Below are 144,179 nucleotides of genomic sequence, written 5' to 3'. Positions count from 1 at the left end.
CAGCATCTCTTACAGGGTGTGTGGGGAGGGACCTCTTGCTTTCCTTGTCAGATACCAGCAATTCCCTAAATAGGTGTGTGAGAGCATTGGAAGACGAGACAGCAAGTGTAGCCCAGGATGCCCCGTCGACAGACACGATGTAACAGCACCTTCCCTGTCTCTGTTTAATACATGGACTTTGGCTGGATCATAAAAGGGCTGGAAATGTCCACTTTCTACTGGGTAGTGTCCCTGTCCAGTGCATTGGTCATTAGGCGTTGCTAGAAGCCTGGGAGATGATAATAAGTCTGAGCAGCTCACAGGAGCATTATTTATTAAATGTCTTGCCACATGTCTATGTGGCATTGACCTCTGGCCCACAGCCTCCTGGCAGGCCGCCTCCTTGTCTCCATAGGAAGAACTCCTGTGAGGAGAGACTTAGAGAAGGCAGGCTCAAAAAGACAAGAAGTAGAATTGTTTCTTCCAGGGCTGGCCTCCAACCCAGGCAAGTGGTACCCTTGCTAGGCTCACACATTAAAAGGCTCCTCTTTGGTACTTGTGATCCAAGTACTCAAGAGACAAAGGCAGGAGAATTGTTGCAAGTTTGAAGTCAGCCTGGCAAATTCCAGATGAGCCAGGAATGCAAAGGAGATGCAGTGTGGGGGTGGGTAGGCTTGTTTCTAAGTTGCATCTCTTTCTGCCAGATGACATTTCAAGAGAGTAGAGTTCAGTGTGCCCCCTCCCTTGTGAACTAGAGGGATAAACCCAAAGCCTAGAGAGGTAGCCCAGTAGAGGACTAGGCTTGCATGCACAAGGTAGTGAGTCACTCTCTGGCTCTATAATAAATAAGCCCACTCATCTTTGATCTGCAAAACCCTGGCTGTAAGCACAAAGGCTAAAGTGCTTGTCCCCAGTTAACCAAACTGAGCAAGTTCAACACCCACCAGCAGGAATGAATAACTCAGATACAGCCCACAGGATTATATGGGTAATAGACGTCCCAGATGTCCCTTGAGGTGGTCATTGTGGATCTAGGCATGGGGCAGGAGGCCCAGTTCCTCTCTGCAGCTGGGAGGCTGAGATGACTTTTGTTTTCAACCGTCAAGAAGCATGTGCTGAGCACCTGTTGGCTGGCAGCTCAAAGCTTTCCTTTTTCTCTCCCAAAGGTACCTGTTTTCTGCCCGGGAGGAAACCGGCGGCAAGCTGCTCAGAATAACAAGCCTGGTGAGACTAAATGGGGCCCAGCCTGTGTTACCTGTGGAAAAGCCAAAGGGAAAAATAAAAGCTGGAGTGGAGACAGGCTCGAGGTCGATCTATCGCCTGAATGCAGAGGGTGGGCACTAGGGAGGCCTCTTTCTTTGTTCTGATAATTCTCATACCACGTAAAGATAAGGTCCTAGGTCAGGTTGTTGACATTTACGGGAAGGAGGAAGGAGGGAAGAGGCCAGTGAGTCAGGCTGAGCGGTCAGGCCAGGTTAGCCTATGACTCTTCTCTAAGAAAGCTGAAGGTTGCAGGAGGCTAGCTCCTGACCACACCCACTCCAGGGCTGAGGGATAGTCAGATGTGACTGCTGAGCAGCCGGAGCTCTAGAGGAGTCAGCCATAAATCCACAGGGTCCTGAACTCAATCTCCTGCACCAGGAAGAAAAAGTCTACTCGTTTTCTATGCTTCCACAAGAAGGAAAGAGACATGGCTTGGCAGTGTTAGAATGGATTGAACAGAAAGGGTTTTCCAAGGATTTCTCATGAATAAAGAAAAACACATAGTGTCAACTTTTAAGAACATGAAACAGAAACCATACTCAATCTAGGTTCTTACTGTAAGGGGCTAGACAAATGGCTTAGTGATTAAGAGGACTGACTGTTCTGCCAGAGAACCCAGATCAGTTCCCAGCACCCATGATGGGCAACCCACAGTTTCCTGTTAATTCCACCTCCAGGAAATCTGATACCCTCTTCTGGACTCCATGGGTACCTGACCTCATTCACACATGTATACACATACATAAAATAAAATCACTCTTCAATAAACCCAGACCCAACTTGAGATACTCCCCGGAACTGTTATAAACAATAATTATTTTAACCAAAGGTATTTATGTCATTTATACTTTAAGTGACATGGGTTTTGTGTGGGTCACTAAATTGAGTTGGAATTGGATACATTTTTTTAATTCATTAAGCTGGACATGGTAGTGTACACCTGTAATCTCAGCACTTGGGAAGTTGAGGCAGGAGGATTACCAGAAGTTCAAGATCAGCCTTGTGGACAGTAAATTCGACACGTAGAAATTTAAGAATAGTTGGGTATGGTTACATGCTTCTGTAATCTCAGTAAATTCCAAGTGAGGCTTAGCCTCATCAATCCGAGGCCAATCTAAGCTACATGAGACCCTGTTTCAAAACACTAAATAAATAAATACATGTAAATAGATTAAATGAATTTTAATAAAAAATATTTGACTGAACTCTACATAATTTTTGTTAAGTCTTTAAACTGTCACGTTTTGATAATAGCACAAGCCAGGTCCAGCAGGTCACACCTACAACCCCAGCACTGAGGAGGCAGGAGGCTAGATGAGAATTGGAAGCCAGTTTGGGCTACAGTGTTAAGATTCAGGTCTAAGCTATAGTGAGACCCTGTATGAAGTAAGAAGAGAGAGAGAAAAAAAATACCTCAACCTAATTCTGAAAAAACAAAAGTCTCAATTTAGTCCTGAATTTATCCGACATGCCCTCTAGACAAATTTTACCACTGTGCTGGGTAAATAAACATGACCTTCCTCATACCGCAACTGTAGCAAGTCAGCCTATGCATGAGTGGTATGCTTATTATGTGGTTATTATACTTTGCAAGGGCAATATAGGCAGATTTTTACAAGACCCTTGGGTGTAAGAGTCTCTTGTGAGTGAATCATCACGGAATGTTTCCAAAGTGGGTGGAACAAAAGCCCTGCATGGAAAGGGATTAGAAATGTCCGGTCCACCTGCTGTGTTGTTCAACAGCTCAGCTGCAGACTAGGTGTGCCCTTTATATTAACTGCACTAGAAGAGAATGGAAAAAATTCCTGGAGATCCCAGAGGCTGTGTTCAATGGAGCTGAAGTTTTTCCTTTTAGCTTTTCCGGACCATAAGTCACATGGCTGAAAATAAAGATGTATGAAATGATACAGGAAGCAGGAGCTGATGCAGAGGCCATGGAGGGATGTTGCTTACTGGCTTGCTTGGGTTCCAGTCCTGACTTCCTTTGGTGATGAACAGTGATATGGAAGTGTAAGCTGAATAAACCCTTTCCTCCCCAACTTGCTTTTTGCAAGCAATAGATATGCAATTTTTTTTATGCAGGAATAGATACCGTGACTAAGACAAATTGGTACCCAGCATAGTGGGGTATTCCTGTGACAACCTGACCATGTTTTGGGGAGGACCGTGGAAGGACTTTGGAACTTTGAGCTAGAAGAGCCATTGGCATATTAAGAGCTCTGTGGGATATTCTGTAGGAGCTTGAAAGATAATGTTGAGAACAGTGCAGAAAATGGAGGCCTGGCTTGTGAAATTTCAGAGGGAAGATTAAAGACTCTTGTCAGGAATGTTGCTATTTTGATTGTGAACATTCTGTGGTTTTGGTTAGCTGGGGCTGAAGAATCAGCTGTGATTAACAAGATACCAAAACTACTAAAGCAAAACCTTTGCATTACTGGGACTATTGATGCCAGTCAGCTGGAGCTAAGAAATTAGTGGTGATTAAGAAGAGACCAGCATCACTGAGGTGAAATCTTCTGGGAAGTGTTTTCTAAGAGCACAAAGAGGCTGTGTTCCAGAGATAGCCAAGGTTGTACCTTGTGCTGTGGCTGGACTTGTTAATGTGTAAGAGTCACCCAGGTGGTACTGGTTTTGAAGGAATGAAGGGGTCATGGAGAGCAGCTGAGGCTCGGCACTGTGAGAGGCTATGGAAGGACATTGGTTAAGGTGCAGCCTCAGTTGCAATTAGTGCCCCAGAACTAACAGTAGTGTTTTGGAGATGCCAGTACCATGAGATGACCACCAAGAACAGCAGCAGCAGTGGAGAACCAGCAGCTGGAGTCTAGAAGACAAGGTGTGTGCTACAAAGGGCAGAACTGGAGAAGTGACCCAAGCCCTTGGAGGATCCCAGAAGTTTGTGAGTGGATCCCACAACTTGATTTTGCTTTTGATTGTGACTATTCCCTGATATTTTTCCCTCTTAAAGGAAGAAATGGAGCCCGCAGTTAATAGACTTTGAATTGAAAAAAGACTTTGAATTTTAAAAAATATTGGATATTTTAAAGGGACTGATTTTATTATGTAAGATTTTGTAAAGACTGTGGGACTCTTAAGGTTATTTAGATCTTAGGGATGAATAAGAAAGTAAGGTTTGAGGCTTAATAGTGATGTGTTTGTGTGTCAAGTTGACAAGAGGTCAATTGTACTGACTGGTTTTGTGTCAACTTGATACAAGCTGGAGTTATCACAGAGAAAGCCTCAGTTGAGGAAATGCCTCCATGAGATCCAGCTGTGAGACATTTTCTCAACTAGCTCAAGGGGAAAGGGCCCAGCCCATTGTGGGTGGTGCCATCCCTGGGCTGGTAGACCTGGGTTCTATAAGAAAGCAGGCTGAGCAAGCCAAGGGAAGCTAGCAAAGTCCCACAAGGCAAGCAGGCAAAGAGAGTCAAGTTTCCTTCTTCCAATGTTCTTAAGTAGGTCTGCAGCTGAAGGTGTGTCCCAGTTTAAAGTGTGTACCACCACACCTGGATCTGGGACTTGCTTTGTCCCAGATGACCTTGAGCTGTCCTGGAACTCATTATGTAGACCAGGCTGGCCTCAAACCCAAACATCTGCCTGCCTCTGCTTCCCAAATGCTGTCATTAAAGACCACACTTGCTGAGAGCATGGGTTTAATCTCCAGTACTAACACAAAAGACAAGGCAGAGATCCTTGGCAAGTGTGGATGTAGAACACTCACCTGGGCTCAGTTCCCAATGCTGCAAAGAAACACCAAGGGTATTGGAAAAGTCATGAGGAATCAGATTATATTTTTTTTTTCAGATTATATTTTTTATTTCCCTAAAATTACATATAAAACATAGAATTATATGTGCATAGTTTAAATGAAATTTCACAGGATGTTCTGACAATACTGCCCCACAAAGCAACAAGAGCCAATGACTAACAAAGCTCCAGTATCAGGAGTAAGAAACCACCTTCTGAAGTTGTTGGTCAGGAGTTCCAACAGACGCACAAAACAGTATAATCTATTGCCATTGTGCCTGGAGGGTAAAGGTAAGTCCATATTGCTGAAGATACAACCATGCCCTTTGGACTCTGGACTCAGAGGACCCAAACTAGATCTGACTTGAAAGTCTCCTCCCTAAGGACTGGCTGTCACAGTACCTTCTGGTGCTATGCAAGCTTCCAAGAGAGGCGAACAACCACTACTTGGCTATGATGCCTGCAATCCACAATGACCAACCTCGTAGAAGAGACTTGCAGAAGAGGGAAATCCTGCCTGATCCTGGAAACCCACTTCTCAGGGCTAGCAAGGTCATGGGTCTTAGAGCAAAAGCTTATACCACTGTTGACTAAATCAGCATAATTCCCAAGAACATTCTAATACTTAATGCCAACAGATAAGTACATTTATCAAAAAAAAATTATTTACAGAAATGGAGAACAATTCAGAAAACCACAAGTGGTCAATACAGATCATGTGGTACCCAGCCCCAGCAGATGCATGTATAACACAACTCCTGTACCAAAAGCTCAGGGACAATCAAAGAAGAGGGGATAGAGAAATTGTAGGAGCCAGAGACTAAGACACCTTCTGTGAGGTTGTGTCTTCTAGAAATGACAGGGAAGCTTCACCCATGAAACTTCAACAACATGGCTGCCTCAGCAAGACCAGAACAAGTACCAATAGACATACAGATGTGGAAAGGGAAATTTCACAGGTCTTCACTCCTAGACTAAGAAGGATAAGCAACGAAAGAATGCAGGAGTGAGAGAAACCTAATTCCCAAAAGTTGAGCCCATGTAATTGGTATCTAATACCAATAAAATCATATACCTACAAGTACCAGTAAACAGACTGAGAAAGTTGTATTTATATATTTATGCATGTATGCATATGAAACAATTTAGAAAAAATAAACTGAGTTTGAGAGGAAACACAGTAGTAATAAGATATGGGAGAGATTGGAAGGCGGAAAGAAAAGGGGGAAATTATATAATTATATTTTAATTCCAAAAAACAACTTGGAAAGAAAGAAGGAAGGGAGGGAGGCAGGAAGAGAGAAAAGGAAGGAAGAAAGGAGGGAGGAGGAAAAAGAAAGGAGGGACAAAGAAAGGAGGGACAAAGAAAGGGAGGGAGGAAAGGAGGGAGAAAGAGAGGGAGGGAAGGAAAGGAGGGAAGGGGAGTAAGAGAATACAATTTGGAACAGGGAAGAGAAAAATATTTTCACATGTGTAGAAATTACCAGCCAGACTTAGTGTTGGATGTTTGCCTGCTGTTCCAGAATTCAGGAGACAGAGGCCAGGATGGGCTTCAGAACAAGAATCTCTCTAAAAAACAAACACATAAGAAAAATAATACTAATAATATGCAAATCCATAAATAGAACTAATAATGGGTTTAATAAAATTATAGAATAGATCAATGCATTTCTAGCTATTAACAACACACAACAGAAAAATTAAAAGTATGTAGGAGGTCAGTGGAGCAGCAGATAAAGTGTCTGCCATCATACCTGATGGGTTTGATCCCTGGTGTTGGGATTCTGTAAACCCCACCCCTCAGTTACTTAGCAACAGCCAGGTATGCTCCACCCCTCAATTACCCAGCAGTGGCCAGGTATGCTCCGCCCCAGTGACCTGACACTATAAAAGGAGCTGCTTGACCCCTCCTCTCTCTCTTGGCCTCTCTTGCCCTTGTGCTCTTGCAGCCTTGCTCTCCCCTTTCCCTTCCCCCCTGTGTCCCACGTGCTCATGGTCGTCCGTCCTCTACTCCTCTACTTCTCTCTCTCTCTCTCTCTCTCTGCCTCTACCACCCTCTTAACTCTCCCATGACCTGAATAAACTCTATTCCATACTATACTGTTGTGTGGCTGGTCCCTCAGGGAAGGGATTCCCAACATGGGCCCCTCAGAGGCATCTCCCTTGCCCTCAGGCCTCAGCCACAACTTCATGGGCCATATGCCCCCCATTCTCGTTATCCTTTCACAACATTGGTGCCCTGTGACTCTTCCTTTCAGTGACTTTTCCTTTCATTGGTGCCCCGTCATCTTTTCCTTACACCTGGAACCCATCATAAGAGAGAACTAACTTCTACAAGCTGTCCTCTGACCTCCACATGTGCATCTGTACACACACACACATATGTGAGCATGCACACTCCATAAAAAAATTTAAATATGTTTACAAACAATATTTTGCTTAGCATCAAAAGATTCAGCTCTTGGAACCAAAATAAGATAACAAGCAATATTTTACACTGAAAGCTACAAAGTATTACTGAGGATCAATTAATACCTAATTAAATAGAGATATATACTATGTTCATGAATCAGAATATATATTCATTGTTGAAATGTCATCTCTCCCTAAATTAGCCTAAAAAGCCTAAGCAGCCCTAATCAAAATTCCATCACACAGAATGTAGCTTGAATAGTAAGAATAAATTACTTGATCTTGAAAAAATAAATACAAAGAAAAGAAGCCTCTCAGTATACTCCCTTTTCAGTAGGAAGCCCTTGCTGGCATAGAACTTACTGTGTAGACTAGATGCCCTAAAACTCACTGGGTAGACTAGGTTGGCCTTATGCTTGTGGCAATTGTTCTGCCCCTGCCCCCCCACCCCTACCCACTACCCCTGCCCTCACCCACTGCCCCTACCCCCTGAGCCTGCCTCCTGCCCTCTGTCCCCTGCCCCTGCCTCAAGTGCTGGGATTACAGGTGTGAACTACCACACTAGCTGATTTTACAGCTGAAAGGAAATACACAGGACCTAGGAGAGTCACAGCTATTTGAAAAACAACCAGATTAGAGGGACTCACCACACTGCCTCTCTCAGGTGTGTTTGTAAGCAAGATCAAGATGGGGTTCAGATAGAAAGATTGGTGGAGACAGGTGGGTCTCTATGTCCGAGGCCAGCCTGGTCTATAGAGTAAGTTCCAGGACAGCTAGAGCTGCACAAAGAAACCCTGTCTCAAACAAACAAACAAACCGAACCCAAGGCTCCCTAGGCAGGAGTACTACCAACTGAGCAACACCTTCAGAAGCCTCTTTTCTTGCTTTTATTTGGCTTTGCTTTTGACAGAATTTTTGCCCTGTAACCCTGACTGCTTGGCTTAGTTGAAACTCAGTCTATAGACCATGGTGGAATAGAACTTGTGGCGATCCTCCTGCCTCTGCCTCTTGAGTACTGGGATTATAGGCATGCACTGCCATACCTGGCAAATATAGTCTTCTTGACAAATAATAGCGCTGGAACCGTTAAACATGGATGTTTTTAAAAATGTCCCTTGATCTTTATTTTTGTACCCTACATATAAATTAATTTGATCCACAGATCTGTTGTGATAAAAGTAGACAGAAATGTGACCGCTTAGAGCTGAGGGAACGAGAAATGTGGACTGCTGCTAATGAGTATGAGGTTTCCTTCAGAGTTGACGAAAACCACTGATAGTTTTAAATACATTAAATGAACTTGATTTGTGGGGTAGAAATTATATATTGATAAAGGTGTAAAACAGAAATTAACTCAAACTGAATCATAGATTTATGATCTAGCACAAAGGCTATAAATTCCAAGGGAAGAATACAAAGGGTCACAGTGGGATGGGAAATCTGTAATCCCAGTACCAGTGAGGAAAGGTCAAGGATCTCAGTCTGCATGGAAGGTCCCAGGCTAGTGAGGGCTACATAGCATTGCTCTGTTTGAGTAAGAAACAAAAGAGAGGAAGGAGGGGAGGGGGGTGGGGGTGGGGGGGTGGATATCTTTGCTATCTTGGATTAAGCCAACGGTCCTCAACCTGCAGGTTGACACACCCCGGCCCCACGGGGGTCATTTATTTACATTACAATTCATAACTGTAGCAAAATTACATTTGTGAAGTAGCAACAAAATCCTATTGTGGTTGGGGGGAGGGGTCACTACAACATGAGGAACTGTACAAGGGTTACATTAGGAAGGTTGAGAGCCATTGGATTAGGCAAAGAGTTTTAGTTTTGTTTCTTTGTTCATTTTCTTGCCACAAGGACTCACCTATGTACTCAGGCTGGCGTCTGTGCCCATTTCTTCCCGCCTAGATTCTAGAGCACCAGAATAGAGATGTGTACCACCAAGCCCGGCAGGAGCATCAGTTCAAGGCCGTCTTCAGCTACTTAGGGCTTTGATGTGATGCTATTTCAAAACCAACCAACAAACAAAAGGGTCGGTAAATATTCGTTCCTTGTTTTAAGAGATAGTTTCCTGTTCTACCTATTAAGACTGTAGGCTTGGCGCACAGTGAAGGACTCTCTTTTCTTAGCATAGCTTTTCTCTTTTCCACGTGATCTGGAGAGTCTGACCCCCAATTTTCTACCTAAGGACTGTCACATAATCTTTGGCAAAATTACAGGTTCCACTTCCTGGAATGCCTCTTCATGCAAATGGTATGCAAATGAGGCATCCCCAAAACCTTCCACCTCAAACTTGACGATAAGAACCCCTTCCCAGTCTCTATATAACTTTTGATTCACCCGAATAAAGTATACGCGCGCAAGCTGTTTCATTGAATCTCTTCTAAGAGAACTGTCTCAATAAAATCCTTGGAGAAGCCCTCCACAGACCTACCACATCCCTCACCCCACTCTCACCAGCACAGCTCCCCCACTTCCACCCTCCCACCCTCAACTCCCCTCTTACCCTCACCTCCCCACCCCTCCGCACGCACTGTCGGACTGGGATCCGGCTGGCCGGTCTGGACTTCGCTTCATACTTCCCTGCCCAGGCAGTGCCGGGATACCCTGAAGGAAGAAGTGGTAAATGGAACCACAGTCTCCCTTGGTATCTCAGGCTGCTCTGCAACTCCAGGATCCTCCTGTCTCATCCTCCCTAGAGCTCAGGGAGAGCATGCTATTCTTCTAAGCTTGTATCATCACTTCGAATCACCTTTTCTCATGAGCATCTTTTATTAGTAACTGTCAAGGATGTGGTGGACTTTCTATAAATATTCTGACTGTCTCCACTTGCCACGAGTTAAGTGGCCCCGAGGGTCAGTCTGACCTATGGGAACGGACACTCGAGCAGCTATCTTTGCCCAAAGAACACCGTGTTCTTTGGGCCTGTTACCAAACCATCCAGGTCAGTTTCTCCTCCTATTTCAAATTTCCTCCCATTTTCTTGAGTTGCTACAGATTTTGGGCTCTAATTTTACCACAGGAGTTAGAGAATTTTAGAGAAGGTTGTAGCCTCGAAGAAAATATTTCTAAATGTACACAGCCTCTGTTCACACGTTGTTATCGTTTCTGTCTTAGTTTCTCGTTTACTTACTTTAAGCAAGTGCTTGAAGTTTAAAGGGTCCTCATGATGCCAGTTCAAGATCACCTAGGCCTCTAGCAGCAATGGACATTGTTATGCTATTTCCAGGAATGCCAGACACTGCCATTCCTACCAAGTCCAGGCTGGCACACTAGAGTACGTGGTTTAACGTTAGCAGTGGGAGGTGACAACCGAACTTTGGAAAGTTCCATGACAGCTCTCAAGGTGTGCTCACACTCACCCCTAGGAAGAACACCCGAGTGCTCTAAGCACCCAAGTGTCTACTTCAGAGACACCGCCCCGAGTGCCTCCAATGCCCCTTGAACTCCGGATACAGTCAAGTGACTTCAGACTGCGGCTGAATACGTGGGAGCCCTGATCCCAAGAAGAAATTCACAAAGCAGGGCCTCCCACTGCATACAAAATGGTGTTGGCAAGGAAGTTATGCACGTTGATGGCACCGTCGTGAGTCTGATCAGCAGTATGGACAGCTCCTGTGAGGAGGTCATTTCCAAGACCCCTACTGGATTCCCGAGCCAAAGCAGGAGAGTTGTAATGAGAAACACACACTTTGACATCAGAGAAACTGACTGCTTCTGTGCCTACTAAGTGATAACAGGGAAGTTCTGTCTTGTTTTGTGGGCTTTGCTGTTCTTTTTTATTGTTTATGACATGACCTCACATAGCCCAGCACAGTCTTGAACTCACTACTCTGAACTGATCCTGTGGCCTCTCCATCCTAAAGGCTGAGATTAGAGGCGAGCCCTGCCTACCCGGCCTTACCAATCACCTGTTTGCTCATTTTAGGCCGACATTGCTGTAGCTCAGGCTGCTTTCAAACTCAGTGCAGCTCAGCATGATTCTTGACTTCTGGGATTACAAGTGTCACTATTAGCCACTCACTTATTGAAGCTGGAGAGATGACCCAGCCATCAAGACTGCCCACTGCCCCTGCAGAGGACCTGACTCCAGTTTTCATTACCCACATCCATATTGGGTGGCTCAAAAACCACCTGTAACTCCAACTTCAGAGTACCTGACAAGCTCTTCTGGACTCCAAGGGTATCTGCACACATGTACCACACACCACAGAAACACACACACACACACACACACACACACACACACACACACCCCACACACACACTCCTTCTTTCTCTTCTTCCTCTTCCTCTTCTTCCTCTTCTTTCTCCTCTTCTTTTTTCTTCTTCTTCTTCTTTTCCTCCCCCTCCCCTTCCTCCTCTTCTTCCTCTTCTTTTTCTTCCTCTTTCCCCTCCCCCTCCCCTTCTTCCTCCTCTTTTTCTCTTTATTCTTCTTTCTCTTCCTCTTCTACCTTCCCTTCCCCTTCCCCTTCCTCTTCTTCATCTTCTTTTTCTTCTTCTTCCTCTTTTTCCTCCCCTCCCCTTCCTCCTGCTCTTCTTCTCTTTATTCTTCTTTCTCTTCCTCTTCTACCTTCCCTTCCCCTTCCCCCTCCTCTTCTTCATCATATCATAATTATCAATAAAATAAAACAAATGTTCCCAAAGATCCCATTTTATTTATTTCTATATGTTATGTGCATTGGTATTTTGCCTGCAAGTATGCATTGAATCCTGGAATTACAGACAGTTGTGAGTTGCCATGTGGGTGCTGGGAATTGAACCAGGGTTCCTAGGAATATCAGTCAGTGTTCTTAAGCACTGAACCATCTCTCCAGCCCCGAATAAAGAAGTTTTTTTTTTTTTTTTTAAATGAAATCATTCTGCAACAGGTAAAATCTCTGCAGAAGATAGATTGGAGGTGGTTTTCAACGGCTGGGGCTGGCAGAACAGGTTAAGTAGAAATGGGGCTTAGAAAGGTTTAGATCCTAGAGGACCCATTTTGTTTCTCAGTTGTGGTACTGGGTTGCATAATTCTGTGTTTTTCAAAATTGGCAGAAGTTTTCCCTAAATTTTACTTGGTATAAATTACACCTCCATCTATAGGTAACTAAACAAAAATATATCTGCACTTTTGACCATGTATATCTCTGTCTCTCCATTATGTAAGGCAAGTGATCTCAGTGCTGGGGGAGCGTAAGGCTTGTAGAGAATCAAACTCCAGCAAAATAGGACCTTCCCTACCATGGCCCCTCACCTGGAACTACAGCCATCTGTCACTAAAGAGGAAGATGAATCCCCTGACAAACACCCCTTTGAGTAATTCTGTGGTTGTGTGAGCATCAGGGAGTACATTTACACACATCTAGCCGACAGAGAGGTGAGTCATATGATGTAGACTCTTGATGGAAACCTAGTAAACACAGGTAGCAATAGGATTGCTGCTTAGCTGGATACATTGTGAATTTTTATATACGTGTGTCTGTCTGTCTGTGGTATTTGTATATATGTGTTTGTGGAGGGTATGTGGTGGTGGGATGTGTGTATATGTGTGTGTTGTATTGTGTGTGTTTGTGGTGTGTATGTGGGTGTGAGAAGTATATGCTACTGTGCAACAGTATAGTAAATGCATAGACCACATTATTAGGTATGTATGGTACATACACTATCATGCACTGGCAGACCAGTCAGCTTGTTTACACCAGCACAGTCACGGCATATGAACGACTCATTGTACCACAGCAGTACAACAGTTGGGTCATCACTTGCTGATGACATTTTCGTCTCCATTATAATCTCAGGGGGCAAGCATTGCATATATAGTTCATCCCACTGCTGAATGAAATGTTACTATGTGGGACATGACTTCTTCCCCTCTGTTGAAGATGTTAGCCCTGCTCTTGAGCTCTTTCTCCCATTTTATTTTTATTCTCCTGAATGTGTACTTTGGGCACGTTGTTGTCATCATCATTGTTTGTGGGGTTTTTGTGGAATTTGTTGGAGGGAATTTATTTATTTATCTTTGAGACAAGGTTTCACTATCCTTCACTGGCCTAGAAGTTGCTACGTAGATACCAGGTGGCCTCAAATTCACAGAGATCCATCTGCTTCCTGAATGTTGAAATAAAGGGGTGTACTACCACCCCGGCCTTGGCATCTTTATTTCTTTTAAGATTTATTTTTAATTATGTATGCACTTGTGTGTGTGTGTGTGTGTGTGTGTGTGTGTGTATTAACCTATGAGGGCAGTGACATTGAACAAGGCGGCCAGAGGGCACTTGATTCCCAGGGGCTGGAGTTACATACAGATGGCTGCCAGTCACCCCACATGGATGCTGGGAACCTGGGTCCTCTGCAAGAGCAGTATGTACTCTCAGTGTAAGCCATCACTTTGAATAACACTGAAGAAATTGAAAAAAGTTCCTGTAATCTCTGCTACTTGGGAGACTCAGGCAGGGGGCTCAGGACATCAAGGCCTGCTTTGACTACAGAGTAAGTACACAAGCCTGAGCAATTGAGTGGGATCTTGTCTCAAATTGCAAAATTAAGAAAAGGGCTGAGGATACAGCTCAACAGCACAGCATTTGCCTAGTACTGCAGAGGCCCCGGGTTCAATCTCTTGTATTGAAAAAAGAAGGGGACAGGGGAGACTGGTAAATTATTTTGTTACTGAAAGGTTTAGCAGTGAGAATGTGAATTGCAAAAAGCCTCTGAAAGCCTTCCTTCCAAATTCCTTAGGAAACCCAAGTACCCCAGGGCATGTTCCTCTGGGAATAATATCTTGGGAGGCTAAGGGTGAAGTACTCAATGTGCTCAGTGCCTTGGGATCAACCCATAGTACCAGAAAACAAGCAAATAGACAAGCAAAGACTGATGTTGTGGTTTATGTCTATAATCTCGGAGCTTGGGAGGGGCAAACAAGAGGCTCAGGATCTCCAGATTAGCCTGGGCCATGTGGTGAGTTTGAGGCAGGCCCAGGCCACATAAGACTCTGCCTGAAACACAAACATATGAGCACTTGGGATTTGCAGGTAAAATGTCCTTGATGTATGTAGTAACCAAGGTGCTGAACTTTCTCTATCACTCCCAACAGTGACTTCTATTTTGTCTTTTGGGGACCATCAGAATGGACGACGATTGGTTTTTATTTTTTCCAGTGATGGAAATTGGACGTAGAATCTCACACAGGCTAAGTAAGCACTCTGTGATTGAGATGTAGTTCCATCTGTATTTATTTTAAATAAATGTGGTCAAGTCAATGAGATATCTCAAGGTCAAACAAAGCACCTGTTACACAAACCTGATGACTTGAATTGCATCCCTGAAAACCATGCTGGAAGGAGAGAAACTATTCCCAAGCATTGTCCTCTGACCTCCACATTAGCTCCATGGTGCATGTGTGCTCATATTCACAGACATGCACCTATCTCACACAGTACCTGTCACACACACACACACACACACACACACACACACACTTAAAGGTACTGTTAAAACTAAGTAAAAGCTGTCGGATAGCCATGGTGGCTCACACCTGTAATTCTAGAGCTGAGGATTGCCATAAGATTGGCTCCGGCCTGGACTACAGAGTGAAATTCTGTAAAAAAAGAAAAAAAAAAAATAGAGAAGAAAAAAAAGCTGATTGTTCATTCAACTTAAAACGAACTTAAAATGTATCCACTAAAGATTTTTGATGTTTATTTTTTTCTAATTCTAGTTTGACTGTGTCTTTGAATATTTGACCATGATGGAACACATTGATAGGTGTCCTGTTGTCCTATTATGTTCAAATGTTACATACATACATTTACATTATATAAAAATGTTGTCTATTACTAGCAGTTGCCAGAATGGTTGTTGGAACAACTCCTATCAACAAACTTCTAGTTTATATTAAGAAACTCATCCTGGTGTTAATGGAAAAAACCTCTTCAGTTCATTTTGGACTTTGGATTTCAGATGAGGGAGTCAAGTTAAATAAAGGACTTTAGGTAAGATGTACATTAAACACAGATGGGTCCTTGACATCCCAACCTCTTCACCATGACCTCTGAGTTGTCTGGATTGTTGAAACACATTTAACGATCAATATCTCAGAGCCAAGCATACTGTGAGTGGAGCCTGAACAAATACTTTCTTTATCCTCCATCATCCGGAGTTGTTGAAGTAGAGAAACTCTTCTGGGGCCACCTCCCAACAAGCTTCCTGACTGACTTGCTATACTTTGGAGTATGTGTTAGGATTTATTCCCATGGCCTGTTCTTAAAAGGGTAATCTCCAGATTCATCTACGTTCCTGCAAATTTCGGCTCCATTTCACTTCCTGGTGCCCCTTTAATACTTAAACCATAAATTTTATATTTTCCCATTCTAAGCTTGCTATGCTTATGTAAAATGCTCTTCATGATACTTAACCAGAGAACAAAGTCTCTGGTGGGCTTTTTTGAGACTTTATCAATGTAATTAATATAAATCTCTTTATCTTAGACTTGGGTAGACTCTTCAGACAAGGGTGAAAAGCAGCCACATTCTTCACCAAAATACCACAAAAACAGTCTCTAGGCCACATTCTGAAATTCTTCTCCACTGAAATCTTTTGAGCCAAGTCTGCACAGTTCAAATCATACTCAGCAATACAGTCTTTCATATTTCTACTAGGATAGCTGATTAAGCCCAACTCAAAGCATTCCACTGCTTTCCAAAGTTCCCAAATCTACATTCCTCCAAACAAAAGCATGATCAGGTCTATTACTGCAATACCCCACTCCTGGTACCAACTTCTGTCTTAGGGTTTTTTTTTTTTTTTTTTTTTTTTTTTTTTTGTTGTTGTTGTTGTTGTTGTCTATTAGATCTGAGGTACTGGCCAGACTGACAGATTTGAATAGTCTGTCAATTACCATTGAAAAGCTGAACTTGAGTGGCATACACCAGTAATCCTGGGCCTTGGCTGAGGCGGGAAATGATTGAGAGTTGGAGGGTTTGCCCAGTGTTCGCTGCCCCCTCACTCAAAAAAAAAAAAAATTATCAGGAAGAGATGTGTTAACAACTGTGGTCTCTCCTCCTGGAAAGCCTTTTCTCCATTTGTCCAGATATCCTTCCAACACGTGGCGACGTGTGGTGAGCAGAGCCTGCCTTGGTCTTTGTAGGCCTAGTCCTCATCTTGGCAGCCTGAAAGGACACCTGACCTTTAACCTCCCACCCTCCCTGAAACCTGGCACTCTCCTCTAAATTCATAGAGTGTACAGTCTGTTTAACATGTCTGCCTTTCCTACAGTGTTTTTATAGTTTATTCCCAAGTTAGATTTTAGCCATATGAGCAAAGATTATCTTTATAACAGCTTTGTTGACATATAATTATTAGCATATCATAAAGCTCACTTTTTCAAAGTGATTAAGTCAGTGGAAGCCTGTCTTTATCTCTGCATCCTCTAGGTTTCACATATAAATTACCCAAAGAGTATTAAAAACTCCTTCATTGGTTCTCCCTCCTTCCCAAGGGTCATGGAGCAGGCATGAGATATTTTTTAAAGTCTCCAAATAAACTTACCTGCAGCTAAGGCTATCTGATAACACTGCGCACTGTGCTGCAGGTAGGTCTATAAGAATGGTTTGCTGTGGTCATCCATTGTCTCTACTTCTGGTGTCCAGTTAACTTTTACTGTCTCTGTCATCCTTACAGACCCTGACTCAGTGTCTGCTTACCACTGTTTTCTCAACACTAGGCTTGGCCACACACCCATTTTAAGGCTAGCCTGGGCTAGGTGGTACAAAGATCATATTATACCACCAACCTTCTGCACTCAACAGTCAGGGACTTAATGATTTTTACTCGATAAACCAGTAACTCCTGGATCAAACTCAAGACTGCACTCACTTTGAAGACCAATTGTAAAACGGTAGTTCAGTTAAATTCCTCAGATGATGGAAGTGTCTTTACTGGGTTATTTTGTATTTGTTTGTTGTTCCATCGAGGACCTGGTTCACACTGAAAAGGATGACAGGGTAGTCTGGTTTTCTCTTCCACAGCTGTGAGGTCTTTGAGGAAACACATCATACCATTCTTGGGCTGCCACGTATTAGATACTTGAATACTGGTGGGATGAATGTAGTTACACTTCACACCTCGTTTTATAAGTATGACCTTAACTGGACAGGGAGCTGCACAACCTTCCCGTTTTGATTCTGTTTGCAGTTTATTAAGGTTCTCTAAACTGGGACACTCCCTAATCTGCTCAGGTTAACAGAAGGTAGGTTTTACTTGCACCTATGAGAGGCTTTGTAAACATTCAAGCCCACTAAGGGTAGTTCTCGCGGACAAATGAAAGCAAGACTCTTGAGACGAAGGACACCCCTGAGAAGTCGGTCCTCCAGCTTGTCCCGTAATGCCCCTTAACACTTTAAAAACAAGGGTCCGCGTGGGCATCTCGACCGCGCCCCCTGGTCAGTCACAGCGTGATTCCTTCCCGAGAGGGTTACGCCCCAGGGCGCAAGTGGAGCGACTCAAGCATTAAACAAGACAATGTGAAAGCAGTCTAGCCAAGAAGAGACGGTGTTATTTTGGCAGCCAGTTTCTCCCCCAGAGCCTCCACCCAATCCCTTGGGCCGGGCGCCCAGAGCTCAGAATTGTGGCCGGCAGGAGCCCAGCTCCCTCCACGTGTCCTGTCTTCCCAGCAGCCTCTCCGCCGCCTGGGGAGGAAAATCTCCTGACAACTCGCGGTCTGTGGACTACATCTCCCGAGAAGCACCGCGCCACTTCTCGCAGCCAACACCCAGGGCGCAGGCGCCCTGAGCTCTGTCAACAAGCGGGTCTGATGAAGACTGTGTGCGATTCCTGATGGGATTTGTAGTTTCTCTGGCTCTCTCCCACTCGCCCGTCCTACGCTCGAGGACTACAAGTCTCAGCTACCCCGGCGCGGTGAGCCCGGTCACGTGTTAGGGGGCCGATCGGGCGTGCGTGCCGCCGTTGATCCGGTGCTGCAGTGAGGTGGTTGTCGCCCGTGTTGTGTGTGTGTGAGTGTGTGAGTGAGTGAACGAGTGAGTGAGTGAGTGTGTGCGTGGGGGCACTCGGCTTGTTGTTGTCGGTGACTTCCCCCTTCCCTCCACCCCTCCCCTCCCCGGCCGCCGCTGCAGTGGCCGCTCCCTGGGCCGTAGGAAATGAGCGATAACGATGACATCGAGGTGGAGAGCGACGTGAGTCCCGGGGCTTCTTCCTTTCCGTTCGGGTTGTCAGGCGGGGACAGCGGCCAGGGCTCTCAGCCGGGCGACGGGGGAGGGGGGCCGGGTCGCCGCCGCCTTCGTCCTCTTCCTCCGGGGCCGGGTCCGCCTGCATCGCGCTCCAGGCTCGCTCCCCTCCAGTCCTGTCCGGAGAGGCCTCCTGGGACTGAAGGTGGGAGCAGACACGCGGCCTCTGGGACCCATACATTCTCCCGTGGAGGAGGGTGTCGAGGCCTCCCTCTCCACCCTACCCGGCTGGGGATCCCATTATCCGTCCGGATCCTGGGCAAGGAGACCAGCGCTCAGCTCTTGCTCCTTGGGTCCATGATCTCCCTCTTCCCGTGACCGGTTGATCTTGGGGGTGAAGGGGCTAGGAGTGCTCTGACGCCCGAGAGGGATCCGGGGAGAGCAGATAGTGCTCTGGATCCCTCTTGTCCGATTCGGATCCTAGAAAGAGGGGCAGCGCCTGGGACCCCCACTAGGCTACGGGATCTCGCTGGAGAGAGTGGAATGGGAAAGAGGGAGGAGGGGTGTCAGGCTGACTACCCACCCGCTGCTTCCTCCGCCGCCGGCATTTTCTTTCTTATTATTGAATTCGAAGTGTGAAAATAACTTCTATATTTTCTATTTTTTTTCTCTCTTATTCCAGGAAGAGCAACCGAGGTTTCAATCTGCGGTACGTCTCCTACTCTCCATTTCATTTTCATTTCCGTTCAGTTTTGGTTCTTTTTGGAGTCAGAGAGAAAAAGAGATCCTTCTATTACTTTTAATATTCTTGTAAACTCCTCTTAACCGCTAAGGTGAGGTGGAGTCAATTGGGGTTGGAGGAGGGGGGCGTTGCAAATCCTCATGATTTTCTGGATTCTCAGGTGGTAGATTCTCGTGAGTAGGTCGGTAGCCGAGTGAGAGACCTGTGCTATGAACTGAGTTCTGTAGTGTTCAGTGAAGGATGCAATGGAGGCACGTAAGAAACGAAAGAGCATTCTGAAGTGAATGGTAGTGTTATTTCAGAGCAAACTGGTCGGATTTTATTTAGGAACAGGTAAACTTTTAAGCAGTATCTCCACAGTTGTATGAGGTCGCAGGCACATGCAATAATCGCCTTTAGCCAAAGTTATGTGACTGCTGCAGACCCCTAAAATCTAGAAAAGCATGGTATTCCCAACAACAACAATGGAAGAAAGAGGCGCTAGAAGTTAAATATTGAAAGTGTCACCATTTTTGGTGGCCTGACTTTCCACTTGAGAAGAAGAAAAACCAATTATTGAAAAGTGGTACTGTAAGAGATGGTTTTGCTGAAAGGTGATGGAAGAGTCTTAGGATTTTGATTTTAGTTTTTTTTTTGTTTTTTGTTTTTTGTTTTTTTTTTTTGTAGGTGTTTCTGGCTTTGGGTTGACACTATATGCTCTCTTGTTTTTGGAGTCTGAGACTTAGGAGTAAATGGGTATAGATTAGCAAGAGAGAAAAGGAGTATACTCAATCCACTCAGAAGAGAGACATATGTAATATTTGATGGTTGGAAATGGTAAGAAAAGGGTATAGAGTGAGGACCAGGTAAGGAAATAGTCAAGGATAGAGGGACGAGGCGAGGACTGGTGTACTAACGATGTACACCCCTTCAAGAAAATCAGTAGCCACACTCTGAGGCCTGCTATCTGAAAGTGAACTCGGTGTTGCCAGATCTTTTCGTCAGGACCATATACCTGGAACTTTATGAGAAATGTTAAAATCCTAGAAACACAGATTATTATTTTTCGAGTGTGTTCATGTGCATTTAATTTTTGATTGTGCTGGGAGTCGAACCCAGGCCCTACACATACCATGTAACCCCTCTGCCATAGAGCTACAACCTCAGCCTACTTGATATTTTAAAATCACATTTCTTTAACATGTGTGTATGGTCACATGTATGTCATAGCTCGAATGTGAAGATCATAGAACGATTGATTTGGGGGAGTCGGTTCCCTCCAACATGTGGGTCTGGAGATTAAATTTAGGGTCATCAGGTTTGACCACAGTGCCTTTACCCACTGAGCTATCTCTTTAGCTTCTAGTTACCTGGTTTTTAAATGATATGTGGAACAGCTGTTTAGGAACTTGTAAAGAGTTTGCAGGGTGCAACTAGGCTTGGTTGTTCAGACCTGTAAACCCAATTACTCAGGAGGCTTAGGTAGGAAGATCAAACATTCGAGCCTGCTTCTGCAATTTATTGAGACCCTGCCTTAACATACAAAACCCAACACAACACAGAGTCCAGTACGTAAGCCCAGGGCTTCCAAGGCTTTGGCAGAAGTGTTGCTCTGAATCTTAAGCCAACCTGGGATATAGAATGAGCCTGCCTCAGGCAAACAAGAACTCTCTACTTTTGTCTCTTTTCCTAGGGAACAGGTTTACAGGATGCCACAATGATGTGTGTGGTGTAGGACCCTACTAATCGCAGGGTACAAACAGGCTCTTCAGTAGAGCATCAGAGATTGTAGATTGCCTGAACATTAAGAAAAGCCTTATTTTTTGAGAACTGATTGATTCTGAATGCAGTTATCTTAGAGTTCTTAGGGTTGTTCTGAGATCCTCAGGATGTTTCATTTCTTAAAGACTTTTCTAGGTAAAGTCAAATTTCTTTTTTGTTCTGTTTTTCAGCTATTATTACCCCCCCTTTTTTTTTCTTTTGAGAGAGAGAGGGAGAGGAGTCTAAGCTTTTTGTCCTGGAACTCACAGAGATCCATCAACCTCAGGTTCCCAGATTAAATGGGATTTAATCAACTGGGATTAAATGTGTGCACCACCCTGCCTGGGTACTATTAGTCTTAATACCATGGACTTGGTTGTTTTCCTTTGAGCCTGTTCTACCAAAACAACAACAAAAGCAACTTCTTTCCCCCCTCCAAGTCTCTAGTTATAAGATCTGCTGTAGGGCTAATCAGGGTTAGAGGGCAAGGGTTGGGTTGGGACAGCTTGTTTTGAAGACTCATCCTTGAGCTGGACTTAGGTTTGCCTTTCAGTGAGAAATGTTTTCTTACTTTATGATAAGCAGTTATTGTAGGCTTTCTGCTTTTAAAAACATCCATCTGGGTGGAGATGTAAATTAATTTACTAAATGCTTCTTCTCCCATGAGGCTGATCTTACTTTTTACATTTTTGTTGTTGTTCTTAAGGTACTTAGGATTTTTTCCTTTCACTTTGGGACATAGTAAAATTTTTGTTGTTGCTGGAGGCTTAGCCTTTGAGACCCTTTGTTTTAATTCAGTATGCTTACTTACTGAGATTTTTCTGGTACAAGTTTATCATAGCATAGACAGAAAAAGCCCGTATATTATAGACAGAGTGCATTGTATAACTCACAAATGGGCTGGGAACATGTATTCCTTCCTTTATCCCTGTGAATATATCCATCTGTTTATTAAAATTTAGTATAAATGATATATTTTTTTTCTATAATGTGGAATGCCATTAGATTTTTATCTTTGGAAATGATTAAATTTATCTTTGGACTCCGGAGAACCAGATGTTTAGGACTGCAGAAAAACTTTAAAATAGTTATTTGGAACCAAGTATGGTAGCTCACGCCTTTAATCCCACCACTTGGGATAGTTGAGACCGGAGGGTTGCCATGAGTTTGAACTGAGCTATAGACACCCCTTCACACACACACAAATTATTTGGAAAATGTCCTGTGGGTCCTAACATGAAAAGATGATCATAGTTTCTACAGTCAGTCCAGAATCTTCCTCAAGAAGAGTGCAGGCCATTCAGATCAGGGAGGAAGGGAGGGAGACTAACGGAAAGTGAAACTGATCTGCTGAGCTGCACGCGGAAGCAGTCTCCAATGAGCAGCAAAGTTAGAGGAAGTCACCCTAAACACTAGTTACTAAACTTGATGATTGCAGAATCTCACTAGTACTTTGTGTGTGTGTGTGGGGGAGTGAGTTGTATTTTAAAGATGTTTCTGGGGCAGTTACTTTATTGCAAGAGGTTCATTTTGCTTCTGTTCAGATAGTTTCTCTGGGAAAGCGTGGAAGTGTATGTGAAATACAGGATTCCTGAGTTGGTCAAGAAACCTGAGGCCTTTCCTCATACACTGTCCTCACATCTGCAGAGTTCAGCATGTTGCAGTTATTATGCTAGCTAGAGTTTAAAATAGGTTTGTGCTATTCCACTTTGGGTCCTTTCTGGCTTAAAGTATTTTTTTAACTTCTCGGCTCTTTGCTTCTTTGAGATTGAATTGTATTTGGGAGGAAGGAGTTTGACCACTTTGGAGGTTCAGGGACTTGTCTTTCTGGGTTCAGCTTTGTGACAGAAGGTGGCAAGGTATATAGATAGTCCTTGATTCTGCTCAGTGTTGGCTTTGATGACATAAACAGCAGATTTTCTCCCTGCATGTGCCTGTGAGAAGAAAAGGTGGTGTGAAGTTTTTCAGAGTTGTGTTGCTTTGTCAAAAAACCAAAACAGTTGATCAAGGAACCCTATTTGATCTTTCTTAGGGACAAGGGACAGAGTTTTGCTATGTAGCCTGGCCTCCCACTGCAAGGATTCTCCAGCCTTGGCCTCTCTAGTACAGGGCTTACAGGTGTACATTATCAAGCCTGACTTCCATGTCCTAACCAAGAAGTCCTTTCTCTTAAACACTAGTGTAATGGCACGTGTGGGTTGTAGTGTCCCCAAGTTCTTTTAGGCACCAAAAGATGATAGAAACCTCAAAAGCAAATATATTCACAGAAATATATGTGTATCAGCCATAGGCTTCAAAGAGAAGAGCTACAAAACTGGATTTAAAATCTGCCTGCTAAAGACTAGTGGGTTTAATCTCATCTCAGGTGCCTGTTTTGTGTTCCAATTTTTTGAGTTTATTAAAACGGTTACTTTTGAGTTGAATTGTCTTATTTTTATCTAATTCATCAAACAGAAGTAATAAATATACTGCATGAGAATCTGGAACCTTTGTATTCATTCTTAGTATTTCAGTGAGACTAGTTGAATAATCTTGTGACTCTGTCTTCTAAAGTCATACCTTTAAATTTCTGAAGCTAAAGATACTAAATAGCTGCTAAGGACGACACATTCCCTCCACGTTGGCACTGAGAAGATTTCCCCCTGTGTGGTGGAACAGTTAGTTAGGTGCCAGGCAGTTTGCAAGAAATGGCATTCTGAAAAACCTTGTATATCCTTTACAGTAAGAGTTTCTTTCTTCATGCTAGGTCTTGCAGGAAGTTGGGTTGCTGATTAGTGAGATGTGTGAATGAAGATGCATTTTCTGTGCAATAAGTTGAAAGGAAATACTCTTGAGAGAGTTCCTCAATTCTGAAAGGGTCTCCTTAGCTTCCATGTCCTATCAGCTTAGCGACTAAGCTTACTTTCAACATTGAACTGCACTAAGATACACATGCTTGTTAGTGTGAGAGGTAGACAAATTATAGGTGAAGCATTTGTCTCTGTCTGCCAGCGTGGAAAAGTTTGGGACTACAACTGAGACTGAGTAAAAGCCTTGGCATAGACATCAAAGCTAGAAGCAATTCGGTGCTGTAGTTCCTGGTGAGCAGCTGTGGTCCACTCTAGTATCACAAAGCCTTTAGTACTTCTCTTAGTTTGGGACACGCTGATGAAGAATGGTTTTCTGACAGAAACTGCAATTTCTGTGCTAAAGAGCAAGTAAGCAATGTCCAGCATCTGCTCCTGAGGATGTATAGGGGAATCATTTGGGAACCTGTGACAACATAGCCCAAGAAGACCTCTATGATCTATTCCATAAGGTTACCCCTGGTCCCAGTGATTGCATGACCAGACACTTCACAGTATAGGCAAGAGAGTGTATACTTCTCTTAGTTGCTTTGTTCTGCTGCTGTTAATTGCTATGCTGTTTTAAAAAGACTCTTCATGGGAGGGTCTCCAGCACCGTAAGCCAAGTCTTCACCTGGTTTTTCTTTTTTCAATTCTGAAAGCGTGGTCTTTTGGGAAAGAGCTGTCAGCAAGAGAAGATGGCTAACAAGGCATTATATTAGCCTCCCCACTGGCCCATCACGCAAAACTAGGGGTGCCAGCCTCATCTGCAGCTTAGAAATACTTTCCAGAGGGAGCTTTGAGCCTTGTGTGAAGGTGTGTCAGGTTTTCCTATGCTCTGTAAGCCTTAGAAATGACACTTAATTCAGAGTTGCCTGGAACTAGGCATGTGAGTTTGGCATGTTTTTTACATGTGCTTGCAAATGAGGCTTGGGGAAGGGGAAAACAAAACATCCTTGTGGTTGTCTCTGTTTAGGCATAACAGCTGAGGGGCAGACATGGCAGAAGGGCTTGGTCTAAGATTCCCCTGTTCTGCTAGTTAAATTGGGTCTGGAACCACCACAGAAATTCCATCCACTGCTTGGAGAACAACAGTCCCCAGCCCAGGCTTTCTACCAGGCAGTGGCCTGCCGCCTTTCCTAGCCGAGCCAACTTCTAACTTGGCTGGCTCCCCAGATGAGAAGCCGAGATTGCTGCTCATGGTCTACGGCCAAGTTCACTACAGTCTTCCAACCAAACGACTTGTCCGTTTGAGTCCTTTCAGTGCTCAGCAAATGGGAGGGGTGGTGCGTCTTGTGGGGATGATTTTGTTCTGTTAAACTTAGCTCCTTCTTTCAGCACAGGCCCACAGGAAACCGAGTCCAACTTAGTTCTAACTGCTTGGGACTTACAGGGTTCTCTCAGAAAGAAAACAGACAATTAGGACTTTATTTGTATTAAACAGGAGGGATTATGGGTAACTAGGGTCACTGCTTCCATGCACAGCTCTTAAGCTGGGAGGAGGGCCAGGAGTCAGGGTGATTTAGGATATAGGAGTATCTTGGGCTGCTGCTGAAGACCAATTGATTTGCATGCAAATAGACCGTCTTAGAAATTAGAGTAAACACCAGAGGGCTAGTCCATGCCAAATGTTGGTTCTAGGTCTCATGCTCCTCAGGTATGGATTATGACAGGTCAGTTTACCTGGGTCTGGGTATTTTAGTTCCCTCAAGTTACCTCACACGGCCAATGGAGGCTGGCTGTAGCTCTCTTCCCCAGTGTGGTATAATATTCTCTAACCTCAATGGACCTGTTTTTTTTTTTTTTAATTGTCCTTTCAGATTCCTCATTCTATTCTCCATATAACTGGTTGAGATTTGCTTTACAGTGAATTGAAGTTTAAGAAGGGTTAACTTTACAAGTCCTGCAGGACAGTGGCTGTGATCAGGACTTGTATCCAATTAACAGAACTATAGGTGAGGCACCTGAGAGATTGGGGAAAGTGCAGACCTGAGCGACTCGTGGACTTTAGAATTTGATAGTAGAAGAATTTTAAATCCTTTTCTTCTCATGGCTCTTGTCTGATCTCTGTCTAACCATCTTTTCTAGTACAAGGACTCTTTGGAAGCAACATTAAACGAAATTTACACTTGTTGCTGCATTTTCAAAATTCCTGGTGTTCTGGGTTTAATTGCCAGGTCACTCTAATGTATAGATAGGTTCTTCAGGCTAGCTTAGCCCAGCCTGTTCTAGTCAGGGTAAATTCTCAAGAGAGTGTGTCTATAATGCCTGAAGTATAGGTGTGGTGAAGTTCTTGCTGAAGTAGGTCCTTGTGTTTGTTGAGAGGGAGATGAAGCTCCTTGACAGTGCTCCCTAGGATGGTGCCCTGCTCTCTTACCCTTCCTGATAGGTTGGCAGCCCTGACCCCTGACAGCTGACTGCTTATAATTCCAAGCAGGAAAGGTTAAAGGCTGGTTAGGGTATTTAGAAAACTGCCAAGTGGGCCTGCCCTGCTGCAAGTGCCTGAGGGAATTTACCAAGAGCATGTGGATGTCAGAAGGTCTGCTACCCAAAAACTGCCTTTCTGGCTCAGTCTATGTGAGAGGAAACCTAAATGTAGTTGGCACATCGGTCAGCTCTGTCATAATATTCTCAGGTACAGCTGTGCTTTACAGAGGTTTGGTGCTCTTGTGTGACTTGAATATGCTAGTAACCTTTAGCACGAGGGTGTCAGAGCAAAGCCTCAGGATGGTGGGTTTCCGGGGACAGAAGCACCCCTTTCCCCAAGTCTCATGGTAGAGGTGACCATCCATAGCTTATGAAGTGATCACTGGAGCTTTTCTTAGTTACATTCCAACCATGGACTGGCAACTGCTCCATCATGGGAACGTTTACAGGAGAGTCACACTTTGTCCCTTGAATAACTCTCATTTTACTTGTGCATGAGCTGGATTCATCGTGCTACTTTGGATGTTCCTGTTGCAAGCCCTGCTCACCCTTTTTTCCCCTTTAACAGAGCCTAATTCTGGAGACTCCTAACTGCCCACCTCACTCTATACATTTTCCCAGTCCACTTGCCAGAGACAGCGCTGACTGCACATACTTCCAGGCTTTACCACATCTACCTGTAAAAGAAGTGGCACTCCTAACTTGCTCTTTCCTTGTTCTCCTAGGCTGACAAACGGGCTCACCATAATGCACTGGAACGAAAACGTAGGGACCACATCAAAGACAGCTTTCACAGTTTGCGGGACTCAGTCCCATCACTCCAAGGAGAGAAGGTGAGTTTATTGACAAAGCCAGTTGGCTCACCAGCAGCTTGGAACTTACTAGGATATTCCTTCTGGAAAGAAACACAGTCAGGTAGCATGATCTCTCTCTCTCTCTCTCTCTCTCTTTTTTTTTTTTTTTTTTTTGATTCTTGGAAGATTTCCACACATCTCAATTGTTCTTGGTTATCTTTATCAAAAACAATGTCAGTTCTAACAGAGCTGTTTTGAAGAAATTCCTTTTGGAAATGGGATACTGTAATTTATTACTTTTTTCTTTGGTAGTGCTGGGGATTGAACCCAGGGCCTTGTACATGGTAGGCAAATAAACTAGTCATTCATGACATTATTATAACTATACACTGTACTATATAACGTGGTCCATAATTAGTTCGGGTTCACTAAAGATTCCCCAGGCCAGCAACTCCCTAAACCTCTGTGGGAATTTCTCCTGTGTGGTTCAGCATTAGTACTTAGTGTAAATGAACACTTGCAAGCAGGTCTGTGAACCTGCCTGGGCACCAGTGATTTCCAGTTTTGACAGCTCTTCTTCCCACCATATGTAAAGAGCTGTGGAACAAAAAAAGTTTAGACATGTTCCCATTAAAGAGAGTAAACCAGCCATTCTCATCCTTCCACGTGTTTTCCCTGGAGAGGCAGGAGCCAGCCTTTGTCTTCAAAAACCAAAAAGCTTTGAGCAAAAGCCTATGGGTTAGGATCACTCTTTGGAATACAGAAAAAACTTTTTTTTTTTTTTTTTTGCACAATTAATTCTATTCTTGACACAGTGTAGCAACAGGCTGCTTTTTGTAGCCCCCTTGGTCAGCTTGCTTGTTTGAAAGCCTCACTGTATAGTCAGACTGGCCTGAATTTGGGATTCAGCCAATCTTGCCTGTTGGCATTGCAGGCATGTGCTATAACACCTAGCTTAAGAAACTTGATTTAATAGAAGCAGTGTTTACTCTAAGTATATTTAAATGGCTTTACTGCTTTGGTCCTGTGGTAAGGGTCCTGAATTTGCTTTGTTATCCAAGATTTAAGTTTTTCGTGTTTATAAAAAAATTGAAAAGCTATGCTTTCTATTTTGTCTATAATGTGGCCTTCTGTGTGGTTGGAGTATGGAGTAAGTCTAAGCTTACAGGAAAACATAAACCACGTGAATGCAGTATTACAAAACCAGAATTTGCTGTGAGTTAAGCCCACTTAGTATATACTTGATTTAATGGCCTTGAACCAAGGTACTTTTACCGGAATAACAGCATTCCTGAGAATAACACTGAGCACCACAGGAAATCTTTATGAGTGAGAGACGCACCCTTTGTGCAAAAGATTTCTCTCTGATGTCTGACGACAGTTGGTTATTCCATATGCCACAGTGTCAGCTAGCATCAGGTGGTGAACTTATGGGCTAGAGCTGCCTTTATCTAAGCCTCACATGGAGTGAGACATGCTGAGGATGTGCCACCCACATGATCTCCTGGGAGTCTGTGCCTGCACCAGTCAGTCAGGTGCATCTGAGGAGTTCTGAAGAGCGAAAACGCTGAGAGCATAGCTCACGAGCCACAACTGCATCTCTTCCTTACTTGGGCTGTCTTACCTTGTTACGTTCTTCCCTAAGTGCTTATAGTTTTATTATACTAAGTCCTCTTGCTGCTTTTCTTTGAGGAAGTTGAAGTTTGACTTTAGTAGCTTACAAATGGGATGAGTAGTTTGTCATTTATGGTCCTTTCACTTCAGCAAACATTCAGGGAGGGTCTATGCACACCAGCTACTATTCTTAGCAAGCATAAATAGATCTTTTATTTTAGCAAGGAAATAGTAGAAATTAAGTAATCCCTAAAAGTATGAATACTGGCTAGGCATGTTGGTAGAAAATGCCTATAATCACAGCAATTGGAAGATCAGAGGCAGGTGGATCTTTTTAGTTTCTGGCTAGCCAGGGTTCTGTGTGTGCTTGCGTGTGCACACACTATGGGGGAAATTAAGGTGGAAGGAATGGTGAATTTTTAATTGGAACACACAGATCTCATTGAGAAGATGGGCTTTGGGCATATTTCCTGGAGGTGAAGAACTGTGTCTGGTGCTGAGCATTCGAGGCAGGAGGAAGGCCAGTTGAGGAACCTTGACTGGGTCCAGTGGGTAAGGAGTGGGTGAGAAGGTGATACCAGGTCCTCTGTTGTAATTTCTTGTGCTAACATGTCTGTTGAGATGGGGTTTCTTGTGTCTCTGGCTGGCCTGGAACGCACTGCACAGTTAAGGTTGACCTTGAATTCCTCAAAATGCCTCTTTCCTGAGGATGCCCTGAAGGCAGAATTTGAGGATTTGGCTTAGTTTTTTTGGTTTTTGTTTTTAATTTGGGAAAGAGAACCAGATTTAATGAGCCAGTCATCAGAGCCCTAACCTGTTCCAAGCTGACATTCTTATTTCAGAGGCCTTCCTGTCTTGCTTGCTCTTGGTGGAGCCAGCTTTTGCGCATGTCAGGGACAGGATTTTTTGTTATTCGTCGGTCTGCCAGCAGTCTGACAGGTGCCAGGAGGCTTCAGTTCCGGAACCCTTCAGTCTCTCAGACTGACCTCTCTTCAGATGTCGCAATCTTCTTAAAATGTGGTATTGGAACCAAAGGAAATTGACTCATTCTTGATTTGAATTGCAATGGTTAAGGTTGTGACATTGCAGTGGTCATGAAATGAGTGTCCCACATGAGTTTTGGAGCGCTCAGCTCAGATTGTTGAGGAAGCCTTTGATCTAAGTCTCCTTTGATGCTAGCACCCTTATGTTCTAGGTGACTCTACAGTTAACATTGCGATTATGTGATATGTGTCCAAGTCTTTTTTAAATTTTTGTTTATTTGTTAAATTTGGTTTCTTGAGATAAAGTTTCATTCTGTGGCTCTAAAACTGGCTTGAATTCATAGTAATCTTCCTGTTTTAAGCTTCCAGATATGTGAAAAAATGAAGCCACTTTCTTTTTTTGGTTGTTTCTATTTTATGTATGTGTTTGTTTTTGTTGTGTTTTTCCTGGGTGGGGGTCTTACTATGTAGTCCTGGCTATCATGAAACTCACTATATAAACCAGGCTGGTTTCAAGCTCGAGAGATCTGCTTGTTTCTGCTTCCCAACTGCTGGTACTAAAGGTGTGTGCCACCATGCCTTGTGTGTGAGTCTTTAAATATACAAAGGGAGTGTCATCATGAGCATTATATATAAATAACACTTTACTTTATTCATATTTATTTTTGAGACAGGGTCTCAATATGTAGCCCTGGCTCATGGAACTCACCATATAAACCATGCTGGCCTTGAAATCACTCAGATCCCCTGTCTCTGCTTTTTTCTAAAATATATTTTTTAAAAATTGATACTGATTGAATTGGATCCAAACCAAAATACTTGGGAAAAGTAAATGGTCTTTTTAAAATTCAGTGTGAAATATTTTTATAGTGTGATTAGAACTCATAATTCTGGTTAAGCCTTAAGTGCTTAGACTGCAGTCCTGTGCCACTTGTCTCACAGGATGAGACATTTATTTATTTATGAGACAGGGTCTTTGTTGACATAGAATTTATAGTGATCTTCCTGCCTTGGCCTCCTAAATGTTGGAATGACAAGACTGTGTCACCATGTCTGGCAAGAAAGAAAGCTTGAAATTAAGACACAGCTCCATTTATTTCTTGTTTCTTGTATTTGGTAAAATAAGCATCATAAAGAATACCTGTCTTCCTTAAATCCTGTAATCCTAGCACTTGGGAGTTTGAAGGAGGATAACTATAAACTGGGGGTGCTGATCTTACAGGGACTTGGGTTCAATTCTCATCATCCACATAGTGACTCACAATTTCCTATGGCTCCAGTTCCAAGAGACTGACCCCTCGTGAAAATAAGTAGTTTTCTTTAAAAAGAAAGATAGACAGAAAAGGCCAGTAATCTAGGAGTGGTGCTGAACACTTGTAATCCCAGTACTTAGGAGATAGAGGCAGGAGGACCAGAAGTTCAGAGTCACTGTCAGCAACATAGTTAGGCCAGCCTGGGCTGTGTGAGGTGCTGATTGTTGGGCAATCACTGTTGTTGCTCCTACTCTTATCGGAAATGAGGGGCATGTTCAAGGTCATGACCTAGTCTGTAGCAAAACAGGATTTAGGTCAGGGACAGCTGAGTTTCATATGTCTACAGTACTGGAGGGTAAGCAGTCTGAGGGCATCTTAAAGAAACCAAGCCTGTATAGTTGGACAGGTGCACATCACTCAAAGGTTGAGGCAGGCAGATTGCCAAGATCTGTAGCCTGCCTAGGCTAGCAGTGACCTAGCTCAAGGAAACCAAGTCTCCCTCTGCTCATGCTCGCAACCCTACTTAAGTGCAGTAGGGCTCACAAGAAGGGGAAAAAAAAAGATATGAAAGGGGACATCCTGGGAAGAAGAGGGGTTCAGTGGAAGGGAGGAGGGTAATGTGGGAAATATGTTCAAAGTTCAGTGTGTTTTAAGTGTGTGTGTGTCTGAAATTACAGCAACAAAGAAAATCGAGCTTAGTACTTAAACCTTGTCATTTCCTGTGGGCTTCCTTGAAATAGCTCCATTAACCTTAGCAGTATGCTAAGTAAGTTACTATGAAAATGCTCCTGCTCTGAAGTGGTTTGTTCAGGTTACAGCAGATTGCAGAGTTGAGGGTCACGTCCAGTCTTTAGATTTCTGACTTCACATGTCTCCCCAACCCTAGAAAGTGCCTCATTCCAGTCAGTGGTCATTCAGATTTGTCATCAGTCCTGGGGTTGGGGAGTGGATCTTCCTACTCTGTTGTTTTAAGGTGTTAGTTTTCTCTTTAGTTTTTGGTTTTCTCTTGTACTTGGTCAATTAAAGGTGTATTTTCAGACAAAAGCTTTGTTCTTGGCAAGTGTTCAAATCCCAGTTGCCATCTTACCAATACCTATGTTTGCCTGGTTTTATAAGACTTATCTGCTGTGCCATCATCAGGACCCCCAAGTCAGAGAGCCTGTTTCTCGGGCCTATCGGAGAAGCTGTGCGTGTTGTGGTTATAGTGTCGAAGAAATGTCTCTTTCCTGAGGATGCCTTGAAGGCAAGCAGCTCCTCCTAGCCACGCTGCATACATCTTCAGGGCTGTTAGCAGATTGTCTTAGAAATGGAATATAAACCCTAGCCCTGTCCATTTTACCTCATCCATTAGCCAAACCCCAATTTGGGTAAGTATCTGCTTCTGTTTAGTTCCTTATAAACTGTTTCTGTGTCTTACCTCTAAGACCTTCTTATGGACCAGTCTGGTCAGCATTGCTTACCTGCTTCTATCTTCTTAATAACTCTTGTATCATGGAAGAGTATATCCACTTCCTCTGTTTGTCCAGAAATGCCTTTGTCAACTTCTCTGAGGTCCTCCTCAAGGTCAGACTCTAGCCTCGGGATCCAGATAATGTCTGACTCTTGGGCGGTGTCAGAGCATTATCTCCTGCCTGCATTCTACCCCTGCCAGCCTCCACCTCCACTCCTCTCTTGTCCTTAAAATGCTCTTGTTCTTTAATTCCAGGAGCTCCATAGGCTCTCCTCTGTCTGTAGTTACCAGGCCCGGCCCTGCTTAGCTCTCAAAGTCAGATGGGATCTATGTTTCGAGCTTAACTCTATGACTAAAGGTGATCCTCCTTGAGGAACATCTCCAGTCCTTACAGAGCCAGGGCAAGACTTTCCCTTGGGAGGACCAGGAGACTTACTACCATTGAGAAAAGTAGGGACTGATCTAGATCTTCCCCTTAACATTACTTTCTTTTTTGTCTTTGCACAAAATTGCAAAAACTTTAGAAAAATGGGAAGAAAAAACAGGTTCTAACACAACTATAGCTTCCTTTGTCCTAAGATTCTTTGATGGACACTGCCTGCTAAACATTTAATATGAACCACAAATATATCTAAGTAGAGCTTAATGTAAACAAGCTAACCTTATAGGAGATGCTAACAACTAGGTACTGCAGTCTGGAATGGTTAGGGCAGCAGGGTGAGCTGGAGGTGCTGAGCTGGGTTGGAAGAGCGGTGCACAGCCTTAAGTAATAGCTCATGCCTGTAACCCTTGCCCTCCAGCTAGGAGATGAGAGGCACGCGAGAACAGAATCTATTCAAAAAGAGGCCATGGATGTGAGGGTGAAGGGCAGGCAGGGGAGAGGTTGAGAGTGGGAAATGTAGTTATATTTTAGCTAAAAACAAAATTTAAGGGCTGGAGAGATGGCTCAGCAGTCAAGAGCACTGACTGTTCTTCCAGAGGGCCTGAGTTCGACTCCCAGCAATCACATGGTGGCTCATGACCATCTGTAATGAGATCTGATGCCCTCTTCTGGTGTGTCTGAGGACAACTACTAATGTGCTCACATACATTAAATAAATAATTCTTTATAAATAAATAAATAAATAAAATTTAAAATGTAAAGCAGTGGACTAAAATATACAATTTCCGCATTCAAAATCATTTAATACTATTTTTGTTTGCACTGTTCTTTTTCTCTTTTAGATTGAAAGGTGAGGGGTGGTTGTGTTGGTTTTTGTTTGTTTGTTTTGTTTTGTTGAGACATGGTCTCAGTCAAGCTGTCTTCAAACTGCTATGTAGCTGAAATTAGACTAGAACTCCTGATCCTCCTGCCTCCAACCTCCAGAATGCTGGGATTACAGGTGTGTCCCACCATACCCAGTCCCTATTTATTTTACTAAGTATTAAAAATAATACACATACACACTTTCCCTGCAGTTCAGACTGGTTGTTTATGAGCTGTGTGGCTACTATAGGATCACATGGAATAGAGTAAACTTTACTCCCTGTGTTGCCTTTCAATTGAATGTGACTAAAATGGTTGCCACTCTCAAGTAAATGTCAGAGTTGTCTCATTTTTCTCCACTATAAGCTATTATTTTAATCTTCAACCCAGAGGCTGTAGATGTGGCTTCATAGGTGGAAAGCTTGCCTAAGATGCCTGACATACTGGGTTCCATCCACAGCATTGTATACAGATGTAGTGGTACACGCCTGTAATCCCAGCACTTGAGGGTGAAGTTTAGGGTCAGCCTCAATTTAACGTGTTTGAGACTATTCTGGGTTATGTGAGAATCTCCACTCCTAATGCATAGAATTAATAAAGTCTAAGAAGCAAAGACATCTGTCACTTTGTTCTGATCTCTAGGCACACTTGCCATGGGTAAAGTGTTAATTGTTTGCTTCGCTTACAGACCTTAGTTTTCCCCAAATGATGTATCATTCATATTTAGCTATTGAGATGTTTCTGTTGACATGTATTACATTTTATAACTAAAGCAGTGATGAACAGCATGATGTGCTAGCCATTTACAAGTTGCTCTCAGGAGCTAAATGAAGGGTGCTACCCATTGCTGTGCTCTGTACTCAAAGGTACTTCCAGGAGGATGGTCTCTCATTTTCTCTGCTTTCTGGAGTCTTTCCTAGAGTTTGACTGTCTCTCAATGTCCATATCACTGGGCCTTAGGAAGATTAACTTAGTAGGCAAGAAACTAATAATTGCTTTAAAATTGTATTTATTACCTTGAAGGTAATAGATGTGCTTCCTTTTGAGGGAACTATGTATGCTGTGTTGGTTCTTCACGAACTGTTTGGGAAGTGCCACAGCTTCTCTAAGGGTCCCAACAGCACACTTAGTCCTGAAGGTTTGAAAATAATCTTTGACCCTTATCCCAAAGCCTTGCAGGGTCTGCCATTTCTGCCCCGCCTCAGTCAGCCAGGTCTGCCAAGACCCTGGAAGCATGAAGCCTTTAAGGAACAGCTCAGACTGTCGCTTCCCTTGCTACCACTAATGGGTTCCATTTTAGAGTAAACTGCTTTAGAGGACACCCACATTTGTTGTGCACATTTGCAAATTTTTATTTCCAGAAAGTGGCTTATTCAATAGAAATGTATACCAGATTTGCCTGCCCCCTCCCCTACCTAAGGTTCTTCAAGACAGGGTCTTACTTTGTAAACCAGCCTAGCCATGGGTTTACCATTCCTCCCAAATGTTGGCATTATAGCAAATGCCCAGTGAGCATCTGACTGGGGAATAGGGATCAGTGTAGCTGCTGGGCTTAAGGCCCTCAGGGAAGGACTAACGTGCTCCAGATGTTAACTATAGGCCTACTATGTTCTGCTTTACCTCTTACCCCTATTGTCTAAACCAATTTGCATTTTATAAAAACACAGGTTGTGTGGTTAGGCAGAGAAGTAGACTTTTGTGCTGGGGCTGCAGGAGGTGGCCAGCAGAAGACAATGTTTGGGTGTTGGTTCTCTTCTGATTTCCACCCACTGTGCCTGCTGAGAGCCAGTCTTCAGTGGGACCTTCCAGACTTGCCTTGGCTATGTGGTGGCCCTCAGGAATCTTAATCTTCTAGTTAGAATCAACTTCTTTTGAAGCCTTTGTGAGATTTTTGCCAAGACACATGGATAGGTTCTGTTTTCAGAGAAAGGCTTGCACCTCTAAAACTGATTGGCCTTCCCTTAGGCCACCTGCTGTCACACCTGGAGTCTTTTCCTTTGTACCTTGTGGTTTTCCCCCTTTCTGGGTTTCTAAGCTACAGGGAAGCCAGCAGCACTGTGGGAGATGACCCTTCAGACTCTGCCTCACCTGGCATTTCTTCTCTGCCAGGAGCCTGGTGGTGGTTGTTACTGTTTGTTAGATTGAGTTTGTGTCTCACTTTTTAACCAAAAAGTCTTCAGCTCAGCCTGGGCCTGTGTAGGGCTGGCTCACTGTCAGGCCTTGGCTCTACTTTGAGGAAACCACCTGCATTGGGGTTGTCCTTGAGGCAGATGAGTAGTTCTCCCCAAGTCCTCGTCTTCAGTTTTTCTCTCCATAGTAACTCTGCCTCTGCAGTTCTCTTGATCTTTTAAAATTAGTGCTACAACTGCCTCTGTTCAAAAATATGAGTGTATCTGAGACTTGGGTCATATTCTGACTGTTACCCACAAGTTAACTAGTGTCTGCTAAGACATCTGTGCATCAGTTTCCCTACACAGAAGGTTGTATGGAGTGCCTGGCACCCAGAACTCTATGTGAGCTGCTTCTGTTCACAGGCTCTTCGACTCCTGTGCTTAAACATGGGTTTGCAACGTGTACCTGTAGCTCTTCATGCTCCTGTGTGGATGTATGTCATAGCTAATCTTTTTAGTCTCTACAGCCACGATGTCTGTCCCACAGCTCTCTCCAACCTATTCAGAAGAGGCATGTCTACTCAGAAAGGTAGAATTAGTGCTGTATAAACATTTAAAAAAATCACCCAGGCACTTACTAAGGTTCATCTGTGGGCACACTGACTTACAGACTCACGTGAACCTTGTCAGTTGACTCAGCTGACTGAGAGCCTTTTTAGAAAACAGAAACTGAAAACACAGGGCCATTCCGTAGTCTGTGCCATAAATCTCAGGACCTTTATGTTTATTGTATGAGTACTATGGACTCATAAAGACCGGGAAGGGGCCTCCACACACCATTGTGGCTGCTTATGTAGTCTTGTGGTTTAAAGAGATAAGAGGCATTGACTGCAGAGGAATCTGGCATTTTCTGACTAACCTTTTGTTTGTCTTACCTGGAGTAGATGGAAATATCATATTTTGTAGTATTTTGTGTGTGTGTGTGTGTGTGTGTGTGTTAAATAGACTTTAAAAATTTTTTGTTTTGCATATATATGGAATACATTGTTCCAATCTTTAACACACCAGAAGAGGGCATCAGATCCTATTACAGATGGTTGTGAGTCACCATGTGGTTGCTGGGAACTGGACTCAGGACCTCTGGAAGAGCTGTCAGTGCTCTTAACCACTGAGTGATCTCTCTAACCCCCTAGACTTCTAGAGTGTACTAAAAAGGACAAAATAAAGTAAACCTGATCATCTTCTGGGATGGTTGATTGGCCAAGGGCACTTCTGCTTTTAGCAAGGGCTAGAGGAAGGGCTGTATTGTGTTTAGCCTTAGGATGCCTTGAACACTGAATTTAAAAGTCTGCTGGCTACAGTGGTGCACACCTTTGATCCCAGCACTGAGGAGGCAGAAGCAGTTTGAGGCCAGCCTGTCCTATAGAGTAAGTCCCAGGACAGCCAGGGCTACACAGTAATAAGACCTTAATCTCAAGTTTTTAAAAATTAAAAACAAAAGCAGAGCAGTGTTCTTTGAGGACCTCCTATTTCCAAAGCACTATTCCGAGCCTTTATAATTCCGCCTTCACTGAAAACTGCTGTGAGTGAGACTTCTGGCCGTCTGTGCTCCACTCTCACTCCACCTCTAGATACTGCTTTCGTGGTTTTGGCTGTAAGTACCTTTAAGAGATACTGGGAAAGCACAGGTCTGCTCAGCAGCATCAGCACCGGCCATCTGCAACCATTTTTGATTTCAGATTCTGCTTGTCTCTCCTTGTCCCAGATGTACATGCTTGGCTAAGAATGAAGGTTGCCTTCTTAGAACTGTTAGGAAAATGCCTTTAAACCGGTAAATTTAAAAAGAGACTGTACACACTTATCCCAGCACTTAGACTAAATCAGAAAGATCACAGTTTCAAAGTAGATCTGGACTCAGTGAGTAAAATGTGCACAGGGATTTGTCAGTGATGGAGAGAGTAAAAGATACGTAGTCAGTAAGGAGCAGCTATGGACAGGAATGTCTATGGCACAAATAGGGAATACAACTCCGTCTTCTGAACCCCCACCCTGCCAGCTGCCATTCTCTGCTAAGCAGCTTCATTGACAGTTCTATCAAAGGGGCAAGATATTTTTATTAGTCCCTACTAATTATGTGCTCCCTCTCCATTTGTCAACTCTGCTCTCAGAAGGGTCTTTGAAGAAATGGAAACCAAAGTGTCCATTGCTGGGTTTCCCTCCTCACTGCACTTACATGGGCTGAAGAAACACATCCAGTTTCTCCCACCTCATACCCTGCCCTTAGTCTAACACAGTTGATTCACTGCTTCATATGGGGCAAGAGCAGTGTACAGCACTGAGGCCGGAGGGCATCTACCACACAAGTTGTCACTCCCAGAAGCTGCCTCTTCAGTGACATTTATAATCTGCTAGTCAGCACACTTGTCAGCACTGCCTGTGGCTTGTCTGCATATAGATAATACTTATCTTCTCACTAGACAGCAAATAAGCTTATGGGCAAAGAAGCTGTGACTAATAGATGTTGTTTCCCCACAGTGTATACATCACACATAACTCTTACCAGATAAAATGATTGATTGAATATGAATGATCTCCTCTTGAGAAGATCACCTTGAGGGTACTGTAAGAGGAAAGCCTGGAAATTTAATGTTTCCAAGGACTAGTAAAAGTTCAGGCCTTTTATACTTTACCTCATCTGCACTAAGGTCTGTAAATTGATTATTAGGATTTTTTTAATGTGAGTAAATTGAGGTTTGCTAGTGTGTTCTTTGCCTTGCCCTCCCTGTTTTCTGGTTGTTTTGGAGCATTGGAATGAAAAGCAGAATTGTCAAGAATGACCTTTTTGAGAGCAAAGCTTTTAGACTCCAGGGCTTCTCCGCTGTCCTGCTTTGAGCTTATATGTATACAGGTGATGTGTAGAGCAGGTGCCCTGGCTCTGATTCTGGCCATATATGTAGCCTGATGGGAGTCTTCCAACAAATGTGATTCTAGGGGCACAGTAAACAGCCTTTTGCCCACTTTGTTGACTTATTTATTAACTTGGTCCCCTGATGAGCCAGGCCCACACCTCATGCTACAATTGTAGATGTGTGGCTGTTTCCTGGGATGTCTCAATTACATGTTCTTCCTATGTTGACATCAAGTACGTAGAGCTTTCATGATAATCTCTTTAGATAGGAGATGATACAACAGGAACATTGTTCATTTGAGCTACTTACCGATAGTCAGAAGGTTTGATGAAGTCTAAGACAGATGGAGAAAAAAATGTGCTCACTTTCATTCCAAGCCAGGTCTTCCCCAGCCTTTGATCTTGTTGTCCTGAACCATCTGCCTGTAGGCGGACCCTAGCAGAGCCTTTGTGGCCTGATGATACTGAGCCGTGTCTAGGACACACAAAGCCCTGGGTTTAACCCAGAGCACCATGTGCAACTAGGAGTACTTATCCCAGCACTTAGAAGCTGGAATGGTATACTCAGCTACATGGTGAGTTTAAGACCAGCCTGCCTCGGGCATGGGTAAACTAAAGAGCCAGAGGGTTTAGAGTGTAGCTCATGGCTGTAATCCCAATACTTGGGAGGCCTGTCTGACTGGCCTTAAAACCTATTTCAAACAAATAAAAACTATAAGAAAAAGATCCAGGGGGGATGAAAGGAGTTTAAGAGTCAGACTCTAAGCTCAGGCCATCCACAGACTAGCTGGTGGTTTTAAATAAGACCTCAGTTCCTAGTAGAGCTCCTGAGGTTCCGTGCAGGTAAGTCTGTGAGTTGCTTGGTGCTTTGGGATAAAGATCATAGTTAGCCTTTATTTTGTCCTCAGCATTTCTTTTCCTCATACTGTTGCCAGAGAAGGGCATGGTTCTGATATGCAAACTTGGTCTTTATTTTGTTCTGTTTTTTTTTTTTTTTTCTATTTTTTTCCCCTTTCTCATACTGCAATAAACAGGCATCCCGGGCCCAAATCCTAGACAAAGCAACAGAGTATATCCAGTATATGCGAAGGAAAAACCATACGCACCAGCAAGACATTGATGACCTCAAGCGGCAGAATGCTCTTCTAGAGCAACAAGGTGAGCAACCAAGCTCATGGGGCAACTGGCCCTGCTGTGCCCCGGCCAGGCTGGGGCTTTCACACCTGGGCCTTCCATCAGAGCTAGAGGACTATGCCTCAGAAGCATCCTCAGCCCTGTTTCGCAGGCCTCGAAGTTGAGTGTTAGAGCCATCCTGAGGAAGGACCAGACCCTCCCGTGAGCAGATGGAGGAGCTAGGGGATTGAACATGAAAGGCTTGTATCTTTTCTGGCCTGATCTCTCCCTTTCTTGGGGCTCAGGTTCTTTACCTACAGTAAGGGTCACACCTGGTGTCAGGTATCTGAACAGAGCTTTGAGGTTCTTGCAGTAGAATGTGCCATGTAAGTACCACAGTCTCCAGGAGTTCAGGGACAGTGAGCCCTCCCCATTGTCAATAGTAGTCCAATCAGGGCAGCCTATGGGCCAGGCCCCTGCTGTTCTCCAATGCTCACACCCGCCTTTTCCTACAACCACAGGGGAAAGCGAGAGCTGATCAAGTTCTTTGTTCCTGGGGAATTCACTTCTCTTCCTCCCTCATGGAAGATGCAAGTAAAAGGAAATGCAAGTAACCACCTGGGTTAGAACATCTCACATAAAATAACATGAAGGGTTGATCCTCCAGGCTCAAGCTGAGCTGAACCAAGGGATGGGCAGTGGGCGGCGGCAGCGGGTTGGATGATGGGCCAAGCAGCCTGCATGTAGGGGTGTCTGTTGAAAGGCCCAGGTATTTCGTGTGTATTGGTGACTTGCTTCCAAGTGTCCAGCTTGTCATTCCAAATGGATTTTGTTCATGAGAGCCAAGCCAAAAGTTTTCTTTGACCCAATCTATTGTGTCATCTTTTCCTGCTATCATTGGGCCTTCACACCTTCATGGAGCCTAGCATTGCTAGGCTAGCTTCTTCTCTGTCATTGCATTGCTCAGTCCAACAGGGAACTCTTGCTCTGGTCTCTATGCTGGGTCCATGGCAGGACGGTGTCTCATCACAAGCCTTCTCTTCAGGGTGGTATGGCTGTGGCTGGCCATGTCTGCTGGGCCCCCAAGCCCATCTGGGAAAGGAAAAGGGGGAGACGGAAGTGTGCAGGTGGAACAGCCACCAGAAGGGAATGACTTCTGAGCCACCCTGTGCCTTGGGGGCCAGCAAGCAAACCCTTAGGAAGAACAGGCTGGACCCTGAGTCTGAGACTTGGTTGCTCCGGATCTCCAGAAGGTGGTAACGTGCTCCCTTGGTTGCCTTTTAGTCCGTGCACTGGAGAAGGCAAGATCAAGTGCCCAACTGCAGACCAACTATCCCTCCTCAGACAACAGCCTCTACACCAACGCCAAGGGCGGCACCATCTCTGCCTTCGATGGGGGTTCAGACTCCAGTTCAGAGTCCGAGCCTGAAGAGCCCCAGAACAGGAAGAAACTCCGGATGGAGGCCAGCTAAGCCATGCGGGGCAGGCCAGCAATAAAACTGTCGACTCTCCGTTGCATCCTCCTTCAGTTCATCATTAGAACCCTCAGAACCATTGAGAAGACTCTTTATTTTCCTTTTCTCTTTATTAATTGTTATTTTTGCATAGAAGCTCTTGGACAACAACTCTCATCCCCTGCCCTGTGTCCACTATTTTTAAATGTATGCCCTTCAGGGGTTCCTGTCCCCACCAGAAATTTTAAACCAAAACACCCTAACTTGGCAGCTCTTTCTGTGGAGGACAGACGGCCGGCCAGACCTGAGTACATGCTGTCCTGCCCACCCTACCAGCCCCTCCAGCCCTCAGAGCGTGTGCCTCGAGGACGCCTGCTCTGCTCGGCTCTCCTCCCAGCCCCCTCACCTCTGCTTGGTGGACGTTGTGAGTCTCTGAACTGCTCTACTTTGACAAGATGACCAGATTGGAGTAATCAGAACTAACCCCCTCTCCTTTGTAAGGATTATTTTTTTGGAAATGCTGTCTCTCCTGTTGAAAGACCAGATTCTTGAAGAAGTTTGTGTGGTAGAAAAGGAAAGCGGGGACAGCTTTGCCCTTGGCCACGGTCACTACTCTTCAGCTGTGTAAGCCTGCCCGGCCAGCCTTCCAGAAGGCCACGCGACGCTGGTATGTATAGGAGACGGCGGCAGTGGAACGGCTCCTAGGAGTGAGGGTGGCGACTGTGGGTGGGGCTGGGAGGGAGTTCTAGGTGGGGTAGAGGTTTTGTATTAAGAGCCAGTGATGATGTTTTGATATTTATTTCCTGCTACTGAAATTTGAATCTGAATGAAATGCCCCTATTTCTGATGATGTCGATATTGTAAAGCGACAGATTCATGAAGTAATGATCAAATCTCTTTCTGTGTGTATTTCTAAGAAATAGAGCCAACTATTTTGTATGTAAATACCAAGAGCGACTTACCTGGTACTAAACCCACAGCCCAGTCCAGCCTCCCGCCCCACTTCTTTCCTCCTGGCCTGGAACTTGTCGCCACTGTGTGATCCAGCCCTGGCTCTGGCTGTGGTCATCAGATCCCAGTGAAGGGTTTCTCGTCTTTAGGCTTCATTTCTTTGTCTTTTTCCTACTCTGTTGCCAGCATTTGCTGATTTCTAGTGTATACTTTGTAGTCTCAGTCTGTGTTTGATTCCATTCCATGGAAATAAAAAGTATGTTGTACATACTGCCCAAGAATTGTCTTGCAAATTAAGGCTTCCCCCTTTACTATAAGAATATAAATAAAGACTTATTTTATCCTTTTTGGTAGTGGTGTCTTCTTACCCTGCAATGGCTAAGATAGTTGAGGGAAGATCCTTTGAGGAAGCTACTGGACCTCTGTGAAAACGCAGAGAAGCAGAGGTCTCTTCCTGGAGCCTGCAGAGCCAGGAGCAGCTGTGGGCAGACCTGTTTCCCGTGTCTGTCAGCCTGGAAGAATGGTTAAGTGAGTGACAGAAAGCACCTTTGAGGCTTGCAGTGAGAGATGTGGCAGCCGTTCCTGCTAAACAGGTGCTCTCTGGAGGAAACGATGGCTCAGTGCTGGGACAAGCATTCTCCGGTAAGGAGTGTCTAGTGTAAAAGGTGGCTGGCTAGTAGTATTGGCCAGGGTTTTTCCGGTTTCAAGAGCGTTTCAATTATTAAGAGAAAACAACAGAACTGCCAAAGACCAGTCAAAAGGTCCATAAAGCATCAAATTAACGAATGTGGACCCAACTTCAACCTGAAGCTTTGACCACTGGCCAGGAAACATCTCCATTTGTTCTTCCAGTCTGGCTGACAGGAAGTACTGCTTTCATAGATCAAGGGAAGAAGTGAAGTCCGGTAAGTTCTTTGCTTTATGTGGCAGAGAGTGCTGGAGTTTCATTCCCTTGATGTCCATCTGTAGTGTCTATTTAACTGAAATTGGTAGGTGGGTCATCTTTGTACAGGAAGCGGATCCTCAACCTCTCAGACTGGTGCATGAAGGTAAATAAAGCAGAGTCTCTAAAGGCCCTCCTTGCATAGGCAGAGGGAGAACTGAGATGAGGCATGGGCATAAGCAGCCTGGTGGTTTCACACGTGCTTGCAGGTCAGCATGTTGCCTCCGTTAGCATCATTAGGGCACTGTGTACTGGTTTGTTCAGAATTGATGTTAGGGAAGCAAACAAGGAAAGGCAGCCAAGCTGGTTAGCTGCTGGGATATCTTGGGTACAAGGCCCTGGCTCCAAGATGGGTAAAGGACAAGGGTTGAGTTTAGGCTTCCCTGGGATTCATACACCAGTCGGATGTAAGGGGGTGCAGTGTCTAGCTGGGCTTTCTGGGGAAGTCTGTGCTACCTGATAGAACAGATGGTGGAGGTCTGGTGGTGCCGTGGGCAACATTGGCTGGACACAAAACAAGGTGAGAGAGACTTGGGGCTGGGGGATGCTCTGCAGAAAACGACAAGTAAAAGAAACAAGTCACAACTCGGTCTCCTTTGGAATGTGTATTCCACGGCCATGAAGCTTACTCAGTGATGCTGATATTGCCTTTGTTTCTGTCATTATGGCGTGTCTTCTGCACAGAGCCCAGGTTACTGGTTGGTTTTTTGTTTGCTTGGTCACAGCAGCAGGTAACTTCCCTTAGGGACCTGTTGAAACTCACAGCTTCCTTGCAGCAGTGAGCTTGGTATGACTACTTTTGCAATCACCCCAAGCATAGGGTGTCTAAAAATGGCCTGGTTCCTCATATGTGCATGCTTTCTTGACATGCCAGTCCCCTTGCAGACTGTAAAACATCTGCTGGGCTCACAGAGCTGTCAGGTTTTGTTTGGTTATTTTGGTGCATGCTCTTACTGTGTAGGCCAGGCTAACCTGGAACTGAATTTGAGATGCTTCCTGCCTCAGTCTTCCTCTTGGTGGGATTTTATGTGTGTGCCACAACACCCAACAGCAGTCAGCTGGGACAGGTTTAAGAAACAAAACAGTGGATGGCAGGAGTTAGAGATGTGAACTAGGACTCAGGCAAGCAGAATTTTGTTTGCAAAAATGACAGTATTTTTAATGCCTAGGCTCTGGAGTCAGACTGCCTGGGTTTAATAGCTTATCTTTCATGAAGGTAGTTTCTCTTAGCTTCAGTATTCTCACCTCTAGAATGAGGTTCATAATGGCCGGAGCTATGTTAAGTGGCAGTGTGTACTATGTGAGGTAATGTGACCAGTGACAGGTGCAAGACTGGAAATGCTAGCACATCCAGTACAGGAGCCCAGAGTGAGGCTTGCTTCTGTGTCTCCCAAATGCTACTCACACTGGCTGTACTCTTAACAGGTCTCAATGACCAAAGAGCAGGGGGTCCCAGGTCCGGACTAGCTGGCTCTTCAACAGTGAAGAAGTTCCCACAGAGGCATTAGTCAGCCTTTCTTTGCAAACTAGAGTAGTAACTCTGCTCTGGACATTATTGGAGACCCAGGGAAATTGCACAGAAGCCCCAATAGGCCAGGCTGATCCCAAGAGTGCTTGTGCAAAGATTCCCTGGGGACACAAATCTCAAGACTCAATAGTTTTTCTAGGCTAAGAGCAGATCCAGGTAGGAGAACGATTTGCCAGCCTCTATGCTGCAAGGTGCGTTACCCTTCTAGTTAGTCCCTTAGGGTAAACAACAGGTTTCTGGGCATGGTAGTGCATGCCTGTACTATAAGCCCAAGGCCAACTCTGTTGCATAGTGAGGCCCTGTCTGAAGAAAACATGGTTTTAAACTACCATGTTCTGGTTTGACTGCAGTGCACTAGAGTGATTGACTCCTACCTCCACAGTCATCTTGTGGCTAAGTGTCATGGCTGCTGGTGCGTTCCTGGGACTGAAGAGTTGCAGAACCGGTGATGGTATAGCTCGAGAAACTACTCCCGTGTCAAAAAGGATAGAGTTTATTCTGGAGCCAAATGTAAATGGTGGTGGAGAGTTTCATGAACTTTTTGTAGGAACAGAGTGGAATGCCATAAATTAAGGCACTTGAAAATATATCGGTGGGGAAATGAGGTGAGCAGGTTAAAGCACAATGTCTCCAGAGGGGGCCGTGGCTATTATCAGATTGGTGGGGACTGGAGTCTTAACACATTCCAAGGGAACTTTACCTGCTCATCATTGGATGTTATGTCCAAAACAGAAGTACAAAAGGAGTGACTATGGGGGCTAATGATAGCCCAAGATAAAAAGTAATCAGGCTCTGGACCTGAAACGTTTCCACCTCTCCGCATCACCCAAGTTCTAATCAGTTACTGACTCTGCAGACACAGTCCTGCAGGAATTCTCATCCACAGGCTAGAGGCTTGAGTCTGCATGTCTACATTCTCTTGCTGCAGTCTTTACCTAGTTGCTGCCCTGGTCTCCAAAGACATATTACAAGGATAATACCAACTACCATTGTGAGACTATAGTAGACATGTACAATGTCCTTGAAGTGTACCAGCACTCAGCTACTCAATGTAATATGGCAAGTCTGAGTGGGTGGCTCTGAGCTGCTCCTGCCTGGGTGTTCTTGAGATGTGGAGTGAATGATCTACATTCCGTACTGATGCCAGGAAAGTTTGGTGTTTATAAATACTTCAGGAAAGGAGATGGGGAGACAGTGAGGGCTGAAGGGCAGAGGTGCTTTCTTCTTTGCTTTCTGAAGGAAGAAGACCTTTGAAAAAGTCTTACGGAATAGTGTATACCTGTTGGTGCCTTTACCTGTCTCTCCGTCTGGCTGTGGCTTGTTTCTTGAGAGAACCTTGCTTACCAGCCCGACACTTCTTCCACATGGGGCTTGTTGGGGTGCAGGCCAGGCATTGTTTTCAGCCTTCTCCGTGAGCCCCGTTTCATGAGGGTACTGAAACACACTGGACTTTACCTGCCATCCAGTATGCCAATTCTTGAGGCAGTGAGATTTACAGAAGCTAAGGAGCTTAACCCACTAGGCCCCCAGCCTGATGAGGAGTCCTGGATTTTAGTTTGCCTTCCCTGAGGTAGAGTTTAGAAGTATTTATGGGATAGGAAAACTGGTCTGAGGTATGGGAAAGCTTGATTGAGGAGAAGAAAAATGAAGTTATCGGTGGTCTGTGTGTGTGCAAACTTCTTGCCACTTTCTAAAATGTGGGACAAAATAACTATTAGTATAACTTGGGGTGACTTGTGGGCCCCCCTGACTGCCTGTTCACACTTTTCCAGGCTAGGTGGATTTGTTGATTTCATCCAGTATGAGCCAGACTTCTAAAAAGCAACTTTAAACAGCCATAGTAACCCCATGGTGCATTAGAGGGGTTCTCCACAGTAACCCACAGGGGTCCAGACTTCTAAGTGAGCTTCAAAGGAGAGAATGCACTCTTTGATCTTTAAGTTTTAACTAGGGAGAATGGTTCATGCCTCTTACAGGAAGACAGTGGTAATTTCATTATGAGGATTCCTCCTGGTGGGGCGAGAGGTAAGACAGAAAAACCTTTTGGCTGCACCCAAGGACACTCACTGTGCTGCAGATCCTCAATATGATGGGTTTTAAAGGGTGCAGAACAGAAAGTCCTACATTCACAGCGGCTGATCAGGTCCCTTCCATAGAGCCCGTGCTGCCAGCTGCCCAGCAGGCTTGCTGTGAGTGCCAAGCCACAGTCAGGACTGTTCTACCTCTGATGTTCATTGCAGGGTGGGGCCCTTGTATGCCTACAGCCTCTGGGCTGAACTACCCAACAGTCTCCATTATTAATTTGTTTCCAACAAACTAAAGACTGGAGGAAAACAAACGAGGAATCAAGGGCCCAATATTAAGAAAGCTGTACCAGAATTTTCCATTCCAATGTTGAAAGTGGCCGGGGTTAGGCTTTCTGCCAAAGAAAACAAGCCTGATGACACTGGCCTATGGGGGGAGGTATACTTCTCCCCATATGCTAGTTCTTGTAAGGGACCCAAGAACAGGGCTTGAGCCTTGCAGAATATGGTTTGAGAAGGGACCAAATGCTCCCAGGGTTGCCACCCGCCATGTGGTCACTCATCCCAGCTCGGGAGTCCAGTCATTGTTGTCCTAGCTCCAAGATGGTAGGAACAGATCTGAGGCAGAGGCCATAACAGGGCCAGCCAGCTAAGAAAGGAATGTCACGTCCATAGCAAACACCAAACACAGGGCCTCTGAGAGACCAGGGAAGGACTCTGGGTCTGACAACTTGACCACATTTCCTGTCCAGGAAATGAACCCAGGCCACTCCCTCCCTGTATACAAAGAACAGATGTGATGTGAGCAGCCTTTCAGCCTAGAAGCTCCCAAGAAGTCTCAGGCTGGTCAGTTCTTCCTGCTTTACCTTAGTCTGTTGTGGTCCTAAAGTTACTGAAAATGCACAGGGTGACAAGCCTGGATGTGCAATCATCTCTCGCTTTTAATGGGATTACTCCCACATTGATTTTCGCCAACGGGTGTTTGAGCAGTGTGTAGTCTTGGGGCTGTCCTGTGCCACCCACTGGAGATTCAGGCAGGTTATAAAGTCCAGCCCCTACATTGGAAAAGCTTACATGGGTAGAGATAAGACTTATGTATGAGCTGTAAGTGTGCATGCTCAGTTTCTAAATGCCAGGGAAGTTGAACTGGAGCAATTGCAGGGAATGGGGAGAGAGGGAGGATGTCAGGGGAGGGTCCACTCATCCCTTCTCTCACTGTTTGCTTTCCTTCCTCCCTTGAAAATCCAGTGTCAGGCCACATGGGCCATAGGTAGCTGTCTTCAGGGCTGACTGCAGTTGGTGAAGAGGTAGACCCAAAGCTTCTCACCCTGTATAGATCAGATCGCCATTCCCACACTGATGGGATTCAGGGAGGAGCGTGCATACCATCACATCTCCATACGGATGTGGCTTACAGGGCTCTCAGCAGGAGTGCATGACAGGTGCTGGTCATCCTGCTCTCAGAGCATGGCTGGCCGGCTCTGAGCATTCTCCTGGCAAGGAGCTGTGGTCTAGCCCTGCTCTGACTGATAGCTGCAGGCTCCAGCACCCTTTGTCCCATCAGACCAGGCCATCACAGGTACTGAGGTGGCAAGGAAGAATCACGCCCTCGATAACAATTCAGAGTTCCTATTATGGAAGGAAGTTAATGTGAACAAAGGTCAAGAGAATGGTTTACTGAACCCAAACATATGCAGAACCCAGTGTCAACTATTACTGATAGGCAATGTGTTTTGAGAGAAAAAGATGATAAAAAACCACACAATTGAATGTAAAAAAAGTATTGATATGTAAAAGAAACAGCCATTAAAGAGTTCCAGTAGCCAAAGTAGAGACAATTTGAGCAGCAAAACAGGCTACAGTATCAGAACATAACTCTGAGTATTTTGGAGTCTGCTCATAGAAACGGTCCTCCCTCAGTACTGGAGCTCTGAACCCCTCATAGGTACCCAAAGCTACAAGTACTCCAATCTCGTAGCCAGATGGCATAGTATTTACACATAACCTCCATAAGTCCTCTTGTGTACTTTAATCTCTTGAGGCTGGGGATAAAGCTTGGTCAGAAAGTGCTTGCCTAGTGTATAGGGCCCTGAGTTTCCTCTCCAGCACTGCTGCCCTTCCCAAAGTTCTAGATTATTTAAGATATATGATACAAAGTAAATGCTGTACAGGTATTGTCTCAGAAAGTGGTGAAGGGGAAGGTCTGCATGTGTTAAGTGTGGACATCAGTTTTTCTAGTATTTCTGACTCTCCATTGGCTGAATTCATAGCTGCTGCTGACACAAAGGGCTGAATAAAGGATGGAATGAGAGGGTGGTAAGCAAATCTCCAGGAAGTAATTTATTCATTCCATTCCTCTCAAGAGTATTAGAGCCTGATGTCCCCACTCCTTCAACGTAGCTAACCTTAGTGCCTCCTTTCTAGAGCATGCGGGGAGGTAGGGAGAGAGGGAAGAAGGAAGGAAGTAAGCAAGGAAGGAAGGAAGAGCTTTGGAAACATCTGACCACTCTAGCTTAGCTAGAGATCAGGGTCAACGTTGTGACTTACCACTGTGTTTTCTTCCCCCTAAGTATAATCCCTCAGGAGTGTCACACCAATCTCACTTGAGAACAGTCTAGCAAATAACCTGACCTGAACCTTTAACATACCAAGATCATCACAGACAAGGAAGTCTGAGAAGCTGTACAGCCAGGAGGAGCCAAGATACCTAACAGCAGAGTACCTTAGCACCAAAAATAAGGCATGAAAGTGGCCAGCGAGGTGGCTCAGCAGGCAGAGACTTGCTGCCAGTTCTGATGACCTGAGTTCTATGGTAGAAGCAACATGGTAGAAGAAAAGAACTTCTACACTGCCTTTGACTTTCAGACTAGTGACATGTCATACACACCCACATACTCCACACACACAGTAAGTGTAATTTTAAGATGGCATTAGACAAAAAAGAAAAAAAGATGGTATTAGACAAAAACTATGGAAATTTGAATGAAATGCCCTTTAGCTATTACATTCATATTACAAACCCCACCATATGTATGAAGTCCCTGTAGAGGCCAGAAGAGACCATCAAATCCTGAAGTTGGAGTTACAGACTGTTGTATGGCACCATGTGGGTGCTGGAAACTGAACCCTGGACCTCTGGAAGAGCAGCAGCCAGTGTTCTCCACTGAGCCACGCCTCTGTCCTTAATGTAAAAATGTAACTTAATGTTAACTAGGGCAAACAGGCAAGTGGATGTATAGAAACTGTGCTTTGTGATTTTTTTTTTCTGTCAATCTAAAACTAAACAAATGTTTTTGGATTTACTTTAAACATGCATATACATGTATCTATTTTTATGTATTTGTGTGTTCACCTGAGTGTATGTATTGCCCCTGTGGGCACGCAGGGTCCTGAGGTCAGAGAGGCATCAGACCCCTGGAACTGGAGTCAGAGATGGTTGTGAGCAGCCATATGGGTGCTGGGAAATAAACTTGTGTCCTCTGGAAGAGCAGTCAGTGCTCTTAACCACTGAGTCATCTCTCCAGCCCCCCATTTTTCTTCTTCCTATTTTTCTCATATAGCAGTATCAAGCTGGTTATGTAGATGAAGCTGGCCTAAAAATCCTAATCCTCCTGCCTCAACAGGCTTTCACCATCATACCCAGCTGGTCTGTCTGTCTGTCTCCCCCTCCCCTTCTCTCTTCCTCTCCTTCTTTTTTCTTCTCCCAGTCAAAGCCTTATTTTAAAATATACTCCTTCTCCTCCTCTGCCCCTCCCCATTTCTCTGTTTCTGGGGTTTTTTTTGTTTTTGTTTTTTTGTTTTTGTTTTTGCTATAGCCTAGACTGGGCTAGCCTGAACCTCACTGTGTAGCCCAAGTTTTGAGCTTCTGATCCTTCTACTTCTGCCTCCCGAATGCTGGCTCAACATCCATTGTGTTTGTGGTTGTTTTTAAAATGCTGTGCTTCCTTAGTGGGAGCTGAGGGCAGTGAAAAGCTCCCATTAGACTAGGCTCTGTTCCTGTCTGAGCTTGTTCTTGGACTTGCCAGAGTGGCAGGAGGAAAGAATCTCAGCTGCCTCATCCCAATTCCTGAACCAGCTGGTAAAGAGTTCAAGCAGAGCTGTCCTTGTGGGACATGAGGAAGATGTCCAGGAACTGGTTACACATGCTGGGACAGGTTGTAGAAGGCTGGCTGCCACCAGGGCTGTGGTCAGCTCCCAGAGACTTACATCACAGCCTTGCTGTGAGTAACACAGTGTCATAGCATGGTGGCACACACTTATTTGAAGAATGCCACTCTATTTCATGGACAGCATGAGAACCAGCTAAGGGAACCACACAATTGCAAGTATGTTTGCCTAGCATTCATGAAGCCTTGGGTTCAATCCCCAACACCACATAAATCAAATATGGCAGTGCGGACCTCTGGGAGATAGAGGCAGGAGGATCAGGAGTTCAAGGACATCCTCAGTTACAGAGTGACTTCAAGGCCAGCCTGGACTGCATGAGATGCTATCTCCAAAAGATTGGGAAGGTCTGTCCCCGTCTTTGCTGTCACCATCTTATCCCGATGAAAGATGGGGCCAAGAATTCAAGACCTCAGTCATTCTGCTCTGGAAGAAACCAGTGTTGATCTAGAGACCCAGGGTAGCAAGCGTACATGAGCCTTGGGCAGGTTGGAGGCAGCAGATGTGGGTTCAGGTGGACTTCACCACCCAACAGCAGAAACCTCAGTGAGTCACCAGCTCTCTGGCCTGTTTCTCCAGTTATGAAACACAGGTCATACACCTGCCTCACCCACTGGGTGAGACCGAGCCGGGGATCAGATGAGGGGAGGAAGGACAACAGGCAGACAGTCACGAGTTCCTGCAGGGGAGAGGCCAGAGTGCTGAGTGGGTCAGAGCAGCAGCCGAGAACCTGAGGCCTCAGGAGCGGTTGGGACAGTTTTGTGTCTATCAGGATGCTCCCTGCCATAAAGGTAGTTCTCCATATTTTTTTGTTTGATAAGCTCACTGTAAGTTGAAAACATAAAAGCTATTAATGAGCTGGGTGTGGTGTGCACACCTGTCATTCCACCACTTAGGCTGAATGAAGAAAGATTCTGAGTTTTAGGCCAGCCTGGGTTATATAGTGAGTTGACCAAACCAAACCAAACCTAACCAAACAAACCAAAACACTGCCTGTTTAACCTGTCAAGCCAGCCTGGGTTATACAGTGAGACTGAAAACAAAAACACAAACAAACAAAGCCACAGCTTGCCTAACCTGTCAAGCACAGTAAGGAACCCATTCAGCATGTTGTTGCTCTCGTAATACATGAGGTGAAGACATTGTAAGTTGAAGACATCTGTAATGGTAAATATGCAACTCAGATAGGCTCATACAATTCAAAACCAGACGGCCTCAGAATCAGTGCTCAGGCATCCCAGGAGGCTGTGTGTGCACACTTCTCAGGCTGCCTGCCTTCTATGTAGAAAAGTGGCCACACATGACACTGTCACATTGGGAGAGAACAATTGCTTTTTCTAACCATGTGTCCAGGACTTCTTTGGGCTGTTTCAGGTCATATTCTTGACTCTGGATCAATTCCAGGGCCAAAACAGGCTGCCTGGCTTATCCCTGGTTGCTGTCAACCCCGAGCAAGTAGTTGAAGCAAAGACAAGGCCAGGGTGACTGGTTTGGGGTGGAATGGATGGCAACTGTCAACTCCAGGTTTTGTTACACCTAGTCAGGTGGTAGCCAGCAGTGGTTATTAGCCTCCTAAGCCAACAGTTTCCCCTGATGACTACAACCCCAAAGTTTATTTGGCACTTGTGGTATTTGAATAAGAATGTCCCTCACAGGCTCAGACATTTGTCTTTGTTTGCTTGTTTCCTGACTGGGCTTCTCTGTGTAGCCCTGGCTGATCTCTGTTAGACCAGGCCGGCCTCAAATTCAGATCTGCCTGCCTCTTTAATGAAAGGATTAAAGGTGTGCACCACCACTGCCAGCTGCACTGCCAAATACAACATCTGGTCCTGTACTGTGCTGCCTGGGGAGGTGTGGCCTTGCAGGAGGAAGTATATCCAGTGGGGACAGACTTTGAGAGTTCATCCTCTGTAAGTTACCTTTTGTTATGTTTAATCACTACAACCGAGAAGTTACTTAACAGGAGCTTCATTCCTTACCCAATAATTTTGGGGTGATGGGGGGGGGGTCTTCCAATGTTTGGTGTTTTTTTTTTTTTTTTTAAGTTTTTTTTTTGAGACCCGTTTCAGATAGCCCAGGGTTCTCTAACTCCTCGATGTATTGCTGAAGATGATCACTGATCAACTGATGCTTTCTTTCCTTTCTCTTTTGCTGTTGTTATTTTGAAATGGGATCTCACTATGTATTAATGTATCTCTGGTTGGCTTGGAACTCACATGTAGACCAGGCTGATCTTGAATTCACAGAACTGCATCCCAAACACTAGGGTTGAAGACATGCGCCACTACCCCTGCTGGCTATGGATTTCGGATCTCCTGCCTCCACCTCTCCGGTGCTGGGATTCCAGGCTTGCAACACCACATCTGGTTTTTAATTGCCATTCTTAAGACTGTGCTTCTGACGAGTCTCGTGCCCCCTGGAGCCCTAGCTGCTGTGTGGAAATATGCAGGCTGAGAATGATGCAGACTCGTAGAGGAAAGGGGTGCAGCACCAGGTTGCTCAGAGCCTGCCACAGTCCTAGAATTTTCAGAGGTAGTAACGCATCCATTTTGCTAAGTTTTGTCCCATTTTGTCTGTCCTTGCTCCTGGCTACCTTCTCAAATCTCACATAACTTGGGAGAGCCTGGAACTTTCTTTTTTAAAACATTTATTGATTCTGTGGGTTTCTCATCATGCACTCCAATCCCCATCATATCCAGTCCCTTCATATCCATCCTCCACCCATACCCTCCCCTCCAAAACAAAAGTCTTTCCATGGAAGCTTTGGTGTGTCACATGTATGTATACCCTTTTGCCCAAATGGCTGTACTGTAGCTGTTCATTGAAACTGGTTTCTGCTACACCATCAGGGTTGTCTCTCCTGTGCCCACAACACTACACAGCCAGTAGCAAGAAGTGGGGCTAGCTCTCTTGTATCTGCCACCAGGGCCAGATCTCCCAATGCTGCCCAGGTGTGAGGGGCAGTGCCATTTCTTCTCAGTGCCACAGCTGGTGAGGGGTGAGATGGGGCCAGCTCAGCACAGCCCATAGGAACATGGCCCAAGGCAGCAGCCCAGACCTGGGATGTCCACATGGACCATTGACTCAGATTCCTGCTGCTGCATGAGCATGGGCCCAGACATGGTCTCAGCCGTGCAGGCCAGGACACCACCAATCAGGCTGTTTCTCACCACAGCAGCTGCATCTCCAGTTCTGCCTCTCTTCATATCCTATAGCACACAGACCATTTTTGTTTCTCTTTCTCTCCCATCTCTCTATCATATACTTGCTCATCACAATGGCACCTGCCCACCCACAGCTCATTGTGGCAGGTGCCCCAGTCTCCCAACCTGTTTTGTTTTTTGTTTTGTTTTTTTTTCAGAGACGGGGCTTCCAGTGGTTTTCTTGAGGATGGTTGTTGAGATCTCAGGTAACCCAGGGTAACCTCTAACTTACTATGTAACTGAGGATAACCATGGATTTTTTTCCTTCCTTCCTCTCTTTCTCTCCCTCACTGGGCCTCCTTCAGCCCTAGCATTTTTTAGATTGTTAATTTATTAATGTGTGTGCACAGCTAGCATGCTTGCCACAGGGCATGTGGCGAGATCAAAGGACAGCTTGTAGGGGTCAGTTCTCCTTTTGTGGTGTGGGGTCCAGGAATCAAGCTCTGGTGTTCAGGTCCCTATGTAGCCTGGTCTAGTCTTGATCTTTGGATTCTTCCTTTTGCCTCTTCTCCCAAATCCTGCAGTTACAGATGTGCATTACCACATGTAGATGTCATTTTCAATGTTATCTTTAGTTGTGTAGTCTCCATCCTTTCCAAGGCAGTGAACGCCATCGAGCAGAGTGGATGGGTGATGCAGGATTTAGCGTGAGTTTTACTGACCAAATGCATTTACTGACTCTAACAGTACACAGTAAACATCCCAGACATGAAGATACAGCAGAACACTGAATGAATACAGGGCATACTGCAGCCAATGGGCCAAATCTGGGTCACCACCTGTCTTCATAAGCACAGCTTAGCTTGGGACATAGCCACACTCCTGTGGTTTTGTGGTGGAGGAGAGTTGAGCAGTTGCAAGAGAATGTGTTATCCACAAAACCTAAAAGTACTGGTCTCACTTGCAAAAAGAATGCATATGTTGTTATAGTTGATAAACTAGAACATGGGAAAGCAGTCCCCCCCTGAAGCACCCCTTTCCCCAGAGAGAAGCAGCACTGCCCTAGCTCTCAAATCAGCTTCAGAGAAATAAGCATTCCTGAGTCACTTACCCTGTGCCTTCCCTGATACTCACGCCATGCAGGGCTCATATCTTTTTAGGCCACAGTGAGAGTCTAGATGGCACGTAGGTATAAACACATCCATTTCCCACTTGGGGCTTTGATCCAGTCTTCTGAACTCAGAAGCTGAAAGCTATAGTGAGCTCCCTCCTGCCATGTCCTGGAACATCCTTCTCCAAGAGGTGGTTCTAGTGAACCTGAAACAAGCTTTAATCTACATGAAGCCAATGGATCCTACCTCTAGCTACAACTGCACTGCACCCAGGACCACCAGACTGCTGATGCTGTTGTGGCCCTTTTCCTTTTAGTCTGAGATGGTGAGTACAGGACCCTAGGCTTTGAGCATATTAGGCAAGCATTTTACCATTAAGCTCTTATTTCTGGCCCAGACAGATCCATCTCTCATCCCTGACTATTAAGCTCCTACCCGAAGTACAGTGGAGTCAGCATTGGTGAGAGTGTAAGGCGCGTGCAACCATCCACCTTCATGGTCCCATTTTTAAAAGATGTATTTTTATGTATGCATGTTTCCTTTCAAGTACAAGTGCATCACATGTACACATAGTGTGTAAGGAAACCCAAAGAGAGTGTTGAGTCTCCTGGAACTGGAGTTAACTAACATGCAATTGTGAGCCACCATATGGTGCTGGGAACTGAACCCAGGTCCTCTAGAAGATCAACAAACCCTCTTAACCACTGAGCCATCACAGCAGCCCCAAAGTTTTCTCTGAATTATTATTAATTTATTAATAATTAAATTATTAACATAATTTATTAACAATCAAATTACTAATACCATTTCATAAATTGGTTATATATTTTAAATTATATATTAAAGTAATTCATAACAATTCATAAACAAATGTGTGCATGCACGTAGGTGTGTGTGCACACATACAGGCACATGAATGTCAGTGTACACGTTGATGACAAAGGACAGTTTGTAGGAGTCGGTTCTCTCCTGTTGCCATGTGGGCCCCAGGGATGAAGCTCAAGCCGTCAGCCTTGGCGTGCTTTACCTCACGAACCACCACAGCCAGCTCTGAGTGAGGCCAGCCCTTGGCAGAGGCCCTTCGATGGCACTGGCATTTAAAGCGTCTTTATGGCCTCTGCTTTTGTATGGTTTTAAGTGGCTCCCTATAGAGCCCTACTACAAAGTCTGCGGGACAGCTTAGGCGTGGAGGAAGCTCTGGTTCTCAGTGTCCCTAAGGTCTACATGATACACCTGTTATGGAATGTATCACCAGGAAGAGGCTCTTAGCAACTGGCATGTTGCCTTCATCTGCTAGAACTCTACAGTAACCCACATTAGCCGCTGTTTTGTCTTGACCCCAGGAAGTGCTATTTAAGTAAACTCAGTTCTGAGAGACACCATATCTTCCTTCCTCCTCCAGACTCCTGGGCCTGTGTGGCCCCTTTTCTGGGTGTTTAGTCTGTAACACCCCTGTGGCATGGTAGATTGAGCAGCCTTTATGTTGTTGTATTGACATAGGAAGATACACTGCAGTTTTGTGCTTCAAAGGAATCCACAAGAATAGGCTCTGCGGTCCTAAGTTCACAGACCCAGAAATCACACGGGGCTATTTGCCAAGCACAGAAGATAGGCTCTGTGTGAGTCCCATGGCATAGACTGGTTCTCTGGCTCTGGACATCTGCACTCCTTTCTGAAGGCAGCCATGGGAACTCTGCAACCAGGCGGGTGCTAGAGCTGATGGCAGCTAAGCACTAACCAGAGACCACAGAAGTGGGCCTGAATCATCGTCTTCCTAGGGGTCTTGGGAATCTGGGATGAGCAAGATCATCATGGGGTTAAACCTTCATCTTCAGTAGGGAAGACAACATGGTGATAAGGAAGCCCCAGCCCAACCCCAAGACTCTGGATGAAGGTCTGTCAGGGGAGGAGTCTCACAACAGAGCAATGGTAAAGCAGGAAGAAGGACCAGGCTGGCAGTCCCTCTGACCTTGATGCTGGCGATGTCCAAAGAGTTATCGGCTGGACTCTCACCCAGTGTTGCTGACTCAGAAACAAGGTTACAATGAAAGGACAGTTTACGAACACCACCGAGGAGTAGTCACCCTGGCTGATATCGAAAGTCTGCCTCCTGTTGGCAGGAACAGCTGGCGGGATCCCCAAGGTGGGCAGGTGAGACCTAGGTGGATACAGAGCTGGTGTGGTTTGGTATTTATTTAAAGGGACGTATCTCCTGGAGTCAAATGCTATGCTGGTAGTGTCTTTTACTCAGGATCTACACAATAAAATATGGATCGAATAAAATCTGAGATTTCTCTCCAGGCCCACTGGAGGCTCAATTTGAAAGTTCTCCAGAAAAGGAACTATAGAGAGAAGTTAGTACAAACCTGGAGACAACAGTAACCTCTCTGCTCCGTACCCCATCCTCTAGGCCCTGCTCTAGAGTCTAAAGACATCAGAGACCGAAGAGGTGTCTTGACCCCAATTATGACTACAGTTATCTTCAGTACCTTAGGCTTCTGGTGCTGAGCCTTCTGTCAGTGGTGGACAGATAAACTTAGGATAATGGATTGCAACCCAAACCTTTATTAGCAAAATAAACATTGCCAGGAGATGAGAATTACATTCAGAATGTAGCTTTGGGTTATTTGCATAAATGGAGTTTCCCATGAGGTATCTTCCTCAGAACGTTGCCTCTTTGGCCTTTCTTGTCAGAGTCCCTTCTAGCAACCACAGAATTCCAGATATACCCATACCAACCCCTATCTATGGCCAGGCTGTCCACCCACCTAGTCCTGTGCAATGGCAGAGCACAGTCCCATCCCTCGTCAGGTTGGAGACACACAAATGCCAGAATTCAGTGTGTGAACGAGGTGCACAAGGAGGAATGAATTTCAATTTCCTTCACTCACATGCAGGAGACAGGAAATGCCCAGAGCAAAGGGGCATCCTGAAGGAATTTTCTTGGTATAACATAGTGGGCTGGAAAGAAGGCTCAAGGGTTAGAGAGCACTTGCTGTTCTTAGAAAACATACAAATTTGGTTCCCAGCACCCATACTGAACCAAGTAACAACCACCTATAACTTCAGATCAGGGGATCTGATGCCCTTTTCTGGACTCCACAGACATCTACACACACAGAGTGACTTAAATTTTTTTCTGAAGAAAGAAAAAGACAGCATAGAAAATGTTACTCTTTTATTATTTCAAGGAGGTAATACATAGCCCAGTACACCAAAGCAGTAGGGAATCAGAGGCAGGAATGGCCAGTGGTTTTGGAAAGAACCCCATGCTGCATCTCCAAGCTCTAGTCTGCCTGCTCATACAGTTGGGACAGTGACAGGAGCCTGCTCTGACTGTAGCACCCTACAGACGGTGAAAGGGCCAGTGGAGGGACAGGCCCAGGACCGGCAGCACTTGCCTTCCCACCTGCGGCAACTGCCCTGGCAATAGCCAGCTTGTCTAACACTTGAATCTGTTTCAGAGAGCCTGGAGTGGACAGGGCAGGAACAGATCCTGAGTGATCAATTAAGGTAAAAGCCTTAGTAGTGTTAACACCGTGGGTGAGAGAAGACAGCACTGGAGGGTGGGAGGGGAGAAAGAAGGACTAGACAGACGGAGCCTGGGCTGCAGCGCTGCCATAGAGAGCCTCTCCTGGTACATGATGGGGAGAGGCAGGGACTGGGCACTGGGGAAGCTGCTTCCTCTGGCACAGAGTTGACCTAGAGGTTGGTTTTCCACTCATAATTGATTACCTGGTCTAGTCATCATACCTAGGACAAAACAAATCTTGTTCATACCAAACATGGCCTCGGAGAGATTTGTGATTTGGTTCTCCTCAGGTTGTGGGGAGGGCTCAATCTAAGACCCTTCTTCATCCCTGGCCCCTGTCCTTTGCAGATGACTGGGGTGAAAGAGACAACCATAAATATGCCCTACTGGAGTCCAGTGCTCTTTTCCAGAGAGCTCATATTGGCTGGACCCACCCCTGCACAGAGCTGACATTTATACCAGAGAGGATGCCCATCTGGTGACTGAATGGTGGTGTGTAGGTGGGAGTCACAGCAACAGCTGGGATGCAGATACTCACAGATACCTTCTATTTCAGCATTGTGGGCCTGGCTGTTGGAGGCTGCAGCTTCCCAGCATGCACTGCTCTCCAAACCCTGCTTACTACATTGGCTCCCAGAGTTTTGGTTTGACAGGTATGAAAATAATTTTAAAATCACACCACCGTGTATTCCAACCCAGAGCTGATGGCTTTTTTTGTTTGACAGGAAAGGACAAAGAAACCACAACTCCACAGTGGCCAAGGCTCAAGTAGCACAGAGTGTGCTGTATACCCAATCGGAGAAACCTTGTCTGACGAGGGAGCTGGGGGAGCCATGGGGTCCTCTAGTTGGTGGCAGAATCTGAGGTCACCTCGTCTTCACATTCCTCAAAGCCTGGGACTGGCTTCTGCAGAAAGTGTGTGGTGGCCTGGATCACCTTATCGGGTCCAATGTTGTACACGGGGTGAGTGGGCTGCTGTAATGAGAACAGATGCAAACTCTCACCAGTGGTAGAACTTAGACTAAGGAGCATGAGTGACACACACAGCTTTGTCCCAGGCCCAAATGTGCAACAAAACAAAACCAGTATCTGCAGAAAACCTCTCACAGGATACAACCACAAGGGAAATATGTGCTTTCCGGGGCTGGAGAGATGACTCGGCACTTAAGAGCACTGGCTGCTCTTTGGAGGACCTGGGACCAATTCCCAGCACCCACGTGGCAGCTCACAACTGTCTAACTCCAGGTGCAGGGATCCAACACCCTCATACAGACATACAAGCAGACAAAACACCGAGGTACATGAAAATAAATCTTTTAAAAAGAGAGAGAAAGCTCTGAATATGTGCTTTCAAATATTATGACATGGGGAAATGCCCAAATAAATTTTGGAGTTTGTTGGATTTTGAAATATTCACATAGACTTTACCAGTTAATCGAGATCATGTAAAACGCCGAAATCAGAAACTGTGTGGCAGACTTAGCTCCTTAGACATGTGTCCACCACTAAGCGAGCTCCTTGCTCTAAAACCTTTTTCTGAAGCATTGTAACTTTCTTATCACTAAATGTTATTTTTAATTAACAAAGTACTGTTTGTTACAGCATTTCTTTCTCTCATTCTGTTTTTAAGTCTCATCTAATCCAGGCTGGCCTCAAATTTACTATGTCAGCTGGCCTCGAACTCCTGACCTTCCTGCTTCTCCCACATGCTGGGATTACAGGAGTGCACATGTCTGCCTTTTGTTGTGACATTTTCATGTATACTGTCATTATTGCTTTGTTCTTATTTGCCCTCTAGCCCCCACTCCTGCTGGTCCCCAACTCTCCCTTGGCAGTACATTCCATTGTCCTTCTGTTTCCCTTCCTGAGACCTCTGACACAGAAAGATCACATTTTCTCTCATATGAAGTGCACATAAGAAGTAAGAGAGAAAACAAGGTCCACCGAGGCGCAGGCCTTTAAGCCCAGCACTTGGCAGGTCTGTGAGTTCAGGCTGTCTCCAAAAATCCAAACCAAACAAACAAAAACAAAAGAGGAAAGGAGACATGAGAGGGGAGAGGGAACATTGTAGCGGTTTAAAATTAAAGCTCCTCTACACACTCACTGTGTGTTGAGCACATTCCCATCCTTCCTCTCATTTCTAACCCCTCCCCTTCCCGTTGCTTCCCAGATGGTTTGATTTCTAGTTTCATGTCATAGATACATACATGTTTTACATATTTATATACACCTTGGACCCACAGATGAGAGGAAACATGTCTTCCTGAGACTGCTCCATTCGAGTACTATGATGCAACCATTCTCCTGCAAAGGAGACTGCAGACTGCATTCTTAATGGGATAAAAGAGTTTTCCTGGGCGGGGCGGGGGTTGGGGGAAATATATCCTTCATCTGTTGCAAGTACAGATGTACAAATCGCTCCTGGCTCCCAAACTTGGATTGCTAGTATGATACTTAAAAAGATTTAGCTCTTAAAGTACTTTGGATTTCAAATGTTTGCATCAGGGAAGCGTAACCTGTAACACATGAGGAAGAAGCACTGTGCACAAAAGCACCTCAAATCTCTCACAGCTTGCTTAGGGCTATGACGGAGAGGCTGGAACTGGCAGACCCCCAGCTTCCAGCAGGACTAGGACGGCAGCAGCCCAGGGACTAGCTTTCATTCTTGTTCCTGTGTTTCCAGTTCCTCAACAGTATGGTGTCTCGTATTGTAATTGAGAAAAAGGACACAACTCTTTTGAGGGTAGAAGGGTTGGATCACATTTCAGTTCTTTACATTAGTTCCCTACGTTGCAGAAATCCGAAAGAAATCTAAGACCCGAGACAGGGCAGAATTTTAGACCAGTATCTGGAAGCAAAGAGGAAGAGGCTAACTGCAGAAAAGATTTTAAACTTTATGTCCCCATCGCAAGCGTGTGCATGCGTGCATGAGCCTGCCCAGCTAGTAGTTGGTTTTCTCCTACTGTATAGGTTCCAGAGTGGTCTGAGCCTTGGCAACAAACACTGTTACCTGCTGAATCATCTTGTGGCCCCTCCCCATTTATTCACTTATTTGAACAAGGTCTCGTGTAGCCTAGGCTAGCCTTCATCTCAGAGGAGTGCAGCCAAGAATTTCTGACCTCCTGCCTCCACCTCCCAAGTGCTGGAATCCAGGTGTGCACTACCGTGCTTGCTTATAGGACTGAGGAGTGGGTGGGGCGGGCACTGTATGCATGCTTGATAAGCGCTGTACCTGAAGGACATAACCAGCCTCCGCTCTACAGTGCTTCTGAGAGACAGAAGAGGGAAGCTGGACATGGTGGCCCACACCTTTAACCCCATACTCAGGAGGCAAAGCAAGCTGACCTCTGTGAGTTCAAGAGAAGCCTGGTTTACACAGAGAATTCTAGGCCAGCCAGCACTGCAGAGTGAGACCTTGTCTAAAATGGGGGAGGGGCCAGGAAGCTTCCCTGACTGAATTCATTGAATTCCATAAAGCCAGTATATTTTAAAACACAAACTGAAAACTACATTATAGTAAAATATGGATATCAGATCTTAAAAATGTTTTCTATTTTTGTTTTCAGTGTGTGGTGCAGGTCCACCCATGCCATACTACTCAGGTGGAGGTCGAAGGACAAGTTGCAGACGTCAGGTCTCCCTTTCCACAACTGGCTCAGGCTCTTGTGTGTGACAACCCACCGAACCATCCCACTAGCCCTCATATAAATCTAAGACCCTCACTGAGGGACTGGGAGATGACCCAGCGAGTAAAATGTTTCCTGAGAAGCCACAAGAACCTGAGTTTGGTCCCTGGTCACTATATAAAATGCCAGGTGTGACTGGGGAATTTGTAATCCCAGCAACAGGCAGAGACAGGAAGATCCTGGGGCTTACTGACTACTCGGCAAGGCCCCGGTCCCAGTGACATGCCCAAACACCTGAGGTTGCACTCTGGTCTCCATGTGCACCCACACACATGTACAGTGGCTGCAGCCTATAATCAATCACCAAGAAAGCTGACATAGTCCAAGGCTAGCCTGGTCTACAATGTGAATTCCAAGTCAGAGCTACAAAGCGACACAACAGGACCCCGACAAAAAAAAATAATAATAATAATAATGATTTTTTTCATCTGTTGCACTTCTGCTCAAAATATTTCCCAACACAAGGAAAGGAAAGACATAAAAGACAGATGAAAAGGCTCAGTATTTATAGCTGTTGGTCACCACGGGCAGTCTCAGCTGCATTTGTTTCTTGGGCTCATGTCTTGGTGCCCAGTGGCCTTCTGCCAGGCTGCTGTAGCTCAGGCCATGATGGGCAACACCCTGTTCCTTTCTTGTGCTGGGACTGAGCTCAGGGCACTGACACATCTACCGATATACCCTACCCCTGAGCTACATCTTACGGGGGAAGCACACACATGAAACAAATTCATGGCAAACTGCCTGGTGCTACTGCCGCACGGCAGTGCGCACAGTCCATTGTCTGGCAATATCTGAGTTGAGTGAAGAGGGCAGCCATAATACAGTGAGTAGAGCAGCCAGCCCATACTACAGGTTCCCAGGCTGAGTAACAGAGCTGTGATCAGCCACGGGCTGGAATAAGGCCACACCGAAGTCCGCCCGTCTGGCCCTACATTTCCTCCACTCACACGCTCTCTCGTGGGCTACAGAACGCCAGGAGGGTGAGGCCTGTGATTTCCCAACATGCCCACACAGGGAACAGAGCCAGCTCTGCAAGATGAAAGTGGCCACTGTGAAATCAGGTCCCCTGACCTGAGAAACCTTGTAGAAAAGGGGCGTTGAACCCCTACCTGCCTTACCAGAACATTTTCAGGCACACCCATGACCACATCATGCAGCATGGCTCCACTTCCAAAATGCTGGGCGATGGATAAGCCGCTCAGGCAGTAGCACGTATGGTAGAAGTCACGTGACCTACAAGGACAGATAGACAGCTCTGAGATGACCCCGTCCCCTCCCTAAACTCCCCCAAATCCTGCCACACGAATCTTTGATACTGATGTGCAGGGTCAGAGGAAGCATAGCTGTTCCCAGCCATGGCCTTGAAGGTCACCTGTTTGTTTTGCTTAGTTTTGCTTTGCTGCAGTGATGAGGATAGACCCCAGGGCTTCCCACTTGCTAGGCTAGCCTACAGTCACTAGGCTAGCCCACAGTCACTAGGCTAGCCCACAGTCACAGCAGAGCCAAACCCTCAGCCACAGGAGCTGTGTTTCCAGCTGCTCTGGAAAGGGCTCTCTGAGGGTGGTAGCACTAAATGCATTTCTCTAGAAAAATGTCTAGAATCAATCACACTCCTCTTGATAAAGTGCTGGGCCAGGCTCCAGCCTGGCAACAGTACACGCGTGCATGCATCAGTGTAACAGACGATCTCACACTTTCTTTACGTTTCTCATTTACAGTGCCGTACACAGCACCCCAGGTGTGCATTTGGTCATGTAATTTACTGTAGAACATTGTTGGATTATAATCTGTTCACGACGGTCATTGGGTTAATAGCCTATTCTTTTCCTCTGTTTTACAATGCTCAGGATTGACTGCAGAACATCCTGCGTGCTATGCAAATGCTCCACTGCACCACTGATCTGTACCTCTATCCACATCCTAGTCTTGTTAAATGGGCTTAACAAGTAAAACACAAAACAGTAAAGGAAGCCAGGCATGGTGGCACGTGGTAGCGGGATCTCTGAGTTCAAGGCCAGCCTGAACTGGTCTCTGGTTTATAGAGCTAGTTCTGGTACAGCCTGGGCTACACAGAGAGACCCTATCTCAGGATGAAAACAGTAAAGAAAAGCTACCATGTCAGCTGTCCATTTCCCTCTCTGGGGAAGTAGGAAGGTGCGCATGAACTGGGGGACTCCAATGGATGGCCAGAGACGACGGCTCAGTGGCACTGACAGGGGGTTGCTCCAACCATTGCATTTTCCCCTCACAATATTAATGCTGAGCAGATGCAGGACAGGAATGCCCAGGTTGGTGGGCCTGGCTCTAAGTGAGCCTGGGTGGCATATTCCCTTCTCCTCATCCCTCTCCCCTCATCCCCCCCCAAGAGAGCACGTACTTGCCAGGTTTGTCCAGAAGACCCCCAGCTGGACACTGGCAGCACATGAGGATGTACTCCTGCAGCGCCTGCTGGTGGAACATCCAGTGGCTCATGCTGAGGGCAGGGTCACCTGGTGAGGAACAAAGGGTCAGAAGGGCGGGGCTGACATCACGGTTATTGTCAAAGAGCAGGTCTAGGTGGCAGTTTGATTTGCCTCAAGTCTACCAGTCAACACGGATGATGCTCCAAAACCAAATCTGCAGCAGTGGCTGCTCGGCCACAGCTCCGCCTGTGTCCTAGGGCATTTCCTTTACCTCCTCTCTGCAGCTTGCTAAGCCACACTGTTTACCAGGGGCCAGTATCAAATAGCAAAGTCTGACTTTTTAACCCTGAACTAAATCCACATCCAAAAGAAACTCTCAGAGACCCAAACATCACTGCTGACTGTTCTGTGCCACAGACGGCACAAACAAAAGCCGGCCATGCTGGGAGCCACAGAAAGTGAAGTCCTGGGTCTTGTTTTTCATTTCTTTCGATGCTGGGGAACATGCTGTGCATGCTGGGCAAGGACTCCACCCTGAGCTACATCCCTCGGCCCTGGACTCCTCCATCCTTAAGTTCAGCCAATACAGAATTCTGCAGGTCACAGTTACCAAGCAGGGAGAGGAGAGAGAGCTCACCACCTTTGTTTTTATGCATTTCCCTATATAGTAACAATTATTATAACTTTGTAACTGCATGTTTTTCATATAACACTTAAACACAAATTTCTGTTCTGCCACATCATCTTCATAACCATCATTTTGAGTAACAGTGAAACATCCCATTGAAGGAGAGGTACAAGGTAACTAGAAAAAAATAGGGCCAACACTCTCCTAGATATGGGTATAAAAATCTCTGGGTGTGTAAAAAGCTGCTAGGCAGAACTTACAAAAGGCCGATGCGAACAGAGTGGGTGAGAATACAAGCAAAACAAGTGGCACTGGGAAATGGCTCGCCTGGCACTGTGCCTCCTGTGCCAGCATTCGAACCCGAGTTCAGATCCCAGCGTCCGTGTAAAGTCTGTGCACTAGAGCACACGTGCAATTCCTGTGGCGGGGAGGTGGGAACAGGTAGATACGTGTAGCTCACAGTTCAGCCAGTGTGATGGTTTGTATATGCTCAGCCCAGGCCTTCTTGGAGTAGGTATGTCACTATGGGCGTGGGCTCTAAGACCCTCACCATAGCTGCCTGGAAGTCAGTCTTCCACTAGCAGCCTTCAGATGAAGATGTAGAATGCTCAGCTTCTCCTGCACCATGTCTGGATGCTGCCATGTCCCGGCCTTGATGATGATGGACTGAACATCTGAACCTGTAAGCCAGCCCCAATTAAATGTTGTCCTTTATAAGAGTTGCCTTTGTCATGGTGCCTGTTCACAGCATTAAAATCCTAACTAAGACAGCCAGCCTAGCTGAATTGTTCAATGAGAGACCCTGTCACACAAAAATATGGTGGAGACTGAAGGAGAAAGACAGCAGATATCAACCTCTGGCCACATGTACATGTGTACACACGAACATGTACATAAACATATACCACACATGGCAAAAGAAAATTCCACATTTAGTTATAGAATATTCAGGCTGGAAGTATTTTCTTTTCTTTTTTGAGACATGGTTTCAGCCCAAGGCTGGCTTTGAGCTCACTATGTAGCTAATGATAACCCTGAACTCTTGATCCACTTGCCTCCACCTCCCGGAACTACAGGTGGGCATCACACATCTGGCAGTAATTTTGTGATTGTTTTATTTTACCTTATTTTTAACACACACACACACACACACACACAATGTAATCTTAAAACTGTTCCCAGTAACTAAAAGGGCAGAAAGAGATAAAAGAGATGCCTTTGTACCTTCCAGCTCATAAGGACACAGCTGTCCTCCTCTCTAGAGGATTCAGTGACAGGACCTTCCATAAAAGCAGAGAGCAACCTCACCAGACACCAGAATATGCTGGCACCCTACCCTTGGACAACCCAACTTGCAGATCTTGCTGGGGATCACACAGGAGACCAACACACGCTGGCTATCTGCAGTGCTTCATCGGGCTGATCTCCACTGACAAAAGTGCAGAATCGAGGAAGAACCCCAAACGAGTCAGATAATTAGATAACGTGTACTTATGCTATTTGTGCATGAGTTGGGGCAGTGTGTACGCAAGTACATATGTATACGTGTGCTACAAGATTAAACTCAGAGCTGTGGGTGATGCTAATCAGATTGTCAGCCTTGGGGGCAGGCATCTATATCCACTGAGTCATTACAGGCTATATACCCTAATTTAAAAAAATTATCCTGAATTATTACGAAGATCAAACTAGATACTTATAAGGTACAAAAATTGCAAAATTCTAATTATCTGATATAAACTATATATTAAAGGGGAAGTGAAACATCCTGGGAACACAGAGTAGTTCAACATTAAAAAAGTCAGGCTAGTCACAGTGGTGCATGCCTTTAATCCCAGCACTGTGTAAGACAGGGATGGTAACACACATGTAATCCTAGCACTTAGAAGGATCAGCAGAGATTCAGGCTTCATAAAGAATTTGAAGATAATAATAGAGCCACTAAAATGACTCAGCAGGTAGGGGCTCTTAGTACTCATCCTGATAGAACAAGGTCTGATCTCCACACATGTCCCCTGGCACACATCCCCCACCACCAGGAATACAAATAGGACTAAGTAAATGTAATAATTGTCTTTATTTACCCGGAGCTGCTCCCAGATCAGCCACTGAAGGGCTTGCTGCACAAGCATGAGGGCCCGAGTTCTATCCTCAGCACCTGGGTTAAAAATCTGGGCACAGCAGTACACCAGTACCAGAGATGAGAGGTGGAGGCAGGGGGATCCTGAGAGTTGTTGAACAGCCAGTCTAGTGAAATTGGTGCAGTGACTAAGGAAGACAGATACTTGGTTGTTGACCTCTGGCCTTCCTATGCCATCTAGATCTGTGTGTGTACACCAGTATACACAAGTGCACAGACATAAACAGAAACAGTAAATAAATGTCAATGCTTGCTGGGTATAGTGGCACATACCTATAATTTCAGCATGTAGAAGGCAAGTAGGAAGATCAGGAGTTCAAGGTCACCCTAGGCTATATAGTAAATTCTAGGCTAGTTTCAGATACATGAGACTGTCTTTTTAAAACATATTCTCTGTAATTTTTTTTAGAATTCAAACTGAATCGAGAAACACCAAAAACAGCCAAGGTAATCTTGAAAAAGAAGAAAGCTTGGAGGCCTGTATTTCCTTCTTTCAAAACCTACAGCAGAGCTGTGATAATCACGGAACATAAGGATGGACACAGAACAATGCAGTGGAAATGAAAGTCAGGAGATAGGCCACACCCATGGCCAACTGGTTATGCACGAGATGCTAAGTCCATTCCATGAAGGGGAGAGCAGTGGGTCCTGGGACAACTGGACTTCAATATGCCAGTGATGAAGCTTGGTGGTGGAATGTGTGTCTAGTGTATAAGCTAAACATGAGAGCCTCACTCAACCCCAACACCAAAAAACAAACAAAAAGCCTTTAGCTGGGTATGATGGCTCATGCCCATAATCCTTACACTTGGGCAGCTAAAGCCTGTGCCACACAGAAAGACTCACAAAATAAAACAAAACAAACCCTTAAAAATACACCAAGAACCAAAATATGAGAGCTAAGTATCAAAACTCTAAGAAGAAAACAAAGATATATTCCCTTGATGTTTGTGGTGGTTTGAACAGAAATGGCCTCCAAAGACTCAAGTGTTTGAATGCTTGGCAACAGGGAGTGGCAATATTAGGAGGTGTGGCCTTGCTGTAGGAAGTGTGTCACTGTGGAGGTGGGCTTTGGAGTCTTATATACCCAAACTATGCCCAGTGTGGCAGACAGTCTCCTTTTCCAGCACCATGTCTACCTGTGGAGACCTGGCTCAGAGATTTCAGAGGAGAAGAATGTTAGTATGTGGCCTATGGTATTTTGGCTAAGAATGTAGCTTTTGACCTCATACAAAGAGTCTGCCTAAGGCTAAATTAGAGTTTGGATTAATTCCATTGGCAGAGGAAATCTCAAAACAACCTAGTATTGACTCTGTCGTGTGTTCTTAATGTTCAATCTACAATGAAAAGAAGCAAGCTGAACATGAAAAATAGAAAATGTACAATTTGAGGAGAAAGGGGACACTAGGAAGTAGAATGGAGTTAAATCCTGTGTTCATGGAGATTAAAAAGCCCAATATTAAAGGGAGTGGTGACATCAGAGCAAGACCCCATCCAGCAACGCTGCCAATGTGTGAAGAGCTTAGAGCCAGGTGTAGTGGCATATGTTTTCAATTCCAGCACTCAGAAGATGGAGGCTAATGGATCTCTGAGTATAAGACCAACCTGGTCTAAGATATAATTGAACGAGGGAGGTGATGTGCTAGCCCCAGCAAGTGACAGAACTCAACAGCCTGCAACATGACACGTGGTTGTGTCTTTAGAGACAAGGATAGAAGAAAGGGGTTATGGAATCTCCCTCCATGACTAAGGATAGCCACTGGGGCCTCATGTGTGGCAGGAGTGTCCCTGAAGGGAGGCCTAGTGAGGCCACTGAGTAAAGCTGTGAAGGTGAAGCCTAGGTTGCCTTGAAGATCCTAATATGTTGGAGATGTCAGAGCCATGGGATACTTGCCAAGGAGAGCTGCTAACAGAGTGTGGAACCAGCCCAAGAGAGAAGTTTGTTACCATCAACGAAGGCGAAAGGAGTTGGAGATCAGAAGAACATTTTGACATCATAAATGGAGACACAGAGTTTGGAGTTTGCCCAGATTGTTTTTGGTCTTGCTTTGATCTAGTATTTCCCCATTATGCTTCCTTTCTTCCCTTTAGGATTGGCAATGTATATCCTGTGCCATTGTATGTTGGAACTATGTGATCTGCTTTTTTATCATTTTGATGTTAGAGAGGATTACAGTTAAGAGATTACATGAATCTGAGAAGAGATATTCAACTTTGGACTTTTAAACAAGTCTGAGACTGTTATAGACTATGGGGGCGTTTGAAGTTGGACTGAATGCATTTTTGCATTATGTTATAGGTATAAGCCTATGGGGGCCAGGGAGTGGAATGTGGTGGTTGGAGTAGGAATGGCCCCTATAGATATAGGTGTTTGAATGCTTGGCTATAGGGAGGTATGGCCTTGTTGGAGAAGTGTGTCACTGTAGAGGTCTTATATGCCCAAACTACATCCAGGGTGGCAGACAGTCTCCTGCTGCCTTTAGGTCAAGATGTAGAACTCTCATCTCCTTCTCCAGCACCATGTCTGGTTGCACGCTGCCATGCTTCTCGCCATGATGGACGAAAACTCTGAAACTGTACGCCAGCTTAATTCAGTGTTGTCTTTTATAAGAGTTGCTGTGGTCATGGTGTCTCTTCACAGCGATGGGAACCCTAACTTAGACAACGTTAGGGTTAGCAATGGATTCCTACATGACACCAGTAACAGAAGCAACAAGACAATAAGACAAACAAAAAATTAGGCTTCACTGTGTACGAGGTCCAGGGTTGATCCCTAGCATAAATAAATACATAATGTTTTAAAGGTAAAGAAGGACAGGTATGTGGCACATGCTTGTAATCCAGCACTTGGAAGGCTGATGCAGGAGAATTTTCTAGGCCAGTTCTAGGCCAGCTGGGCTACCTTGTCTTAAACAACAAAGGATGAAAGGGGAAAGTATCTGCTCAATTATTCTGATCTGTGTGCCTGCATTGCTAATTAGGGTTTTCTGTAATTACTAATTAGAGTTTTCTGTGACATTGATTTACTAGTCTACCCTTTATTTTCTAAAGTCCATTAATATTCTGACTCTTGCCTGAAACCATAGTCACCTTTTTTTGTAACACAGCTGCACCTCCTGTCCCCCTTTTGTCCACTGGTTTTGTTATATGACTTTAAAATAAAGTTGACCCCTTGGTTATACTTCTTTGTTATCTTTGCTCTAAAAATCTTATTTGTTGGATATGCATTAATTTTCTAAATTGGTAGTCTAATTATAAAAACACTAAATTGTAGACTTTAAAAATTGCTCAAGTGTACAGTGCTTATCTCCATGAGACTATTATGTTAAAATGAGTATTCACTAACCCTCAGAAGTGCAGTAAAGCTTCTGTATACTGAGTGCTCTCCTGTCTCCCTATAACAATGGGAGACTATCATCCCCAAGCAGATGAGAACCTAAGCTAAAATTGCAATGTTTCACTAAAGTCCAAAAGCTCAGAGTTCATGAATCCTCTAAAAAACTTCTAGGGACACATGAATCATGGCAAGACAGGACGGTAGTCACATGGAGGTCAGACTTAAAATCTTTTACACCACTGCAGCAGTTACAGACTCCCATTACAATGTCACTTTTGGACATCCCCAAAATGTCATTTTGGATTGCAAAGGTTCCTTTAGCTACAAAATCAAGAGTTTTTCCACATTGTAGCTGAGACCTGCTTGTAACTCAACTGAATAGGCAGACAAGGGCTAGAGTATGTTCCAAAGAACACACCAAAAAACACTGTCTGCTGTTCCCAACCTTTTGATACCCCAACACAATGAGGTCATCTACAAGTTTGCACTCCAGAACTGCAAAATTGAGTTACAAGAAAAGAAACATCACCAAAACATTTCAAAAATAATAATTAACATCTTAACAGTTTAGGATTTTGTGCTGGGCCACAATAATAGCTATCCTCAGCAACAATTGCCCTGTGGGCCATTGAAACCCACAGGCTGTTTGGTTGGTTTTTTGAGATGGGGTTTCTCTGAGTAGTCCTGGCTATCTCGGAACTCTGTCAACCGGGCTGGCCTCGAACCCAGAGATCTGCCTGTCTCTGTCTCCGAGTGTTGGGATTAAAGGAGATCAGCAGCAGCACCAGCCCAGGCTGCTTTCTGGTTTCATTGGTGGCTTTGCCTGCGTGTATGTCTGTATGAGGGTATTGGATCCCTAGAACTGGAGTTACAGACAGAGCTGAGCTGCCATGTGGGTGCTGGGAATTGAACCTGGGTCCTCTGAAACAGCAACCAGTGTTTTTAACTGCTGAGCCATTTCTCCAGCCCTTGTTTATTATTTAAAATGATTTATTTGTATGTGTATGGGGGGGATTCTTCAGAGGTGGGAGTTTTAGATGGTTTTGAGACACCTTCTATGGGTGTTCCTGTCCCCTGAAAGAGCAGCAGCAACAAAGGCTTCTAAGTGTTGAGCTGTCTCTCCAGCTGGTACCACTTGACACTGTTAGTCTACCACCAATAACTCATTCTCAAATTCTTTCCTCAGCACACGGGAGGCAACTGTTGGCACGTAGTCACTAGTGAGCCAGGCAACAGCTTGAACTCCATGCTTCACTGTGCTGAGCCTTTTCATTTTTAATCAGAAATGAGATCATTGCCTCCTCACCATACCAGCTCTGGGTCTCAGTCGGGGTTCACACACTCTCGGAAATCCCTTACCACTGAGCTGCAAGCATATCTATTAGATTTACTTATTTTTAATCTTATGTGTTTGAGTGTTTTGCCTACATATCTGTGTGTTTACCATGAGCATAACTGGTGCCTGGTGTCCTCAGAGGTAGAAGAAGGAATCAGACCACCAGGAACTGGAGTTACAGATGGTTGTGAGCCACCATGTGGTTGCTGGGATTTGAACTCAGGACCTATGGAAGAGCAGCCAGTGCTCTCACCACTGAGCTATCTCTCCAGTCCACAAACACATTTTCAGAAGTAATGATAAGGCTGGTGATACGGTTCAGTGGTAGAGTCTAGACTACTATGGATGAGGCCCTGGGTTCAACCCCCAGTACTGCAAATAAGTAATACATAAACTTTTTCTTTGTTTTGTTTATGGATATAACTCAGTGGTAGTAACTGCTTAGCAGGATCTGGGCTCAATATCCAATATCAAACATTAAAAAAAGAACTTTAAAACACATTTACTTTATTTTAGCTCAGGGGCTAAGAGGAAGTACTGCCCTCGTAGGAGAAATGAGTTTGGTCCCAGCGCTCACTGCCAGGTGGCCGAAAACCTTCTGTAACTCTAGCTCCCTGGAATCTGACCCCTCAGACACCCACATGCATACACTTACCACACGCAAGCACACACACACACACACACACACACACACACACACACACACACACACAAATAATTGTTAAAAACCAACAAAATTAAAGGGCACAGTAGAAGGATGTAGTTTGCTTCTCTTAATATTATCCATTGTTGAGGGTTTTGAAACGTTGCCAGGAAAAGCCACTGGACACCAGCTGGTATGCACATGACTGCCCTGGGTGTGGCCTTTTATACTCTATGTTGTATCCTGGGGCTCTGTACAGAGCCATCGCATGTGACTATCATTAGAGAGAGCATCATTTACCCACCCATGCATGTTCGTTTGTTGGGAGAGGGTACACGCTGCAGTTCTGGCTGACCTGGAACTTGCTGTGTAGGTCTGGCTCTCCTTGAACTCTGCTTCTGCCTCTTCAGTGCTAGGCTTAAAGGTGTGAATCTTACCAGGCTGGGCAACTCTCCACCTTTCAGTGGATATTTTCTGTTTGCTACTGAGAGCCTACCTCAATTAACATCTCTGCACGTGAACTCCTGACAGTTCAGTCGCCACGTTTTAAGTGTGTTTGTGAGTTAACCAGATATTTGCACACTACCCTACAAAACCAAATGCCTAATTGCAGTCCACTAGCAGGATAAACTGCCCATGTCCCCTGCCTCCCAAGTGCTGGGACTAACCGCACGTGCCACCATGCCCAGCCTCACACTAATTGTCTTATGTATTTTCTTCCAGAGTTGTGGGAATTCAGTCATACCGTACTTAGTGCTGAGTGAAACATTTTCATACCCTGTAGCACTACTTACTAAGCAGGTGACAGGCTGTCGTAAGATGCACCATGCTTTACATCTCGGCCTCCTCTCACACACATCTGGACTTCTAAGTTGCTCTGACACTCTGCTCACAAATATGGGGTTGAAGCAAACACAGGCTTACAGTGGGCTCCTTGGACACTGATACTTTGTAAGGTCAGTTCCTAGAAGGCCCTGTCCTGCTGACCCACGGATTATGCATGGGCTGGGGAGGTGACAGAAGATACGGCACTTGCTGTGCAGGTACAAGGACCAGAGAGTTCCTCTCCTCAGAGCCATGTAAACTCTGGGCAGTCATGGTGGCTGCCTGGAACCCCAGCACTTGGGTCACAGGAACAGGACATTCAACGGTCTGGAACTCACTATGTAGACTAGACTGGCCTCCAACTTCACAGAGAGCTACAGGAGTCAGGTCCGCTGGAGGTGGAGTTTAAGTAGTTTAAGCTAACCAATGTGGGTGCTGGAACCTGAACTCAAGTCTTCGTTAGAGCCACACATGCTCTTAACCAGTGAGCTGTCTCTCCCTGCCCCTAACACACATTTCTTTGTTTCTGTTTTGTTTCCTGAAATAGAGTTCTCTGTTAGAGCCCTGACTGTCCTGGAACTCACTATGTAGACCAGGCTGGCGTGAACTCAGAGTGCTCTTGCCTCTGCCTCCGGAGTGCTGAGATTAGACGTGTAACCCACCACCCCCATCTAACACTCTTTTAACTATAAGCAAGCTGAATAACTTTCTGTGCCAGTATGCGAGGGTGGGACTGGTGTTCATCTGCAGTACTGCAGGGCTGCACTCTCCTGCCAACCACTACAGTTGCAGTGAGTTTATAAGGCAAGTCTTAACTGTGCTTACTCCTCCGCAAAATGGGAACATGGAAAGTCTTACTTGGGGGTCAGAGAAGAAAACCTAAGTGAAACACTGTGGCACAGTGAATGCTTGGAAAATCTCTGCTGCTGCTAATAGAGCAGCCATCCTGGAAAAAAAGCAACATCTGTGGCTCTCTCTACAATCCAGCTCACCAAAACCTCATCTTATTTCTTCAGAAAAGTCAGCCTCTGGACCAGTGGTTCTCAACCTTCCTAATGCTGCAGCCCTTTAATACAATTGCTCATGTTTTGGTGACGCCAATCATAAAATTATTTTTGTTGCTACTTCGTAACTGTAATTTTGCTACTGTTATGGATCATGATGTAAATATCTGATACATGGGATGTCTGATATACCACCCCTGTGAAGCGGTCACTGGACCCCGAAAGGGGTCTCGACCCATAGGCTGAGAACTGCTGTTCTAGGGACTTCCTGACAGTCCAACTAAGGATCAGGTCAGAGCTTGTGGAGGCTCCAGAGTACTGGCCTTTCTGTGCCTCCCTATCCTGAGGCCTAAACCCTATGGCCCCAGGCTGGGAAGGGAGAGCAGGCCCTCTGTGTGCTTTTAATCAGTATCAAAAGCATTTACAACTGCACAACTTCAGTGAGATTAAGGAATTAAAGCTCAGGGTTCAGAGAGTTGGGCAAAGAAGCTAAGGTGTGAGAGGTAGCAGGAAAGAATCTCATCTTTTACATCTGAGCAATTAGTCACCCAGCTGAGTCCACAGGAAAGTCCCCCTCTGGGCGGAGGGATCTCCCTGCAGGAACAGACTGGAAGCCGGCAGGGTGGCCGTGCCTCCCCCTCCCACCTGAGCCCATGCTCGCCGGCAAGGATGAGCACAGAATCAGAAGGGATTGAGAAATGGGGCTGCTGAAGTCTTCGCTTGCTGTCATGCTTGCTTTGTGGCATCTCCTTGGAGAGGAACGTGGATTTCTCTAGCTGCTCAGGGAAGCACAGTCACAGGTCAACTTACTGACTTTGAAATGAAACATTTCTAGGGGTGGCTTGCAGCTCAGTGGCAGGACACTTGTCCTGCATGCATGAGGTCCTTAGTTTCAACCCCCAGTCCTGCCAAACGAAACAAAACCACTTATGCAAGCAGTGGCAGTCCAAACATTTCTTTTTTAAAAAAAAAAAAAATCTGTTTATTTATTTTGTGTGGGAGGGGATCACATGTGGAGGTGAGAAACTCATGGGAGTCAGTTCTTTATTTCCACCATGTGAGTCTCTGGGATTGAACCTAGGTCACCAGCTTAAACCTTTACCCACTGGGCCATCTTACTGACCCAAAAGAACACATTTCTGAGGGTGGCATGTGCTCAGCCAGAGCGGGTGAGTGTTTTCTCATAGGTCCAGGCTCTCTGCCCCTTTTCACACCTGCCTGTCCTGTCTGACTGTGCAAAGGGGAGTTTCATTCTGACATGACCAAATTCAGCTCTGCAATGGAAGCTGTGGCATCACACCAGCTGAGATGACAGCCCAGTCACTGTGGGGCCTGGGGCAGGGTGGGGATGCTCCCCTCAGATAACAGGGAGTGGTGCAGGGGAAGGTCATCCTACCCCAGCAGGCAGCAGTGAGTGATCTGAAACCCAGGAACTGAATGGTATTCTGCTCAGACAGCCCCGAGGGGGAGCGGCTCCATATCAGGCCCCAAACCTTCAAACCCCCAAGCAGTCAGAGTTTCCTTTCAACTCCTCTCAACAGCACTGGGTTAGTAGATTACCAGGGGCTCCTCTTCTAGCCCCAGCAGCAGTGTGGACTCACCTTGGGCGTGGAGTGCTCGGTGCAGCAGGGGCAGGAGCCCTGCCTGCCAGAAGGAGTAGCAGCCGTCCACCAGCTTGTTGCAGCGGCCCTGGAATCCTCCTTCAAACCGCATCTGCCGGCTGGTCACCCATTGCTGAGGAAGACCAGGGAAAGGTGGATGTGAGCCAAAGACATAGAGCTCGGTGGGACAACGTCTGGGGTTCCCACTTCCCTTCCTCTCTTCCCCTTCCCCACTTTTTACTTAGCATTAAAAAGTGAAATGCTCTACATTGTCACATTTGTGTGTGCACGTGTAATATATATGAGTGTACACACACACACTCCTTCTTTGTCTCCTTCAATGCTATTTCTTGTTCTCTTCCCCTCCTCAAATAGTCACCCTTCAGTATCATGTTACATATAGCCCATTACCCGCTCTTGTTCCCACTTCCCTAACTACCTCTGCTTAGGTCCAAATGGAAGCAGGTACTGAGTGCAGAGACCACGCTGGTGTGGGAGGTCTGCAAAGGTCTTTTAAACACAGTTTGGGGCAGAAAACTCAGGCAGGGCTACTTGTCACTTCTCAGGGGAGTTTGTTCAAAGCAGAGGAGGGAAGTGTTGGGCTGATCACACCAGATGACATCAAGCCAGTCCTGCCTTTACCTGGTCCCTGAGGGCATCCACTCAACATCTGCAGGTCCCTACCAGGACTGAAGGTTGAGTCTCCGTACCAAATGATAACTTCCCGGTCTAGCCTCCAGTTCTCTTAGGCTGAAGCTATAAATTGACACTTGTCACCCAGTGGGCACACCTGATACCACAGCCCCAGGCTTATCTCTACATTTTCTAAACACACTCCATCAAGACAGCCTAGGAAGGATGAGCAGGACCAACTGGCTGAGCAGATACAATGCTCCCCCTCTTCCTGCTCAGCCTGAGACCACAGAGCTGCACCATTGGACTGACAGGGGACAAGTGGCTGAAGCCCAAATCTGGAGCCCTCCTAGACTGAGTTCCTGAAGACAGACACAAGGGACTCTTTAGAGGGAAGCCTGGACTTCCCCCAAATATAACAGAGTTAGAGCATGTCCCTAGTCATAGCAACACAAAAGTCAGTCTCAGACGCTTAAAACACAAACACCTGTGAGTTTAGGTAGTAATACCTCCTAGGTCAGTCTTAAATGAGTCTTCAGAAACTGCTATTTAAAGACAGTGAGACACTGGTGGTTGGGAGGTGGGGAGGGCTGAGTTCCAGTGCCTAAAGCCAGGGGTTGGCTCCACTTTCCTTGGAGATAAGAAATCAAAGCCACCTCTTCTCTCCCCCCACCCACCCATTTTTCTCTTTTGTTTTTCCAGACAGGGCTTTTCTTTGTAATCCTGGGTCTTCTGGAACTCTCTCTGTAGACCAGGCTGGCCTTAAACTCAGAGATCTGCTGGTCTTTGCCTCCTGTGCTGGGGGTAAATGCATGCACCACCACTGCCCAGCTCAGATACTGATTATTTATAGCAAAGGAAGGAAAGGGAGTCACTGGGGGAGGATGGGCTAGCATTTATGGAGCACCTTCTGTCTACCAGGCTTGTTATATGCCTTCTTCTTTAACCCTCAAGGGATAAGGATTATTATTCTTACTTTCCAGGGGGAAAAGAGACACTGCAGCTAAAGCAGACCAGAAAAACTTTCCAGGGATTTTTGGCTAAGAGGCAGGCTCAAGCCTACGGTACTGACATTTTAACTTAGGCATGTACTAGTATATTCTTCATTTTTTGCCTAAAACGTGTGCACTGGCTGGCTTTGTGACAACTTGACACAGGCTGGAGTTATCACAGAGAAAGGAGCCTCCCTTGAGGAAATGCCTCCATGAGATCCAGCTGTGAGGCATTTTCTCAACTAGTGATCAAGGAGGAGGGCCCAGCCCACTGTGAATGGTGCCATCCCTGGGCTGGTAGTCCTGGGTTCTGTAAGAATCCCGGAATGCTAAGCAAGCCAAGGGAAGCAATCCAGTAAGCAGCATCCCTCCATGGCCTCTGCATCAGCTCCTGCCTCCAGGTTCCTGACCTGCATGAGTTCCAGTCCTGACTTCCTTGGTGATGAACAGCAATGTGGAGGTATAAACTGAACCAATCCTTTCCTCCCCAACTTGCTTCATGGTGTTTCATCACAGCAACAGAAATCCTGACTAAGACGACGTGGGCCTTTACATTCCATCTCTTAAAGATGATCTTATTGTAAAATGTATCCACAAAGTTGGTCATTCGGTATCAATTATCCAGAGCCTTCATAGACTATGCTGTGCGAGAGGGGCTTTCTCTAACAATGAGGGCAAAATGCTGCTGTTCCACCACCACAAAATATAAAAGCAACGCTCCAGAGGGCTCACAATGGCGCAACAATGAGGGCCTGGCATCTGCTCTCAGAGAGAGCTTAAGGTCTATTGTAGCCAGTTTGCTTTCATGATAGCCAGGGGAGCAATAACCCTCAAAAAACAAGGGGAATATATTTTCTCTGTATGTCCTAGGTTTCCCTTAGCCTGGCCGCTTTTTGAACGCTAGCCAAGAGCTTGTGGTCTAGAAGAGACTCCCAGATCTCCTAATAGCAATTTTCCAGCTCTGCCTGGGGAACTTGCTGGAATGCAGATACGGAATTTTCACACGTAATACATCCTTGGCTCTTACATGCTTCAAAGCTCTTCTCAGAGCTTCTTCTCTTAGATTCTAAGACACATGGTAATGGTGAATTCCGGGGGACTACTATTATTCTTGGGAGCACGGGGAAAGGAACTCATTCAGATGGTGGAGGACTCAAGTCCACTCTGGGTCTGTTCAGAAATTTCAAAGCAGGCAGGAGAAGAGGTAGGAGAAGGGAGATGAGACCGAGGGCAGCTGTTTGTTCCTTCTGCTGACTCACGGCTGTGTTGACACCAGCAACCACACCGGAAGCTTCATCTGCACTCAAGGCTAGAGCCCAGCCAGTCCTTCCCATCTCCAGACCTCTCCATGGTCCCAATGGAGTCACATCAGCAAACCTGGGTTCAGGGAGATGGTGCAACAGCTACTCACTAGCAAGCTCTTCAGGTTCAGAGAACGTTCCTTCTTGAGGATCACAAGCGCAGCCAAGCCACAGAAGGTGTAGCCACCGTGGGCTTCCATCCCTGGCACGCCGCCAATGCCGCCTTCCCAGTTCTGGCACCTAAGAGATTGAGAGGAACGTGCTGATTTATTAGCTTGGCTGCACGCATACAGGTGTGCATGTGTGTGCATACGCGTATGGAGGCCAGAGGTTGGTTTTCCGTGTTGTTCCTCAGGAGGGCTATCTGATTTGTTTTTTTGAGACAGAGTCTCTCATTGGAACCTGGGGAATCATACTTTTGGCTCGGATGTCTTTGCCAATGACTCTTAAGGATCCCCACACCATCTCCCCAGTGCTGGGATTCTGAGTATGTCTGGCTTTTTACATGGGCACTGAGCTCAGGCCCTCTTGTTTCTACAGAGCGCCTTATGTGCTGAACTATCTCCCTAGCCCCTTATCTATTAATACTGGCAAATTCTTTCCCCTGAAAAACAAAACCAGTAGGCCTTGGAAATTTAAAAACTGTCCACTTACATAAGAAACTTAGTAGCACTGCTTAATCCTCACAGGGGAACATTGCAAAGAATGTAGCAGAACCAAGTTAAGATAAACTAGAAAAATAACTGCTGCTTCTGGCAACCTTTGAGTACAAAGTTTATTACTGAATGCCTTTTTACTTGTCTGGTTTCCTTTTTTTTTTTTAAAGATTTATTTATTATATGTAAGTACACTGAAGCTTTCTTCAGACACACCAGAAGAGGGCATCAGATCTCATTACAGATGGTTGTGAGTCACCATGTTGTTGCTGGGTTTTGAACTAAGGACCCTGGAAGAGCAGTCAGAAAGCTAATCTGACTTGTAATCTACCACCACGATGTAACTACTCCTAGTTTCCTTTCCTAGAATTGTGATAAAATATCCTTACAGAAATCAGTTCATGGGGAGCTGTTTTACTTCAAGAGTCTAGGATACATCATAGGACACAATTAAGTAGAGGGAACAGGTGCCTTCTTTGCCTACCTATAACAAACATGTTTTATCTATGAAAGAATCTTAAGGTCTGCATGTGTGCATGTGCATACCTGGACGTGTGCTGCAAGTATTCTACCACTGAGCCCGACCCTGAATTTTGAGTGTGTTTTAAACGACACTACCATGATGCATTTCCTAACATCATGCTTCTCCGTTGCAATGGAACAGCACAGGTGAACAGGCCCTCATCCAGGAGCTGACAGGATCTCCAAGCTCCTCCTCATAGAGGTGTCTGGAGAGCCCACAGGTTTTCTTCTGAGATAACTCAGGCTCAGGAAAACCAGTGTGCAGAGTCTGAAACCAGCTGCATGCTGAGAGCAGACTGCTCTTGTCTGTCTGTCCCTCATCCTCCATCACCACCCAAACACGAGCCTCATTTTGCCAGTGCATTTGTCTGCTTGGACCAGAGAAAGCATTCATGTTTGAAAAGTAAGGGGAGTGAAGAGTTTGCAAGGAGGATCAAGTTCCTCTCTTTGTTAAACTTGTCTTTGCCTCAGTTGAAAAGGTAGGAGTAAAAGAGTTTATACTTCCAAGTATGAAAGAATAGACACTAAAGAGCAGCTTCCTGCCCATTCTCATCCCTAGTTCCCCCCCACACACATTATATACACATATACATGTACATAGTACACACACACAGCACACATAAATACTACATAAATACTCATCCCACCTGTACTAGCTGGTTTTGTGTCAACTTGACACAAGCTGGAGTTATCACAGAGAAAGGAGCCTCAGTTGAGGAAATGACTCCATGAGATCCAGCTGTAAGGCATTTTCTCAACTACTGATCAAGGGGGAGGGCCCAGCCCATTGTGGGTGGTGCCATCCCTGGGCGGGTAGACTTAGGTTCAATAAGAAAGCAGGCTGATTAAGCCAGGGGAACAAGCCAGTAAGTGACATCCCTCCATGGCCTCTGCATCAGCTCCTGCTTCCTGACCTGCTTGAGTTCCAGTCCTGACTTCCTCTGATGATGAACAGCAATGTGGAAGTGTAAGCTGAATAAACCCTTTTCTCCCCAACTTGATTCTTGGTCATGATGTTTGTGCAGGAATAGAAACCCTGACTAAGACAGTACCCCACTCACATACTACATACACACATATACCACAAACATATACACACACAAATACACTGTACAGACACACACTACATGCACACATACCACACACATGTACTACAGACGTGTTCTGGTTTTTATACAAATAGGCGCACATGCTACACCCTCTCTGCAACTTGCTTCCCCCCCTCACCCACCCCCCTCATTACTAAAACTCTTAGGAAATGACCATGGTGGCACATGACTGTAATCCCAGCACTGAGAGACAGAAGAAAATCAAAGTCCATGGCAGCCTCAACAATATAGCAAGTTCAAATCTAGCTTGGGCTACCCAAGACCCTGTTTTCAACATACCCATACCCACAAACACACATAATAGACAACACAAAGGACTGAATGCTAGATCCCAAAAAAACAACAGAAGATTTAGACAGCATAAACGGCCAGGATAAAGACAGCAGGAGGTGATATGAACACAGGTTAACAATAAGAAAATCCTAAAAGCTGAATGACAAGCACAAAGGCTAAGGGTACCTAAAGGGGTGGTTAGAGAAACCTTCCTCAGTTCTGGGGTGGAGAGAAGCAGCAGCAGCCAAGAGCAAGATCATGTTTGATAATTATGGTGGTTTGAATAAGAATGGCCCCATAGACTCAAATATTTGAATGTCCAGTCTTCAGGGCATGGCACTCTTTGGGAAGGATTACGAGGTGTGGCCTTGTTGGAGCAGGTGTATCATAGGGGGTAGGCTTTGAGCTTTCAAGACCCCATGCCAGACCCACTCTCCACCCTCTCTCCATCTTTCTTTCTCTGTTTATCTTCTCTCTCCTCTCCTCTCCTCTCCCTCCCACTGCCTCTGTCTCCCTCTGTCTCCCTGTCTGTTTTGCCTATCTATCTATTTGCCTATCTATCTATCTATCTATCTATCTATCTATCTATCTATATCATCTATCATCTATCTATCTATCTCTAAAATCTGTACTTCTACTAAAAAGGGAGGAAGGTGCTGAACCCCACAGTGGGAAAACAGGAGGGATCAGTGGGAGGCCACCACACAACACAAACACCTCACCTTTTCTCTACAAGCTTCCCACCCTAGGCAGGAATTTGAAGGCACAAGAACAAAGCCCTTCAGATACTGATACCCAAGAATTCCCAGGAAAAACAGGAGGTCTTAGCTCAGCATGTGTGTAGGCTCTCATCAGCCTTTCAGTATCAGAAGCAGCAGGAACAGAGTTGCTAAGCACCAGCATCTCCAATATGGATAAGAGACCCAGCCTCAAAGGTAAGGTGGAGGAGACATGCTGGGCATAGAAGAAAACTGCTTAAAGTTGCATCTTATTTTTATGTTTTAAAGTTTTATTTATTTTTTTGTGTATGAATTTTTTTTGCACGTACATTTGTATACCATGTGCAGAGGTCAGAAAAGGGAGTCAGATCCCCTGGAACTGGAATTATAGAAGGTAGTGAGCTGCTATGTGAGTGCTGGGGGTCGAACCCAGAGCCTCTGGAAGAGCAGCCAGTGCTGTTGAGCCACTTCCGCAGCCTCTTAAAGTTGTATCTTAGATAATACCGTGTGAAGAAAGTTGCAAAGATGACAGAGCAGAACAGCAGAGATATATATGATGTAAATAGTAAGGAAAGCTCTTGGAAAACACAAGGAAGAGTTAAGAGATAGAGAACAGACCCTGAGTGAGCTTTAAAAAAATATTAGGTCTCTGTTAATGGTGGTAAACACAAACATGTGTGGCTGACCAAGGTGCTGGGAATAAGTGTGGAACACTCATTAAGACAGGACATTGATGCCACCCTTCTACAGCTCAGAGAGCATCTGAGGGGAGTTGGAAAGAATATAAGGGCTGTGAAGTGCTGAGAGGCAGAACACAGCCATTGCAGCCATGGTCTCACAGGTCTGCTATGTCATAGGTGGGGGTGGGAGCCTACCAGGCCCTACTTCTCCCAACTGAACTACTGGGCACTGATGGATTCTGGGGGAGGAACAGTCATTGTCTTATACTATGTACCTAGTGAGGAACCCACCAAGGTCCCCAAAGCTGTGGGAAACCCTGTGACAATCCTGGGAAAACCTAGTGAGTCACAAAACATAAAGACATGAATGTGGGAAAGGGACTTGCAGAGAGGGTGGGGAATAGTTGGGGATGGAGATAAGAAAGGGTGGGGGATGGGGAATTGAAGAGGGTGGGTGACAATAGTTAGAACTCACTATATATGTGTACACCATGTCTGAGAACAGGTTTGATAAGAGTCTTTTAAGATAAGGTTAGTAGTTCTGTAAAAGATGCTGTAAATGGAGCATGCCGAGTTATGTTGGCATATGCCTATAATCCTAGCACTCGGGAAACCAAGGCAAGATGGGTGGCCAGTAATACCAGTCAGCCTTGGGTTCACACTGAGACCTTGTTTCAAAAATAAAAATAAAGGAGGAGAAGTTGCCAAGGAAATACTGCAATGTGATTTCTTGGTCCTGAAATGTGTGCTTCCAAATTAGAGTCCTGCTGAGTGCCTGGTACACAGGGAGACTGATCCACACCAAGGCTCATCATCAGGGAGTTTCCAAACAGTGCCGACAAAGATTCCTGAGGTCAGACACATGGAGCAGTGATGACAGATAAAGAGAAAACAAAACAAAGTGCCCAGGGGACTGGGCGTCTTCATGGCCTGGCCAGGCCCTATAGTTACCACCACAGGCTCTCACTTGAATCTGCTGTGTTCTAGATGTGTATGCTATTTAACATTCCATCATTCAACACAAAGAAAGGAAATAATGTGTCCAAGGCACCAAGTCAGCTGTAAATAGACTGGTTCAGTCAGATCCCCGTACCTGGTATCCTGCTAGTGAGTCCTCTCTAAGACTGGGCTGGACACTCTTACTCAGTACAGAACATCTCCTAGGTCTGGCCAACTAAGGAAAGGCACAGGGAGTTCAATGTGACATTAAAATTAGAGCCAACAACTGCAGAAAGCCGTTCCCCTTCTATACAACCCTATCTTTTCTTCTTCCTTTGGTTTGCCCAGGGGATGGCCACAATACCCGAGTGGTGGCAGTGGCAGTGGATCTTAGGGCAAGGCAGGGCGGCTAAATCTAACAGAAAGCCACCATCTTTAGTGGGAAGACACAGGCTATCAGAGAAGGAGAGGAAAGTCAGAGATGGAAAAACCCAAATTCAGCTGACGTTTCTGCGTTGAAAGCATGTACACGGGGCAAACCAAGCAGCTTGGAATCCAAACCAATCTGAGATCTGAGCTACCCGCCACCCACAGCAGGACAGAGCGCTGTTTGAAGTTTACAGTGTAAGTCTGACTAAGTGGCTTGTCTGCGAAAAACAAAAGCATCCTTTGAGGCAAATCTAACAGCATCCATTCTCTACAACATACCAACCACCATGTCTAGGACACCATCCAAAGCTGTTCAATACAGAACACCCAGGCAAATGAGACATGTCCATTCCAAGATGCTCACATGATGAAAAGACCTACACATGGTTTTTAAATTTTTTTATTTGATTATTCTATTCCACATGTATGGGTGTTTGCCTAACGTGCATGTCTGTATACCACATGCATACCACATGCCCATGGAGGCCATTAGAGGGTATCCCCGAAAAATCAAGTTACAGACAGCTGTAAGCCGCTATGGGGTTGCTGGGAATTGAACTCAGACCCTCTGTAAGACCAGGCAGTGCTCTTAATAACTGACCCTCACCCCCTACACCCATACACACACCACCCTTTTGAGACAGGGTCTCACTATGTTGCCCAGACTGGTTGGTCTTGAATTCCTGGATCCTCCGGAGCAATAGGGTCCAGCACATGCTGCTGCACCTGGTTCACCCAAGGGTTGCTAAGCAGATATAATTACCTATTTATAGGTAGTGAAGAAAAGCATACTGGGAAGGCATAAGAAGAAGGGATCGCTCAACTGAGAAGCAGCCCTAAAAAGAACCAAATCCAGGGAATGCCCAGTTTCAGTCTCAAAGCACCACCATCACTGTCAAAATCCTCAAAAATCATTAGTTACTGTGAAACTCAGGCTCACTGCCAGTGTCGTGGAAATGAAGACAATGAAGCAGCGCTTACAGAATGCAGATAAATACAGCTCACTAATCTCCAGACAGACCACCAAGCAGGCTTGCACATAAAGATGTATGCAGGGTCTTAAAAATGCATGTCCTAGGTGTCCTTTTCTGAGAACCTGGGAGTATTATGCTTTATAAAAATGAATAATAATAAAACAGGGCTCCAACAAAGCAGAAAAATGAAGTGAATTTCATGCTGTAAGAAAGCTTCTAGACGCCTGCTGTGCATCAAGCTGAGAGCAATCTGCCTAGATCTAAAGCAGGAGGGTGAGGGCTCTAAGGGGGGGAATGACCCAGAACACACACACACACACACACACACACACACACACACACACACACAAAAGAAAATATTACTTGAAATATTTGACTGTATGAAGAATAACTGTAGTACTGGCAGGGAATCTGGAGAATTCCTGATACATTCATTCACGATATGTACATTAATTCCAGGAAAAGCTATAGAAAAATATGACCGTGGTCTATCCTCTGTACATATGTAATGTCTCTGTGCTACATTTTATTCCATGGAGACTGTACACATAGATGTATGTGTGTGTGGGTTCCGAGGGCCACCACACCCAGTCCTGCTTCCAGTTTTTTGTTCTTTGTCTCTTTTGTGCACGTGGGTGAGTTTCTGTAGGAGTGAAGTTCCCAGGTTTCATAAGCAAGAGTGTTTTGAGATATTGCCAAAATGCTTTAATCAATTTAGACTCTCACCAATGCTACTCACCAAAGGTTTTATCTGTGTCAACATAACATTATAGGATATAATATAATATAATATAGCATTAATGGAAGTCTAAAAGTAATCTCAAGTACTTATAAAGGGCACAGCAAATAACCCCTAAGACATCTCTTATACTTTTATATTCCCTTCTGGACTTCTAAGTTTTTATGTTTCTTGGCTGCTTGCTCTCTAAGGACTGGTGACGACGTGACTTCTCCCACCTGGCTATCCATTCGGCAGTGCCTTCAAAGAGGTCTGGAGTGATGATGTTGGTGAGAGAGGCCACCGAGGCAGCACAGTATGCACTTCTGAAAGACAGAAACAGAGGGAAACACATTAGGCTCCAACGAAGAGCCAGAACGAGGCTCAAAAAATGCTTGGGAAGATTACTGCCCTCATATCCCAGTCTTGGCATACTCTTCCTGGGTCTCTGAGAGGTGTGACATTCTGTCTGGACAGAGTTGCTCACAACATGGCTTCAGTGAAGGAACATGACATTCTCCCACAGGCGCACTTACATCCTCAGAATTAATGGCCGTATCAGTTTATCTCAAAAACAGACTGAGCCCCTTTTCCAAAGGGCTACAACGGTTCTCACCATCTCATCTGGTGTTGCAGACTCAGTACCTCTGTCTGGATTAGGGACGTGTGTGAAAGGTTAGCTCTACATTTCCTCCAACAGACACACTCAAAGCAGGCCACCAAATTCTAATAGCTGTTTGAGCCACACAAAGGAGAGGGGAATGGGTATATCCTTAGGCCACTGGAGAAAAGAGTTCTCATTTCATTCACTTTCACAGAAACAGAAACACAGCTTTCAGCAAAAAAAAAAAAGTAGAAACAACCCTTAGGATGTGGCTCACTTGGTAAAGTGCATACCAAGCATGCACAAAGCCCTACGTTTGATCCCCAAAACTGGTCATGGTAGTACATGCCCTAATCTCAATACTCAAGAGGCAGAGGCAGGAGGTTCACAAATTCAAGTTTATCCTCAACTACAGAACAAGTTTGAGGCCTGCTTGAGATACATGAGATACTGTTTTACTTGGAAAAAAAAAAAAAACAGAAGGTAGAAAGAAACCTGCCTTTCAGGCAGGGTAATTCTAGGATCTAACCCAGGGTTGACACACCATGAACATTCTCTTCCATGAGCTATATTTCCAGCTCCTATCTGAAAATGAGAAAATAAAATATATCCACTTGATTTGAGATAATCTTGTCATTCTATTTTCTTAAATTTATTATATATATACACACTGTTGCTGTCTTCAGACACACCAGAAGAGGGCATCTGATCTCATTACAGATGGTTATGAGCCACCATGTGGTTGCTGGGATTTGAACTCAGGACCTCTGGAAGAGCAGTCAGTGCTCTAACCGCTGAGCCATCTCTCCAGCCCGTTGTCATCCTATTCTCTCAGTCATAATTCTCAGGACCCTCTTTCATCAGCTTCACCGATCATGGAACAAACACATCCATAGTCTTTCTTATCCAATACTCACCATGGAAAGACAAATATTATTTGTTTCAATTCTACTCGAAAATCCTTTCTCTGCGAGTTCAGAAGGAACATGGAAGGGAAGGAAGAGAAAACTTGGCTTCCATCTTAATCTGTGCATAGACTTAACAGTAAGTCAAACTTGCTGAGGCCCTCTACAGAAACCTCCGCAGAAGCTGCAGGCTTGACTGTCGCATAGGCATTATGACCAGCCAGGCTCCCACTGGCCAAAGGCACAGCAAAGGCTAAGTTTCGCCAGCAGGCACCCAGCACAGAGTCCAGCGTGCAGGGGCAAATGCTATCATTTACCACATGCTAACTTTGAAGGTATGATCTAATTTCCTCCAGGGCTTGAGCCACTCACAAAGGCTCAGCAGTGTTTTCGGAGGCTCTTGAATCCTAATGAGGCAGGGAGAGGGCCTGTAATGCAGACTGCCTTTCAGAACTGACAGGGGAGGCAGTTGTGGAATTCTGTCCTCCGGGTGTGACAGGGCTGCTACAGTCTTGAAATCAGAGCAGTTCTGATGACTTCAATAGATCCTCACAAGATAGTGTCTATTAATACTGCTGTGTAGGAGAAGGGTTGGGGAGGGACATCAGACCCTTAAGTCAACTCCGGCCACTCCTTTTCTGAAACACGCCTCCCCAGCTGTATGTAATCTGGACCCAGCTGCACACGGGCTTAGGTGCTTGAGAGTATGTAGGAGGTAGAAGATTGACTGTGGTGAGGACTCAAAGGAGGCAGCTATCGTGACTGAATTGTTTCTTTGGTCTGTTATTGCCCGCTCTACTGAGGGTGAACAGAAACTCACCACCCAGGCCAAGGCAATCAACAACTAGTAGCTGGACAGGGGGATAAACAAAACCAGAGATGAGTTGGGGGAGTGCAGTTCCATGGCCTCTTCTAAAGGAGATGGGCTAGCAAGTGGGGCTGAGCTGTCTGAGGGTACAGCATCCATGAGGGCAGTTCCGATGCAGCCATCTTTCCCTCAAGTGGTAAGGGGAAGTATGTCTCCATGCAGTAATGGCAAGTGGGGTCCCCCGCCCCGATGTAAGACATGACGCAGAAGCTGAGCTGTCTAACCCAGAGGGAACTCCAGTACCTAAATCTGCAGGGGAGATCCCAGGAGAACTGTCCTCTGCACTCCTTGATGTGACAGAGGGTGACAGGCTCCTTGGTATCTGTATTGGAGACACCCTCTGATGGTTGATGGACTCAAGACTATATTACAATCCCTGACGACTTCGTGTACAGAGGTGTGGGACTGACAAGAAAACCAAGGCCGATAAGACCTGCAGCTGAAACGAAGCTGTCGGCCCTGGAGCGGGATTTGCTCACGTGAGGACTTAAAGCCATGTTGTAACCTGGATAGAGACATGAGACAGAGGTGCTGGCTTGCCACTGCTTATGGCAAACAATAGGAAAGTGTAAGTTGGATCTGTACCAATAATCTGCAATCCAAGACTCTAGAACACGTGGGAAGAATGAAACTGGGAGACAAGGTAGAAATGATATTGAGGGAAGGAGGCATGGGAGAGGAGCGGGAGAGGAGCGTGTGAGAGCTCTCTGTGTTCAGCAGGGAGTTAAGGACACTAAAGCGGCGGGTGCCTTGGGACTGGCAAGGGGTTAAGGGGCTTTTGAGGTTTGCCAGTGTCCATGCTGGGTCATGATCTTTATAAGGTAGGGGAGGTGCTGGTGGACCTGAGTAATTTAGGCTGGCATGTTCATCTGGCTTGTAAAGGGCTAAACCATCAAGAGAGAAGTAGGAAAAGAGAAACTAGATAAAACGGCCTGATTATGTCTAGGGCACTTGAAAGCAAATGAGGAAAAAAATCTGTGTTCATGTGGAGTTCGTAAGAAAAGCTAACAGAAAACCAAATACATTGTGAGCTTCTAGTAAAGTGTTTCTCAGCCTGTAGGTAGAGACCCCCCTGGGGGTCCACCAACCCTTTCACAGAGCTCACCTAAGATCATCAGAAAACACAGATACCTACATTACATTCACAACAGCAGCAAAACCACAGTTATGAAGTAGCAGCGACAATAATGTTAAGATTGGGGGTCACCTGGCTGGAGAGACAGCTCAGCGGTGAAAATCACTGACAGCTCTTCCAGAGGTTCTGAGTTCAAATCCCAGAAACCACATGGTGGCTCACAACCATCTGTAATAGGATCTGATGTCCTCTTCTGGTGTGTCTGAAGACAGCTACAGTGTACCCATATATATAAAATAATGAATCTTTAAAAAAAAAAAAAGATTGGGGGTTCACAACATGAGGAACTGTATTAAAGGGTCGCAGCATTAGGAAGGTTGAGAACCGATGGTCTAGAAACTTGAACAACAGTTTCCCAAAGAGGTGGAAGAGGGACAGGTGACCCCAGTGTGCCCACTGCTATGGGGGAAGGAGTCCTGAGGGCGACAATGCCACAGCCACTTCCCTAATAAGGTGACCAATGCTGCTCATGAACAAGGGCCTTGCAGAGCAACTCAGTGCTTCATGTTGAATCCAGGCTCTACTGGCCCTCTTCTAATGTGCGAAGATGCTAGAGCCACCATGGCAGTCCCGAGGGTCACCAAGGACAATGAACATCAGTGGAATAATACAAGCCAGAGCGATGTAAGTAAAAATCTTTCTGGGGTGGGCAATTATCCCCCCACTATACTCTGTACATTTCTCCCCTGAAAATATACTGGGAATGGTGTCTAGACTTTGCCCCACAGTTACCTGGCAACCCCCTCTGCCCTCTCTTGTCTTCTTGCTCCTGCTCTGTCCTCTTGACCCTGCTTCCCTTCTTTTCTTTCCCCCTCCCTCATCTCTCGCTACATGCTCATGGATGGCTTCTACTCCTCTGCTCTCTCTCTCTCTCTCTCTCTCTCTCTCTCTCTCTCTCTCTGCCTTTCTCTGTCTCTACTCCTCAACTCCCCTCCCCATGCCCTGAATAAACTCTATTCTGTACTATACTCGTGTGGCTGATCCCTCAGGGGAAGGGATGCTTCAGCATGGGCTCTCGAAGGCACCCCCTGCCTCCACACCCGACTATGCCTCCACCAAACATATTCCTTCTCTCCTTATCTTCTTATAAACACAAGTAGAGCTTCTCTATCCAACTCAGGACACTTGGAACCGCTGGCTATGCCTGACGGCAAGGCAGTAGAACCAGTGCTGGCCTGGAGTTTTCAAACCCAGGAAGTCCAGTAGAGCAACAGGTGTGGTAAGCAAGAGTACAGCGCTGCCACCTCTTGGCCCTTGGCTGGGTACAGCACAAGATGGTTCTATCAAGCCCACCAGGCATGGGTAGGCATGCACGTGACCTATGGCAGTGCCCCAAGTAAGTTGGCTCATGGGCAATGGCTGTGGGTATGCTGAGCTAAATAAGGGCATGCATCCCACATGCACTGCTGCATCCAACATTGCTCTTTGGAAGAAACTACTCGTAAAAGCAATGGGATCAAAGTCAGATGTGCCTTTAATTCCAGCATTCAGGAGGCGGAGGCAGGTTTGCGGCCAGCCTGGTCTACAGAGCAAGTTCCAGGACAGCCACAGCTATATAGAGAAACCCTATTTCAAAACTAAATAAATAAAATAAAATAAAAACAAAGCAATGGGGTCTTTTGAATCTCACTAACACTTAGCCACTAAATCCTAAAACCTATTCTCACTTGCTGGGAATAGCTGCCTGTTGGTAGGCATTTGGAAATTCTGTCTCCGTTTTGTGAAGAGCTCCTTTTGCACATAATACAATGTTAACCTCTAGGCTCTCTACAGATTTGAAAGAGCACCTAGAAAAACAAAAAACAGAAGGTAAAGAGTTTGAATGTATCCTCGGTGTGGGGGTGTCTCCCTATATGTTACTGACCCCTTAAGTTGAACATATAGGCTACATTGCTCTTGGCTACAAATTCATGTGACTAAATGGTAAGATCCTACTGCTGAACCACCTGCTCTGGTTGCAGAATGTGGAGGAATCAAACTGAGACTTAGCTAGAAGCTCACTGGTTACTTTACGTAGTGCCACAAGACACTATGCTGGCTGCTGGGAGAAACTGTCGCCACAGGCCTGCTTGGCTGTGCACTCTGTGTGTTAATGTCATCAACATACCAGGCAAAATGTGCCTGTTGGTGAAGCAATGGTACAACCAACTACTCTTTCAGTGGAGGGAAACCATGTTTGGGGTTGGAAAACAGGGCAAAGAAACCTGTGCAGGCAGGAAGGCTACTGCTACCGTTTTGTTAAACAGTTTATCTTTACCATTTTACTTTCTACACATTTGTCTAAATAGCAGTTACTAGAGAAAATTAGTCAAATTTGTTGACAATGTATTGTTGCTGAGATACAGCAACCCTGTGCTCAGCAAGTAATCGTACATCTATATAACTCCAAGGTTCAAGGACCACTGCAGAAGAGAATATAAGAAAACAAAACCCAGGAGAAGGGGTGGAGTATTGTAGAATTCTGTCCTTGAAATCAGAGCATTTATGATTACCCCTGTGACACTCAGGAGATTAAGCCTACTAATGTTTCCTTGTTAGAGAAGGGGAGGGAAGGAGGTTTAGATCTTCAGCTAAGACTCCAGCTCTCGATCCTTTCTGACCTCCACCAGATGCACCTAATCCTGACTCTGCGACCTGTGGCTTTAGAGTACATGGGATGTGCAAGTTGACAAGCTCTAACGATTCGGCTTTTGTGATCACTGTCACCGTCACCCATGGGCTTTGCTGATGCAGCTGCTCACATCACCCATGGTCTATGAACAACTCCAGTGCATTCAATGGGTCACCAAACAGGACTAGACGAAATTTTCTTTGACCTCTTGTTGTTGCCTTCTGTATCTGAGATGGGCAGAAATAGACTCCCAAGAAAAGTCACACAACAGATACCAAAACTGCAAGTCCTAGATCACACACAGAACTGGGGAGGGAACGAGGTACAACTCTCCAGATGTAGCTTCTTTCTGTCCCCATATCCAGCACCTGCTCTCAGGCTTGCCTGCTTTTGTCTTCTCTCCACCACTGTCCTCCAGACCCAAGTCATTATCATCCACCTGGATCAACCTTCTGTTTGTCTCCTCCTTCCACCCAGAAACCGGAGGACATTACTGGACTGCTATAATTCATTCACTGTAACCAGAGACCTAGGGGAGTACAAGTCAGCTCATATCACTGCCTACTTAAAACCCTTAAGAATTTATTTGCCAGCCTCTGTAATGAGAGCTCAGGGTCTCCTCAATCTGTCCCCAGCCTGCCCCAGCTCATTGTTCCCAGGTGCCCGCAGGCCTCCTACACCTCAGTAGCTTTCAGCTAACTGCTCATCCCTGAACACACCCTGCTCTGTCACTTGTCTCTCCTGTCTCCCCAGAGAATACTACACATTTCATAGTTAGTTCATGAATAAATGAATAAATAAAATGAATAAATAATGGCCCCCTTTTTGTTTGTTTTTCCAGTACTAGGGATGGAATCCAGCGCCTCATATATACTAAGAAAATGCTCTAAACTAGAGCGGCATATCAAACTTTCATTTTACTTTTTGAGACAGGATCTCTAAGTTGCTAGGCTAGCCTTTAATTTATAATTCTGCTCAGTCTTCTGAGTAGGAGTCTGAGATGACAGGCCAGGCCCGGCTAACAGTGGCTCCTTCCTTAGCTGTTAATCACAGGTTTCCAGAAGTTATCAACACCCAAGTAAGGCATTCTTAGGAACTACCAGGACTTGTTCTAGGCCCCAGGGATCGAGAGACCATCTCTGTCTGATCAGGCACTGGGATAAGCTGCTCTCTAAGTGATAAACTGTCTCTCTCCTGAGCATTGGCTGGCACTTCTAGGCAAAGGAAAAACAAAGAAATGTGGCATGAAAAACTACGGAAGCCATGTTCTAGGAGCCAGGCAGGACAGGGAGACTGAGGCTGCTTATCAGTTTGATCTTCCAAACACTGCATAAATGACACTTGTAGGTTCGATGGCAGATCTGTCCCAGGACCACAGTAGGGGAGGATGATGACCTGAGCACATAGAATTGACTAGAGAAGTTTCCCTGCATTTGTCTAGCATATACAAACACAAACACAGAAAAGACTGAATTTTGGAAACTCAGAGAATAATATCTAAAGCTAGACTGTTACGGAAACACCATGGGGATTTGCCATGGTTTGCTTGTTTGTGCCTAGTCTCATTTGGTTTCTTTTTATTTTTGTTGTTGTTGATGCCATTTGGTCCCTTGAGACAAGGTCTCTGTTTATCTTGACTGGCCTGGAACTCACAAAGATCTGTTTGCCTCTGCCTCGGAGTGCTGGGATTAAAGGTGTGCAGCACCATGTCCAGTTGTTTTGACATAGTGTTTCTGAACGTAGGCCAGGCACCTCTTGAATTCACTATCTTCCTGCCTCAGCCTCTTAAATACTCGATGTTCTGTGTACACTTCAATTAATTAATAATTGCGAGCTGCCATACTTCTCCAACAACAGTGCAGCCCCTAACTAAGCTCTGGCCTAAAGTCAAGGCAGGTGTGGTAGTTTGAATAAAAATGGCCACCACGGGGTTGATGGTTAGTGGTACCATTAACAGGTGTGGCCTTGTTGAAGTAGGTGTGGTTTTGCTGGAAGAAATGCATTACTAGGGGCTTTGAGGTCTCAGAAGCTTAAACCAAGCCAAGTAGCTCACTCTCTCTTCCTGCTGCATGCACGCCTGGATGTAGAACTCTCAGTTGCTCTCCTGCACCATGCCTTCCTGCACTCCACCATGCTCCCCGCCATGATGATAATGGACTAAACCACTGAACTATGAACCAGCCCCAGTTTAATGGTTCCTTTATAAGAGCTGCTGTGGTCACGGTGTCTCTTCACAGCAACAGACCTTAACTAAGACAGCAGATAAGGAAGTCTCTATACCTGAGTCAGCCAAAGCAGACTGACAGCGAATTCAAGGACCCAGGAAACAAGTGACAGCATAAGCCACTCAAGAATGTGCCCTCTCCTGGAGGGGCTGGAAGCTGTGTCATTAAAGCCTGGTACTGTGTCACTTGGTGAAATTAGATGCTATCAGAAATCCACTGAGCTTGTTCTCAAAATCTCCTTTCAGCTCCTGGTGTAGAAACTGCTCAGGACTTCAAAGCAAAACCTCTATTTGCAGATCCCAGCCACTAGTGCTTTGTAGGAGGCAAACAAGGCCTATCTGGTTGGCCTATTTTCTTTGAGATTGTTTTAAAATCATCATCATCATCATCATGTGGGGTATGTACCTATGACACAGTATACGTGTGGAGGTCAGAGGGCAACTCTGTGCGGTCTGTTCTCTCCTTCTACCAGAAACCAAACTTAGGTTCTCAAGCTTGTGTATGAGCCAGAGACCATGCTAACTGTGCCAAAAAGTGTGACACTTAGACCAAAACCTACACAGCTAACACACCACTGTGAAGAACATGCTCAAGAATCCACTGTGGGGCCGGCCACTTGGGGGAGGCGGGAGAATCTCTATATGAGTTCAAGACTAGCCTGGGCTACATAATAAATTCCAAGCCACCCCGTGAGATCCTGGCACACTCACAAGATAGCTCTATCATTTTGATATAAAAACGTCACCTCCTCCCAAAACTGTATTTTCCCAGAATAAATAATATACAATTTCAATGATCCACTGCATTTAAGAAATTGCTTATTTAACAGACTCTTTATATGCCTCACAGAGGGACAGCACGCAGGTCAAGGAGCTACTTGCTGATATAATTAGTCTATTTTTCCCTTTTCTTCTTTTTAATCAAGACAAGGTCACGTAGCTCAGGATAGCCTTGAAATCATTATATAGCCAAGGATGACCTTGAACTCCTGATCCTCCTGCCTCCAATTCCCTAGAGCTGAGCTGTAGATCACAGACCACCATACCTAGCCAGATACACTTCTTGAGTAAAATACGAGGTTGGAGCCAGCAGATACCAATGGTACCGATCAGTTGGTTCAAGTCCCATACAGTACTACAGTGTACTGGCCCACAAGGAACTCTGAACCCCACAGAGGAACTCTCATGTGCCTTGGGTGTTCAGCACCCTCAGGATTTCATCAAATGCAACCAGAAAGTATTCACAGAGTCACTATAGGCTTGTTTCGGTGAAAGCTTATATTACACTATGTAACTACTTACACTAAATTATTTTACAACAAACAAATGTATTTTGAATTTCTAAATCAAAAGCATTTGATTCTTTTATCCAACTCATATTCTGACATTGACATGAAAGAAGCTGAGAGATAATGACACCTAAGGACATTAGTGTCATATTAGCAATGACCACAACACTGAGCCAGGGACACAACATTTGCACATCGGCCTATGGGGCCAAGCAGCACTCTGCCATGTTTCTGAAGCTTAGCAGCTCTAAGAACAGGTCCACTTTAGAAGCCACGGATGCAGCGGTCCTACTCACCTCACGTCCACCTCGCCTCCGACGTGCATGAGAAAAGAGCCATCAGGTTGCTTTAGGGAGTACAAGTACTGAAGGAGCTTCTCTCTGAGAACGGGGAGAGGGCAGAAAGGGCAACGGTCAGTGCCAAACAAGCAGACCCTCCTGGAGTCTCCACCACCAAGGCCTGCAGCCTTACCTGTTAATGACGTTGTAGGCTTCCTCCGTGCCAATGATGCACAGCGCATTGACGGCTGCATACGTGGGTGCGAGGTGTGGGTACTGACCAGGGCCCCCTCCAAAGCCACCGTCTGGACTCTGACACAGCTCCAGGAACTGACACACGCTAGGTGCATGGCCAAGGGGGAAAAAACAAAGTTAGACAGCATTAATTTCCAAATACCAAATCCCTTTCAGATTCCAACCTTTCCTTACTCATTTCCCTACCTTCAAGGGAGTGAAAATCTCCCCTTGCCACTTGCCTACAACCCCCCAAAGGACATAACTCCACCCAGCTACCATCAGCTCTATGCACACCCTTCTAGTTAAGCATTTGTCTGACGCATAGCAAGCACCTTGAGGCTGGGAAGAAATCTTTGGCAGACTTGGTGCTGAGTCTCATACTTCTTGACCAGACCTTTCCCTTATGTTTCAGTAAACTTGTCACCCGAATCTGGAGCAGATGGTCTCCTCTAAGGACCTCTGGATTCTGCCTCTACCTCAGGGCTCAACTGCTGCTCTCCCCGAAGGCTTGCTTAGTTGAGAACTTGGTCTCCAGCTGCTGGTGCTGTTTGTGGAACTGTTAAGAGGTAGACCCTTACAGGAAGCTAGGACTCCGGTAGATCTCTAACAAGGCTTACTTCCTGTGCGTTCTCTTCTTTCTGAGTGTACCTGGAAAGCCAGCTTCCTGATCCTGCCAGTGTGTCCCCTGCCATGGTGGATACACTCCTGCAGCCTTAAGCCCAAACAACCACTTTCACTTTCACCTATAAGCTGCTCTTTTTCTTTTCTTTCATTTTGTTTGCCACTTGGGCATCTTATTTATCCCTATAACAACCCTAGAGGGCTGGAGAGATGGCTCAGTGGTTAGGAGCACTGACTGCTCTTTCAGAGGTCCTGAGTTCAATTCCCAGCAACCACATGGTGGCTCACAACCATCTGTAATGAGATCTGTAATGTAAAGAGATGCCCTCTTCTGGTGTGTCTAAAGACAGCAGCAGTGTACTTATATAGAGTAAATAAGTAAATCTTTAAAAAAAAAAAATCTAGAAAAAGAACCCCAAGGTTTTCCCATCTTGTGTTTGTGTGCTTTTGTCTTGCTTCTTCATGGCCCATGACGCCATCTGAGGTGACTAGTACAATGGAAGTGAATTGATGGGATTGTTTGGCCGACTTTCTTTGAACCACACATCAGATCTGGGCTGGTTGCCCCACACTTGTTGAACCTGCTTGTGAGATTACAATAATTTCCCCAGCACTGAGATCGGTGGTGATTCCACATTTGCCGAAGTCACCATGCTTTCTCATCACAGGCAGGAGATCATGGCCTGATAAGGACCTGGCGTTTGCCCATCTTTTCGGTATTGCTGATATTTTAAGAATATCAGCACATGAGCACCATCGCAGCATTGGAGGAAAGGCAGCAGGAAGAGCTTACGTGGCTTTTGTCGGGGCATTTTATCACTGTGATATAAAGGTAACTAAGTAGGACACCGTCACAGACTTCCCACAGGGAGACCCAAGAGGTTTTTGTTTCTCCTTATACCTAAAATCTTATTGTGGGTAACACAAGAATTGAGACTAGAGTTGACAGTCAGAAAAGTAAACAATTCTGGAGTTCACTTTTAAGAAAAAAAATTGTAAATGGAATTTGCTCCTTATATATTTTCCAAGCCTTGGTCTTATGGAAAATTCTTATGGAATCTCCAGAAATAAGTAGTTAATAACAGTTCCTGACAAAGGCTAGCTGCCAACTGGAAGCTTTCTGTACGTAAGAACAAAGGGTTTTAACTGAAATAAAACCCAGCGGATGGACTGGAGAGGTGGAACAGTAGTTAAGGCACACAATGCTCTTGCAAAGGACCTGGGTTCAGTCCCCAGCACCCACATGGCTGCTTACAACCACCTGTAACCAGTTTCAGGGGATCTGATGCCCTCTTCTGTCCTCAGACACATGATATAGACACGCAAAACAGACAAAAAACTCATACACGTAACATATGTATGTATTACATAGACATACAAAAAACGCATACACATAAAATAAAAATAAATCTGAAAAAAATTTAAAGTGTCAACAGATTGGATCAGCAAACGTAGGCTGCCCAGTGACAGAGCGTATGCACCAGGCCCTGGGTTCAATCGCAACATCACCAAATATGTTTTCTTTTTCTGGTCTTTGAGAGAGAGTGTGCAGCCTGGTATAACCCCTATCTTAGAATCCTGCCTAAGTTCTCCAAGTGCTGGAATCACTCTGGCGTTCTATTGTACCCAGCTGCCATAAGTTTGAGGCAAGTCTGAACGATGTAGGAAGTTCAGGCTAGCCTGAGCTATAGTCTAAGACCTTCAAAACAAAATTAAAAGAAAAACCAAAAATAGTCACCTAGTATCTGTTTCTTCCCCAACTCCTCAGGCAGAGTACTGTAATGAAATGCAAAACACCCCTGACCCAGTAGCCTCAAGTCTGGAATAAGTGGGGATCTGAATGTTCCAGACACCTTGCTGTCCTGGCCCCGTGCCAACACTCCTCAGCTGACTGCTGTGAGGTTGAGTGAGGAAACTGGAGGCGGGCTTCCCTTGTGCCTCACCCCTCCGTACTACAGAACATTCTGATCCTCGGGCTCTCCAACTTGCAACTTAAGGAACACACAAACTGAAGTGACAAGCTGTCATTAGCAGATTTCTTAGCAACTTTAAAAACCAAAATGTTAATGTGCTGTGACCTATCAGAAAGGGGAGAAACACTTAAAAACCAAAAATTTATCAACTAATAAAAAACAATAGCAACCAGAAAGCTTTGAGTAAACACCAAAAATGACACTATGAAAAGCAAGTATTCACAAAAGCATTCATTCTCCAATATGACACAGATGCAGATTAAGGTTACATAACGGGGGCCAAGCTCTGCATCCCAGCAAACACATCTGTTGAAGTTTGATCTGTTGCTATCTATTGTATGGAATGCTAAGTATGGCCTGGCCCCCAAGACCTGGTTGCCCCCAGGACAAGAGCGTCTGCCCATAGACCCAAGTGACCTTCCCCTCAAGTTACTTCTGACTGGTGAATAAAGATGCCCAGCCTAGAGCTGGGCAGAATTGAGATGGGCGGGGCTTGGTGTTCCTGGGCTTGTGTAGGTGAAAGAGAAGAGGTGGGGGGAGAGGAGGAAGACACCATGGGTTAGGAATCTAGAAAGCATGGCCACAAGGGCTGCCAACTAGAGTTAAGAACTGCCCAGAAGAAACATAATAAGTAACTCCGGGTTATTGATAGGAAATGGATTTTAATAACATAGAGGACAGATACCTGCCCAGCCTTAGTGCTATAAAGGTCTTTATTCCAGGAACTGAATGGTCAAAGGTCGGGTAGAAGCCCCAATAATATTTTCTATACATATCAATGACCAGAAAAGTAGAAAACCCTCCTGTAGATGAAGAATTTTCAAACCCAAACTGTACGTACTGGAATTAACGGAGTAATAAAACCCGGGCTTCCTGAAGCCAAAGGGTCTGTACCATTACCCATGGCCCAGGTGACTCGCACAAATGCTAAGCACCATCCGTCTTTGCTACACCACTAAAATTATTTCAGAGGGTATTTAAAAAAAAACAAAAACAAAAACAAAAAACCAACAACTAACCTATATCTAGTACCATTTAAATGTGAATTATTGAGGGCAGATGCAGGTGGCAGGTTTTTAACTATCCACATGACTCCAGTGCTCACCCAAATAACATTCCTTCTTACCCTTAAATGTACACAGTCACCTGTGGATCTTTGCTTTTGTTTTGCTTGGCTGCTGTCGCTGGTTTTTTGTTGTGTTTTGTTTTAAGACAGGTCTTACCATGTAACTCCAGATGGCCTCCATCTCACTGTGTAGACCAGGCTGGCCTTGAACTCAGAGATCAGCCTGCCTCTGCCTTCTAAGTGCTGGGATCAATGGTATGCACTAACATGTTCAGTTTAGTTTTGTTGTGTTTAAAGGGTCTATAGCTCAGGCTGGCCTGCAACTCACTGCATAGGCCAAATTAGCCTTGAGCTTGCAGCGAACCTCCTGCTTCAGTCTCCTAAGTACTAAAATTACCATGAGCCACCACATTCAGCTGACTGTACATCTAACAAGTTCCGGGATAACGGTCTAAGAACCACCTTGTGGAGATCAATGAAAAACACCTGTCCTGACCAACAGGCAGGCAACTTAAACCTTAACTCAAATTAATTAAAATAAAAAATTTAGCTCCTCAGTCTAACAAGCCACCTTTCCAGTGCTCAGTAACTATGCTTAGTTAGTGGTGACGATACTGGGTCACACATAAGCCACAGAATTCCCCTGTCATTGTGGGACATTCTATTGAATACTGCTTCTCTGACATTCAACCACTACAGAGAATGTAAAACTTCTAAGAGACTCAAGTTCAAGAGAAGAGTATTTTGGCCTTAGTTTTTAAATTTAATTTCATTTAAGTTTAATTGAGTGTACGATGTCCACCAGTCATTTATTATAGTTTGTGTGTGTGTGTGTGTGTGTGTGTGATGTCCACCAGACATGTGGAAGGCAGAGGACATCTCTGTGCACTTGGTTTTGTCCTCTCAACTTCACAGGGGTCCCAGGGGTCAGACTCAGGTCGTCAGGCTTCTGTGCTAAATGCCTTCACTCGCTGACCCATCGCACTGACCCTATTGGTCTCAAATCAGTCTCCTTGGACTTCTCGTAACGTTTAGACTCATCTGGACTCAGAACGAAACTGTCACCAGTGAGGACAATGAAGAGATAGGGACAAATCAACAAGCATTCCTGTTAAAGGGGTCAACACAGCTAAGAACTGCACCTGGACCTACCCTCACTTTTCCAACTAAGAGAAACTTCTGAATATACTATTACTAAAAATAGCTTTAAAATGTTTTTTTAAAAAACAAATACTAGAGCTGGAAATGAAACAAACTATTAAAATTATGGACAAGCACGGCGAGGAGGATGCCTAGCTACTTGCTTCTTAGTTCAAACTCTAGTAAATAACAAAAAGTGAGGCTTGTCTGTAGTAAGAACAGCTTAGATTAGACTTTAAAAACATGCCTGGGGCTGGAGAGATGGCTGAGCAGTTAAGAATATGGATTGTTTTCTTCTAGAGGACCCGGGTTCAATTCCCAGCACCCACACGGTGGCTCACAACTGTCTATAACTCCAGCTGCAGAAAATTTGGCACCCTCACAGACATGCAAGCAGAACGCCAACACACATAAAAATAAATAAATCTTTAAAAATTTTTTTCCTGGTCTTGGGATGTGTGGCCTGGTGGTAAATGTCTGCCCAGCAAGCCCAAAGGCCTGGGTACAATTTCCAGCACACTAACAACAACCATCACCACCAGCACCACCACAACCAATAAAGCAAAAACAAGACTTCAGCATCGGAACAGGTTACCACAGAGACTTCAGGCCTAGCACAAGTTCCAAGGAAGGCTGCAGTTTGGGAGGGAATACAGTCACCCCTGAACAGAATGGCTTGGGAAGAGGAGCTTCTGGGTGGATCGCTGGCTTCTCCCAGTAATGTCTCCTCCAGAGCTTATTCTATAAGACAGCTATATGTCAAGGTAACATGGGGGCACTGCCTCAGTTAGGTGGAACCCAAGTTGAACAGAGACTAGAGCTACCCACAGTCATTGCTACACACATCCAGACAGCAGCTGTTTGGAAAGCACAGTCAAGTTTAAAGTGTGTTATGTATAACAGGGTTTCTCCACATTGGCACGACTGTCATGGTCAGTTTTCTGTTTTGAGACTTACCTCTACAAAGGTAATTAGTAGCTTCCTTGGCCTGTGCCCATTAGATGCCAGTAGAACCTGGCCCAGAAAAGTAGCCAGGATATTGGGAATGTCATCAATCACTGAAAGGTCAGGATCATATCACCTATGCTTAACTTAAAACTTAAAGGAGAGGCTGGGGATGCAGCTTACTTGGTGGAGTGTTTGCTTAGCATATAAAGTTCCCCAGCGTCGTATAAAAATGACGGAGTGACACGTGCCTGTCATCCTCACATCCCAAAGGCAAGGGGAGACAGATCAGAAGTTCAGGTCATTCTTACAAAATAGTGTCTCTTGTAGCCCAGGTTGGCCTCAGACTATGTAGCCAAGGATAACATTAAATTTCTGATCCTTCTGGATCCATCTCCTCAGGACTGGCATTACCACTGTGCACCACAACATCCAGTTTATGCAACACTGGGGACTGAACCTGGGGCTTTCGGCATGCTAGGCAGGCACTCCATCATAGAGCTGCATCCTGGATTAAAAGCCCCAGTTTGGCCGTACAACAGGCTCCCTGTGGTTCTCACTTTCCTCTGTGCAGTTCATTAAAGCAGGTATTAGTAGCGGAGCATGGGGCTCACATTAAAGTAGTTTCTTCATGCTAAGCCAAGCAAGTGTCGGCTCCAAAGTACGCACTCATTCATTCGTTTTATGTTAGCAGACATACAATTTGACGTATAGTCGCTTAGGAGAGTCCCACCTCTGACTTCATTATCCTTGAGATGCCTGCAATAATAAAGGAAGAGGCCTTGCTGGCCTCTCAGCCATTGCAGAAAGTCAACAAAAGTGATTCTGTCCACTAGAGGGAACCCAACTTATGCTATTTCCTGAACAAACAAGCTGGAGAGAGAACAAAATAGGTAAAGGAGGCAAACCTTTGTGCATGTATAGGCTGGCACAGGGATTTGGGCAGGAAAAGCCAAACCCCAGAGCTGGAGCCCCACCTGCAAGGTCTCCTGGGTATTTGTAGGAGGGAAATCAGACCACATTTCAAAGCGGTCCCTCTACTTGTGTAAGATAAATGAAAGGGGGCTGCAAATCTGAGAGGGTGGGACAAAGAGGGTGAGAGGAGAGGCATGGAGGGGTGCGGGAGAAAAGGGAAGGGGAATAATGTAATTATATCCTTTGTCCCCACCCCACCCTATTGCCATGTAATTATATTCTAATTTTTAAAAGTTAAGAATTATTTCAAAAAATAAAAAATTTAAGTTAAAAAAACTCCACAAGGATCTATGTCTTCAACTGCCAAGTTCTGATAGCGTATGGACTGTGGCTGCCGGGTGTGACCCTTAGCCTTTAATGGCTACGCTATCTCTCCATCCCTGACTTTTGTTTTTCTAAAAATAATTTTTAAAATGCATATCTCAAGCCCATGTCTTTGATCTCAGCACTTGGGGGGACAGAGGAGGTAGATCTATCTATCTCTATGCGTTCGAGGCCAGCTTGCTCTACAGAGTGAGCTCCAGGACAGCCAGGACAACAAACAAACAAACAAACAAATGTGGGGAATCAATATTTGAGTACAATAGTGAACAAAAGGATAAGCCTAACAATAAAATAGATAAATGAAAAGGCATTATTCTAGTTCAGATAGTCTAAAAACCAATCCTTACATTTTTATAAAAACCAATTAAGATTTCCTTCCCAGCCAGTGCTACCAGGCTCTCATCCTAATAAGCATTATCCGTACCATCAATTAATAGCTGCTTAGGGCAAAACACATGAAGCATCACTAGAGGAAAGCCTTAAGTCATTTAAAAGTTCATTAACTTGAGGCCATCGAGAACGTTCAAAGTGTAAAAGCACTTGTCATCAGACTGACAGTGGGGAAAAAAAGCTGGATAAAAGGATTTAAATCCATAGTCCCGACACCCCTACATGGAGCCAGGAGGTGGGCGGAGTCACTGGGAGCTCCTGGGCCAACCAGCCTGGAGTATGCTGGGCCTCAGAAGCAAGAAAAAGACCCTGTCTGAACGCCTGAACAACTACAGAAAGCTGTCTTCTGGCTTCCACACGTGCAATGTGGTACATGCATGCCTACACCAGTCATCTACACACTCATACACACATCATACAACACACATATAATAAAGGTAACAAAATAAAATACTTTAAGATGTCTGGGGGGGGGGTAAGAGCACTTGCTGTGAGAGGCGTGAGACCTGAGCATGGGTATACATCTCTCTCTGTCTGGAAGCGCTCTCTCTCTCTCTCTCTCTCACACACACACACACACACACACACACACACACATCCCTTCATTAAATCAAGCTGTGGGATACAGCCTAATAGTAGGACACTTACAACAGCATGAATAAGGCCCTGGATTCACTCTCATACTGAGAACCAGAAAGGGCTTAAAGCTCATGAGAGCAAGTCAGGTAAGGTGGCTTATGCCTGAAATCCCAGCACCCAGAAAGTGAAGCAGGAGGATTCCATGAGTTTGAGGCCAACCTGGGCTACAGAGTGAGTTTTTGTCTACAAAGTGAGATCTGTCTCTGAAACTGGTAATAAATTAAAAAATAAAGACAAGGTTTATTAAATCAATGCTCAGAAGAACCATGAATTAAACACTTTCTTAGCCATTGATTATTAAAATGGTTCTTGAAATTGAGACAGATTGACTATTTTATTTTTTTAAAGTTTGGCTTTTGACTTTCTTTTTTTTTTTTAGAGACTTATTTATTTTATTTACATGTGTACACTGTCACTGTCTTCAGACACACCAGAAGAGGGCATCAGATCCCATTATAGATGGTTGTGAGCCACCATGTGGTTGCTGGGATTTGAACTCAGGACCCCTGGAAGAGCAGTCAGTGCTCTTAACCACTGAGCCATCTCTCCAGCCCAAATTGACTATTTTCAAAATAGCCACTTTTGGGGTGAAGGGACAATAAGGTCTCACTATGTAGCTTTGGCTAGCTTAAACTCCCTATGTAGACCAGGCTGGCCTCAAACTCAGAGATCCACCTAGCTGATTAAAGGCGTGTATCACCATGGCCAGCTATTTTAAGTAAAATTTAAAGCATCCCTTTGTACTGATGCTGTTCACCATGATAAGCCCTTTAAAGAGGCTCCTCCTCCCATCTAAAGCTCTCCTTCCCCCACGTGTCCCAGGTCAGCCTCAGGCTGTTGGAGTTCAAGGCAGGTGCTAGTGGAACCATCTCAAGACCCCTCTTCCTATCTGATACTGCCACAAAAGCAGATGACACTGACTTCCTCAGATAAGTGGCCCTGAAAAAGGACCTTCTGTGCAACCTAGGGAAACAAAAGAAGCTGCTGGTGATGAGTTTCCACTGAGGAGCCTCCATCTTGTCTCTGCACCCCACACGGTCTGTGTCCTTCTCTCTCAGGCCTCCCCGTCTCCCACAAACTCCTAGTTCCCACCCATTCTCTCATACGCATCCTTCCTAGTCTAGCATACACCCTGACAGTGTAGGCATTGGGTGGGGGGCTTCTCACACAACCCTTAGTCACCAACTGGTATTTCAAAAACACCCGGGCCTTTATTTGACAATTAAATTCCTGTCACTGCAGAAACTGTGTCCAAGTCCACATCCAGAGCTGGAAGCAAGCAGGCTTGTTGCAATGTCTGGATTATAAAAACAATGCATATTTTCCCTCTGCCACAGAAATATGCATTCTAAGGGTTAACAGTTTAATTCTTTATTATCTTCTCCATCCACATTCATCACAAGACACCCTTCCCAGGAAGGCAAGAATGAGAGGTTATTGTTAAGAGAGAATGAACGAGACAATGCAAGTTCTGTTCTTGACCTGACCGTGTGAGCAAAGCAGGGGCTCTGGGACTAGGAAGGGCTCCAGTGAGCCTCCACGCATCTTGGCACAGCTGCCACCTTCTTCTGTGGAAAACCAAACCTGGCTTGGGACACTTGCATCCCAAAGTCCCCTCCACCTCCGGAGTACAGGAAGTGGAGGCACAAAGCCAAGAAGATATGCTCTCCATAAACCCCTTAAGCTCAAATCCTGGCCATCCTTTCTTATGTCTGGTATCTCCAAGGTTGGCGGCATGGTCAGTTCTGGTGTTTCTTTGTTTTTCTTAAGATACAACCCTTGCTCTTTCTCTTGGCCTCTGTTCCTGCTCTTTGCTCCCCCCCCCCGCCCCTCTCTCCCAATCCCCCCCACCACGTGCTCATGGCCGGCCTCTGCTTCTCTACTCCTCTCTCTGCCTCTACTACCCTCTTAACTTCCCTCCCCATGCCCTGAATAAACTCTACTCTGTACTAAGAAAAAAAAAAAGATACAACTCGTGTTGAGCATGAGGTGCCACCCCACCTTACAAGTGCCATCTGCATCAGCAGTGTAGGACACAGCTAAGTTGCTTACATGTTTCGTCATCAATCCAAGGTCGATGAGACTGTGAGTCTCACATGGAATTGGTACCCACAGCAGTTACCCACCTAGCTCTGTGGAGAGCTGGCCTGTCCCCAGCCCTTACACCTCCACAGAGGCATTTAAGGAAGGTAAGAGTATTCTGCTTCATAGAGTAGTACATGCTTTCCATGACGTTTCACCACAACTGTCAGAGGTGATGGTGAGGACTTGATCTCAAGGATCAAAGCCAGAGTAAATGGGAGGCAGGAGGCAGGTTGGTCACTGTGAGTTTGAGGCCAGCTGGATCTATAGTGAGTTGAAAGCAGCTAGGGCTACACAGAGACCTTGTCTGAGTAAACTGGTTTTTTGTTTGTTTGGGTTGTGATTTGTTTGTTTTGTTGAGACATGTTTCTCCATGTAGCCCTGGCTTTATGTAGACCAAGCTGGCTTCAAGCTCACAAAGAGCCACCTTGAAAGAGCTGGGATTAAAGGCCTGTACCACCACCACCACCTGTACAGACCTTGTGGTAAAAATACAGAGGAGGGGGAGGGGGAGAGGGCCAGAAGAAGGGCGAGAGGGGGGGGGAGACACATACACTCACAGAGAGAGAGAGAGAAAAGGAGAGGGAGATGGAGAGGAGAGGGGGAAGGCACGGGGGGGGGGGGGAGAGGGAGGAGAGAAGGGGGAGGGGGAGAGGGCCAGAAGAAGGGAGAGAGAGGGGGGGGGCATACACTCACAGAGAGAGAGAGAGGAGAGGGAGAGGAGAGAGGGAAGGCACGGGGGGGGGGGGGAGGGAGGGGAGGGGGGAGGGGAGATGAAAAAGGGAGAGGGAGGTGGTGAAGGAGGGGGAGGGGAGGGAGGGAGAGGGAGAGGGAGGAAGAGAGAGACCAGACCTCCTCTGGAAGGAGGTTCAAAGAGTTCTTCTACCCACCAGCTTACATCAGGGTTTCTGAGTGGAGGAGTTGCAGGAAGTTGCTGGAGGTCAGGGAAAGGGCAAGGGTTTCTTTGTAACTAGTTTTTCTCACCATTTACATCAAATAAAACAGGAACAAAAAGAATTTCAAATCCAAGATGTAATTCCAGAGGACACCCCAGGTTCCCCAAAGCCAGAACTCACTCTGTAGCCACTATCTGGGGGATGGGTTCGTCGAGGAGTTCCAAGCTGTGCAGGATCCAGTAGCAGAGCCAGGGACGGCTGGCATCCAGACACTGAGAGGGACCAGGAGAAAACATTGCCTTTATTCAATTGTTCCAAGATCCTGTGACAAGGCTACATCTGTCTTAGGTCCTGAAGCCTAGCAAGGAGAGGCAGAGGCAGGCACCCTAGCTTTGGACAACAATCGGTAAAGAAGGGTGCTTTCATCTGTGATAAAACAACAGCAGGGAACAAGTCTTAAACCCTTCTTAAGACCCCTGCATTCCTTCTGCAGGAGTCTAAGCCAGGCCGAGCAGAGAACTTAAACACAGGGAACTCGGCTGGTTTCCGTGCAGACAACACATCCTCTCACGAGGGCATTTCCTGAATTAGCAAATATTTAGTATCTGCTTATGCCAAACATTAGACATTGGGGACATGGCAATGCCAGAAGTTGATTCTGAGTCTTGGGGTGCTCAGCATGTATAATACCGACTGGAGTGGCTATCTTAGACAAAAAGGCAGTAGACATATACGTGTAAGTTACCCAGTGACCTTCTGGAACAAGGTTAACATGTGTACATACACCTGTTAAGTGCTCTGAGAACCTGGAGGAGGAGAAGTGTGTTGGAGACTGGACAAAGGCTTCTGAAGGTGATGTGTGCACAGACCTTGATCCTAATTCAAGCCAAGCATCCCAAGCTCAGCAGGGCAGGTGGTAGCAGTTTCAGGTTCTATATGTTTAGAGTATATAAACGAGGTCTAGGGAGACTAAATTTCTCCTGGTTATAAAAAAAGTAAATGCCAGAGTTGGGGTGTAGGCTGTGTTACTCAGGTTACCTATGACAGACTTGGAAACCCCCCCCCCAAAAATCAAATACAGAACCCTGAAATCAAAGCCAATTGAAGGCAGAGCTGTCCTTGGTAAGGGAGGTAGAGAGATGGGAGCCCTGCGGGTCACAGTCTTTCCTATCCCCACCTCGGCTCTTAGGTTCTTCCAGGAATCTCATGGCTCTAAGAATCATGCTTTGAGATTTACGCTGTGTTTAGTACCCTCCGGGATCAGACAATCTACGTGTACAGGAAGTCTGGAGCAAGCTGCTGTGATCAAATGATGAAGGAAAGCCCTAGCCCATCTAAAATGTTCCACTAACTCTAGTGGTCTAGCTGCTGACAAAGTTGGCTCACTCCGTAGACCAGGCTGGCCCCAACATCACAGATTCACCCTCCTGTCTTCTCCTCTTGAGTGCTAGGACTAAGGCATGTGCTACCACCTCTTAGCTGGAGAATCTTATTTAGCCGCTTTCATAAGAAGAGTGTCAGCTCTGAAACAGCGGGCTGGTTCCTGCCACAGCCATGTGGCACAGTAGGTGCATCTACAAGAGGTGAAACCAACAGCCTTTGTGTTCAAACAGGAGCACCGCCCAGTGCTTGACAGGAAGTTCCCAGGCAACGGTTTACCTCATAGGCATCTGTCAGTTGTCGAAGGCCTTTTTTCAGATAATGGAAGTGCTTCTCCCTCTGCAAAATGAGCCTGGAAAGACAAAGAACCTGTAAGCCCTTCTAAAAGCTCTCTCTCTCTCTTTCTCTCTCTCTCTCTCACTCTCTCTCTCTCTCTCTCTCTCTCTCTCTCTCACACACACACACATTCTTACGCACACCTGTCAGGATGTTGCGCACAGTCACTAAGTGAATACCTGGTAACCTCAGTATGCACAAGAAGCAACTACACCAGGGAAAAGAGGCACTCAGCTGAGTTCTCTGGCTGCCTGCACACTGCTCTGGCAAACGTTCTGAGAGGAAATACCTTATGACCAAGATGACTGCCCTGCACTGGCACACGATGCTTGGTACTGATAGTCTACTCAGAGAGCTTCTCCAGGACCTAGGGACTGCAAGCAATCTAACGGGCAGACCTGGGACCCGCTCCCGACTTCAGCCATTTCTTCTCAAACCATTTGTCTGAGATCTGCACTTTGTCCCCTGCCCACCCCCTAGTTGTCCATCTGTTACTCTGGCCCCAAAATTCCACCTCCCACATGCTGACCCACAGCCCTGGCCAGAGGATGCCTTTTGTATTCTACAGGCCAGGCACACCCATGGCACTGGGGTCAGCAATACTGGTCTTAAAATGGAATGTGCTGCCTGTGGCCACCTGCAAGGGCGAAGAGAGAGGCGGGACTTCTTGCTTAGTGTTGAAAGATGGCCTGTGTGGTTATGGAAGAGAGAAAAGCGGAAAGAATGTCAAGACGTTCACTGAGCCTGCTGACTACAGGAATAGTGGGGAAGAGAAGCACTCTCTTCTAGGTGCTCAATAAACAATTGTTTCCACAACTCCCACTGCTCTGCTCACAACACATCTCTAGTGCTGTCTCTACCTCAGAAGAACCTTCCTAAGCAGGAACAGAAATGCTGTCTCAAAAGAAAAGCAATGGTGGTAGTTGTAATCCTAGCACTCAGAAGGCAGGAGGACCACAAGCTCAAGGGCAGCCTACATAACAAAATGACTGCCTCCTCAGGAAAAGAAAATCACAAGGGTGTTAAGACAAGCGGGGTCTCTGAGCAGGAAGGACTGCTCATGAAGTCACTGAGGGGGTTGTAATGCCTTTCTCAAATGAGTAGGTGGTTCTCAAGAGTTACAAAGCAATGGAATTCCTCATGCTGCCTCTTCCCCGTGCACCCTGCACTGAAACAGAAAAGATCCTCACAGGAGCCAGCCACGCTACCGTGCTCTTCAGAATCGTTAACCGAAATATGATTTAAATCAATACATACCATAAAAATTCCCCAGTTCAGGCAACAGAAAATGGTCTTAGACGATGTGAGATACAGACAGGAAACCAGATCCCACATAGAGATGGGAGGTCAGAACCACAGGAAGAACCCATCCTTAAAGGGAGACAGGAACAAGCAGGAACAAGGCTAAGTCTTGCCACAGGCAATGGGGGAAGAGAGAATCCTAAAAAAGTATTTAGCAACGGCAGATGATGCCAAAGACTGAGAAAAATGACGACCATCAACAGAGAGGCCAATGACCTTTGTGAACACTCAGGACAGAGCTCAGAGCAAACTACACAGACAGAAAACAGTTGCTTGGTGTGGTGTCACAGGACTTTAAGTTTAGCACTGGAGGCAAAAAGATCAGGAGTTCAAGGTCATCCTCAGCAATATAACAAGCTCAAGGCCAGCCTGAGCTACACAGGACTCAGTCTCAAGCACCAGAAGAAGGAAAAATGACCAGACTCCGTTTTTCTCTCAGAGGATCTAATGGCCAGGACCCCTGTGTAGGAGCATCCGGCACAGAGGTCCAGGATGACTGTTCCCTAAAGCTGTGATCTGCTGGGGGACCTGGGTAAGTAAAGGCAAATTAGAGCCCTGTTCACTTGATGCTCTCTGACCTGGTAAGTGCTCTGAGCTCACAGGAAGGCAGGGGAAGTCAGAAATATCCTCCCTAAGAGGATAGTACTCAGACAAAAGCAGGGTGACGAAATAGCCAGGCAAAAACCCAAGAGGACATTATAGCACATTTCAGTTTCTAGTTAAGATGCTGGAGCCAAAGCACATGGGAGAAGTAGGCAGAGAGAAATCAGACTGAAGAGGGACAGAACTTGGAAGTCCATTAAGGACTTTTAAAGTCTGAAAGAAGGCTGGGCATGGTGGGGCACACCTTTGAGCCCAGCCTGGTCTACATAGCGAGTTCCAGGACACCCAGGGCTATAAAGTATGGCCCTATCTCAAAACAAAAGACCAAAATAAATAAATAAATAAATACCCTGAAGCAAAGCAGGGCATAGGAGCCCATGCCCTAAACCCAGGACTCATAAAGCAGAGAGACTATTAAAAAAACTACTAAAGCAGATTGCTATTAGTCCAGCCCATTCTTCAAAGTGAGTCCCAGCCTATCCTGAGAGTTTGTCTCCAAAACAAAACAAATAAAACCTAAGGGCGAGGGGCTGGAGAGATGGCTCAGTGGTTAAGAGCACCGACTGTTCTTCCTGAGGTCCTGAGTTCAAATCCCAGCAACCACATGGTGGCTCACAACCATCTGTGATGGGGTCTAGTGCGTCTGAAGGCAGCTTCAATGTACTCATATAAAATAAATAAATACATCACATGTTTAAAAAAAAAAAAAAAACCCTAAGGGCAAACAGGAACCTGAAGTACAATAAGGATGACCCTGAGCAAAAGAACCCACTTACAAAATATCACATATTATATGATCCATTTATATGAAATATCCACAAAGGAGAAACCCTTAGAGACAGAAAGTAGATTAATTGGTTGCCTAGAGTTCAGGAAGATGAAGGTGCTGAGGGTGGTAAGGGTACTCTTCTAAGGGGTGATAAAATGCTAAAAAATTAACCTTGATAAGTTATACCACTCTGTGAATATGCTAAAACCAATGAATTACACATTTGAACTCAATGAATTATGTATGAATTATATATCATTAAATGTTACTTTCTCCTAAAAAGGAACAAAGCTGAACATGGTGTGTCCCTATAAGCCCAGCATGCAGGAGGCTGGTGCAAAAGACTGCATGTCCAAGGCCAGAGGATTCTCACTTTCTGGGCTATTAAACACTAGCTGTACAAGCCTATAGATAACTGAGATCCACCCCTGAAGCCTGGTAACAGCAGAAGGAGGGACCAATTTCAGTCGTCCTCTGACCTCCACATGTGCCTACACGTGCATCATAGCCATGTATACACAACAATAATAAGCAACCAGGGGGCTGGAGAGATGGCTCAGAGGTTAAGAGCACTGACTGTTCTTCCAGAGGTCCTGAGTTCAAACCCCAGCAACCACACGGTGGCTCACAACCATCTGTAATGAGATCTGATGCCCTCTTCTGGTGTGTCTGAAGACTGCTACAGTATACTCATATATAATAAATAAATAAATCTTTTAAAAAAATAAGCAACTAATAAGAATTTAAAGGGAGTTACTGAAGTACTTTAGACAGTGGGGGTTGTGAACCTCCAATAAAGAAGGATTCCACATCCTCAGAGACAGAGATGTTGTGATACACAAGTGTATGAACCCAGCCAAATCTTGGAGAGGAAACCATGTGGATGGCAGTCTGAGACTTCTCAGGAATGAGGAACCCAGAGCACGGAGCCACAGACTGACTGCCGTGGGGACAGCGTAAGAGAACACATGAGGTGAATAAAGGGACTGGGAGCCAAGAAGTATTACAAGTGTTAGTGAAGCCAGTTAGCAGACATTTCTAGGCAGTTTCTTGATAATCATTTTTTATGAAGACAGAGACTCACTATGTAGCCCAGGTTAGCCTCACACTCAAAATTCTCAGCCTCAGCAGCAGGACTGTTGTTATACGTGTGTGCTTCCTTGCTGGCTTCCTTGCTAGGACTATTTGGGAAAAAAACAGTGGGAAGAGCAGGCTAAACATGGAGGGAGGGGAAATGGTAAGCATATTTCTGAAATAGCTCACGTGTCCTGCCTCAGCCTGAGCAGGATGGAACCACAGGCTAACATGAACAGGAATTACCTTTTCATCTACCTCAGGCCGGTCCTTAGAACCTGAGCCAGCCTGAGGTAAGCCCCCTCCTCAGGAGATTTCCTCTAACCTTGAGCCTCACCCACAGACAGCGGGCCCTAGAGCCCGGGGAAAGAGGGGAAAGAGGGGAACTGTCCAGCTGGGTCTGTGTGAAAAGAAACTTCGGCTTCATATGCTGGAGGAAAAAGGAGATCGGAATGTGGAGAGAGATTATTTCCAATGACATTTCCCCACACCAACTTCTTACTTCTACCATTCGCATCCATTTAATTATGAGCATATAAACATATTGTTAAGTTGAAGTGTTCAGTTAGTTTATTTTGGTCAATCAGAAACTGCACTAAGTTGCACCCCCCAAAAAAATTGCTACTATGAGCTAAATTGTGCCCTCCCCCTTCACAGCCAATGCTGAAATCTTAACCCACAGTGTGACTGTGTTTAGAAATCAGACCTTTAAGGGAGAATTTAAGACTAAATGAGATCCCAAGGGTAGAGCCCTACCCAAAGATCCAGGTGCTTTAGTAAGAGGAGGAGTGCCAGAGGTGTGGCTCAGTGTGGACTGCTTGCCCAGCAGGCACAAAGGCCCTGAAGAAGCAGAGGGAGGAAGGGAGTCTGAGCACAAACAAAAGGCTATGTGAGGACATAGCCAGGCAGCCAACTGCAAATCCTGAGACCGGCCTGGGAGAAACCAGTCCTGATAGCACCTTGAGCTTGGATTTCTAACCTCTTGAACCTCTTAAGCTCCTGGGTTTCAGAGCACCCAGTGTGCACATAGTTACCAAGTTGACTCACGCCCTTACATTCCTCCTTCCAGTCTGTGTGTAGGAAGTTAAAAGCCAACCACCCCCCTCCTCAGAACTCAGCCTCAAAGCCCAGGATGGGGAAAAGAAAACAGGGGCTAGGATGAAGCAAGGACACCGACGGGATGGGTAAGGGTGTTCACAGGGAAACTGGGTGTGTGTCTATGTGCCTAGGGACTGGAACTGGAAGGGAGTTAAAGTGTGTACCATGGAGTAATACAGCTTATATTTCTGAGGTAAGCCTACTCGCCTTCCTCTCCTTCCCCCGGCACCCCATGACCTCACTGAGCTCTGCTTTCTGCAGCCTCTGGACTTTACACATGTTGTCCCTTCTGTCTACAGCATTCTAGACACTTCTAAGTTAGCCAACACATCCTGTGGGGCATTCTATGGGTCCTATGAGACTATTTGGCTTTTTGGTGACTCTTTAAATATTAGTGCAGAATGGGGGCGGGGGCAAAACCTTAGGGGCTTCATGAGAACAAGGCAGAGTGAAATCAAGCACACTTCTGCAAACCTGGACCTAAGTGTCCTGTGGTCGGCTGTGACATGGAAGACACCGAGTGTAGAGAACACAGCACTAAGAAGTTGTCTCCCAGTGTCTCGAGATTTATATACAGGAAAAGCAGATGACACAGGTCAAGTTTCTAGGACTTCAGTGCTGGCTTCAGAACCACACACTCCTACACTTAGTCTCCAGAGGGAACCTCAAATGTGCTGCTATCACAGCTTACTACACTCAGGAGCACACAAGTGGGTCACTTCTGCCTTAGAGAAAACAATTTTAAATTCTGTGTGTGTGTGTGTGTGTGTGTGTGTGTGTCATGTGCAGCACTGTCTGTCTGTGTATGCACAGTTTATGCATTTTAGGTTTCACATCAAGGCAAATGAAATGAACTAGAAAAGTACACATTCAGGACTGTGATGGCCCAGTGGTTAGCCACGGTGCTGGACTGCAAAAGTATACATTCCTAAGGGGCAGAACAGGAATACTTTGAAGAGGCCTGGGGGTGTGGTTCAGTTAGTAGGACTACTGCATGGCTAGATCAGCAGTAAAGAGGACAAGGACATGGCCTCCCTCCCCTATGTACAGCTGAGGAGGGCGACTGTAGACACAAAGGAAAGCACAGCCAAGGGCATCTGGAAGGTCAGACTGAATATGGCCAGCAGAACAGACTGGGTATGAGAGAGCGGCAGGGAGAGGGGAAGGAAGAAGAGGCAAAAGACCGAGAGGGCAGAAAGAACCAAGAGAAGGACCAAGACAGCACGCAGCCAAAGTGGCTGAGATATATAGATAGGAAAGAGAAGCTGGTGGAAGGGAAGCTAAGCAAAGCGAAGCTCAGGGCCTGGAGAGTTTAGGGTGGGGATGAGGGATCAGAAGTGCTGAGGGGAGCCAGGCCTCTGTGAGAAATATTTGGAGCCACTGAAAGAGACTGGTGGCTAGAGTTGGCTCTGAGATGCTAACAGCACTGCATCCATCTATCCCCGATTTCTCTGAGACCTAACAGAGAATACTGACTTTTGTAAGAAACCAGGATGCAGTGTGGCACTGGTGTACACCTGAGATCACAGCATCTGGGAGGTGGAGGGAGTAAGACCAAGCTCCGGGTCAGGCTACGAGCTGTGTATCTCTGGACAACAAAAGAACCTCTTTCAAAAGCACAAAGCCAAAACCAAAGCCAAGAACAAAACACTCCAACAACAATAATAAAAGAAAGCCAGGTGTTGGCAAACTATTAAAAATACAAGAGGCTCACTGGGTAAAGGAGCTCACCACTGAGCATGACAGCCTGAGTTCAAAGGTCTCGAGAGGGTGCACGGATTGGGAGAGAGAGAGAGGAGAGAGAGAGGAGAGAGAGAGAGAGAGAGAGAGAGAGAGAGAGAGAGAGAGAGAGAGAGAGAGAGAGAGAGAGAGAGAGAAAGAGAGACCTAAATACATACAAAGAAAAGAACAAGGACGCCTTCTCGGTACTGACTGTCTCACTCCAGGGCAGACTCACACTTCACAGCCAAAAGGGAAGGAAATCTTTCATCATCACCATCACCATCATCATCAGACATAAGGTCTCCTGTAATCCAGGCTAGTCTTGTTCTTGAACTCATGTGTAAGGAAAACTTTGAACTCCTGGTCCTTTTGCCTTTACTCCCCCACCCCACCCAAGAGCTAGAATTACCGGCAGATACCACCACGCCTCACAGAAGAGTCATTTCTGGGAGGGGGATTAACTGTAGAATGCAGGAGCATTCCACTTCAGCCCTGAACTTCAGCCACATCTGTTTCCTGGCTTTGGCTCTGGGAGGCTGACTGCCTCAGCATCACTGTGGGCATCCCTGGACCTGTACACAGCCAGGGGTCCTGACAGCAGATCACATCTGGTCAGCACCATGACCTCAGGAATACAAACAAGCTGTCACCCAGGGCGTACTGCCAACACCTGGGAACACATGTGACTGAATCTTGAGCCATGAAGTCCGATCTTGAATCATGCTGTCAAGACTCATATGTGATTTTGTTCCTTTGTTTTGTTGTTATTTGGGGGTTGTTTTGTTTTGTAACTCTAGGTCTCATATCTCTAGACAAATATTCTACATTTCACTATTCCTCCTAGCCAAGACTTAAAATTTGACTACCAAGAGGCAAAAAATTATAATGATAATTTAAAATTCTGATACATTTTCAGATTTTTCCTTGGTGGTGGGGGTGGGGGTGGTGTTCTGGGTATGGAAGCCAGTGGAACCTGGTGCATTCTGGTAAGTACTTTACCACAATGAACCAGATCCCAGACTGATCCTTATAACCTGGCACATTCTGTGGTATTCTGCTCCAGCTTTACACTGATAGTCTGATTTATACACTCAGCTATTCAGCCAAAATGTGAAATATCTCTATTATCAATTCACATGCTAATTACCATCCTTTAAGATGCTCTTGTTCTGGGCTAGAGAGAAGGCTCAGTAGGTGAAAGCACTGGTTGGGTTTGCAGAGGACGTAGGTCATGTTTCCAGCGTCTATATGGTGGCTCACGTCCTTCGTAATTCCAGTTCCAGGGAATCTGACATCTTCTTCTGGCCTTTGCAGGCACAACACTCACACAAATATTGTTCAAAGATAGTCATTTTCATAGGCAAAAATGGCAAAATTTAAAAACAAGAAATACAAAAGCACTGGGCAGCGATGGTGCATGCCTTTAACCCCAGCACTTGGGAGGCAGAGGAGGCAGATCTTTGTGAGTTTGAGGCCAGCCTGGTCTACAAATTGAGTTCCAGGACAGCCAAGGGTACACAGAGAAACGCTGTATAGAAAAAATTTTAAAAAGGTAAAAGAAGAAATACAAAAAAAAATTTTAAAAAAACAGAAAAAGGAGAGAAAGAAAAAAAAGAGAAAAATAAAAACGGGAAGCTGTGATTCCTGAAACAAGCCCAGAAACCTGGTATATTCTGTTTCTAGAAAGTTCTGAGCCCGAGAATACTTTCTTTCCACCCACACCTGACTAAGATCTATGAATTGGGGGTGGAGCCTCTACCACTCTCTGAAACCCTTCCAGACTCCAGCCTCTCAGCCTTCCTCATTTCTTAAGAATCAGAACCAAAGAGATCTGTTTGGATGGGAATGAGAAGAGAATGTCAGATGTCACAGGGCCATTGCGTGGGAACAGAGTCCTGGGCAGGAGCAGTGACTCAGAGCCCACCCAGGTGAGTCATCTGCAGACACAATGGCTAACAGCAAAGCCCTCTCTGCCATCACACCCTTCAGTGCCGGAGTCCAACCACCTCTGGGAGGAGAAGCTGGAGCGGGTCTGTGTGGAGGAGGTGAGAGTGGCGTAGATTCTCAAGCGTCTGTTCCCCTGAGCTGCTGACATAAATGTCATCTGCTAAGCTCCAGCTGCGGTTCATGGCAAAAGGAAGAGTTCCGTGGACTGAAGTCTCAGTTTGGGGCAATGCAGAGATGAAGCCTGGCAGCTAGGGAAAGACCCTTCTAGCCGCCTGGCACTTACCCCTTGCCTTTCCAGGGAAGGAAGAGGACCTCCACCTTCTCCGCAGCCCTTCCTAGAAAGGCTGCCTTCCCAGCTGTCTTTTGCACTGGCTGATTAGAGAAGGACCAGAGGCTCAAACGGCAGAGACATATGTAAATTTTCAGTCTGAAATACCCAGACCTCTGCCTGGGTCAGTGTCCTGCATCAGGTGCTTCTCACCGAGAGTACAGACAGGCCTCCACAGCGGTCAGCCCTGATGTCTGATGAACCAGTCTCATGGGACTTTTATGTACTTGGTCCAAGGACTATGCAAAATTCAGAAGATTGCTCATACTAAGCACAGAAGGGTTATTTCTAGGCTGGTGATGTGTGATGTACATGTGAGGACCCAAGTTCAAACCCCAGCACTGCAAGACAAATAAGAGAATGAATTTCTATCTTTGGCCTCTTTATCTGTAGGAATAAATTTTGACCAGGTATCTAAAAGAAAAAGTCCCCAGAGTCTTAATTAAAAACTGTCTTAAGAAGTCAGTAGACAGCCAGGATCAGTGGTGTAGGCCTTTGATCCCAGCACTAGGGAGGCAGAGTTCTAGGCCAGCCTGGTCTACATAGTGAGTTCCAGGATAGCCAGAGCTACACAGGGAAACCCTGTCTCAAAGCGGGGAAGAGGAAGAGGAGCTGGAGGAGGAGGATGGTAAACATGATAAGCAGGGGGAGGTACTTCAGACCATACAGCATCTTAACCAGAGTGGTTCACCTGGTGTCTCCCTGAATTTAATTTGTATAGTGTCAAAAATAACTATTCTAGGAACCTGAGAGATGGCCCCAAAGTTAACAGCACTTGCTGTTCTTCCAGAGGACATAAGCTTGGTTTCCAGCACCACATAGTCCAGCTGGTTGGGGAAATGGTACCCTTGTTGTTTAAGTAGAGGCAAGAAGGAAAGATGAAAGGTTCCCTCAGAACCCCAGGCTCCAACTTACAGCTTACCTTGGAACAAGGTGGTTAAACTTGTAAGAACTGAAGACCTCCTGGATCTTCTCTTCCACTTTGGCCTGAGAAGGCAGCAGGACATGGAAGAGAAAAAACATAAAGATGAGATGCTATCAACTTACTTTGACATGTCTAGCTCCTGAAGTTTTTCAGCACAGTTCTGTGCTTCACAGAGATTCAGAGGCACTGTAGCATGGCTTATTGATGAACAAGACATAGTCATTGGAGAGGTAGTTTAGGAGCAGGGACCTCCCAAAAACAACAATTCCAGGAATATCATTGGTTTTCTAGCTAGGAATGCCAGAAGAGGAAGCGGGGGTTTCTGGTTTCTAATCTAAACAAGCACCTTGCCTGGAGGCTAAACTTTGTGTTTCTATTGCAGTGATAGATGCCATGACCAAAGCAATTTGGGCTTATTTCATCTTACAACTCTAAATCAGGGCAGGAATTCTGGACAGGAATGTAGAGGCAGGAACTGAAGCAGAGGCCATGGAGGAATACTGCTTACTGGCTTGCTCCTCATGGCTTGCTCAGCCTTTATTACACAACTCTGAACCATTTGCCCAAGATTGGTACCACACCCACTCCCACCCGGCCTCAAAGTGAGATGGCTGGTCCAGCCCACATTAATCAAGAAAGTTCCAGCATTAGGAATGCAGAGGCAGATAGTTCTCTGAGTTTGAGGCCAGTCTCGTCTACAGAGCGAGTTCTAGAGACTCGGGGACACATAGAAAAATTGGGGGGAGGGAATTATGCCCTACAGACTTGCTACTGGCAATCTGAATGAAGGTACTTTCTCAGTTGAGGCTCCTCTTCCTCTTCTAGAATTCAGTTAATTCTAGCTCATATCAAACAACTAGTCAGATGAAGATAAAACTCCCAACCAGGCACTAATTCTTTCTGGTAAACATAACTGGCTCTAGAGTTTCCTGGTGGAAATGGAATTTATGGACTCCCCAATTTCAGCCCATTACTAAATGATTTTTAGGGCACCTCTTCAGGGGTGGGAGTGTCACAGGAGTCTTGATCATGGCTCTGTGGAGGCCCAGGAAAGGGAGCCATTTCCTCTTGGTCAAAATGGAACTTACTAGCCTTGGGCTAGTAAGATGTAACATTCCAAACTACCCAAAGGGTAAAAGTTAATCCCAGTGGACCTGTCACTTGGTTCCTAGGTCTCTTGGTGAAGACTGACCCTCAGTCAGGCTGATTCACCTTCAGTCATGCTAAAATTATGGAATTTAAAAAGGAATAGTTATTCCTTTAAAAATAATTTAAGGATTCACTCCCCAAAATCCCTACTCTCAGTATAGTTTCTTATGGAACTATACCATGGGCTCAGCTTAGACTTCTGTTTTTCCAAATTATTCCAAAAAGCACTTCTTTTTTTTTTTTTTTTTTTTTTTTTTAAGCTTTTTTAAGCCTGGAATGCTTGCCTAGACAGACACTCTTCTGCTGAAACCCCGCCTTCCAGCATGAGGCTGCTTGCAAAAACTTAGCTCAAAAAGCATGGCTTTCTCTTTCCTTTCCCCATTTTCCTCCTGGGGACAGTTGATAAGATTTATAGCTTAAGACTTGCCTGCTTTGGGCTAGTTCTTTGAAACTCTAAAAGTTGTCCTCAGAGCAAGGCGCTGAGGTGGAAACGTGGTTGGGAGAGGGAGCACCTTCATGGAAACAGGTGCAGGGGAGGGGGGATGGGAGTGGGGGAAAAGAGGATAACATTTGAAATATAAATACAGAGAATATCCAATAAAAAAATTTTTTTAAGTTGTCCTCAGGGCTTTTTCCCCATGAAGCCATTCTAAAATTCTTTTATTAATAAGACTAAGAAGGCATTTCAATTTCTAGTAACAGGTCACACCCTGAATGGAGCTCCCCAAAATTTCCAGTAAAATTAAGGCAAGAAGAGAGGGAGAAAGATGAGGAGAGATTATCCTGGTTATGGAAACATGTTGGTGTCACAGAAGCGTCTCCAACAACCTAATCCATGCTCTGCGAATGGTAACAGTAGCTGCTCCTTCCCATGGGGTCCTAACGTCCCCTCCCTAAGTTCTAGAGAAGCCACACCCGAATGATGGAGTTGTGAACTGCTAATACTTCTTGTGATCTACAGAACAGAGCAATTGGTGACCTTCAGGTACAAGTGTATCCTGCCCCTCCTGATGTGTTATGTCTGTGTATCAACTACACAAAGAATGCACATTGCTAGAAGTTTAAGCTACAGAAAGGTAGTAAGTTCGTCTAAAGAATTACAGCAACTAGTCTTAGATTGAAGTTGATTTAATGTACTGGCCAGGAAAAAAGAACAGAGAGTCATGCTGTGGGTGATGAAGAGGAAGAAGGCCATAGCCAGCCTTGACTTTCTTGCTCACTGCCCCCTGATACCTTTTATTTCTAAGAGCCCACTGGCAGTACTGAGTTCTCTGAGAGGGTCTTTTTTTAAGGCACAAATGTTCCTCCTCACCTTCTCAGGGTGCTTGAATGAACTCATTTCCCTCCTGTTAACTTTTGACTAAATATTGGCCTTTGAGTAGTGAGAAGCCATCTTGGATCTGATATCAAAACAAATGGCAGTTTGGGTGCTTAACTCTGAAGTACCAGTCACTCAGAGGACAAGGGAAAGTAGATACTGAGGGACTAGGAGGTAGACTCCCTGGTAGGCAGGCAGAAAGAGAGAGTCTATAAAGATGGTGAACTTCCAAGATGGCTTCTTCCTCGTCCTCTAGACCTGAGATAAAAGCCTGGTAGTATAAAACAAAGGCCTTGTGGGGCCTTTTCTCCTGCCAATATGTCCCTTGCTATGGCTGACTCAACTAGTCCAAGGCCAGATCAGGATAAGGTTACACAAGTTGCAGGCCAATCAGCCATCCTGTCTTTCTTCAAATTGACCAACCCTAAAGTATGGGAAGACGACCTTTCAAAGACCTAGACACTCCCAGTCCTCAAGAAGAACCTGTTCGCTTTGTGTAAAGTCTGTCTACCTGCTATGTGTGTGTGTGTGTTTCCTCACCTGAATAAAAGCCTCTCTTCAATGACTCCGTCTGCTCCCATTTGCTGTATTTGCAATTTCTTTCCTGCTAACAATTCTTGGTTGTTAGTGGAAGATGTTATATAAGCTTATGGTCTCAACCATTTCTTCCCAGTACTTCATATATATGTTAACAAATTCATTTCCTTTGTTCTAAGGATTTGGGGGGGGGGGAATTTGTTCTCCCTCTCCTACTTTAAAAAGGGGAATGTGTTCTGCCTGCACGTATGTCTGTGTACCACGTGCACACCTGTGCCCATGAAAGCCAGAAAAGAGCATCAGACCTCCTGGAAATGGAGTTATAGGTAGTATGAGCCATCACTGGATGCTAGGAATTGAACGCAGGCCCTCTGGAAGAGCAGCAGTGCTCTTAACCACAGAGCCATCTCTCCACTCCTTTTATTCTGCTTTGTTTTCCTCCCCTACTCTTGAAACATACACTTTCTCTTAGCTCTGTGCAAGGGATCAAACCCAGGGCCTTCCACACGGCAGGCAGCACTCACCACCTAGCTATACTCCCAGTCTAATCAAGAACTGCTTCTGCTTCCACTTGGGCAATATGAACGGTCAAACACCAAACAAGAGAACAGAGGTTCATTTCTACAGTAAAATACCTTGACAGAAATGTGGGAAAATGCCATAATGGGCATGCTGAGATGGGCTATTCTTGCTATTGAGATAGTAAAGTTGCTACTCAACACTCATTCACTGCTAATAGATAATACATATTTTGTCAACAATAATAAAGAGTTTAATTATTTTAACACCTAATTTAATATATAAATAACAAAAATTACTAAAATATAAAGTATTCACAAAAAGGCAACATTATATTTGGAGTCTCCATACTCGTTAGACTCAAATATACATACATACATACACACACACACGCGCACACACACACACACACACACACACACACATATATATGGGAGGGTTGCCAGCATGTATGCCTGTATATCACTTTCATGAAGTGTCCTTGAAGGACAAAAGATGTTGGATTCTTTGGAACTAGAGTCACAGACAGCTGTGACCTTCCAGGTGTGTTCTGGAAATTGAACCCAGGCCCTCTGGAAGAGCAGCCCATGCTCCTAACCACTGAACTACCTCTCTAGCCCCCTTAATTTTATATTTATAATATGTATGTAGCATAAAAATGTTCTTATGGAGGCTGGAGAGATGGCTCAGTGGTTAAGAGCACTGACTGCTCTTCCAGAGGTCCTGAGTCCAATTTCCAGCAACCACATGGTGGCTCACAACCATCTGTAATGGGAAAGATCTGATGCCCTCTTCTGAAGAGAGCTACAGTGTACTCACATACATACAATAAATAAATAATTCTTCTAAAAATGTTCTTATGATATATGAAATGTAATATAACATATCCACTTGTAATACATATTTTACTATATATATTTTTATATATGACAGATGCAACACAAAATTATTAAATTTTTGTTCATTTTTCATGGTTTTTCAGATACAGCTGCATACATACAGCCTGTGTATGTTTCTAATCATAATCGTCATTTTTTAGTACAGACAGCTGGCTATGGCCAAGTACTCTGCATTCCAAGCTCTGATAGTTAAAACGATTAACACTGATCATACAAGTCCTGATCGATTATTTAACTGAAAATAACTAGATTCTTTTGAAAATTGCTACATTTTTAAATTGTGTTTTGTAAAATCTTTGTGATGTTTTTAGCTGTTGTCTGTTGATACTCTGCTACACACACAAAGAAAAAGATAAGCAATCTTTTCTATTAGGAATCAGTGTATTTAGTAGGCACCAGGAGGTCATACTTACAGCTGGGCCTTCAAATAAGAGATAAGGGGCTGGAGAGACAGCTCTGCAGTTAGTAGCATTCGCTGCTCCTCTAGAGGACCCAAGTAGGTTTCCTGGCAACCACATTTGGTAGCTCATGACTGCCTGTAACTCTAGTCCTGGATATCTCATGCCCTTTTCTGGCCTATTTGGGCCCTGCATGCACACGCATGTGCTTGGGCACATGCACACTAAATCTTTAGCTGAGTATGGTGGCGCATCCTTTGATACCAAGAGTTGGAAGGTAGAGAAAGGCAGAGCTCCATGAGTTCTAGGCTAGCCTGGTCTACAGAGTAAGTTCCAGGACAACCAGGGCTAGTGAGACTTGTCTCATCTATCCCCAATTATAATAAATCAATTGATCTTGATTGAACAGGGACTCAACATTCACAAAAATTCAGGAGATCCCAGGAAAACTCAGCCTAAGAGCCTTTCTTTTTAAACAGTTACTTACACTGCTTTCCAGCCTGCCAGCCTTCTCCCTACCCCCAACCCCCAGCATAGATGAGATCAAAGGGCAAAAGCCTCATCACACCAAGAAGGGAGAATTAAAAACAAACCACAAGACTTTAGCATCAATGTCTTCAGAGAAAAACTGTTCCAAGGCAAGGGGCATACTGTCAGTCAAAATGGCGTCCCCAGTGGTCACTAAGGCCAGAGGTCATGGAGAAGGGGTTCTTATGAAGGTGACCTGACACTGAAGGTCTTCTAACTGGCTGCTGCATTCCTCTGCAGACCTTTCTTTCAGGAACATGCAAGTCAAATTTCAAGAGTGTTTCACACCAAACCCCCAACAGATATCAGAGCACCCCAAATCCTCAAGATCGAAGAATGAATAAGGAAAAGAGGGGACTGCACTAAAACAGGAACCCCGAAACAATGGACTCTGAAGAATTAGTTTCTGAGGGAAGTTCTTGCTGGGAGAGAACAGTCTTGCTGGGAAAGAACAGACTGGAGACCTGGCGACTGAGGCGGGGAAGGGTTGGGTGGGGAAGGGGGTGTAGTTACCACAAGTCTCCTTTCATCTCTCCTACAAAGTTGTGGCACTGCTGTGTCAAAGGCAGACAGAATCTAAAGAACGTTCTCTCCCCAGTTCTGGCCAAACTAAATCATCCATTTTTCTTTACTAGTTTGTTTCCTTTGTTTCTCTGCAATACAGGGAAACTGAGGCATCACATTTAGAGACCTGAGTACCATAATGCTATCTTCCCACACCTTGCCTCCTGTCTGCCCAAACTGTTCCTTTGTTTACCTCAGATGCTAACCACCCCACTGGGCTACTCCTGTATGTTCACACACTCCGATAACCCTCTATTGTGGCTGGGAATGGTGGCACTAGGGAGGCTGGGCATTTGTACACAGCTTCGGCTACATGATGAGTTCAAGACCAGCCTTGGCTACATAGTAAGACCCTATTAAAAGACAACAAAATGGAGCCGAGAGATGCCTCAGTAGTTAGCTTAAAGTCCCAACAACCCCATGGCAGCTCACAACTGTCTGTAACTCCAGTTCAAGGGAATCTGACTCCCTCACACCAATGCACATAAAATAAAATTAAATAAATTATTAAAATAACATTAAAAAAAGTAAGGTTCTGTTTTTCCCCTGTTAGACTGTCCTTGTTAGAGAGACTCAAACAAGAAAAACGATTGTTCGCTTCTTTCACTCCAGTGAGGAAGGAAGCTGTGTCCATTTCCCTCCAGATTTTGCCCAAGAGCTTCATTCTGTGACTTTGCCTTGAATCGCCATTTCAGTAAGCTTAAGTATGAGTATGAGTGTGAATGCACTGAGTCCTTGAAGCTCTGAAACTGAATCCCCAAACTTAAGTGCCTTAGGCACTTCCGACCCTCAGTGCAATGAGAAATGTACTTTTGGGGGCAGAATTAGGGAAGAAGATATGACAGTCAAAGCCCCTTTAAATTTGTATTAGGATGTATTGGGCGTGGTGTCAGGTATCAGTTATCCTAATGCTCAAGAAGCCAAGAACAGATCAATGCAAATTTAATGCTATCATGGTCTACAAAGGAAGCTCAAGGCAAACCAAGGATGAGACCCTGACTCAAAAATAAACAAACAAATTATTGCAGTCTTCAGTTTAGGGGCTGGAGAGGGTTCAGTGGTTAAGAGAACTTGTCTTTTTAGAAATCCCAGGTTTGAGTCTCAGTACCTCATGGAGGCTCACAACCGACCATAACTACAGTTCCGGAGAACCCAATGCCCTTTGATAATTTTGGGAGGAACCGGGCAGGCATGAGATGCACAGACATACATGTGAACAACACACTCATACACATAAAACATAAAATAAACTTAAAATTTAAAAAAACAATTCAATTTGCCGTGCTGTGGCGACAAATGACTTTTATCCCAGTATTCACGGGGCAGAGGCAGGTGGATCTCTGTAAGTTCGAAGCCAGTCTGATCTACAGAGCAGGTTCCAGGACAGCCAGGGCTACACAGAGAAACTCTTATCTTGAAAAACCAATGATAATAATAATAATCTTAAAATTGCAGAGATGAGTCAGTGGGTAAAATCACTTGCAGAGTTCAGATTGTAACACCTACATACCAAGCTGGACATGATCCCCACACACCCCAGGGCTATGGGATGGTGACAAGAACATTACTAGGGCTTGCTGGCTGCCCTGGTTCATTCCTGGTTCATGGAGTGTTCTCAAAATATGGTAGAATGATGGGACGCTCTGGGTCTCCACCCCAGTGCTCATTGGCACCTGCACACACAAATGCAAATACACACAACATACAGACACTACTCTCCCTCCCTCACTTCCCCTACCCCCCCACACACACACCTTAGGCACTGGTGAACTAGGCTTGAGATGGTAAAAGTATTTGTCTAGCATGCATGAGGCTTTGGGCTCAACTCCCCAGCACTTCACAAAAATTAATAAAAAGAAAGAAATATTGAGGGTCTGAGGGTGATTGACTGTTGTTGCTGTTACTGTTTCATTGTCTTAAATCAAGAAAAACTGTGAAACCTCTGTGGCTCTGAAACCTGAATTCTGAAAACAACAAAAACCTTTCAATATAGGGATTTCACACACAAAAGGAAGAGAGCCCAGGGATGCCAAAACATGTGTACCTCCTCTGACCTCCCATTTTTTCTTTAATTTCCCTGCTTCCTTTTAATCCTGCTACTCTATTTAATCTCCTTTCTACATAAAAATCCCCACAGGCAGTTACCAGCCTAGGATGGAAAGGCTGTTCAACAGCCCCATAGCGACAGATCCTTTTCTTCCAATAAACAGCAAAGGCCCATAGGCTTTGTCTCCAGAGCACAGAGCACACCGTTCATAGCCACGTAAATGAACATGAGCTACTTCTCTCAGGAACAGGATGGAGTTCAGAGTACCTGACCTACTTCACAAACACAGCTACATGACAAGATTACAAGAAAGGCCAGGATCAGCACAGAAGATAATTCCCTAGAGACCAGTTCTTTATTGTTTAAAAATGGCTTTTATTGGATCCAATTTAAATATATAAGCAAAGGCTATTAAAAACAAAAACAAAAAAGCATAGGTTAACAAGATGGTTCACTGGGTAAAGGCACCTGCCACCAAGCCTGACCACCTGAGTTCAGTCCCTGAGACCCACACGGTCATAAGAACTGACCTCTGACCTCCACACACACTGTGATTCATGTGCACAAGTTCTTGCTCACATGTACACACAAATAAGTACATATAACTTATTTTTCTATTAAATCTTTGGACAATAGAGAAAGTTTAAACATGAACTGGATATTAGATGGCACTATTGAATTCATTTTCTTAGCCATGATGTTGTTGCATTTATATAGAAGAAAGTCATTCTTAGGAGACAATATCTTCAAACTGCTTTAAAATTTTCAAGACAAAGCTTGGTGGTGGTGGTACACCATTAATCCTAGCACTTGGGAAGCCGAGGCAGGTGGATCGCTGAATTAGAGGCCAACATGGTCCACAGAATGAGTTCCAGGACAGCCAAGGCTACAAAGAGAAACCCTGTCTTGAACCAAGCCCTGCCCCTTGCAAATTTTCAAGACAAAAATCATACATAGATACACTTTTAAGTATATAAAATTTATATATGGTCATATACACGTAAGCACACATTAAAAAAGAAAACACTCACATCTTCCACACCTATGCTATTTCACAACTCTGATGACAGTGAGTGACCTTAAGTAGCAAACTAACAGAGCTATAAATAGTTCCCATTCACAGCCAGGCACAGTGCATGGCGAAATGCTTCATCACTATCCTGTGGATGTGATGGGTTCTGCAGCAGCCCCTTCTCCTTTGGGAAGAACAGCTACCTTCACTCCTAGTGGCTTTGTCCAGGATGACGTCCCCTCCCTTTCACCTGGATTCCTCAGGTTTAGAGGGAAGTCACACTTAAATGATTAAGATTCTTTTTTTTAAATCAACAGATTTAAGAACCCAGAACACCTGGAAATCTTCAAACACCAACCAAACAGACATTGTCTCTCCTTGGTCTTTAGTTCTATGTGCCAAGTAACCAAAAGCATATACATTATGGTGAAGTTTAACTTTCAGAGAACACAGGAACTTGCCTGAGGAGGCTGGAATCTATTGAGATGTTCCCCTCTGAAGGAAAGGGATTCCTGGATGGTGATGGCTTCATACTGACATGGTCTTCCTGGGTACTGTCTCCCTACATAGACTTTTCCTCCCTTCAACCCTTCGTGACCCTGAATTACCTGAGATGGAGCTTTGAAGACCACAATCCCTCTATCTTCTCAAGATGCTGGCCCTTGAATAAACCTGATCGCTTCCCACTGACTCCAGTCCCCGACACTGGGCTTTCAAGAGTGGGCAGCCCGGATTTGGGTCCAGTAACACTTTTCATTAATTCATAAGTTCATCTCATGCCTTCCCTGACTGTTTGAGTATCGGTTCTCCTGCCAGTCTGAACACATCAACAGTTTTCTCTAACTACTCATTAGAAGAAAATCTTCCACATAGTTCATTTTCCACCCCCATAAGTCATCATTTAAAAATGAATCCTTAGCCAGGCACAGTGCCTCACAGCTTTAACCCCAGCACTTGGGAGACAAAAGCAGGGAGATCTCTGTGAGTTACAGGCTAGCCTGGTCTACAGAGTGAATTCCATGACAGCCATGGCCACATAGTGAGACTGTCTCGAAAAACAACAAAAATGCACTCTACTGGCACCTTTGGGAGGGTGAGGAAGGAGACTCTGAGTTCAAGGCCATGCTGGCTACATAAAAGCAAGGGTCTTTCCGTGGGTAAAAGTTCTCGGCACAGAAGCCTGACAACCTGAATTCAATTCTCAGAACTCACGTAAAAAATCTGGGCGCAGTGGCATGGATCTGTACTTGGGAAGGGGGGCAGCCAGAGGAATCGCCTGATGCTCACTGGCCAGCTAGCCTTGAGTATTCAGTGCAGCGCGAAATGAGAGACTGTGATATCCTGCCTCGACAGCTGGAAAGAGAAATCCTACTCCAACAAGTTATCCTCTGAGCTCCACAGGAGTACAGGTCATGTACAAGCTCTCACACTCACATGCACACCACACTCACACACACATCACACTCAAATCACACACATACCACACACACACACATCACACACACCACACTCACACACACACCACACTCATACACACACCACACTCATACACACACATCACACACACCATACACACACAATCACACACACAACACACTCACATCACACATACCACACTCACATGCACATCACACACACACACACACACACACACACACACACACACCACTCACGTATACATCACACTCACATCACACATACCACACTCACATCACACACCTTAAATACCAGCACCCCAGAGGGAGAGGCAAATGGACCTCTGAATTCCAGGCCAACCAGGTCACAGAGTGACTTTTAGGCCATCTAGGACCACACAGTGAAACCATGCCTAGGAAAAGATAAAAGTCTAGAAGAGGCTAAATTATCTTTTTTTCTTTTAAATCAGGCATCAGTTACCTTTGGAGTTGTGGTCACCAACTAGGAAGAAGCATTATGGGATGCTTTGGTTTGATGATGATGTCTTAAATCTTAACAAAGATTTGGGTACACAGGTCTGAGCACCTGCCAAACTAAGTGCACGTTTAAATGTTATTCTTATTAAATGCAGATTTCGTTCTGTATAAATTACATCTTGCATGAACTATATGTTAATATTAAACTTCAGTTAGTATTTAAGAATTGTCTTGACATCTGCAACTTACTTTGAAATCCACCAAAAAAAAAAAAAAAAAAAAAAAAAAAAAAAGGGAAGGAAAGGAAAAAAAAAAAAAAAGGGCGGCTGACAGCGGTTGGGTTGGGCGCAGAGGAGAGGGAGGAGGTGCCCGGCCGCTTCCCGTGAGCGGGTGCAGAGGGAAGCCTAGGCTGCCAGTGTTTTCTCCTCGCTCCCGCCATGGCCCGGAAAACACTGTTCTCACGCTTCCGCTGAGTGGACATCGATGAATTTGACGAGAACAAATTCGTAGACGGGCACGAAGAGGCGGTGGCGGCGGGCGAGCCTGGCCCTGACCCCTGCGTGGTAGACGGGATCCTGTGGCAAGGGGACATGCTTCGGGAGTTCCAAGCAACCTTAAGGAACTCTCCAATCAACCGACACCAAGAATCAAGCTGTGAAGGAAGGAGCCCAGGGTGTAGTACTCACAGACTTTAAGAGCAGCGAAATTGAGCAACTGTGCAGTCACTGGACAGGAATGGCATTGACTTGCTAATGAAGTATACGTATACAGGGTTTGAGAAGCCCATGGAAAAGAGCAGTGCAGGGTTACTCCAGAGACACGAAAAGGCTTTAGCTGTAGGAGAACAAGGCTCCATTATAAGAGTTCTTACAGCAAAAAAGAGAGACAGACAGACAGACAGAGACAGAGAATCTTGTTACCTTGAGAAGAATTTTGGATGCCCAGGCTGGTGAAGAAGGGACTGACAATGGACCTTCTTCCTAGACAATGACATCTTCCTAGATCTCCCAACTATATACTTCAGGACACATCTGCTGGAATGTACCTTACTTTTGAGGTGGAGGGAGAAAGTGTCTTATTGATTCCTAAACTCTTTACAGGATCAGAGTGTCTGCCTTTGTCTACAGAGAAACACAGAACAACACTTGACTATCAGACTATCAGGCTGACTGGCCAGATTATGTTAGGTGTACCTGTGAGCACTGTCGGTTTGAAATGGGGAGGGACTATTTGGGCAGGTGCAGATCTACCGGCTGTGGTGAAAAGGAGAACTTGGGTTCCGAAGCAGAAATAACCTGAGAGTTTGTACAGACATCCTGTCTTCTCAGAGAAGACAGGCTCTCCTGGGTTCACTGTAAAGTGCCGGCTGCATCAATAAAGCTCTTGCTTTTACTAGTCTTTTCACTGCAGTGTGTTCTCTGTATGTTAGATGGTAAAGAAGGGGACAGCAATGAATGACAGTTTGGTTTGGAGTGCTGATGTGGAAGGGGAACCGGTGTCCTGTCCTGCCATCCCTGGAGGAGAGCAAACATAGCAATGCCACAGCTATGCCATACTTCAACTACAGTGGTATGTTGCTGGATGCTACAGAGAGACATTTGGCTGAGTCTTTTGATTTGTATGTAATTTTGGAGCTAATTTAATAAAGTACCAAACCTTAAAAAAAAAAAAAAAAAAAAGATGGTAGTACATGTCTGTAACCCCAGTACTTGGAAAGCTTAAATGGGAGGCTCACCAGTTCAAGGCAGCAGAGGCACACAGTGGGGTCCTGTCTCAAACACACAAATGGAAAACAGAAGACATATAAGCTGGGGTTTGGGTCAGTGTTGAGTGTAGGCTTTGAGTTCAACCCCAATGCCACAAGAGAGAAGGGAAAGGAGAAATAGCCCAGAAACAGCACAAACTGGGGACTCTCTGGCCAGCCACTGGGCTTTTACATGGGTGCTGGGCATCTGATCATAGGTCCTTACCCTTGTGTGGCCATCTCCGAAGCCATGAAAGATTTTTAAAAGTGATAAAGAACTTTCTTCATTCATAAATGTTACTTTTTAAAAACCACCAACCATTCTATTCCTCTTCTCAACTGAAAGGATAACAAAAAAGTCTCTACTGTTCAAGAAGCAAAACACTTTCCTGGACAAATAACTTAATATTTGAGGAATATAGGCAAGTAGAATTTGTCAACCTAAAATAAGACTGGGAGACCAGAACCCAGCCCTCACAATAAGACCACAGGAGACCAAGTGCAGAACTGGCCATAAGCCTCTTTGGCATAAGGATTATTTTGAGCTGATTATTTTGAGTAACAGCAGACACAGCTTTGAAAACAGAGCGGAAGTTGCTCCTTTATAAGACAAAGCTTATATCTCTAAAGAAAATCTTCATCTTTCTCTACCTCCTCTGACATTCTCCTTTCCTCTGCATTCCACTCTCCGCCCTCTCCCAACATGAAAGATAACTCCAGATCCTTTCTTTTCTGCAAAGCACAGTATGAATCCACACAACAAACCTGACTAGCGATTTCTGCCTTCTTCCTGGTCACCTTCCCATCACCGGCTTCCCAACACTGCAGCTAAAGACCTTATTTAAGTCAGAACCCTAAGTCACCTCTTAGAGAGTTACTAACCTCTCTGGGTATCAGCATGAAATGCATGTTAATAACCTTCAGTGTGGTTGCTCTTGCTAATTTCTTCTGACCCAGATAATTCAAACTAAACTTAGAAAAAGGAGAAACTTTCCTTTCCTTTTTTTAAAGGTTTATTTAATGTATATGAGTACACTGTAGCTGTCTTCAGACACACAGAAGAGGACATCAGATCCCATTACAGATGGTTGTGAGCCACCATGTTTTTTGGAAATTGAACTCAGGACCTCTGGAAGAGCAGCCAGTGCTCTTAACCGCTGAGCCATCTCTCTAGCCCAACACTTTCCTTTTTTAATATTCATTTTATTATCAGTGTGGTGGGGGAGAAAGAGAGCGAGAGAGCACCATAGCACACATGAGGACAGCAGAGGACAACTTCATACAGTTGGTCCTCTACTTCCATCTTCCCGTGTAAGTTCTGAGGATCACATCATTAGGCTTACAAAGCAGACACTTCTACCCACTGAGCCACCCAACCCATTCTCTCTCCAACCTTTTTACTGTCTGAGACAGGGTCTCACTAAATTGCCCAAGTTGTCCTTGAACTTACTATGTAATGCAGGCTGGGCTTGAACTTGCCATCCTCCTGCCTCAGCCCCCACTCCAACCCCCATGCAGATGGGATTAAAGACCTGTTCTACTAAGCCTGAGTCAGTCCTTAAACCTGGGATAAGCTATTCAATGATAATTATCTTTTTGTTTTGTTTGAGACAGGATTTCTCTGTGTAACTTTGGCTGTTCTGGAACTCTCTCTGTAGACCAAGCTGGCTTCAAATCCACCTGCCTCTGTCAGAATGCTGAGATTAAGACTGGCTTCAGTGATAATTATCTTACTCATATGATCTAGAAAAACATATTTTATTTCTAAAAAATTGGTGATAATAAGAAACAGGAAGAATTTTAAGAAAATTTCCTTATGGATAAAGGAGAATTGGCATTTCTAAATTAATGTTACATAAAGTATAAGATATAAGTTATGTGTGTGTGTGTGTGTGTGTGTGTGTGTGTGTGTGTGTGTGTGGTGCTAGGGGTTGAACTTATGCTAGGAAGTGCTCCACCACCAAGCTATATCCCAAGGCCCATGGTTACCTAAATTTAAATGCATTTTTTTTTCAACAGCAGATTCCTCTGCTACATACCTGAAAGTCTAAAAGTGCTGTATTTCCTCCTAACCAGAAAAGTCTATAGACTTTCTGTTTGGTAGACCTGGGAGCCTTACACTGCAGGCATACCTGCACTGAGCTACACTTCCAGCCCAGTTTTCTCTTTACTTATTTGTTTGTTTATAAACAGGGTCTCCCAATGTAGCATAAACTGGCCTTGGACGATGGTCTCCCTGACTCATCCTCCAAGCGCTGAGATTGTGGAGTTTGCACCACCACAGCCAATTTCACCCTCCCTTTTGGATTTACACAGATCTGACATTTAAATAATTCACATTCCCCTTAGATGTCTGACAGTAACATCACTGGCATGTCTAGTGGAAGATTCAGCCAGTGATGGTGGCGCACACCTTTAGTGCCAACACTCAGGAGGCAGGTGGATCTGAGTTCAAGGCCACCCTGATAGACAGAGTGAGTTCCAGGACAGAGAGACCCTGCCCAAGGGGGAAAACAGTGGAAGATGTTTTGTTCTCTGTTTCTCTGTTTCAGGTAAACTGAAAACAAACAAGCAGCAATAGTGTGTATTAGAAACAAGTATTAGCAAGCCCACCACTGAGACTGAGCCTGTAATAAGGTGATTCTGATGGCAAGATACTGATGATGGTAGACACTGACAGCACACCCTCACCTTCTCGTCTACTCACAAGGCCCTTGGGCATCACATCCACTGAAAAAATCCTGAGTAAGGGCTAGACATCCACAACTGTCAAGAAACTGACTTGACATCCTTGCTACAAGCATGACAGGCACTCTGTAATCTGCTGTCACCTCTCACCAAGAACAGTGCAATAGCCTCCCAACCCTTGCCTCCTATCTTCCACCCTAATTTCCGTGTGTGTGTGTGTGTGTGTGTGTGTGTGTGTGTGTGTGTGTGTGTGTGAGAACACCTGAGTGAGGGTGACTTGGATCCTTGGAGAGCAGAGGCTTCAGATACACCTTGAGTGGGAATTCCAGGTTGTAACCACTCTGTGTGTGTGAAGAACCAAAGTCTAGTCCTCCGGAAAGGCAGCGTGTGCTCTCAATAGCTAAGCCATTTCTCCAGTCCAACCTCCCCCATACCCAATACACAAGCAAATATAATTCTTGACAGTAAGCAGAGGATTCTATTAAGTTATGATTCAGAGCGTGTTACTGCCGAGTCCTGGCAGCTAAAAGGTCTGAAGGTGGGAAGGGAAGGAGTGGAGAGAGAGTAGGGGTCTCTGTTGAGAAGGTACCAGAGATCTGACTTTACGTCTGGGAAAACTTCAGGTCACAGCACAGAAGGAGAGAGGAAATTCGATGATTTCATCCTCACTCTCTTGTCTCCTAGCAATATTTCGTGGCTCAAGCCCAGCAAAAGAGCCAAGGAGACCTGTTAGTACAGATCTACCTCCTAAGGCAAATCTAAAAATCTGTGGTGAGCTTGGCTGGTAAATGCAAGCTCTCCAGCCAGTGGCTTCCTATCTCAATTGGCCCTTTCAAACTCAGCAGCCATTGGCCACGGGATTCCACCTCATCTCTTGTCTCCTAGTCTGTCCTCACTGGGTATACGTCCACCTCAGGTTCTTTGCATATGCTTTCCCAGCCCGGAACGCTCATCTACGGTCCACTCATGACCTGTCCCCTCACATACTTCAAACACGATCAGATCAACCACGATATCCTTGGCAACTCTCTGCTTATTGTTTTTAAATTTCTAGAAAATGCCTTTTTATCCTCCTTTCTCCTAGATACTAGTGGTAGATCTGGCCTTGCACATGTTTAAGCATATGCTCTACCATGGTGACTCCTGTTCCTTACGCTTTTCTTTGCTTAATTGGCTGACTCCCTGGCCTTGAGCAATTGCCTTAAAAACATCAAACCATGTCCTCTGTTCACTGACTCTTCCCAAGTGTCGGAGCAGTGTCTAGCACCTCAGAGATTTTCTTTTTCCTTTTTTTTAATTTTTATTTTATTATTTTGTGTGTATGGGTGCTATGCCTGTGCACCACATACATAAGGGCTCATGGAAGCTAGAATGGGACATCAGATGCCCTGAGACTGGAGTTACAGACAGCTGTGAGCCACCTTGTAGGATCCTAGGGATTGAACCCAGGTCCTCTGGAAGAACAGCCAGTGCTCTGAACCACTGAGCCATCCTTCTAGTCCACAAGAATTTCCTGAAAGAAAATGAACAGAACAGAAGCCCTCATGAGAAAGAGCTCTTTCCATTCCTTACCGGTTTTAGTCATATTATTAAATTCTTAAATTACTGTTTAATAAATGAAGGTTTCCAAATAATGAGATAAAAAGCAAATAGCAAGCATTAATCCTTATTGTCATGACATAAAATTGAGCTGTCAGTAAATCCTTGAGGAAGCTTTGGTTAAAGCCAAAAGATCCAAACAGTATGCTCTGAAAACAATTCCTCCCAGCAATGTTATTTCTGATGGCTGCACGGTGTTAACCACCAACCACAGTTCTCTGAGCCTCTGCCTTCTGTCAGAATGTGTTAAGGACTAACTGACACGATATCTGGAGAACATTCGGAGAGCATTTAGCACTCAGCTGGAACCAAATGAATGGTCATAGTGGTGATTATTAAAATGCAGAGGAAACCATAAGAATGAAATATCACATTATCTCCTATCTCAGTCAGGGTTTCTGTTCCTGCAGCGACAAAACATCATGGCCAAAAAGCAAGATGGAGAGGAAAGGGTTTTATTTGGCAACTTACACTTCCAGATCAGAGTTCATCATTGGAGGATGTAAGGGATGGAACCTGGAATCAGGAGCTGATGGAGAGGCTATTGGAGGGTGCTGCTTACTGGCTTGCTTCCCTGATTTGCTCAGTCTGCTTTCAGATAGATCCCAGAACCACCAGCCTAGAGATGGCACCACCCACAATGGGCTGGGCCCTTCCCCCTTGATCACTAGTTGAGAAAATGCCTTACAGCTGGACCTCATAGAGGCATTTCCTCAACTGAGGCTCCTTCCTCTCTGATGACTCTAGCTTGTGTCAAGCTGACACACAAAACCAGCCAGTACATCTTCCTACTAACTGCAATTCTTTATCCTAGACTTTTAAAATGTGAGCTGGAGAAACTGCTTAGCTGTTAAGAGCACTGACTGCTCTTCCAAGGGTCTTGAGGTCAATTCCCAGCAACCACATGGTGGCCCACAACCATCTGTAATAAGATCTGATGCTGTCTTCTGGTGTGTCTGAAGACAGCTACAGTGTACCCATATACATAAAATAAATAAATAATTCTTTTTTAAAAAATGTGTACAGAAATACTGACATAAAACATAAGACTCTATCATACCACTGGGCTTATATCTGACAGATACTCTATACTAGCCTATCATGACTTAGATCATCCCCAACCCTGCCTTGGCCTGCCCCCTTTCAGAGCATCCTGTATCCATTTTTGTATTCCTTATTATGCCTACTCAGAAGTTAAGTTGTTTTCCTTATAGAAACCAAGCAAGGAAGGAACTTCAGCAGTCTACTAAAAAAGAAAACAGCAGTATACAAAAAAAAAAGACACCAAACCAGAAAAACTCCTGATAACATGTTACCTCTCTAAACAGATGTTTTTGTAAAATGATAGACTAACTCTGATTCTATTTTCTCCATTAGCATCCTGTATATATATACCCTTATCTGCTAAGTCATTCTTTCTCTTTTTTTTTTTTTCTTGTGCAAAAGGTTTATTGATTTGCTTTTAATTTTGATATATTTATTCATTTGGGGGTAAGGAACTGACATTATGCCATTAATCCCACTTAAAAACATTTTTGGTGTGAAAATGAATAAAGATTTTTGTTACCATAACTTTACAGCACTGAATCTTACCAAAGGGTAGATTGAAACCCTTCAGGGTGTTAGGTTTAAGTGTGGCATAGTCACTGACTCACTGTCTGCTACATACTGAAGTTAAGTCTTCCATGAGTCAGCTTTCCACAGCTCAGTCCATATTTTAAGTCACTGTTTCTCAACCTGTGGGTCATGACCATCCTTTCATAGGGGTCACCTTAAGACTATTGGACAACACAAGATATTAACATTATGATTTGTAACAGTAGTAAAATCACAGTTACGAAGTAGCAATGAAAATAACTTTATGGTTTGAGTGACTACAACATGAGGAACTGTATTAAAGGGCAACAACATTAGGAAGGTTGAGAAACCACTGTTCTAAGTCAGTTAAGGATATAAACTGGCGTATTTGTGTGTGTGTGTGTTTAACCCTGTAACTTCAAAAGAAAAAGGCTTGCCATAGACTTATCAAACTACAGAAACACCACTCTAGCCAGGTAGTAGAGGCACATGCCTTTAATCCCAGAACTTGAGAGGCAGAGAGAGTCAAATCTCTAAGAGTCTGAGGCTAGTCTGGTCTACAGAGTGAGTTCCAGGAAGCCAAGGCTACATAGAGAAACCCTATCTCACAAAAACAAAAATAAACGAACAAATTGCTCTAAGCCCTGTGAAGATTCTGAAGGTTTTATCAGCGATGAAAGATTTCTTTGCAATGTTTTGTAAAAGACTTACGTGGGAAACAGTTAACTAAGTCAGAGATGAAGTCAAAAAGTTAAGTTTCCTTTATTTCCCCCTAAAGCCCACAAGGCATTAACTCAAAGATTAAAATAGTCCCTCTGCTACTATGTGAATAACCATGTGTCCAATCCCTCCTTCTGTTATGAATCTCCTTTAGGACAAGCCAGGTGGCTGGCTCACAGGGTAGAGATCCTCACTATGCAAGCCTGCCAACTTCAGTTGGATCTTCAGAACCCACATATTGTGTGCCCTGGTGTCAATTCCCACAAACACGAAATACCTTCACACATAAAAATTAAAAATTTAAATAATCATTATTTGCTGTTAGTTTTCCCTAAATAGAGGCTCCCAGCTTTAGAGAGGAAAGATGCAGCAGGTCCTCCACAGTTAGGCCTGGATACTGATCTTAGTAAGATCTTATTTTAGTAAGTAGCTGGATGCCTATTCCTTAGCGACAAGACTCATCCTGACCACTTCTAGTAACAGATGGGTAAACAGCTCTAAAACAGCCAATTTGGAAACAATTCCAAATGGAGAGTGAGAAAAATAAAAACTGTACTCACTAGTCACACCTTAAACACTTTACAAAATGGCATGTCTGGTATACCCTAGGCCTTAGTGCACTTCAAACTCCATACTTTTTTTTGTTCTTTCTGAACTATACAGTTTTCCAATCTGTCTTCCCCAACCAGGATCTTGCCTAGAAGCTGTTATCTTTTTCTGTATTTCCAGCGTTCAAGAGCAGGTGCTCAAATGGTTACCCACCACGAGGTAGGCCTCAACCTGACCTAGCAGTTCAGAAATTAAATTGATTTGGGGATGGTCTGACCACAGTCCAGCCGTTCGGTCCCTAAATGTCCGGAAACTGCGAGCATGTGAAAGAAAGTGAGCGGTCGGTCCTAGAACCTCAAGACATCTAGACAGAACGGAGCGGGCTACCTGGTCCGCCCAGGCTGCTGTTGACTCCAGACACAAAACACGATTCTTTGCAACTTCCGAAGCAGAGAGGACAGGGGTACTGTCCTGTTCTCCAAACCCAACTCTTGACAACAACCCTTTCCTACCCAAGTAAGCCCTCAAACGCTCCACTAGGATGCCCCAGTCTGGGCGCCTAGAGCTCGGGGGACGGGGGCGCAGTGCACTACGGGAATTGTAGTTCCATGGAGAGTTTTGCACCCAGACGGGCCTACATATGGGACTCCTACTCCCAGAAGGCCCCGCGCGAGCGCCTCGCCCAGCCCTGCCACCTCACCTGTTCTATGGACGTGACTGTTTCCACTGAGTCGTCTTGCAACCGCTCCAGCGCGTGCTCAGGTCTCAGACTATACAGCGGTTCTGACCAAACAGGGGAGGAAGATGGAGGACAATAATAGGTGAAGGAACTCGAAGAAGCCATGATCAGGAGAGCTGCGAGCGCTGTATAGCACTCAGCTTCGTCCAGCAACAACGCGCATTGAAACTCGAGCGGGCTAAGGCGCTACGGAAAGTGGGTAGAGTCAAAAGGATTTTGAACGCGAATCTCTCCTCCCACCTACATATCTTCAAGAAGTGAGTTTCTGGAATACTGCCGCCCCCCGTCGGACAGATGAGCTGCTGCAGGAGCTCAGCTTCCTGAAGCGTGAGATATCTAGGATGCCTCAGTTCCTTATGCAAATAATAAAAAAGAAAATGTCAACGCTTCGCTCTCGCGTAATTGTAATACAGAAGTTTGCGATTTCAGCTGTTCAAGATCCTAAAGAAGGTAAAGTAAAAAGCATTTCTGACATCCGTCTTGAGTGCTTCAATCATGCTATTAACTAATAGAATTACCATGCACCTTTGGGTCCTTGGCAGCCTCTTAGGAGAAACCTGAGCATGTCTGTAAATTAGCAGAATTGCATGTCTCAGTACTCAGAGATAGAGGAGTGGAGCACTGTAATTTTCTCCCTTGGAGGTTACAGTGCAATGACAGAAAATACCACAGAAGAAATTAGTGTAAATGCATCATCTAAAGAAATGTCAACAAGTATTCATGGAGCACCTGCTACTTGTTCTATGCCAGAGTCCAGGAATGCAAAAGTGAACAAAATTACAAGATCCTTTCTTTTGGAATATATCTGAATTTCATTTTAGAGGAATAGACAGAATTAAATAAATGAACATAAATATTTGACGACTTCCAATTATGGTATAACAGAAAATAATAAAGTCAGGCCTGGGGGGGTGTGGCTCAGCAGTGGCTGCAATTCCAGAAGATTCCAAGCACCCACCTGGAACTACAACCACCTGTAACTCCAGTTCTAGAGGCCCTTTTCTGGCCTCCAAAGACAACATATGTACAATTCATGCACGTGTATATATACAGGCAAAAATAACCATACATGTTGCTTTTTCATATATAGATAGATAGATAGATAGATAGATAGATGAAAATAGGGTTTTTTTTCATACAATATATTCAGATCACAGTTTCCCCTCACCCATATCCTCCAAATCCGCCCGACTCCATACTTTTTTCTCTCTCTTTAGAAAACAGTCACACAAAAATAAGAAACAAACCAGAACTTTCAAAAACAAATGAAAGAGAAAGCACAATAAATACAGGTTCACACATAAAAATTAAAAATCTTGTGAATTAGAAAGAAAAGTGTCTATGAGGCTGACAGAATAAACTGGGTTCTAATTAGATTTGGTAGCTGAGCCAGGCCTTTCTTTCTTTGGGTCTCTTAAGCTGAGACCCAAAGGAGCAGCCATCTGTACCATCAAGGACATCAAAAAGACAGCAGCATTTGAAGGAACATGACACAAACTCACACATGCTTGGATTAATTCTGCTAATCTTTGAATGTGAATATGCCTAGATCCCTCACAAATACAATGTTAAGTGGTGACTTTAAGAAAACCCTGTGGGGCTGAAAAGACAGCTTAGTGGTGAAGAACACGTGTTGCTCTTGCAGAAGACCTTTTCATTTCCCATCACCACCACTGGCCACCCACAACTGCCTGCATCTCCAGCTCCAGGGATCTAATGCCACCTTTTGACCTCTAAAGTACATCTGTACTCACATGCACATAACCACACACAGACACACAGACATAACTGAAATCTCTATGGAGCTGGAGAGAGGGCTCATTGGTAAAGAGTAGTTGATGCTCTTGCAAAGGACCTGGGTTGGGTTCCCAGCATCCATGTGGTAACTTCTTTAACTCCAGTTCAAGGCTTTTAAACACCCTATCCTAGTCTCTGCGGACTTTCACACACAAAATACAAAGTACATATTCACACACTCAGCACACACACATATACTATAATATATATATATATATATATATATATATATATATATATATATATATATATATATATATTAATCTTTTGGAAAACCCTACCACATTTGGACAGAAATAAACAAGGGTTTTTTTCCCAGGACTTATATCAAAAGGCATAAATCGGGAGCAGGAGGGTGGCTCAATCCAACTTGTTGGACAAGCATGAGGAGCAGAGTCCAGATCCACACAGTAGCCACATAAGTGGTGGGCATGCGTGTTTATCTGTAACTCCAGCCTCAGATGGTCAAGCTGCCCAGCTGTGTGAGTGAGCTCTGGGTTTAAAGTTGGAGAGGGAGTAAGTCTGATTCCCAGCATCAACTTCAGACTTTCACATGCACATACGAACTGGAGCGTGCAAAGCCATGCATTCCTATGCATGCCATGTACACATGAGAAAGGAAAAAAAACCCATCAGAATAAAAGGCTAAATTATTTAAGATGGGAGGTTGTGGTAAAGACAATAGATGTCCCAGAGCTGGTAATGTAACTCAGTGGAAGGGCCTGGTGTGTGCAAGGTTGAGTTTGATCTCTAGCAACACATACACAGCACATGCACTCTACTCCCCCCTCAGAACATTTTAATACACTCCTACTCAACCCCAAGCCACAGGTCTAAGATCCATGGCTGATATAGTACTACACAATTGGCAAACAGGTACTCAGATTCCAAGTGTGAGATAGAGACTCGGTGCCGGGGACTTTGTGTGGTATTACACACTATCACGTGTCCATCTTCTCCATTTGTTTGTTTTTTGAAACAGGCTTTCTCTATGTAGCCCTGGTTGTCCTGGAAGTTACCCTGTAGACCAGGCTGGCTTCAAGATCTGCCTGCCTCTTCCTCCCGAGTACTGGAATTAAAGGTGTCCGCCATCACCACCTGTTTTTCACATGCCCATTTTGGTGTGAGGGGGAAAACCTGTAGTACCAGAAGACCAGAAGATCTGGGAACACATGGGACTGTGGTTAGGACCATGGATACCAGGTATAATAAGGTTGTATGGAACTTCCTACTTCATTTATGTTTTCTCTTTCCCGTAGTTCTGCCGGATATCTGATAAGGCCCGGCTCCGACCTAAGGATTCAGCTTTTTAGGTAAAAAGCTTCTTTGCTTAAGAGCTAGAAACTTAACATTTCGATCTTAAAAGTAGTGTCACTGAAGGAATAGGCAAAAAGGATTTGCAACAGAGTGCTGAACCTGTCACAGGACACATAGGGCAAATGCAAATTTTATTCTAGAAATAAAAGTGTGCGTGTGCAAGTGTGCTTGTGTGTGTGTCTCTAGGGGCTAAACAACCCAGGGCCATGCACATAAGCACTCTACCATTGAGCTATATCTCAGGCACAGAGATCCTTTCTAAAATCCAGTCTCCTGTGCAGTGAGATCCAAAAGATTTTAATAGGATCCTGGCAAAAAGTCTCCTGCAGAAGAGTGTTAGTTCATTCAATAAACATTTTTGAGTATCAGTTATGTGGTAGGCACTGGGCTAAGTGCTTAGGAGACGGTGCTGAACAAGCTGGTAGGGTCTCTGCCTATGGGTCTCATGACTTATCAGAGGAAACAGACACTAAGCGGTAATACAAAACTGTTTCATTATGGTTCAGGGAAACGACTATGGCAGAAAGAAGCTGAGTGTTACAAGATTGTGTAACAGGTCAGACCCGAGGCAGTCTGACCTGGAGACTCCCAAAAGGAAATGAGCTAGCTAAACTAGGGTATTGGCCAGGTAGAAAACCCAGTGATACTCAAATGTTAGGAGAAAGTAGTGACAAGAACCATGAAGAGTTTGGCATTGTGTATAAGCATCAAAATCAGTTGGCCCTGGATCAGAAGCGGACTGCCAGTTGTCCTTCTGGGTTTAATAAAACTGCAGGTCTCCAAAGCAGAATGAGGGTCAGAATGTGCATCCCTGCAGAGATTGATCAGAAGGGACCATCTTCATGATGATAACCCGTGGCAACTCCAGCGATTCCAGCTTGGATGGCAGGTGGTGTGAGTTCATTTACCGAAATTCCTAGTATTTGTGTGTTTCTTTTTCTTTCCTATATTGAATGTTGAGCCATACTTCTTAAAAGATAATTTTATAATGTTGCTGGTGCTGATTTGCATTTGGAAAAGAAAACAAGAAAAAAAGTTAATGATCTAAATGAACCATTAGAGGGCGCTTGTGACCCCCCCCCACTCCCTACACACATGGGAACACACGGAGCTGACAAACATATTTGGGGTTCGCTTTGAACTCTCCTCCCTGGACGTTTTTGTTGCTCATTTGCTTGGGCTGCAGCTGGTTTGAGTCTTTATTCAAATACCTGATACTGATTTTTTTTTTTTCTGAATCATATGAACAAACAAATGTCCTCAGAGAATGGGAGCCCCCTCCTTTAAACTCCATGCTGCTGGATCCAAGGTCATTTCTCAAGTCTTCCTGCCTGATGTTCTGGCAGCATTTATATAGTTGGTCTTCACCTCAGTGAACCACTTTCTGTTTTTAAAAAAAATCTTTATTTGATGATAATGATGGTGATGGTAGTGTTGGTGATTGAAGTCATAGTGGGAAATTCTCCACCCTTGGCTTCCCCTCCCTACACAGCCCTCAAAGTCGCCTTCTTCTCCCAGTGAGCAAATGATGGCCCAGTGACCCACCCTGCCTCAGCCTAAGGGACTTCCTTCAGTAAATAATTCTCAGGGGGAATCATAGAAAGTACTGACTGATAGCCATCTAACCCTCTGGTCCCAGACAGGGTCCTGACACATATGCTCACTAACCAATAGGTTTAAAGATCAATATGCTTAGCCAATGAATTTAAATTATAACTTTGTTGATTTAACCTTCACTCCTAAG

General features: G+C 45.1%; 2 protein-coding genes and 1 pseudogene across 5 annotated transcripts; 2 read left to right on the top strand and 1 right to left on the bottom strand.

Annotated features, from left to right (window-relative positions):
* Positions 1-18,337: 18,337 nt before the first annotated feature.
* Positions 18,338-42,508, top strand: MAX (MYC associated factor X). Of its 3 annotated transcripts, XR_013974964.1 has the most exons (6): positions 18,338-18,560; positions 19,234-19,260; positions 27,011-27,118; positions 39,679-39,802; positions 40,279-40,363; positions 41,042-41,058. XR_013974964.1 is itself a non-coding variant. In XM_080913978.1 (5 exons), exons 1-5 carry the CDS (start codon positions 18,525-18,527, stop codon positions 41,227-41,229), a joined length of 483 nt encoding a protein of 160 aa, XP_080770104.1. In that variant the 5' UTR covers positions 18,338-18,524; the 3' UTR covers positions 41,230-42,508. The 3 variants fall into 3 exon arrangements, 2 of the variants coding, with proteins under 2 accessions (XP_080770104.1, XP_080770105.1); XM_080913978.1 differs by lacking the exon at positions 40,279-40,363 and having other exon boundaries at positions 41,042-42,508; XM_080913979.1 differs by lacking the exons at positions 19,234-19,260; positions 40,279-40,363 and having other exon boundaries at positions 41,042-42,508.
* Positions 42,509-58,245: 15,737 nt separating this feature from the next.
* On the bottom strand, positions 58,246-139,493 carry FNTB (farnesyltransferase, CAAX box, subunit beta). Its single transcript, XM_080935607.1, has 12 exons — positions 139,283-139,493; positions 118,839-118,903; positions 109,017-109,089; positions 107,538-107,629; positions 96,263-96,409; positions 96,088-96,171; positions 86,395-86,481; positions 79,247-79,376; positions 76,211-76,343; positions 64,672-64,783; positions 63,413-63,527; positions 58,246-59,583 (listed from the first exon to the last, which is right to left on the bottom strand). Exons 1-12 carry the CDS (start codon positions 139,424-139,426, stop codon positions 59,452-59,454), a joined length of 1,314 nt encoding a protein of 437 aa, XP_080791733.1. The 5' UTR covers positions 139,427-139,493; the 3' UTR covers positions 58,246-59,451.
* Positions 130,142-130,657, top strand: LOC308437063 (actin-related protein 2/3 complex subunit 5-like protein; annotated as a pseudogene). The gene has a single exon. The product of its transcript is annotated as an actin-related protein 2/3 complex subunit 5-like protein (transcript).
* Positions 139,494-144,179: the final 4,686 nt, after the last annotated feature.

Source organism: Micromys minutus (genome assembly GCF_963924665.1).
Source record: "Micromys minutus genome assembly, chromosome: 1".
NCBI classification, from domain to species: Eukaryota; Metazoa; Chordata; class Mammalia; order Rodentia; family Muridae; genus Micromys; species Micromys minutus.
Note: the sequence above shows the minus strand (reverse complement) of the source record. Positions and strands in the feature narration are given on the sequence as shown.

Excerpts from the sequence above, each read along its gene's own strand:
- FNTB (XM_080935607.1), bottom strand. The coding sequence starts at position 139,426 with ATGGCTTCTTCGAGTTCCTTCACCTATTATTGTCCTCCATCTTCCTCC. Across the intron at positions 96,172-96,262 it reads GCCTACAACGTCATTAACAG|AGAGAAGCTCCTTCAGTACT; the intron begins GTAAGGCTGCAG and ends CCCCGTTCTCAG. Across the intron at positions 86,482-96,087 it reads GGAGGCGAGGTGGACGTGAG|AAGTGCATACTGTGCTGCCT; the intron begins GTGAGTAGGACC and ends TCTGTCTTTCAG.
- MAX (XM_080913978.1), top strand. The coding sequence starts at position 18,525 with ATGAGCGATAACGATGACATCGAGGTGGAGAGCGAC. Across the intron at positions 18,561-19,233 it reads ACATCGAGGTGGAGAGCGAC|GAAGAGCAACCGAGGTTTCA; the intron begins GTGAGTCCCGGG and ends CTCTTATTCCAG. Across the intron at positions 27,119-39,678 it reads CATCACTCCAAGGAGAGAAG|GCATCCCGGGCCCAAATCCT; the intron begins GTGAGTTTATTG and ends TGCAATAAACAG.